The 144179-nt window shown below is 37.8% G+C and overlaps 1 protein-coding gene across 3 annotated transcripts; it reads right to left on the reverse strand.

The window, feature by feature from the left end:
• Window positions 1–8062: 8062 nt before the first annotated feature.
• LRP12 (LDL receptor related protein 12) lies at window positions 8063–77636 on the reverse strand. 3 transcript variants are annotated; one of them, XM_064267989.1, is made up of 7 exons: window positions 77442–77636; window positions 47272–47328; window positions 29644–29800; window positions 19289–19491; window positions 14834–15938; window positions 12864–12996; window positions 8063–9624 (listed from the first exon to the last, which is right to left on the reverse strand). In XM_064267989.1, the coding sequence occupies exons 1-7, from the start codon at window positions 77518–77520 to the stop codon at window positions 8755–8757; spliced, it is 2604 nt and encodes an 867-aa protein (XP_064124059.1). In that variant the 5' UTR covers window positions 77521–77636; the 3' UTR covers window positions 8063–8754. The 3 variants fall into 3 exon arrangements, with proteins under 3 accessions (XP_064124059.1, XP_064124060.1, XP_064124061.1); XM_064267990.1 differs by having other exon boundaries at window positions 29644–29779; window positions 77442–77635; XM_064267991.1 differs by lacking the exon at window positions 47272–47328 and having other exon boundaries at window positions 29644–29779.
• Between the last annotated feature and the right edge of the window lie 66543 nt (window positions 77637–144179).

Genomic DNA, 144179 nt, shown 5'->3' on the forward strand with positions numbered 1-144179 from the left:
GACTCAAGAGCACCTTACACAATTCCTGTCTTACTAACGTGACGAAGACAATCCATTCCCAAATACGATTATTACCACAGGCGTAGAGGTTAGGATTTACAACATTTTTTTGAGGCACACAATTCAATTCATAACAATCAGTAAAATTTATTTTGCAACCTCAATGTGTAAGGCTCTTAAAGAGGCTTTTGCATAGTCTTTTTTTCTTTCTTTCATTTAACCTTACAGTAACCCTTAAGGGTAGATGTTGTACCCATTTTTCCAGTGAGACAGCAAGTCTTAGAGAGATCAAGTGATTTATTCAGTTACGAACCTCTTAAGTCGTAGAGCCGGGATTCAAACTGTGATGTGCCTGTCTCCACAGCTCATGCTTTCCCATCTCACTGTACCCCATTATTCCTCATTAGTGAAGCTACCATGTTGCTTTTTAGAGTATTAAACTTCTTTGGGCTTGAGCCTCCCCCAGAATTTGGGAAAACCCACCCTAACTGACCCTTCAGTACCTTTACTTGAAAACACTCTTGGCAAATTCTTTTAGAAAGACATTTCATTATCAATGAACCATGTGTGTCCTAAGGTAGCATACCAAAACCGGTTGTCATGGAGTCAGTTCCAACTCATGGCAACCTCATGTTTATCAGAGTAGAGCTGTGCTCCATAGGGTTTTCAGCAACTGAATTTTCAGAAGTAGATCACTAAGCCTTTCTTCTGAGGTACCTCTGGGTGTACTCAATCATCAACTTTTCCGTCAGCTGCTGAGCTTGTTAACCATTTGCGCCACCCAACTAAAACCAAACCAAACCCATTGCTGTTGAGTTGATTCTGACTCATAGGAAACCATGGTGGCATAGTGGTTAAGATGTACAGCTGCTAACCAAAGGGTTGGCAGTTCGAATCCACCAGGCGCTCCTTGGAAACTCTATGGGGCAGTTCCACTCTGTCCTATATGGTCCACTATGAGTTGGAATTGACTTGACGTCAATGGGTTTTTTTTTTTTTGATTCATAGCGACCACTCAGGGGCTTGCAAATGTTCTAGTACTGGTTTTCAAATTTCATTAATCCTCAGAACACTAACTGTACTCATGAGGAATCTGTGTGTAGATCAAGAAGCAGTCATTCAAACAGAACAAGAGGATACTGTGTGGTTTAAAATCAGGAAAGGTGTGCATGAAGGTTGTATCCTTTCACCATACTTTTTCAATCTGTATGCTGAACAAATAACCTGAGAAGCTGGACTATATGAACAGGAACATGGCATCAGGATTTGAGGAAGACTCATTAACAACCTGAGATATGCAGATGACACAATCTTGCTTGCTGAAAAGTTAAGAGGACTTGAAGCACTTACTGATGAAGATGAAAGACCACAGCCTTCAGTATGGATTACACCTCAAAATAAAGAAAACAAACATCCTCACAACTGGACCAATAAGCAACATCATGATAAACAGAGAAAATATTGAAGTAAAGGATTTCATTTTATTTGAATCCACAATCAACACCCAGGAAAGTAGGAGTCAGGAAATCAAAGGACAGATTGCATTGGACCAATCTGTTGCAAAAGATCTATTCAAAGTGTTAAAAAGCAAAGATGTCCCTTTGAGGACAAAGGTGTGCCTGATGCAAGCCATGGTATTTCCAATCACCTCATATGCACATGAAAGCTGGACAATGAATAAGGAAGACTGAAGAAGAATTGATGACTTTGATTTATGGTGTTGGTGAAGGATATTGAATATACAATGGACTACCAAGAGAACAAACAAGTCTTTTTTGGAAGAACTACAACCAGAATGCTCTTTAGAAGCAACCATGGCAAGACTTCAACTCACAAAGTTTAGACATGTTATCTGGAGGGGCCACTACCTGGAGAATGACATCATACTTGTAAAGTTGAGGGTCAGTGAAAAAGAGGAAGACCCTCAATGAGATGGATTGACACCATGGCTACAATAATGGGCTCAAGCATAACAATTATGAGGATGGCACAGGACTGGGCAGTGTTTCGTTCTGTTGTACATAGGGTCGCTATGAGTCGGAACTGACTCGATGGCACCTAACCCCAGTTAACGTCCTGGATATATGACAGAGGACCTGAGTTAATATCCTTTTAACAAATGAACTGTCTGTAAAACTTTTTTCTACTTAAAATAGTAATAGTTTCAATTTAGTGTTTCTTATATATTAGGTACTGTGCAGTGGTAATGATGGTCACAAATTCTTTGCGATTTCTGCTATTGAGAGTGGGGTCTATTTCTTTTCCCATTGGATTTGAGTTGGTTTTAGTTATTCGACCAATAGAACATGGTTCGACATCCTGGGACTTCTAAAACTAGGTCATAAGAAGCCTTGCAGTTTCTGCCAAGGTGTCCTGGAACACTTGTTCATAGATCACAGATTCTATGCTGTAATGAAGCACAAGCAGCCAAATGGAGGGGCCCACATGGAAAGGATTCAAGACTCCCAACTGACAGCCAGTATTGACTTGCCAGCCCCATAGGTGAGCTCTTTTAGGAGTATATCTTCCTGCCCCAGCTGATGCCAAGTGCAGAAGGGATGAGCAGATCTCACTGAGCTCTGCCCGGATTACTGATTTGTGAGCAAACTGACGACTGCCTTTGCTTTAAAGTTTGGAGGTGATTTGTTTTGCAGCAATAAATAACCAGATCATGTGCTAAGTCCTTTATATATCTCATCTCAGTTTATTCCTCACAATAACCCTAAAATCCTAAGGTAGTTATTATTACTTTAAGATGAAGCTGAGGTTCAGTGAGTTTGCAGTGGAATTTGGATAATAATCCAGGTATCAAAACTGCAAATTGAAGATGGTTGTTTTCTCCTGATCGATAGTATATCATTATTCACTTTATTCACAAGACTAAGACTACAGTAAGGTGAAAGCTTAGTTCCACCCTTACTGGCTGTATGCCCTTGGGTAAATAGAAGATGTAGTTTATATTCCACAGCACTGTGACGATTCCAAAGATACATATAAAGAACCTGGCAGACAGCACTCAACAATTGGCAGATATTTTTGCCTTGAGAATTCTTCCCTATAATATGATAAACCATGAGCAATATATGTGGCTTATGTGTTTGTTTTTGGTGTGTGCCATCGAAGTTGATTCCAATTCATAGCGACCCTATAGGAAGAGAACTGTCGCCCAGGGTTTCAGTGGTTAAGAGCGTGGCTGCTAATCAAAAGGTTGGCAGTTCGAATCCATCAGACACTCCTCAGAAACCCTATGGGGCAGTTCTATTCTGTCCTACAGGGTCACTATGAATCAGAATTGACTGGAGGACAATGGTTTTTTTTGAATCTTTACGGGAGCAGATCACCAGGTCTTTCTCCCATGGAATGCCTGGTGGGTTCAAACCAACCTTTTGGTTAGCAGCCACACACTTAAATCACTGCGCCATCAGGGCTCCTTCCCTTGTTTATGTGTATGTACCTATAGGTGGCACAGGGGTTAAGCGCTCAGGTGCTAACCAAAACGTTGGCAGTTCAAATTCACCAGCTTCTCCTTGGAAATCCTATGGGACTGTTCTACTCTGTCCTATAGGGTTGCTGAGTCAGATTCAACTTGACAGCAACAGGTTTGGCTTTTAGTATGTATATATAACATATATGGGTATATAATTAACACAGGCTGCTTTGAAGTCTAGAAAATTACTGATTAGTCACTTTTATCTATATCACTTCCTCATTATGAAGATCCCTTCCAGCTCTAAGTGTCTGTGAATTTTACCTTCCTCCTTCTACCACCCCAAATGCTGAATACCTTAGAATAAAATGCAATCACAGTCAACTTCAATCCCATGCCAACATTATCTACAAGCAAGCTGGAATTCCTATGCTATTCCTGAATGAGTTGAGATATTCTGAGAAAAATAACTCTACTGGCTGCTTCTATCAGTTTTTAAACAGGGACCTACCCGAGTCAAACAGGTTCTATGAAGTTGGTATCTCCTTCTGGAGTTTAAGGGAAAAGGAGTGAGGGAATTATCAAGCAGTTTGAACGAAGAGCAGCAGGAATGTAAACTGGTATAAGCAGTATAGGGCCCACAGTAGGTACTCAATAAATATCTACTAAATTGATGTACTCTTTTATCCCTTTTAACCTGTCTAGTCCATTTATTTCAAGCTCAACAGCAGATGATGGTGGTAGCAGCAGTAGCAACAAACACCTGAATAGCTTCTGGAAAAACTCCTCTTCATTCTGTGCTTGACAAGAGCTAATGCAGTGGCTACTGGCCCTAAAAACAAAAACAAAAAACCAAACCCAGTGCCATCGAGTCGATTCTGACTCATAGCGACCCTATAGGACAGAGTAAAACTGCCCCATAGAACCCTTCTAATACAACTCCTTTTGTTTCTATTCTCTCCCATACTAATATTGGAGCTCTGACTGACAGGCTGATAAGACAAAACAAAGTACTGGATGGAAGGTCAAAACCACATAAATATAAGTAGTATCGGTTAAAATCTGTATCCTAAAAACAATACATCTTTTATAAATGCTCTTGGCGCATTTAAAAAACTGAGAAAAGACAAGGAATTTCTCAAAGTAGATGTAACACAGACAACATTCTCTAATCTTGATGTCATAAAAATAGAAAATCAGAAAACAAAACTGCCATCCACATGAGAAATCCTATCTGAAAGAAAAAAAAAGTTAAAAAAAAAAAAGCCTCTTTTATACAACTCTTAGGTCAAAGTCTCATAGTGACTGTAAGTTGGAATAAACTAGATGGCAACGGAGGTTTAGGTCAAAGGGGAAATCAAAACTGAACTGCAAAACCCGTAGAAAAAATAACAATGACAAGACTAATGTATCTAAGTTTAAGCAGTACTCAGAATTAAGTCTATGCATTAAATCTCATATTAATGATTAAAAAGACATCATAAATGAATGAAATGACCAACTAAAGGAGCTAGAGAAAAAGCAACAAAATAAACTTAAGGAAAGCAAAAAGAACATTTATTTAAGTGGAAATTAATTAGAAAACAGAAGAATGATAGAGATATCCAAGGCATAGTACTTTGGGGGAAACAAACACATAATGGAAAAACATACCTTAAAAAATAAGGCAATAAACATAATACAAAATAAGGAATAAGAAGGCGGAAAGAGCTGTATAGAAGAGGAAGAGAGAACTTTCCTCAACTGTGGGCAAATAAATTTGAAAACCTGGATGAAACAGGTTATTTCTGACAGAAAACCTCCATGTACCAGTTGCCAAAGAAGATACCAAAATCTTCTCAAATAACGTCCCAAACATCCTCCAAGCTCAGACGATTTCACTGAAATTTTAAGGAACAAACAGCATAGCTATTTTAGCGGTTCCAGAGCACAGGAAAAAAAGGAACCTTTCCAAATTCTTTTTAGGGCATCAGCATAAAATTGGTAACAAAACTCCTAAAAGACAAAACAAACATGAAAAACTACAGATGAATCTCACTGATGCAAAGAGATGCAAATATCCTAAATAAAATATGGAACATACTTCAGAAAATAATACACAGTGACCAAGTGGAGTTTATTTCAGGAATGTAAGGTGGTTCAAAATTACAAAATACATTAATATAATTCATCATATTAAAAGATCCAAGGAGCAAAACTGTATCCTCTTCATAGATGTTGAAAAGGCTTATGATAAAATTCAACATAAGCATTCTTTATTAAAAATTTTTTAAAAAACAGGGATCAAGGGATCCTTCTTTAACATGACTAAATGCATCTACCTTACCTCTGTACATTAGAGCCAGAGCTATTCAACATTATTACAGGAGTGCTAGACAATACAATTAAGACAAAAAGCTACGCAAATTGGAGGGAAAGTTGTGTTTCACTGTTTACAGATGACATGATTGTGTAGCTGGAAATCTAAAGAAATGAGCTGAAATATTACAAATTAAAAAAAATAGAGTTAGGTGGCTGGTACAAAATTAACATTTATAAATCGTTAGCCTTCATATAAACTAAAATCAGATTAAATCATATTAGAAAGGCCTTCTTTAATGATGGTAACAAAGAGGAAATTCCTAAGAATAAATTGTAAAAACATGTATTATATCTCTATAAAGTTAAATTTAAAAACACTTTTGAAGGGAGTAAGTACAGATGACCTGAACAAATAAAGAGCATCATGAGTTAAAGTTTCAACATGACAATGTCAAATTTCCCTAATCTATAAATTTAAAGCTGTTAAAAAAAAAAAAATGGACTTGTTTTGTGGAACTCAACAAGCTAATTCTAAAGTTCAAATAAAAAATAAGAATATATGAAACATATTTTAAAGTCACAGTTATTAAAATAGTGTGGGACTGGTACAAAAAGAGAAAGGCTGATCAACTGAACAGAATAGGTCTAAAAACATACTCAAGAATGGGAATTTACTATATGATAAAAGTGCCATTTCAAATTAGTGGGGAAAGAATGGATTATTTAATAAATAGCTTTGAGATAACTAGGTGGCCACCTTAAAAAATAAAAAAAGGTGAAACCCTAAATTCAGGATGGGCCAATGATTTAAATGTGAAAATTGAATAACAGAAATACCCAACTTTAAGTATTTAAACTCTAATTAGGCATGCCAACTTTTCCCTTGAAAACAAAGGTATAGAAATGTATGTACAGTATGTTGCAATTTGCACTACCATATATGGCATTTATAGAAATGGATAATTTTATGTATGCATATGGTATCTCTGTAGGGATATTCAAGAATCTGGTATCTGTTTCCTTGCACGGGAACTAAAAGGCTGAAAGTCAGGGGTAAGAGACTTACTTTTTACTGTCTGAACCAGGAGAATGTGTTACTTAAATTAAAAAAATAAATTAAAACACATAATAGTAAACAGCCCCTTCCCGCCTCCTTTATATGATAGTATGTGGTGGATTTCAACTGCTGACCTTTTGGTTAGCAGCTGAACTGTTAACCACTGCGCAACCAGGGCCCCAGTATATTAGTAGGACCTAAGGAACATTAACTTGGTAATCTAAACCCTATCAGGAGAATATTCTATAGGGGTCTGAGATGTAGCTAAAAATAATATAAAAAGAGGACTGATTGAGTTATTCCATGTTACACCAACTAAGAGGCTGTTTCCTCATAGGCAAAATAATAATCAGGCCCTCAGATATCCTTACCCTGGAGTGTTGGTATAAGCTATTACTATTAGTTTAGAATATCTCCTCTTCCCCCTTTGTTTTCTCTTCTGGATATACTGCATATTTTATGGACTGAATTTGTACGTGCACCAAAATTCAACAAAAGCAAAGAGCACATGTGATTTAAAAAGTACCTCAAGGCAATATAAAAAAAAGTCATTTTAATTTTTGATACATATTAAAACATTTTAGTCAGTCTCCTGACAGCATAACACAATACACAAGACCTCAAACGTGCTTTAAAATGACATTCAGCAAAGTATTTAAAGTTTAATAAATAGCAATAACCACACACAAATACATTATTCATACTCAATCATTAAGGTACTAAAACAAGACAACTAAAGAATAAATAAACAGGAATTGACAATACAAAAAATATGCAGGGTCTTGCAATTCACTCTACTTAAAAAGGGGGGGTGATCTGAATCATGTCTTGATTTGCGTTTCTCCAACATTAGTACAAGCCCCCCCATGAATAAAATATATTGAAAAAAAAATCACTTTCTTAAAATAATGCAATCTTTAAATACAACAAATAAATATGAAACCAGCAAAGCAATTTAAAGTTGTAATAAAAATGCACACCTCCCCCCCCGCCCCAATAAAAGCTATGGAAATACACAGTCACTGTGGTAGCAAATAATTGTATTTAAAGTGATAGTGCTTGTGCACTAAACTCATCTGAGATCTTGGTAAGATTTTAGTGCAAATCCCTACGGTCCAATATGAGCATAACCCTGTACCAGGGAAAGACATTACCAGTTGGAACTTATCTTGTAAAATTTTTGTACATATTTTATAAAGTTCAAGATTTAATGCATAGTAGAGTATCTTCATCCACTTAATTCTGTCCCTAAGTAGAGATGAAAGAAGAAATGACTTGGGATTTTACCACTTGGTTTGTACCATATTAGAGTATTAAAGTCAACATTAGAAAATCTATAAAAGTTTTGTTTTTGCCAATATTTTATCTAACTCTATCTAAATGTCACATCACTGCATGTTAAACATAAGAGAAAAATATTTAGAGAAAGATATTCCTCCCTCTGACAAGTTCATATGATGATGAAATACAATAATATTTAGACAAATGTTATATAAATAAAAACACAGGCGAGTATAATGGTTTTTTTTGTTTTTGTTTTTACATTAACAACCTTAACATCTAGTAGATTAAGTTTCAAGATGTGCTGGCAAAAGCATAAAGGGTTCAATTAAATGACGATATTATATTGTACAAATAAACCTTAAACATAAGATAAACTGACGGTAAAATGAGTTTCAGCAGCCATATTTCTACAGTAAGTACCAGGATAAAAACAATTAGAAATATATGGAAGAACATCACTGAACAATATGAATACATAATGTATTTGTAGCTGCTAAAATAGTAAACTCTGAAAGTTTATAGGTACAAGAGTTACTTAATTTAACCATGCAGGCTAACACATCCCAGTAAGAAATCACCCTGCATCTTTTTTCATTTTAAACTAAAACTAGTTTTAACTGTAAAGTTACAAAACAATGAATTGATATTGCTCCATCTTGTATACAATCTCTTATTTGATTCGTACCTAACAAAGCAACAAAGCCTCGTCATCACTTGTTTCATTTTTTAGTGTTGCTTCTAAGCAAGTGTCTGGTATCTGTGCAGTGTGGACGATGCCACAGTGCTCACACAGACCATCTCCTCGATTACTTGGCCTTACTCCAGGGTTTGTTGCACTAAATGGTTGTCTAAACCCTTGTCCTTGATCTGAGGCAAGATCAAGAAGAGGTCTGGAGCAGTCATTCACATCAAAGTCTGAAGCTCCATCAGAAACTGGAATTAGCATTTCAACATCATCATCTTCTTCTCTTCCATTTACCCCATTATCAAGTTGTCTCAAGGGACTTTGGTTCTGATTTATGGAGCTTGATCGCCCTAATGTAAAACGTACCCAACGGAGCCCCTGAGTCATACGGCTTAGTGCACTTGTGAGCTGGTGACGTGCTGGACTCACACTTGGGGGTTCCACACTTGTCACATCCCTTCCATTGTCTGTATTACCACCTCGGGTACTCTGAGTTGAGGAACTTCCACATGCTGCCACAGTTGCTTCAACTGCTGTTGTGGGAGGGACTTTCTGGGGTAAAGGAGCTGCAACCCCACCAGATGCTCCTGCGGTCTCTCTTCTCTCATTTTCTGTGTCTGTGTCATCAGGATCCACGGAAAACAAACTTCGGTGACTACTGTTTCTTTCAGGTTCTCTGCTGGTACCCTGAGTAGGGACAACCTCATCTCCATCTGCTGATACCAAAGCCAATGACCCTGAATGACGTGATCTTGCAAAATTAAAAATACGATTCCAGATGTTGCTGGATCTGCCTGCCATTGGAAGCCTAATCGAAGTAAATCCAAGCTGAGATCGTACAGCTAGCCTCAGGTTTTCCAAAACAGAAGCCTACAAAAATAAGAAAAGAGCTTTAAGATGGCTAACAACAAGGTACTGAGACGAAAAACACCCTTCTATTAAGAATGTGTCGTGGCAAAAAATTGTATTACCTGTTGATGCTAGGGTCTAGGGAGAATGAATTAAATTCTCTTACTTCTAGAGGTTTACAGCACTATAGAATCTAATCTGTAATTTGAATCACTGCTCACTGTGTTTAAAAATTTCTTGACACTTCATTTTATATATACACCTTTAAGATACTTAATGTCAATTACAAGAGCTATTTTGTTTCAAAACTGAATAGTGCCTGTTTTCCCCCCTAGTAAGCCAATCCTTGGTACAGAAGGCTAGAAAAGGAAATTATTTGATACTTCTACAGCCAAGAAAGTAAAAGGACCTCCAGTACAACTGACTAAATGACCTAAAATGTCTGTGAAAACTAGGCCCTTTATTTTCGTAAAAATGCTGAGCAAGTTAGATTCAATTTACACAGCTGAAACTATTCCTAAAACACGTGAAAAATATATTTCACAGAGTTGGCTCTCAAGGATTTGTTGAGTGAATGGATACTGAGGACTTACTTACATTGTCACAAATGAAGGATTTTTTGAAAAAGAGCACAGAAAACAGAACAACAAAAAAGCTAGAAAGATTAGTTTATAGCACTACACAATGGTATTCTGAGACATTTGGATTCCCGCCCGGTCTTCAAAGATTTTAAAGTTTTATTTTCTATGGTTTAGTGTTAAACATAAATTACCATATCCTTATTCTTTGAAAACTGGTGATCTTTAATTGGTATATGGGAGGTACATAATCTGTACATATACAGATTACCTAACGGAAAGAAAATCTTTTCTTTATTCTAGATGAACGAGTTTATGAATTATTTTTAAAACCTACAGCATTTACTTAAAAAAAAAAAAAAAAAAAAACAAAACTTTAAGCGCCACCTAGTGGTTATAAAAAAAAAAGTAGTATTCAAACTTGGACCAAACAAAGCTTTCCTAAGTCTGGCATTTAGTATTTAAAATACAACATTTCTAGGAAACAATGGTAAGTTGATATTCTCTGTACCAAATGATGACTATATAAATAACAATATAAAAAAGTCATTAATTAAGGTTTTTCCTACTTTGAACACAAAAACCAACCCATGAAACTTTTAGTTAGCAAATTATACTCAGAGAAATGTTTCTAAAATACAAATTCTTACCAACAATTTTCTATAAAAGGCTCAAAGTGACGGTAACCAGGCTCCAATGGATGAACTCTTAAAATCCAGTTTCTCCTGTCAAAACTAATGTCTCTTGCCTTTCCCCTCACAGAAAAAGGAGGAGGAGGAGAAGGAAGATGAGATAGTGTATGTTCTCCATCCTTCTTTGTAACTGGTCTTCATTTATTTGTGATTTCCATACATAATCCCTCAAACATAATTCATGGAAAGCTAAGAAGCCACAATCATATAGGAATATTTCAAAATCTGGCCTTAGTATAGCACGAAGTATCAGTAAGAAGTTCGGATATCAGCACACATGGATTTCCTACACAAATGAGTAAAATTATTCACTAATTAACAAGTGCCAGGAGTTGGAACTGACTTGACGAGCAACTAACAATATCAACAACCATAAAAAAAAAAAAAAAGAAGTGGTCCACACCCCTTATGAACCTCTCCACAGGCTTGGACCTCAACATTTAGCATTCAAGCTCTAACTAAGGCTCTGTGTGAGTAGTACTACATTAGTAATTCAGCAATAAACAAAAGGCTTTTCAGATGTTCTTGGGTTTATCACCCATCAAGATCACCAATGCCTTCAGCACACTTTAATGCTGACTTTAACACTACTCTGTCGAAATGAGATGAAGCTCTCTACTCAGCTGAAAAAAACATAAAAACAAACCAGTTGCATTGAGCCAATTTCGACTCATGGAAGTCTTTAATTAAAAGACTGACAACTTAACATTATATTCTATGAGGGGTCTCATGAATACCTTAGGAATCACTTTATATACTTCTTCAGTTTAAAAAGCAGAAAGCATTCCTATTTTGAGACAGTGAATAAATTATTTTTCTTTTGAAAAGCTGCTACAGAAATTTGATAATTTGTTCCCAAAAGTTTCAAGCTTGTGAGTTTAATAGAATAAAATCTAGTTTACCATTTATTAACATATTTTAAGACTTTGTCGAAATAGAATTCTCTCCTAAAAGTAAATTATAACCCTAGAGAACAGGGTAGTCTAAGAGTTTGGTGGTGGTGGTGGCAGGTAGAGGATGGAAGAGAGGTGGAATGACAGAATTAACTGTGGTCTCAATTCCTACCTAAGAGAAACCATCCCCAAAGTAGAGCCAATAACAGAAAAAAGTCACAATTTAGGTTTTCCCTATTTTGCACACAAAATACAATCAGTGGGCCTCCTATTTAGTTAGTAAATTAAGCTCAGAGAAATGTATTTAAAACACAAATTCTTACCAAAGATTTTCTAAAAGACTCAGAGTGACAGAGAGTAACCAGAATGCTTATTAACTGAAAAGGAGGTGGTCTTCCATTTTGAACAGAATTAAATCACTGGCAAAATAATGTTTATCAATTTTTCTTAACTCCAATACCAGGAACAATGTTTAGAAATGTTTCTGGATGAATTTACATTTTAACTGTGTAAGCAACATGCCTAAGATGAACCCTGGCACATTTTAGGCATTAAAAAATATTTTTTAAAAATTGCAGAGACATTTAAAGCATGCAGAAATATTAATAAAGGATTTGAGTTACTATTTAAATAGATGAACTCTTAAAATCTTGATGTGAAGAAAATTTCCCTCAAATCAGACGAAAAGGTTAACTTCATGTCAATTACTTTTACTTATAAGTGGTTAGTCTAGAATGTTACTAATATAGTCCTAGCATATTAATTTTAGTATTCACTCTTAAACCTTCTAAATGTTTCATTCAAGTAGAAAATGATTTCTCTAACTTTACTTCTGGATTTTAATGCACTAAACTATCTTAAACAGTAAAGTCCCATAACCAAAGCAGCAGCAGTAAAGAACAAATGCAGACTTTTGGATTTTGTAGTATGTTAACCTACAATGAAAAAGCGTAATTTTAAGTCCTTCGTATATTTAATATTTGACTTGACTGTAAAAATTCTGGCATAGTCTTGGTCAAGGGCCTTTGCTTTACCACACACACATATAGATTTCATTTTAAGAAGTATTGAAACAGAAATCATAAATTGCAATATACCTGATTAGGTGAACAAACAGGAAAATCTTCAACTGGTGGAATTAAACCCTGAGCAATCAACTGTCCATAAGAGGGGGGAGCTTCTCTTCTTAACAATTCTGCTTCCACTCTTGACAACTGTGTTTCAAATGATCTTTGAGAGTAGATGGGGGATAAAAAAGTAAATAATAATAAAAAAAAAAAAAATCAAAAACAGGCAAGATAAAACGATGTATTTTTTTACAAATTATTATTAAAACAATCTGAATTTTAGTATATGTGAATCACTTTTAAAATTTAGTCACTCAACAAAACTGAATATCTAAACCATCCCTACACTGGGAATACAAAGATGAAGCAGTCTGTCCTCATGGGGCTCAACAGTGGTAGGTGCCTGGGTCACTACGTTTCAATAAATCGGAAATGCCTGTAAAAGGGAGAAATAAAGATACTAGGTCTTTAAATCCCTAAAGTCACAGGGGTTCAAGACATTAGATGAAAGTATTTGAAATCTATTAGAAGACATTTTATTCAAGTCCAACACACTTATTTTTGAGATAAGGAAAGGAGTGAAATGAGTCACCAATACACCTTCTGGAACTGCTAGTTCTTGAATTCAAGGCCTCTGTCTCTTCACTGTGGTCTTATGCTGCAACGTGGTAAAAGGTTTTCTTGGCCATTTACACTTGCCCAAAGAAAAGGTGCAGCAATGATTATTCTGATACTGTACATCTGTGTGCATCTGTGTCTTAACTATCTCATACGTAAAGCTTGTTGTTGTAGTAGTTATTTGTAATCTGCTGGAATAGAAGGTCATTGTCTCCACAACAGCCTCCTTCCTAGGTGGCCTTTCCATCATCAACTTCTCTCAGGCTTATCCATCCTTCACCACCCTGAAGGTCAGCTCTGACAGTGGGACTCCATGTCTCAAAAACGCTTTAAGGATTAACCATTTCTTACTGAATCAAAAAGAAATCTCAAGCGTGGCTCTCACTGAGTGCCACAACATAACACCAGTCTTGTCTTCTATTTGTCCTTTGTATGTATTTTAGGCTCCAAACAACTATGTGCTTATCCCCTGAGTAATACTGAGCATTCCTACTTCTATATATTTGCCCAGTCTATTTTTTTCAATTGCAATCTTTCCCTATCTACATTCAATTAATTTTTCAAGGTACATTTCAAATGGCACCTCTTCAATGAAAGCCTTCCCAATTCCCCATCAGGTTACCCATTGCCATCAAATCGATTCTGACTCATAGTGACCCTATAGGACAGAGTAGAACTGCCTCAGAGAGTTTCCAGAAGTGCCTGGTCCATTTGAACTGCCGATCTTTTGGTTAGCAGCTGTAGCTCTTAACCACTACGCCATCAGGGTTTCCCCCATCAGGTTAGTTATCTTGATTTTACAGCACTTTGTTTTCGAACTCTTAAGAGTGCTTATATTTTTGTCTACTACCCAGTCTACTATTTTTATTTTATTCCACTCGGCATTCCTTCCTCCAAATTGTAAACTCCTTGTGAGATTATGCTTTATATGTGAAATAGCTGAATTAATATATATAGAAACACAGGCTAAAAAAAATGACAAGAGTTGCAGCTTGCAAAATTCCTATAAAACAGAATAAAATGAAAACAAACTGGTAAATACTAGCTTTCGTCTAAGTAATTATTAGTTCTAATGTGTTCAGCCTTTTGAGTCCTGGGTTTTCACACTAATTTTACATATTATAAACAATATTTGGAAACCCTGGTGGCATAGTGGTTAAGAGCTATGGCTGCTAACCAAAGGGTCAGCAGTTCGAATCCGCCAGGCGCTCCTTGAAAACTCTATGGGGGCAGTTCTACTTTTTTTTTTTAAACAATATTTACCCATTTCTATTATAAAACAAAAATATATCGCTAATCACACTAGAGTACTTATGGAAAATATTTTGGTCATGTCTTTATTGTAGAAAGCATACCCACTATAGTTTTGTCTTGATACTGACCTTCGTTCAAACATTCTTAGAGAATAAAGTTTACAAGTACATCCCAATGCGATGACGAGTAACAGGCCACAGATAAGGCTCCCTATGACGGCTGCAGTTATGACTCTGGTAGGCACAATGACTGGGCAATTCTCCTCATCGCTGCCATCACCACAGTCATCTTGAGAATCACACACCCAGCTCTCAAACACGCAACGATTGTTTTTACAATGAAAATTTCCTGGCTGGCAAAAAAAGCAGTTTTTTTCATCTGAACCATTTGGGCAATGATTCTGGTAGTTGCAGCGATCAGAACGAGGATAACAGACACCATTTCGGGAACATGGAAATTCTTCCTTTTGGCACATGGTACAATTGATTTCATCCCTTCCATTTGGGCAATGCCAGTACCCATCACAACGCTGCTGCTCAGTATAACAACCCCAGTTACCCCCACAGGGTATTTCCCATGGCAAGCAGAAGCCATCCACTTGGTAAGTAGCATTAAATCCTCTTGCAGCATTCACTTTATCAGCACAAAAATGTACCCTTATTTGTCCAGAAGAAGAAACAACTGTAAGGGGTGCATGAGAATCAAAAGCAGTTAACACACGCAAAAGCTTGTGTGGATTCTCCTCTAACCCATCGTATATTTTGACATAATCGCCGTAACCAGTACCATCAAGTTTAAAGTCAGTGAAGCGTAAAATGACTTTACGATGATCACCAGTGTCTATTAACCAGGTGCAATTGCTTCCAGGAGGATAAAAGTCTGGATAATTGGGAGAATTAAAAGTACCATAAAAATATTTCAATGACTGCCCACAACTTGGCACATCACAATCTATTTCATCTCCGAGATCTAGGCAGTCAATGTTTCCATCGCATTTTAAAGATTCAGGGAGGCAAGTGTAAACTTTGGTGAACCGAGACAGACACTGGAACTGGTTGTAAGCACAAGGTTGAAAAGCAGCAGCTGTTGGAGAATTAGCTTCTTTGGCACAGATCTCTTCATCGGAACTATCTCCACATTCATCCATGTTATTACATTTCCAGGCTTCTGGTATACACTTTCCATTACCACAACGAAACTGATCACAAGCACAGTTTGGTTCCTCGGATTTCCCTGGAAGTGGGGGAGGGCATAAGGAAGGAGGAGGAGGAGAGAAAAACATACTCTTCAAAATATACATAAAAGCCAGTGATTAAAAAAATTTTTTTTGCAGTTTTACTTTTTAAGAAATTGTTGTAAAAGATATATATATATAACACAACATTCACCGATTCAACATTTTCCAGTGTACAATTAGTCACATCAATTACATCAATCATGTTGTACAACCATCACCCATAATTGTTACCAATTTTCCCATCACCATAAACAAACTCAAACTAAAGCCAGTGACATTTTTATAATCAAAGTTGATTTAAGCCCAAGTGATAGGGGTTTTAAAGAAACTTATTTTTTAAAAAAAATAGTTCTAATGACAAATTTGTACAGGTATATTAATTACTCAATTCATACTGCTTTATATTGTTTCAAGTAATCCTAACACAATATTAGTATTTTGTAATTTCTGTTGTTTTATCACAACGGCGAAGTTAAGTTTCTATAGAATTCTAATTCTCTTAGTGATCATTTCAAGTCTGTAGCGAAAACAAACAATCCAACATTAGATCCCTGCCTATACGCGCTGCCACTGAGTCAGTTCCAACTTATAATGACCCTACAGGACAGAGCAGAACTGCCCCACAGGGTTTTCAAGGCTGTAATTCTTCACAGAAACAGACTGCTACATCTTTCTCCTGGGGAGCGACTGGTGGGTTTGAAGCGCCAACCTTTCGGTTAGCAGCTGAGCGCTTTAATCATCACACCACCCAGGCTGCTTATTGGATCCCAAAGCCCCTAAATTTTGACAATGTTAGGCTAACATTTATTTCTCCATTAACAAGCCATTCATAGTAAAGACTTTCTTCTGAGGCTATAAAGGTCAAATCAGGTATGCCTTTTCTTTAAAAGTTTATAGACAATGATCAATCATATGAAAAAAAAAATATTCTGAAGTAACTTCCAGGGTATGGGTAAGCACTTCAGGGAGAAAACAATTATTTTTTAAATAAACATACTGAACATATTTAAAAAGAAAACTGATCTTAGCTTATAACACTAATTATCGTATCAGAACAAGTCCACAAGAGCCAAAATATGACCCTGAGTATATCCCACCTGAATTTAGAGACCATCTGAAGAACAGATTTGACGCATTGAACACTAGTGACCGAAGACCAGACGAGTTGTGGAATGACATCAAGGACATCATACATGAAGAAAGCAAGAGGTCATTGAAAAGACAGGAAAGAAAGAAAAGACCAAGATGGATGTCAGAGGAGACTCTGAAACTTGCTCTTGAGCATCGAGCAGCTAAAGCAAAAGGAAGAATTGATGAAGCAAAGAACTGAACAGAAGGTTTCAAAGGGCTTCAAAGGGAAGACAAAGTAAAGTATTATAATGACATGTGCAAAGAGCTGGAGATGGAAAACCAAAAGGGAAGAACATGTTCAGCGTTTCTCAAGCTGAAACGAATGAAGAAAAAATTCAAGCCTCGAGTTGCATTAGTGAAGGATTCCATGGGGAAAATATTAAACGACGCAGGAAGCATCAAAAGAAGATGGAAGGAATACATAGAGTCATTATACCAATAAGAATTAGTCGATGTTCAGCCATTTCAAGAGGTGGCATATGATCACGAACCTATGATACTGAAGGAAGATATCCAAACTGCTCTGAAGGCACTGGCAAAAAAACAAGGCTCCTGAAATTGACTGAATATCAATTGAGATGTTTCAACAAGCAGATGCAGTGCTGGAGGTGCTCACTCGTCTATGCCAAGAAATATGGAAGACAGCTTCCTGGCCAACTGACTGGAACAGATCCATATTTATGCCTATTCCCAAGAAAGGTGATCCAACCAAATATGGAAATTATAGAACAATATCATTAATATCACACACAACCAAAATTCTCCTGAAGATCATTCAAAAATGGCTGCAGCAGTATATTGACAGGGAGCTTTCAGAAATTCAGGCTGGATTCAGAAGAGGGCGTGGAACTGGGGATATCATTGCTGATGTCAGATGGATCCTGGCTGAAAGCAGAGAATACCATAAGGATGTTTACCTGTGTTTTATTGACTATTCGAAGGCATTCGACTGTGTGGATCATAACAAACTATGGATAACATTACGAAGAATGGGAATTCCAGAACACTTAATTGTGCTCAGGAGGAAACTTTACATAGATCAAGAGGCAGTTGCTCAGACAGAACAAGGGGATACTGATTGGTTTAAAGTCAGGAAAGGTGTGCGTCTGGGTTGTATTCTTTCACCATACCTATTTAATCTGTATGCTGAACAAATAATACGAGAAGCTGAACTATATGAAGAAGAACGGGGCATCAGGATCGGAGGAAGATTCATTAACAACCTGCGTTATGCAGATGACACAATCTTGCTTGATGAAAGTGAAGAGGACTTGAAGCACTTACTAATGAAGATCAAAGACCACAGCCTTCAGTACGGATTGCACCTCAACATGAAGAAAACAAAAATCCTCACAACTGGACCAATGAGCAACATCATGATAAACAGAGAAAAGACTGAAGTTGTCAAGGATTTCATTTTACTTGGATCCACAATCAACAGCCATGGAAGCAGCAGTCAAGAAATCAAGAGACCCATTGCATTGGGTAAATCTGCTGCAAAGGACCTCTTTAAAGAGTTGAAGAGCAAAGATGTCACCTTAAAGACTAAGGTGCACCTGACCCAAGCCATGGTATTTTCAATCGCATCATATGCATGTGAAAGCTGGAGAGTGAATAAGGGAGACTGAAGAAGAATTGACGCCTTTGAATTGTGGTGCTGGCAAAGGATATTGAATATACCATGGACTGCCAAAAGAGCGAACAAATCTGTCTTAGAAGAAGTACAGCCAGAATGCTCCTTAGAGGCAAGGATGCCGAGACTGTGTCTTACATACTTTGGACATGTTGTCAGGAGGGACCACTCCCTGGAGAAGGACATCATGCTCGGCAGAGTACAGGGTCAGCGGAAGAGGAAGGCCCTCAACGAGGTGGATTGACACAGTGGCTCCAACAATGAGCTCAAGCATAACAACGATTGTAACGGTGGCTCAGGGCTGGGCAGTGTTTTGTTCTGTTGTACATGGGGTCACTATGAGTCAGAACTGACTTGGCAGCACCTAACAACAACAGCAGCAATCATATTAGGATTAAAGGAAACATGTTTTTGAAACCAAGGTCTATGGCAACTGAACGTTTAGCTTCTAGGTGCTCGGTCTCATCTCCTTTGATGACTGAGCCACAATCAAATGGACAATGTTAAGAAAACTAGCCCCAAAGTGGCTAAGCAGTTAATACTATAGAATTAAGCTGACTTTCTTATTATTTAAAAACACACCTGAAAAATATGCCAGTCTGAAGCCTTTTCTAGATATGTTGTCATCCGAATGGAACCTGATCCAGACGTGGTCTTGTGAAGAAATATACGGCGGTGGAATTGTGGAACCACAAGCTCTGTAACTTTCAATATTCTTGTATGTTTCTATCGTCAACCAGTCTAAACTGCATCTTCTGGACCCTTGAATATCAAAGTCCTGAAAACTATAAATAAAATGTCAGAAAAGGCTATTAAAAATAATTTTGAAAAAAAAAAAAAAACTTTAACAATACAGCATAACCAAGGGCATTATTATAACACCGCGTACCTTAACTGATTCTCCTGGGTTTTCCAGGCACACGACCTTATCATTCACAAATGATAACAGTGCTTCTTTTTTCCTAATATCTGCATCTCTTTCCCAGATTCAAGAACAATACTTACATTTCATAAATAATACCAGATTCCAGAAAAATGCTAAAAAGGGGACAGCGGGCAACTTTTTTCTTCTTCATGGGAACGTTCCTAGCCTTTCACCATGAAGGATCGTCTGGATGCTGCTGGTTTTAAGGTATGCTGAGTTCTTTTTTTAATATCAAAAGTAATATATCAATAGGCTCATTGTAAAAATTCAAATAATACAAACATTTATAGCGTGATAAGTAAAAGACCTTCTTTAAAACCTTCCCTTAGATTACTCCCTGGACCGGGAGTAACTACTAATCATGTTGCTTATCCTGCCAGACGGCTGGCCATGAATTCACTTACAGCACACGTGACTTCCTCTATATAAAAGGAAGCGCACCTTAGATGTTATTCTGCAACTTGCTTCCAGCCAAGTGGACGTGGGCATCTATTTGTTCCTTTCGCTACGCAATGGTCACACCACAATTTATCTGTCTCTTTCAACAAGTTTTTCCCTTTAAAACAAGGTTTTTATTTGGTCACATCTTACTAATCAGACACATCACTTATTACACTGGTTCACTGGATTTTAGTCTCGTTATAATGCTTAACTGCTCAGAAACTTCTCTTTGTTTTCTGATTCCTGAGTTTCAAATAATGCAAAGCACAATGATCTTTTCGGAAACTCTGTACAATAAACGGTGAGAGAGTGAGAGGGAATATATGTTGTGTATACTTAAGAAAGACCACTTTTAATTCAGAACATCCTAAATTATTCTGGTTTTGAGCCAGAAACACCACTCTATAAATCTGATGAACTGAAGTATACATACAGCTTTCTTTTAGATTGGATTAGATTTGTTCATCTGCTTGCTTAATGTAAATATTATAGTTTACTTTTCCAGGAAAGAAACTAGCACATATCTGAGCAAAGTAAAAAATGAACAACAACTTTTCCATAGAAAGCCCTGAGTTTTGGAATACATTTTCACATAAATCATCTTATACCCAAACATTACATCTTATAGTTCATAAAATAAGGGCTTGAGTAAAAGGCAAAAAATCAAATAAATAAATGCACGTACAAAATTAAATACTGCTTATAAAAAAGGAGAAACCAAAATGTCATTTTCCTCAATCTGAACAGGCAGCACCAAGAAGGGGTCTGACTTTATTTTCTTGCCTCTGTCTTAACTAAGCGATAACGAAGTCTACAAATTTTACACCATGATGTTTCTTTAAAGATTCTGAATAAGTGTAACAAAGGCTGATAAGACAATGGTTTCCAGTTTTTCACTACTATGAATAACACTTTAAAGAATTCTGAAACATGTATCTCTCTGTATACATATATATGAGCAAGTATTTCTCTAGGACAGACATTTTTAGAAGTAGAATTGCTAAGTCAAAAGACACAATTTCACTTTAAATTTAAGACACTGGTTATACTAGTTCACAATTCCACCAGAAGCGTATCAAAGTACCACGCCTTTGGCAAAATATGATATTCTAATTTTTAAAAAATCTGTTGTCAATTATGCAGATAGAAAAGATTTATCACTGTTCTATTTTACATTTCCTTAATTACTGAGATTGAAACACTTTTTCCTATGCTTATTGGCTATTTCTGTATCTTACTGTGAATTTGTTGCATCCTTTGTCTATTAAAAAATTTCTTATTTAAGAGCTCTTTATATATTATAGACAGACACCTATTTGGGTCCATGCCTGTGATGTAAGATACATGTACATCCACCCACATCCACATTCTCCCCAATAGTTGGTGTGTCAGTCTTTTTAATTTTAGCCATCGGTGGGTGTGAAATGGAATCTCTCATTGTGGTTGTATGTACATTCCTCTGAAGATTAATGCTGAGAATTTTTTCATGAGCTTACTGACCATTCTTATACCTACTATAAGTGTCTTTTGCCCATTTTTAAATACTGGGTTGTCTTCTTGAGTTATAAAAATTCTTTTTATATTCTGGATAACAAGTCCTTTGTTAGATATGTTTTGCTAATATTTCCCCTAGTCTGTGGCTTGTCTTTTCATTTTCTTAAAGTTATTTTTAGTGACCAGAAGTTTTAAATTTTAGTTTTGATGAAGTCCAATTTACTGTTCCTTTATGTTTAGTGCTTTTAGCATTCTAAAGTACCTCTGCCTACTCCATGATCAAAAAGATATTCTCCAATGTCTTCTACTAAAACTTCATAGTTTCAGCTTTTACATTTATATCTATAATTCATATTACATTAATTTTTGGTGTGCTCTTAGGTAGGGGTTGAGATTCATTTTTTTTTTCCTCCTTATATTTCCCTAGTTATTCTAGCACCAGTTGTTGAAATAACTTTTTTCTGTTCACTGAGCTGCCTTGGAGCCACTGTGGAAAATAAACTGACCATACCATGTGTGGGTCTATTTCTGGGCTCTTTTCAGTTCTTTAATCTATTAATTGTATCTTTCACAACACTACACTGTTTGATTATTGTAGCTTTAAAATATGTCATTAAATCAGATTGCACGAATCCTTCAAGTTCGTTTTTCTTTTTCAAGATTGTTTTGGTTATTCTAGGTCCTTTACTTTTCTATATAAATTTCAGAACCAATTTGTCAATTCCTATAATCATAATAATACAGGGCCCTGGTGGCTGCTAACCAAAAGGTTGGCAGCTGGAATCCACCAGCTGCTCCTTAGAAACGCTGTGGAGCAGTTCTACCCCGTCCTATGGGATCGCTATGAGTCGGAATCAACCTGACAGCAACTTTTTTTTTTTTAATAATCATATCATTTGTGAATAAAGGCAGTTTTGTTTCTTTCCAATCTGGATGCCTTTTATTTATTTTTCTTGCCTTATTACACTGGCTAGGACCATCACTACACGTTGAATAGATCGGGTTGAGAGTAGATACCCTTGTCCTGTTCCTGATCTCTGGGGGAAAGCATTACATATGATGTTAGCATTCGGTGTTTTATAAACGCCATTTATTAATTTGAGGAGGTTCCCTTTTGACTGTATACTGACATCGTGAAGGCTATGTTCTAGAAACTGGTTCAGAAAACTTTGTATAAAAAGACTAGATAATGTTTTAAGCTTTGTAGGCTACACAGGGTCTCTGCTATATATTTATTCTTCCTTGTTTTTAACAAGCCTTAAAAAATGTAAAAACCATGCTTAGCTTGTAGCCTGTGGCCATAGCTTTAGCTTGCCAACACTTGTTCTAGAGAGTCTAGATTTGGTTATTTTCCTCTGAAAATATTAAATTTTGTTCCATCATCCAGTTAAATTACTGCCTAATCACTTTGAACTTAGGGGGATTTAGTTTACACTTTGGTAGAGAAGGTTTGTTTTGGCTTTGCCCTTAGGGTGAGTCTTAACCTTTGGACATTGTCTTTACTTGTAAACCATGATTCTTCTGGGTTTTCAATAAAAATCCCAAGGTATTTACCAAGCCCTCTAACTGAGCAAGATGTAAACTCCAAACATATCTTCCCTGTGATGGACAAGATTTAAACTCCAAACTCTGCCTCTGTTATTGTGCCCAGTGGTTGAAATTCTTAGTTTTTTTTAGCCTTCCTGCTTTCTACTGGGTTCTGCTGCTACTTTCCACTGACTTCCTTGGAGTCTCCCTTAAGCATGCACAGTTCAGAGGTCAGCCAAGGATTTGAGGAGAATTTATATACAGAGGTAGGCCCTCCCTACTCTGTAGCTCTCTCTCTTCCAGGACCTGCCTCTTCAATTTCCGGTCACTAAGACAGCCTCACTTCCATTCTCTGACACTTCAGGCTGACAAGACTGTGGCTTTCTGCTTGGGTTCTAGGGGAGATAAGGACTCCCCTAGAACGGGGGCCTGGGCAGAATCTTTAGGGAGCAGACATGAAAGAAACATACACTCATCAGCGTGGTTTCCTCCTTTCATGGACTGAATCCCCTCTGGTTTTTGCCTGCTTCTGGTTAATCTCCAGTGCCAACTTTTTTTTTTTTTAATTTTAATCCAAAGTTGATAATTGATATTTATAGAAGGCCAGTCCTATTCAACCTAAGGAATATAGTTTTAACCCACTAAAATGTTTAAACATCATGAGAACAGGGACCTTGTCCAGAACATGAGAAATAATCAATACCTATTTTTTTTTTTTATTCACATATACACTACCGGATTCAGTTTGCTAATATTTCATTTAGGATTTTTTAATATACTCATAAACAGAATTAGTTTTTCTTTTTTATGCTTCATAACAGTTCACGTAACACAGTCATTGTTTACATACCTGTGCCTTGTGCCTCTTTAGAATATAAATTTAGAATAGAGATTTTCAATTTATCCATGTTTTTTGGTTGAATTGGCTTTTCCTAAACTTCTTGTGAGTCAGTTTTGATCATTTAAATTTTCTTAAAAATTACTCATTTATTTTGATATTAAAATTGATTAATATAAAGCTGTACAAAATTTCTTACAATTAAAAAAATTTTCATATATGAGGTCTTGAAATTTGCTTGAATTTTTTTATATAAACATATTATTGGCACTTTAAGGAGAGTTTTTGTCTCTTCCTTTCTACTTTTTATATCACAAATTTCTATTTGCTATCTTATTACACTGAATAGGACTTCTAGTACAAGCAGTGAAAGCACAAGCTCTTCTCTTGTCCTGACACTAACTTCAACATTGCTTTTTGTTTTTTTTTTAAAGAGACATCATTTTATTAGGTTAAATATAGTCCTTATCTATTCACTGGGTAAAACTTTTCTGTAGAACTCTCTGGGTCTAGAATCCTTTTTTGAATACTGATTCAATTTCTTTAATGGCTACTAATGTAATGTTTGCAAATTCTTCTAGAATCAATTTTGGTAATACACATTTTTTATAAAATAATGCATTTTATCTAATTTATAAAAGCATTAACATAAAGCTGTTCATAATATTTTCTTTAAAATCTCTATTATTGTATTTATAATTATAGATTTCTTTGTTCATTTTTTTTTTTACTTGAATCTTTTTTTCTTCACCAGTCTTAACTTAAGATTTGCCTATTTTCCCAGTTTTTTAGAGACCCAGTTTTCTGTTTTACTGAATCTTATTTTTTCCTCTAAGATTTACTCTGTAGTTCATCTAAACTCTTGAGTTAAATGTTTAGGTTATTTATTTTCTATCTTACTAATTTTTAAATCAACGCATTTAAAATTGTCAACGTTTCTCTAAGTACTCACTTTCAATGTCTCCCAAAAGTTTTAACATGTAATACTTTCACTATAAAAACCAAAAACCCAAACTCATTGCCCTCAAGTCAATTCTGACTCATAGTGACCCTACAGGACAGGGTAGAACGGCTCCATAGGGTTTCCAAGGAGCGGCTGGTGGATTTGAAGTGCTGATATTCTAGTTAGCAGCCATAGTGTGCCAGAGCCCTTAACCACTGTGCCACCAGGGTTAAGAGCTTGGGCTGCTAACCAAGAGGTAGGTAGTTCGAATCCACTAGCCACTTCTTAGAAACCCAATCAGGCAGTTCCACTCTGTCCTATAGGGTCCTTATGAGTTGAAATTGACTCAATGGCAACTTTTACTATAGTGATTTAAAAAATATTCTGATTTCCACTGTGATTCCCTCTTTAATGCAGGAGTTATTTAGAAATATGTTTACACACGTCTAGGCTTTGTTGCTATTTTTTCCTCAGCTTTTTTATCGTTGGTCTCTAATTTCACTGTATGTGGCCTGAGAATACAATCTGAAGGAAGCAGTCTTTTACACACATTCAGACTTCCTTTGTGATTTAGTGTATAATTTTTTAATAGATGTTGTACGTCTTTGGAAAGAATGTGTACTCTCTATTCACTGAAATAGAAAAAAAACACATATACACAATGCATGCTCCTATGAAAGGAAGTCTTAATTTTATCAAATCTTCAATATCTCTACTCGTTTTTTGTCTGTTTAATCTTTTAAATTTTGATTAAAGATGTGTTCAAAAACTCCCACTATGATTGTGAATTAGTCAAACTTTCTTGGTAATTTCCTACTTTTTGTTCTGCATATATTTTACGATGTATTAGGTACATGAAGTTTACCATTACTGTTTCTTCTCAGTGATTATCCCATTTGTTACTAATATTTTGTACCTTAAATTCAATTATATCTGATGTTACCTACCTATACTAGCTTACCCTTGACCACAATTCCCAAAGCTTTTTTTAAAAATACTTCAGTTTCTAGAGCAGTTTTGGGTTTACAGGTAAATTGTACATTAAGTACCGAAAGTTCCCATATCCCCCCCCGCCCCACACACTGCACCCATTATTAACATCTTGTATTTCTATGGTACATTTGTTATAACTGCTGAACCAGTATCAATGCACTGTTATTAACTAAAGTAACATTACAACAGGGTAACGTTTTTCTACCCCCATTTTAGACTTTCTGAGTTGATTTTATTCTAGGTGTGTCCTTATAAGCCCTTTATAGGGGGACTGTATAAACCAACTAACCAATTAAGAAACCCAATCAGATCTTCTGATTTTAAAGGACAGATGAGTTAATCCATTTGTGCAGTTTATTTAATATCTTTTTTTTTTAAAATAATTTCACAAAGAGGGGGAAGGTATTCTTTTTTGTATTAATAGTTTTTTTTAAAGTTCCTTTTCGTCTACTACATACTCGAGACTATTGTATTTTTTTAATAGTTACCTTTAGATGTTTTAATTCAAACACTAAAACACTCTTTTTCTAACAAAGCCCAGCCCAGAGTATTCAGTGTTTCTATTCTCTTCTCAAATCAGGTAGAAAAAAAAAATCACAACTTTATTTTCACTAATCTCTAATTGAAAATTAGTATTTCTTTCGATTATGAAGATAAGCAACAAACCATAATAGTATTTACAGTACCTGTCACCAACAGGAATCACATATCTCATATCACATATTTTCATCTTACATTTCAGTTGTTTCATGTATATAAGAATTTTATTTACGCTCAAAACTACTACTCTGAAATTCCAGTACTTATTGGAATCATCACTTGATCTCATTCATGTATTAATATGCATATCTGCCATACTATAAATATTTAAAAATATCTGATAGCTATATTTCAATGTAATTGGTTCCCTTTGTAACATTACAATGTATTTTATGACTTTAAAAACTTCATTCTGGGAAAGGGTCCGTAGGTTTTACCAGACTACCAAAAATGTCCATGGTATAATATAGCTATGAAAGAACCCCTCACATAATAAAGTTTACATTATCTGGTGTAAATTCGTGTTCCAACTTGATTTTGTTGACGGTTTTAGCACTAGATTTTCCACATTCTGGAATCTTGGGTTGTAGGTTGCAGATTTTTTGGTTCTCTTTCTTTTTCACCCTTCCTCCCTCTATGGTCCCCCGCTGTGTCTGTTCTGCAGTTGCTTTTAACTGAATCTCCACTCCAGCACCAGACTGTTGCTCCTGTCATGGAGCTGGTGGTGGTAGTGTGTGGCTGAGTTGATTCTACCTCATAGTGACTTAAATTCATATTTATTAGAGTGTGTCCTCCCACCTTTCTAAAAGCCCGCAGTCCCTTATAAGTTCAGACATTGGTTAGTGACAGTTTTTTTGTCAGCTTCTTTCTTGAGCAAAACCCTAGTCCTTGGCGTCAAGTATCCTAAGGGAGCTAGGAGCTAGGATCGAATCCTCTATCTCCTACGGCCTTTGCTGACTTAGGTGGGTTTCAAGGAACAGGCGTGAAGTAAAAATGCCTTTATGTCACCATCTTCAACCAGTTTTATATCAAGAGCTCTCAGTCCGGTTAGTTTACAGTCCATAATTTTAGTTTCCCTCTTTTATCCAGATTTTAAAAACCATATTTCAAATTCCATTTTTATGAAGAACTTTATTTTTATTTTAAATTCAGGAAAGACCATTCATTGTCTTTTTATCAAAATGCTTTAAAACATCTATCTAAATCATATGGTTTTTCTTTTGACTTGTTAATATGGTAAATTAATAAAAAATTTCCTATACTGACTCATCTTTGTATGTTTACATGAACTGAACTTGATTATGGTATATGATTCTTTTGAATAATTTATTTAAGCTTTTACATCAATATTCACAAGTGAAACTTGTGTGTCTTTGTGTATATGTGTGTCATCTTCTTCATGTTTTAGTACTACCATGATAATAAATATTCGGCGAAAAATTAGAACAATTACTAAAATCACCTTCTAATCCTTATTAAGTTGTGTAAGTCTAAATTCATTAACTTATTCCAGAATTTAAGAAATCTCTTTCAGAAGTAGGGTTTAGTTATAATTTTGTTCTGCATCAGTATTGTGCTTGGTTTTTAGTGTATCTCACTTTGTGAAATCTCAAGTATCCAACATGATCAGAACCAGATGGTGGTACTCTACATAACCTCCTCTGTGCTAGCAAGGATTTCCAAGTTTTACATAATGGCAAGTTTAATTCTGGGGTTGGATTTTTAGTTCAAAGGATAAAATCTCTACAAATTCTAGTTTTATGTTGAAAAATATCCAATATTTGGAATCTCTATGGTAAACATGATTTTTTTCTTTTGTAAACACATTTATATTTAGTCATATTACAAGTAAAAGAAAATAGGCATATTTTTCAGATTCCAACACTGGTATCTTTGTAGGATAATCTTCATAGTGCACCTTACCGATCAATCAGGTAAGACAATCAACCATCTCACAGGGAAATGGAGCAGCTTGTATATAAGCTCAACTCCAGGGTTCCAAAGGATGTGGCCCGTGACAGAGGGGACCAGAAATAAAACAAACTACATGGCCCTTGTGAAACAGGGGATGGATTACAGTTGCATTTCTCAAGAGAGCCTGTCTCTATGAGTTAATAAATATAAAAAGAACGATGGAAAAAGATATAAATAAGTTTTATTTACAAGCTTTATTTTTACAAAAGTAAAATGAAGGGATCTGAGTTTATGACCTGCAAAGCCTCTTTTAAATCTAAAAACTTCCATGATTCCTACCCATAAAAATGTTACATGTGAAAGGATGCCCAGGGTGCCTGCAGAACACTGTCTCTGGGATGGGTGTGACATCCTTCTTTGTGCTTCAGTTCAAATTGCAGTTCTTTGTTGTTGTTGCTGTGTGCCATCCAGTCGATTCTAACTCACAGAGACCTTACAGGATAGAGCAGAACTGTCCCAGAGGGTTTCCTTGGCTATGATCTTTACAGGAGCAGATTGCCAGGTCTTTTCTCCTGTGGGGCTGCAAGGGGGTTCGAACTACCCACCTTTTGGTTAGCAGCCAAGCACTTAACCATTGCACCACGAGGGCTCTTAGTTTGCTTAGGCACACTTTTTTTTTTTTTTACTTCAGGGAAATATATATTTTTAAGTAGCCTTGATACAATTTCCTTAAGCAAGCAGTATCTAGTTGTACTGAAATTTTTTCTCCTTAATACCCTATTTCCACAGTTTTTCTCTGTAACTAATTCACTAAATGTTTTTATAATTAATCTTAATCTTATTTATATCACATTTATTTTAGAATCATAAACTCTTGGTTATTTCCCTAAGAATGTCTTTCACTTTGTATTCTTAACAAATGCTCTTTTGTTCAGAGTTGTAAAAAGACTAAGGTTATAGGCTAGATCCCCAAGTAGATTGGCGAGTTTCATTTGTCTGTCCTACGGCCAGTGATTATAGTGTCGATCCTAATAAGCCATTCGGTGAATGTGTACCTTTTGTTTCAAAGGTGGGTAGAAGAATTTGGGTGGCTCAATGCTAACCTACCATTAGAAAATATTCAAAACACGCACTCTACTAATAGTAGGTAAAGGATGGGTCATTATTCTTACCTGTAAGATGGAACTGATAGGTATAATTTATTACATTTTCTAAAAAGCTTCTTTTTATATTACTGTATGTGTGAACAATGATACCTGGGAATTGAATTTATATTTTGTAATAAAATAATATATAATAATACAGAAAGGTATCAGAATTACCTTATGGTAATGATTTCCCCTGGGTTTGCCCTTATGAACCAGCTACAGTTGATTTTTGCAGGATATTCAGAAGGCCAGCCTGGGCTGGTGATTATACCACTTGGTGCTCGAATTTGTTCTGGAGTCTCTCCACAAGCTGGAAGATAGCCAAAACAATCTTGGCTAATTATTATACTTTAAAACACAGCATTAAACATATCAGTGTTTATTAAAACAACAAAAAAACTTTAGACATCAAATCATATAAAACGTGGTATTATCAACCATAAAGAGTTTCTATTACTCTAATGAGGTAGGTTCTTTCCCTCCCTTTTAGTCAAAGTCTCTTATCCTAATTAAATACACATTTTGAGCAGGCATGCCCAAAACTAAACCCACTGCCATGGAGTCGATTTTGACTCATAATGACCCTATAGGACACAGCAGAGCTGCCCCACACAGTTTCCAAGGAGTAGCTGGTGGATTCGAACTGCCGACCTTTTGGTTAGCAGTCGAGCTCCTAACCACTGCGTAACCTGGGTAGATATACACGTTTTTGCATTGGATCTCTGAATTACATTTTAAGAGTCAGGATTGCTAGCTTTGGTCACAGAAACTGAGCTATCTATTTTCAAAGCTCACCTTTTAAATTTGTTTTCTATATTATAAACTACCTAAAATTCAACATTTACTGAACTACTCTGTGTTTATATTCTTAGGAACACCATACTACACGTTTAGGACAGTTTAAATAAAAGAATATAAGTAGTGTTCTGAATAAAATATAAAGAGAAAGCACATAAACATGCCTGTAAGATGCTGGATTTTAATTTTTGTTAAGAAGTTAGCCAAAAATTGAATAAAGCAAGCAAAACGTTACCTCAAAATTTTTGCAAAATTATTTTAAAATCTGTTAATTAGTACTCCCAAGCTTTATTACAGGGCTATACATAATTCCTAAATTATTTAAAAAATAAAGCCTTGAAATAACCAATGATTAAAATATTATTTTATGATTAGATATCTGAATATCATAAAAGAAAATACTTATGCATACATAATAAACTACTATCAACACTTTCCTTGATTATACTCCTTGCATTATCTTGAATTCTCAGTATAAAACTGTTACCATCTTACTTACCCAGAATTCAGCTGACAATCTGACAGATTATTCTCTCCCAATTAAAAAAACATCATCAGGCTTCAAAAAATTATGTGATAAATATTTACGCCTTCAGTTGAACTTAAAATCCTAAAACCACTTACTTAATACTATTTCAACAAATTAGATTACTGAATTTTACAAAAAGAACAGGTGAGAAGTAGCAAATTAGATGTGAGGAAAATAGCTGCCAGAGATATGCAGAGTTATCAGAAGTGAGAGGCAATTTACAGAAAAATAATACAGAGTACATACATAGTGAACTGAAAAATCATGAGAATTCAAAATATATAAATTACTACCTATCTTCCAAAAGGTAAGAAAAGACTTGTGTTATAAAAAATTAGTTAAGAGACATACTGATCTAAAAGGCTTGTTGAATGAATAAATGAATTGATATAAAGAATGTGCTTGATTCAACACATGGCCTGGACTCCCATGCTATTTGAGTTCTCTTTAAAAATCTGGTAACTCAATTTGTAGACAGCCAAATATCTCTACTGAAATTATAATTTGGAAAAATGACTTAAAAAAAAAACAGATTATAAGACTGTTCAAGAATGCTGAGAAATATACTATGTAATTTAGAAAGGATTTTTATCTCTAATGATCAAAACAAAGTAAGCTATATTGCTTAGTCAATGCTTATTTCTACAAAATAACCCATTCCCTAAAGAAAACATATAGTCGAAGTTTTAAAAGTATATTCTACTACAGAAAAATGTTTATGTCTAAAATGGGTCCACTCCAGAATCAGGGTAGATTAGCAAAAGGATCTTGTTTTGAATCACTCATAGAACACACAGATTCATGCCATAGAATACAGGGATATATATCAAGGGCCTTTTTTTTTTTTTTTTTAGCATACATCTCATCGCCCATGCAAAGTCAAAGCTTTCAATTTTTTAATTGTTAAAATTAAGAGTCAATTTCCCTTATAAAAAATTAAATTTTAATAAGTGGTACTTTAAACCAAAAACCAAACCCAGTGCCGTAGAGTCGATTCCAACTCACAGCGACCCTATAGGACAGAGTAGAACTGCCCCATAGAGTTTCCAAGGAGCCCCTGGCTGATTCGAACTGCTGACCTTTTGGTTAGCAGCCGTAGCACTTAACTACTATGCCACCAGGGTTTCCAAATTGTACTTTAGAGACAATTTATCCAAAGGTAATTCTATTTTAAGAGCTTATTAACAATAAAGCACCAGAGCTCTGCTTCTACCTGCTCTAATGAGTTGTATCAGTAATGTAATGAAAAAGATAGCCTGAGTTACTTCTAAGATCTTTTTCTTTATTATCTCTTGCTAAACCATTCTGGAGTAACATAACGAAGGAATTCTTAAGTTCATGAACATATAAGTATACAAATAAACAAGGAAAACCAATCATTCACCTCTGAATGTAGAAAATTATTCATTTTCATTAAAAGATTCATCTACATTAGAGAGAATACTACAATTTTGAGTTACAGTGTATTTAACTACCAATTACAATACCGACATATAAGTACTCAAATACTTACTAGCTGATTTAACAGGAGTGAGATAAAAACTAGGTGGGATTTTTATTCTGACAAAGCAGAGAACTGTTAACTTTTAAATAAATTTATAAACTTTGGAAAAAGATTAGAAAGAATGTGATTAGGTTCTTATTTCATTAGGTTTTACTTAAAATTCTTTTTCCAAATTTCTTAGAAACCTATAGGTGGTGCTCTTATACCAAAAACTAAAGTTATATTCTGGTATAAAACCAAACCAAACCCATTGCCCTCCAGTTGATTCTGACTTATAGTGACCCTATACGACAGAGCAGAACTGCCTCACAGGGTTTCTAAGGAGCAGTTGGTAGATTCAAACTGCTGACCTTTTGGTTAGTAGCCGTAGCTCTTAGTCACTGAGCCACCAGGGCTCCCTTCCGATACAGATGCTCAAAAAATACATACTGTGAATATTTTATTTTCACAGAACTGCCCAAGGACCAGACATAACACCCGTAAATAAGAACAGTTAATTTAAGATTCAGTATTTTACATTTCTAATTCAATAACTGCTTTTATAACATTATTCTGAAATTTAATGAGCCTTCTCAATCAAAAACAAAACTATAGTATTATGAAGTTTCTCCCTTAATTGGTTATGAATACATATATTAATTTTTCACATTTGCAACATGATTTTAACATTTTGTTTCAGAGCCAGTGGCTTTTTATTCACATAATTTTTCCATGCACAATACACTGAGTATATAAATAGTGATACTGTAGAACAATCACAACTTTTTCCTTTCTATATCTAAGAAGGCAGTGAGTTTTCTTTTTTTTTTAAATCTAAGAAGGAGGAAATTCAAATGCTAAAAAAAAAAAATTAGTATAACCCCCCATTGCCGTCCAGTCGATTCTGACTCACAGCAATCCTACTGGACAGAGTAGAACTGCCCCCTAGGGTTTCCAAGGAGCAGCTGGTAGATTCGAACTGCCATTCTTTTGGTTAGCAGAGGAGCTCTTATCTGCTATGCCACCAGAGCTCCAGATTAGCATTACAAACCATTAAAAAATTTTTTTCTATCTGTTTTAGGTTAAGAGTTTGCTTATATATACTGGTAGATTTGGCATCAGGAGACCTAGTCAGATACGCATCTGCTCTGTCACTTATTGGCTTTGCCATAGTTGCCAACTACTAAACCTTTTTGGGTTTTGGTTTTCTCATGTATTAAACTAAGGGCTTGGTATCTGAATATCTCTAAGGTCCACTTCGAGTATCAATCTTCTGTTCTTCAAAAAGTATTTTTCCTTACTAGTATTTGTTATCTTTCAACACAAGTATCTACAAGAAACTTACCTATATAAATTTACTCTGGTCAGCATCTTTATTTATGAACATTCAAGTATTTTTGCATGATGTCAAAATACCTATTTTTTTTAAAATTGTACTTTAGATGGTTTACAGAGCAAACTAGTTTCTCCTTAAACAGTTAGTACACATATTGTTTTATGACACTGGTTAACAACCCCACAACATGTCAACACTCTCCCTTCTTGACCTTGGGTTCCCTTTTACCAGCTCTCCTGTTCCTTCCTGACTTCTACTCCCTGCCCCTGGGCTGGTGCGCCCCTTTAGCCTTGTTTTGTTGTATGAATCTGTTTAATTTTTGGCTAAAGGATGAACCTTGGAGGTGACTTCATTACTGAGCTAAAAAGGTGTCTGGGGCCCATACTCTTGGGGTTTCTCCAGTCTGGGTCATACCAGTAAGTCTGGTCTTTTTTTGTGAGGTAGAATTTTGTTCTACATTTTCCTCCAGCTCTGTCTTGGGACCCTCTATTGTGATCCCTGTCAGAGCAGTCAGTGGTGGTAGCCAGGCACCATCTAGGTGTACTGGACTCAAGTCTACACCTCCTTAATTTTTATACATTTCCCATGACTGCAGAAATAGAAACCTCCAAAATCAAAGGGGTTTCTAACATTTATTCAAGAGACAGAAACTCTCAAGTTGGACCTCATCTTCGTCATAGGTGTATACAGTGATTAAGTTACCTGACTAGTCTCAATAAGCCTATTTAATTCACAGTGGAATGACAAATAATAGACAACGTACTACATGATTACAATGCTAGCTGTGCTGCAGCCACCCACCACCAGTCCGTCAGTGGAGGCTTCATGCTGCTGTAATGCTAAACAGGTTTCAGTGGAACTTTTAGACTAACATGCACTAGGAAGAAAGGCCTGGTGATCTACTTCTGAAAATCAGTCACTGAAAATCCTAAGGATCATAATGGCCCAATCCACAACCGATCACTGGAATAACAGAGGACTGGGCAGCATTTCATTCTGTTGTGCACGGGGTCACCATGATTCGGGGGCTGACTTGACAGCAGCTAACAAGTTAAGCTACACTAAAAGGTTAACCTCCTCTTCTGGTTCCATGTCCAGAATGTGGCACCAGGGATATCATCGCTGATGTCAGATGGATCCTGGCTGAAAGCAGAGAATACCAGAAGGATGTTTACCTGTGTTTTACTGACTATTCGAAGGCATTCGACTGTGTGGATCATAACAAACTATGGATAACATTACGAAGAATGGGAATTCCAGAACACTTAATTGTGCTCAGGAGGAAACTTTACATAGATCAAGAGGCAGTTGTTTGGACAGAACAAGGCGATACTGATTGGTTTAAAGTCAGGAAAGGTGTGCATCAGGGTTGTATTCTTTCACCATACCTATTTAATCTATATGCTGAACAAATAATACGAGACCCTGGACTACATAAAGAAGAACGGGGCATCAGGATTGGAGGAAGACTCATTAACAACCTGCATTATGCAGATGACACAACCTTGCTTGTTGAAAGAGAAGAGGACTTGAAGCACTTACTAATGAAGATCAAAGACCACAGCCTTCAGTATGGACCGCACCTCAACATAAAGAAAACAAAAATCCTCACAACTGGACCAATGAGCAACATCATGATAAATGGAGAAAAGATTGAAGTTGTCAAGGATTTCATTTTACTTGGATCCACAATCAACAGCCATGGAAGCAGCAGTCAAGAAATCAAAAGACACAATGCATTGGGTAAATCTACTGCAAAGGATCTCTTCAAAGTTTTGAAGAGCAAAGATGTCACCCTGAAGACTAAGGTGCACCTAATCTAAGCCATGATACTTTCAATTGCATCATATGCATGTGAAAGCTGGATAATGAATAAGGAAGACCGAAGACGAGTTGACGCCTTTGAATTGTGGTGTTGGCGAAGAATATTGAATATACCATGGGCTGCCAAAAGAACGAACAAATCTGTCTTGGAAGAAGTGCAGCCAGAATGCTCCTTAGAGGCAAGGACGGCGAGACTGTGTCTTACATACTTTGGACATGTTGTCAGGAGGGATCAGTCCCTGGAGAAGGACATCATGCTTGGCAGAGTACAGGGTCAGCGGAAAACAGGAAGACCCTCAACGAGGTGGACTGACACAGTGGCTGCAACAATGAGCCCAAGCATAACAACGACTGTAAGGATGGCGCAGGACGGGGCAGTGTTTCGTTCTGTTGTGCATTAGGGTCGCTATGAGTTGGAACCGACTCGATGGCACCTAACAACAACAACAACAAAGGGTTAAACTAAATACAAACTAGTTTTGAATTTATCATGTATGCTGTCAGTTAAGAAAGGGAGATTTAACTGAGGAATGAATAGGTAGCGATTCTCCGATGGACTTCCCGATGAGATGATACCCGTTTCTTGGTTTAAAATACAAAGATCTCACTGTATAGTTTAGAAAACAGAGGGTGAAACTGATTGAGAAAGGATCAGGACTTGATGTTTATCCTAACACTATTTTAATAATTTCAAGAAAAGCACGGAACTGTGGTTTAAAAACTAGATTAATGTGCCATACCCATTATCTTTAAAACAATTATTTAAAAAATAGGAAGTTTTCAAACAACCTCTAGTTAGAGGACACAGGAAAGATGACGACTTCAAATTATCAAATAAACTGCCCTTCAGTGGGAGGTTTTATGGTTCTAAAGGCTGAAAAAAGAGGTAAGCAAGGAAATTTATGATTAGAGCTGAAGTACTTACAAAAGAAAAAGGAAAGTATAATTTCCCGCTCCACAGATGAAGAACTGGATTTCTTTTCAAAGCTGACAAGGGTTGACACTTCATGCCTAAAAGTAGCTGAGACTAAAAGTTACCTGAAATCTTTGTGCCTTTGGTTTTAATAAATCATATGACAAATTCAAGTAAAAATCTGCTATGTTAGCTGACCACCTAACTACCTGAGACACATGAAGGACACAAAAGAAGCAAAGAGAATTCATCCTCTCATGGAAATTATAGTTTTGTAAAAACAATAGATACTTATTAACTGAATCCAACAAACATATAAACAATGATTGAAAGCATTAAGACAATTCAGTAGAAAATGCCATAATGCATATTTAAAGTAATTTTAAATAAACTGTCACTGTACATGTGGTACTATTAAAAACACAGAAACAAAGGTCCATAAAAAAAGAATGTGTTATATAAGCATAGAATGGAAACCCTGGTGGCATAGTGGTTAAATGCTACGGCTGCTAACCAAGAGGTCGGCAGTTTGAACCTGCCAGGCGCTCCTCGGAAACTCTATGGGGCAGTTCTACTCCGTCCTATACGGTCGCTATGAATTGGAATTGACTCAACGGCAGTGAGTTGTTTTGGTTTAAGCATAGGACAGGGAGTGTTACACTTGACTGTAATGAAGAATTTCTTTTACAGGATCAGTAATAGGTTGAGCCAGAGTAAAGAGCACATTACAAACTAGTTAAAACAATTCCACAGACACTAGTCAAGCCAAGGTGGGCTACTATGAAAGGAAGTGATGTGATTGAAATATTTTATAAAGATTACTTTGCAGTGTTACAATCTGTGGGAAGAGATAATGGCGAGGCAGAGAAATTAGCTAAAAAGCCAATACAGAAGCTCCTCTGTAAAATTTTATTTTACGAAAACTTCACTGGAGAACAAAAGCATGTTCACTCTGTTCATGAGCAAACAATAGCATTTATGGTCAATGGTGGTCATTTGGCCATCTCAGTTTTCAGAGTATAGAATGTTTTATAAACATTATTACTTTCATTATGGCTGACAAGTACAAGCACAAAAGTATTGAAAATGCTATTATGAAGGGTTTGATTCCAACGCAAGTAAGAGTATGTCTTTAAAAAAGTCTCCAAAACAGAAAACCAGTCAGCAAATGGTGACTGCTGGATGGCTATATTGGACAAGAATATGAAAGACTAACAAGTGAATCAAGCAATATATAGACAATATTATGTCTATGCAAGCTATAAAAAGTATTGAGACATGGAGAAATCAGAATATGTAACTTAGATAATAGCATGAAAATCAGTCATCTACTGGCCCAATATTAATTTCGAAGGGTAGGAGTTTGAAGACTTAAAGGCTAAGTACATGGAATGGTGTGAAGGATGAGATTTCTGTTGCAAGTCATAAGTTTATGGTTTATAAGTTCAAGTCTGTGAATATCATCAAAATGAGGGGTGTGCTAACGTTTATTGAATTCTTACTACCTATCACGTACTTTCTTTTCCCATTCTATTTAACCAGTGAGAAAAAACAGAGGCACACATAAATTAAGTAACATTCCTACGTTCACAGAGCTAGTAAGTGTCACAACTGGGATACGAACCCACACAACAGGCTTCAGAAGCTGTGCTCTTAAACATAAGGCATACTACTGCCCACTAAGGAGCTCTCTATGCCACTTGGAATAATCATCAGAGTGAAGGGCCGCTGTGTCAACGGAATTTCAATTAAGACCAAAGTGGTCTATTTGGGGGCAAAAAAAAGCCACCTATGGGTCCTATATTAACATGGAGAGAAAGGGTACAGAATCACATAAGGACACAGATGAAAAGAGTACATTTAGTTTTAAGCTGATTCCCATTTGCTAGAAATCCATCTAAGAACTGCAAGCAGGCCTCAACTACATCTTAGTCTCCTCAGCATTAAAAAAAAGGGGGGGGGGTTAAAAAAAGAAAGAAAACAATTTTATAAACAGCATTCTAGAACCTACCTTTAATAATAAGAATGTATGTATACTTAAGGGTGTGATGATAAGGGCATGAAGTAATAAGGGATCAAGCGAAGGCTAAGGAAAAAAGGGACAGGGCAACGGAAAAGCAGAGAAAGCTGGGTGACTAATAAATAAAGTAGTGTTCAAAAAGATGGTTAAGAGTGGAAGGATACTTCAATTTCCCGAATGAGGAAAAGAAATCCATTTTTGAAGCTTGGAAGCACAAAAGAGATAAGGCAGAAATCAGCATTGGAGCCAACATAAACTGGCCTCGGAGCTCACTATTTCCTAAGCCATCTTTATCAGCTGTCACATATACAATAGGTCAAAGAGTGCCTCTCCCTAAATTCATGTCAACCAGAAACCTTACTTGAAATACGATCTTTGCAGATATAATCAGCTAAAGAGCTCAAGGTGAAATCATCCTAGATTTATTAAAAAAAAAAAAAAAAAATTTTTTTTTTTTTATCCAATGATCAAAATCATCACCATTTTTTGCTTTTCTATTTTACATTTTACAGTTCATATGGGTGTCTGGGTTATAAAATAAGAGGACACAAAAACACACAGAGCAAAGAAGACCATGTGAAGATGGAGGCAGAGACTGGAGAAGCAGTTAAGCTGCCACAAGCTAATTAACATTAGGAGCTATGAGAAGCTGGAAGAGGCAAGAAAGGACTTTCCCCCAGAGGATGTGGAGGGAGCACAGCCCTGCCGACACCTTGATTTCTGACTTCTGGCCACCAGAACTGCAGGAGAATAAATTCCTGTTGTTTTAAGCCACCAAGTTTGTGTTAATTTGTTATGGCAGCCCTAGGAAACTAACACAATGTGGTTTTCAGTATGCTCACCATCTTCTTCTGGGAGTGTTCCAGTCTCCTAGCATCCTTGTGAAGGGTGGTACCCAGAAATGAACATAATACTCTCAGTATGTTTAAGAGAGGAGTAAAGAAGAACTGCCATCTGCTTTGCTCTGGGTACTATATTTCTATTACTGTAGTTTAATATCTAATCACCCCCTTACTTATACTGGGCTACTGCTCAAGTAAAATCCTAAGTTCAGGTTGCTCACAGGCTAAGTGACTAGCTTTCGCACAATAATATAAAAATATATAAAGATCTTTTTATATAGCTTAATAAATATTTGATTATATAACGTTACAACTATATATAATATTACGGAAATATCTGACATAAAATATATTATTACAAAATAAAACATTATACATAAGACAGGCAAGATTGTTGTTGTCAGGTGCCGTCAAGTCGGTCTGGACTCATAGCGACCCTGTGTACAACAACAGGAGGAAACACTGCCCAGTCCTATGCCATCCTCACGATTGCTTTGCTTGAGCCCACTGTTGCGGCCACTGTGTCAATCCACCTCACTAAGGGTCTTCTTCTTTTTCACTGACCCTCTATTTTACCAAGCATGACGGCTAAAAGGACTGATCCCTCCTGATAACACATCCAAAGTATGTGAGACGAAGTCTCACCATTCTTGCTTTTAAGGGAACATTCTGGCTGGACTTCTTCCAAGACAGATTTGTTTGTTCTTTCGGCAGTTCATGGTACATTCAATATTCTTCAACACCATAATTCGAAGGCATCAGTTCTTCTTCGGTCTTCCTTATTCATTGTCCAGCTTTCCCATGCATATGAGGTGACTGAAAACACCATGGCTTGGGTCAGGCGCACCTTAGTCTTCTAAAATGACACATATAATTATAACATATAAAAATTATAATACCTCCATAAGTTTCCTTTCTAAAACTTAATAGGAGCGCTCTATTCCAAAGCTTAAGTGTCTCATAATAAACATTCTGAAGGTAGGCAATGGCTTTAAGAATTAATAGTACTGGAAATCATGGCATCATAGTGGTTAAGTACTACGGCTGCTAACCAAAAGGTCGGCAGTTCACATCCATCAGGTGCTCCTTGGAAACTCTAGGGGCAGTTCAACTCTGCCCTATAGGGTTGCTATGAGTCAGAATCAACTTGATGGCAATTGGTTTGTTTTTTTTGGTTTTTATACCAATGTATGTGTTCTTTTTTTTTTTTTAAATGGACTCAAGTCTTGTATTTCCCCACTTTCTTACTTTAAAGAATAGTGTCTTGAGTTCACACTATATTCTATTCTTATATTTTGAAATCCTAGAAACCCTAATGGATTTATTATCACTTAAAATATAATAAACTTTCCTTCCTTTCTTCACCTGAAACACAGATAATTATTATAACACTGAGTCAAAAGAACTGGTATATCTTTTAAATAAGTTTAACGAGAGGGTGGATAATTGTAAAATAATATTAAAACCACATGGAAAAAGTGCAAAAGACCACCTGTACCTTCTACTTCATTCATGTAACTTTTCATTACAAAAAAAATAAACGGCTATTAAAGAATCAGTTTAAGCTGTATTTCCTTTCAGATTCTTTATTTGGAAAATCTGAAAATTGTAAGATTAAAAAAAAAAAGAGTTATTAGACAAGATGTTCTTGTCTAGGCAACTTGCCAATTACTTTTTACTCCTTAAAAGGAGATTCAAAATGCCATGTTATAGTACTTAAACCTAAAACTGTGGTTAAAAAAAAAGTCATTTTACTACAGTGCTGTACACTATTATAAAATGTTGCTAACTTATCTGTAAGCAAATTAACTGCAATTTAGAAAATAACATGTCCAATTAAAAACCAAAAAACCAAACCAAACCCAGTGCCGTCGAGTCAGTTCCGACTCATAGCGACCCTATAGGACAGAGTAAAACTGCCCCATAGTTTCCCAGAAGCGCCTGGTGGATTCAAACTGCCGACCTTTTGGTTAGCAGCCATAGCACTTAACCACTACGCCACCAGGGTTTCCCCAATTAAAAAGGCCACAACTAAATCATTAGGTTTAAAACTTACAGGACAGGACTAGCAATGTGCTAGGCCTTTGAGTTTAGAATAAGAACTATAAAATGCAAACACACAAAAGCAAGAAATGGTGACAATTTTGATGGAATAAAAATTCTAAGAAAATAAAGGATGAAAAGCACTTAATGAACTATTTCAAGTTTATTTTATACATGCTGCTAATTCAGTTAAGAGGAACAAGGACTAAAAAAAGATCTTTCTAAGTTAGATATTCGCTTTCTCGGCTCTCAGAAATCTATCAGTTTTGCCATGACAAAAGATTCCAAGTCAAATGTAGACTCAAGACCAAGTTAACTCAGAAAGAGCTCTTAGCTATTGCTGTTGAAAGGTAGGAACACTTAGAAGCTGTATCACTGGTGAAGTGGGGCTAGTTTGTTATGTAACAATCTTCTACCTGAGAAAGCAGCAAGCCCCAAAATCCGTTCCCATCAGTAATGAGAAAATCTTTTTTTAAATTTCAAGCTACATTTGCCTAACTATAAAGGAAAACGAACTTCATTCTCTTCTTTGCAATATCACAACTTTAGGCCATGAACTGAAAAGAGAAGCAAACAGTACATTTCTGAACAGGCTGGGGAAAATAAAAGGCTGGGACTTTAGAGGAAACACAGCAAGAAAAAAGTTAAAAAGGCGCTCATAGCCCAGTGTAAGGTCTCTTATACATTGCAAATAGCCGTGTATGCTGGTAAATCCTTTTTGAAAACCATCTGTCGAAAGGTTTCCAGGGTCGTTAAATTATTCATGACCTTCGATACAGTATTTCTACTTCCAGAAATCTATGCTAAGAAAATATTCTTATAAATAAAAACAGCTAGACATATGTTACGGAGTCCTGGTGGTTCACTAGTTAAGCGCTCAGCTGCTAACCAAGTATGTACCTGCAGCATGATCTGGGCTACAGAAAAGGCACTGGAAACAACCTACTGATATGTTTAAGGACATTACAATACAGCCACTTGGTGGAAATTTTATAAGGCATTAAATTAACAGTTGTGAAGACCAATGAAAAAAATAAAATGCATTCTACAACCAAATGTTAAGTAGAAAGGGCAGAAAATAAAATTAGTTATGATCCAAATGCATATACAATTATACTTAATATATGCACAGAAAAACAATAAATGAAATAAATTACTATCATTATACTAGAAAGTAAGATTAATGGGTGATTTTCTTAGTTTTTTTTTGTCTTTTTTCAATTTTACTACACATTTAATAAAACTATAATGAATAAATAGAATTTGTGAAAACAAACAAAAAACCTGATCTGGAAACAATCAAGAATGCCAAAAACCAAAACCAAACCCACTGCCGTGGAGTTGATTCTAACTCATAAGGGCCCTACGGGAGAGAACTGCCCCACAGTTTCCAAGGAATGTCTGGTGGATTTGAACTGCCGACCTTTTGGTTAGCAGCCATAGTTCTTAACCACTACGCCACCAGGGTTTCCCAATCAAGAATACGAAGGACATAATCATCTTACTTCTAGAATTACCCTGATTCAAATCAATATCAAGACTGTAAAGTTCAGTATAAAGTAGATATATTTTAAAACTCAAATATATTTGTTTGAAGTGTGCAGAAGGCCTTACTACAAGTCAACTTGACCTAAAAAGTTTCACTGCATGTAGCAGATGAGCAGTAATTTAGCTACTTACAAAAATTCAGACATTAAAAAAAGAACATTAGATATTTAATTTAGACATTTTTTAAAAAGAACATTAAAATAGCCCTTCCTGCTCTCTCCTATATGCAATTAAATTACTTGGTAGTTACTATGATATAATTTCATAATGATTTTCACATTTTAGTAGATTTACAAAAACACCATTTGTCTTTTCTCCTTTATATCTGAACCAGATTTACCATCTGGACCACGAAAAATTCTAAATTAAAAAAAAAGATTTTATCCAATAATTTTTTCCCATTATATAAGCACTGGATACATACTTCATGGTACTTTATTTACTTAAGCTTTCTTATGACAATTCTGTGGCAAAAGAACAAGCAAAAAGGTAAAGACATCTTTCTTGGCAAGGATTTGAGGACGAGAAAGATGAAAATGAGTATTAGAAATAAAACAAATTATCCCAAGCAGAAGAACAAAAAAACATATTATGAATTAGAAATTAATACACATAAAAACTCATGAGTAAACAAAAATAAGCACTTTTATTCTTCCTAATTAATAAAATAACAAAACCCAGCACCCAAAATAACAAAAGCTACTATTAATTTATTTACTATCCCCCAGACACAATAATTGGGTCTTTTATAAATTCATCATCTATTTTTATATCTATGTGCCATAGGATTCCCCACATTAAGGCCACATTATAGGTGCACTGCGCATACTTTATTACTTCCCCCATTAAATGACTAAGCTCCTTGAGGCGAGAGCATCTTACTTATTGCTTACTCCCACCCTTCCTGGCACAAGGTCCATATCAGGGGCTTAATACATACTAACAACCAGTAACCCATACTAAGTGAACGGAATTCATTACAGGTAGAGTGACTATCATCCTGGTTTGTCCGGGACAGTCTTGGTGTTGTCTCTGGTGCCAGCATAATAAAAACAACGCACCCTTTCAAAATGTCCTGATTTGGACACTTAACATATTAACACCAATTGCAGACAAGTTAAAAGTTGTCAATAACTGTCCAAAATGCAAAAAATGAAAGGACTAGGGCAACGAGCACAGTCAAACAGAGTAACAGAGGTGAAAGAAGCAGGTGGAGAGCAGAAGCAGGTAAAACCACAGAGTACTGAGGTACCTTACCATTTCTGCTTCTTGCGGGTCTCCTGAGAAAGCAAGTCCTACATTTAGAGATTTTTCCAAAGGCTAGTTCTCTATTTAGGCCAGTGAAAGGGCTCGGGTTTCAACTTGGGATGCAAGGAATTCAGGAGGTTTATACTGTATTGGGAAGCCCTGGTGGCATAGTGATTAAGAGCTACAGCTGCTAACCAAAAGGCTGGCAGTTCAAATCTATCAGGCGCGCCTTGGAAATCCTATGGGGCATTTCTACTCTGTCCTATAGGGTCACTAGGAGTCAGAATCAACGTGACGGCGATGGGTTTGGTTTTTGGTTTTAAACTATATTAGGAATCCCCAGGTGGTACAAGCAGTTAACATGCTCATATGCTAACCAAAAAGACTGGAGGTTCAAGGCCACTCAGAGACACCTCAAAAGGAAGGCCTGGAGATGTACTTCCAAAAAAAAAACAACCATTGGAAACCCTATGGAGCACAGTTCTGCTCCTGACACATACTGGGTTGCCATGAGTTGAATCAACTTGAGGACAACTGGTTATTATTACTATACCAAACATTACATCTCCTATAGCTCAGTACTGGCCTAAGAAAAACTGATGGATCTGTGTATCCAGAAGCACCTTTTGAGACAGCATCCACTTATTTTTTATAATAGTATAATCAGAATACATTTCATATTATTCTTCTTCTCATTCCATAGATGATTTTACAAGACTGCCTTTTAGGAAAAATATCAGCCTTTAATGAAGTTCCACTGGCCTCTGAAATGAAGTATTTTACTGTCACATAAATACATTTAATTAAAACATACAGTTCTAAGTATATGGTATTCAGAAGCAGAAAAAAAGCCAAGACTTAAACATGTAAAAGATTTTTCACATAGTGCTAAAATTTTTAATTGTTGAATTATTTTTTCAAATAGGAATTTAAGAGTAATTGCTATGCTTAACAAGAGCTTACTAGTTTAATTTCAAGCAAACAGATAAAAATAAGCAGACTCTAATCTTGGTGAGTTGAAGCAAAATTCAGAATTTAATTAAATACTAAATCTGTCCAAATTTCCGTAACTTCTCACACTCCATATAAACCTGCAAAACCCAAAAAAAGCCCAAACAAATCCACTGCTGTTGAGTCTATTCTCACTCATAGCAACTCTACAGAACAGAGTAGAACTGTCTCATAGGGTTTCCAAGGTTGTAAATCTTTAGGGAAGCAGACTGTCACATCTTTCTCCCACAGAGCGGCTGGTGGGCTTGAACCGCTGATCTTTCGGTTAGCAGTCAAGTGCTTAACCACTGTACCACCAGGGCTCCTTATGTAAATCTGCATAACTAGGCAAACTAATATCTTGCAAATGACCAATGTGTACTACACAATTATGCATGGGTAAAAAACCACTGATAGTTCAAGAAAGGCCAACTGGATTTTAACGTTAACAGAGAGGTTCACTAACATGATTTCAGATTCTACACTGCAACTGGCCTTTAAGGAACTACCTACCACTTGCTGGGTTTTAGTGCATTCTCAAAGAAGAATATTCACAATTATCTGAAAAGGCTATTAAGATACTTCTTCCTTTTTCAGTTACACATTTGGTACACGGCTGGATTGGCTTCCTATACTTCCGTCAAAATACCATGTCGCAAAAGACCGAATGCAGAAAGATGAGAATCCCACTATCTTCTTTTAAGCCAAACATTAATGACTGCAAAAGTATAAAACAGTGCCAGTGCTGCTTCTTTTTTTGAATTCAATTCAATTTTTTATTTTTCTTATTAATGTTTTTGTTTTGGAAAAAATATTTTTCATAGAATTATGTATTTATGCTATTATTTAATAATGGGTTTATTACTATTATTTTCAAATAAATGAATAAACCTTAAAACGATTCTCAGTTTTAATTTCTAATACAGTAAATACTGATATATCAAAGCCCCCCCCCACAAAATCTCTTTTGACGTTCTCAAACTTTAAAAGCTTAGTAATGGTCCTAAGGCAAAAATTTTGAGTATCAATGAAGGGGATAATGGCCATTTGGTTGTACCAATTAATGTATGTTTTCAAATAATCTTCTTACTTCATAGTAACGCCTTGGAAAAAGTAATCATAATTCTCATTAGCTACTCAAAATAGAAAGAAAAATGGAAAAAATTAAGGTCACCTTTAAAATAATTTTATTTCTAACTGATGTACATAATTATATGCCACTTGAAAGCATAGGAAAATAGTAAAACAAACTGTAAAAGAATTAATGCAGGCTACTGAGGCAATTGCTTTTCATTTGCAGGAAACCAGCTTGTCAATGGGTTTGACTAGCATACATCAACTCTTAGATTATTTAAGTCTGTTAACTTTCTGACTATAAAATCAGACATAAAACAAAAGAACTTAAGAGTTTTGCTTTATGTGAGGAAAAATAAACCACGAAATGACACACAAAAATCAATCAGTGGACTGATATTGTCAAATATACTAGGCGTAATTTTTTTTTAAACAATACAGAAGTTATCAAGAATGTAGGGAAATAATAAAAAAAACAGTAAGAAACCCTATTTCAGTAGTGCAAGAATAAATGTTTTTCTTCTCCTAGGAAAAAAATAGTAATTTGGCTGTGGAAGTCACCTAAAAATGAAAATTTTTATAGTAAGGGGCCTTTAAGAAATTATTAAGTTATAAAACCTTACATGAGTGGGAAAAATGCATTTACCACAACCAGTTTTTGAATTTCATGGACACAAATATGTTGTTGTGTTGCTTTTTAACAGCAAATAAACTGTGCACCCAAGTACAAAAGCTTTATGTAAAGCAGTACTTTAATGTAAATATCAAGCAAAATGCATAATTGCTAAGGCTCTAATGGTAGGAATTGTACTCAAAATTACATTTTAATAAATTTCATTCTATATAACTTTGTATGGAAAGAAAATACTAATTCAACTTGAGCTAACGAGCTAACTTTTGTCTTGGTTCAATGTTTGTCTAAAAATATAGTTACGCAGTCTGTTTAGAAAAGTATAAAAAATCCATAGGCATGCAAGTATCAATTTTATCTTATAAGAATTTCTCTATGTTCCAGTTGCTTCATTCCTTATTACATGCTGCAAAATGCAGTAATAATTTTATTGCCAAATATCACTTCATAAGATAGCAGGTGGCTTTCAATATTTACCATATAAGTCATGCATGAAATTTAAACATTACAAAAAATGACTTACCAGTTGACACTCCTGAAATATGCACAGTCTCAGAATGTTCTGCAAGAGGACCATTTCCTAAAATTAAACATAACGAATAAACTAATTTCCAAAATGAAGTTTATAAAAAAATTTCAGATTCTCCCTTTAAAAGAAAAACTACATTGAACTATTTTTAATACTCATAAACTAAAGTCTCATATACTAAAATCTTTGAAATGATACTATGAAGCCCAAAATCATAATGATAGTAAGGAAAACAAAATACGGAAATCACAATATGCAAAGTCTGTTTAATACCAGAAAAAATTTCCCATCAAGTTAATAATCAAAAGGGAACTTAGTACTATTACTAGAAAAGAGGGAACCACATGCGGGTAAAAAATAGTGTTCTTCTAGGAGCATGCTCAATCCATTCACAAGTTGTTAAAAAAAAAAATGACTTGCATTCTCCTTTAAATTTTTTAATTTTTTCACAGTAACAAGTCTTACATTTTTAAGAGCAAGGACAGAATTATATCTTACTTTGGTAGCCCCTGATTCACTATACCTCCTAGCACAAAGTTGGGAGCCTGGAAGCATTCAAATAACTTGCTGAAATGAGTTATGGCGGGTCATCTAATAAAAGTATCACTTTAAAAAGACTTGCACAGAAAGTACTGAGGATATTTACTTCTTCAAATTAATGTGAACAGTGTCCCTTCAGGCATTTATTTTTATAACTCCGTAAAGTATATTATTATTACTAAAGAATAAAAAAAGTGATAAAACTATTTTTAGCTCAACTACAGGTAGGTATATCTTCCAAAATAAAAAGAAATGTGTCTTTCCATTAATTAATTAAGAATGACACAGTGGAAATGGTGACATAGGCATGTAAGCCATATTAAACCCAGTGCCGTTGAGTCAATTCTGACTCATAGCAACCCTATAGGGCAGAGTAGAACTGCCCCATAGAGTTTCCAAGGAGCGCCTGGAGGATTTGAACTGCCGACCCTTTGGTTAGCAGCCAGAGCACTTAACCACTATGCCACCAGGGTTTCCATAAGCCATATTAAGTACACAAATAAGTTTGATCACCATTATTTTAAAGTACTGTACATTAATTCCACATAAGCCACAATTTACATTTCCCAATAATATAAAATGCTATATTCATAAAATTGAAGCTACTAGAAAATCTTCGCCCATTTCTTTACCGCACAAAACTTAGAAAAACAGGTAGCATCAACAAAATGACATAAGAAACTGATTCAATAAAGCAACCAACGAGGTTTGCCAAAGATGAGTATATCAATTGCCTACACTTGTGCTACTTGCAAGGAGGCCAGCCTTACTGGCATCTTCAGGAGCTTATTATCAGAATCTGCATTTTAACACACCCTTCCGCCCACCCAGTGATTTGTAAGCACATCAACAAACTTGAGAAGCACTAGCTTAAACCTCCTACATCTATATGATACATCATTATACGGTTGTGTAATTTGTGATCCTGAGGGTTCCAATACCCTTAGGTACACTGTTAAAGCATATTCAGGAGACTTTTAATGTTAAACATATTTTATACATTAAGCTTCTTTTCCCAACTCAATAAATAAAGATAGGCAGAAGGAAAAAGGCAACATAATGTAGTGTTTTAGAGTGTTGACTCTGAATGAGATTGCTAGCATTTTAATACCAGCTCTATCACTTACCTGCTGCATGATTTGGGGCAAGTTTCCTAACCTCTCCACACCTTTTTCATCTCTAAAATGGAGATAATCACACCTACTTCATAGGATTAGATGAGCTTAGTAGAATTGGAGGCCTGGTGGCAAAGAGGTTAAAGTGGTAGACTGCTAACTGAAAGGTCTGTGACTCCGCTGGAGAAAAATGTGTCAGTCTGCTTCCATAGAGATTTACAGGCTTGGAAACCCTATGGGGTCACCATGAGTTGGAACTGAGTCGACAGCAGTGGGTTTGGTTTTTTTCAGGTGTATGTGTGTATGTATGTGTTTGTCTGTGTGTGTTGATGTCAAGAGAATTTCGACTCAGTGGCCTTATAGGACAGAGTAGAACTGCCCCACAGGGTTTCCAAGGAGCGCCTGGTAGATTCGAACTGCCAACCTTTTGGTTAACAGTCAAGCTCTTAACCACTGTGCCACCAGGGCTCCATACATGTATATGTATATATAAAATTAATCTAAATCTTCATCAATATGCCAATAGATAAATATAGCCTTATAGTAAAATATTCAACAAACTGAACAAAATAAGTCTTTATGTCCTAACTTGGGAAGACAGGCACATTAAAAATGTTTCAGAATAGCATTAAACTGTGATTTAATTTTAACTCTAAAATTATGTACATATAGTTTAAAATATGCATATTTTATATAAGCATGTAATATACATGTATACGCATTTATGTAAACATAGAAGAGTTAAGGATAGATATATATAAACTATAGAGGGAAACCCCTGGAACTGGAACTAAAGGCAAAACCAAACCCACTGCCATCAAGTCAATTCCGACTCATAGCGACCCTACAAGGCAGAGTAGAACTGCCCCAAGAGTTTCCGAGAAGCACCTGGTAGATTCAAACTGCCGACCTTTTGGGTAGCAGCTATAGCTCTTAACCACTATGCCACCAGGGCTTCCAAACTGGAACTAGAGAAGATTTGTTTTGTATACTTCAGAATTGATCAAACTTGTTATAACAGGCACAGACTTCTTTTTTTAAAAAAAATTTTAATATTACTAAAAGCAAGCAAGCAAGCAAACAACAGTTTAACAGAACAGTTCATCTGATACCATTCTGGATAAACCGAAGTCTGATAAATACTATTAAATATTATAACTTCAGAAAAGTATTAATGATTTTTAAAGCCAGTATGGGCATACCTCGGAGATACTGCAGGTCTGGTTTCATATTATCACAATAAAGCGAGTCACATGAATTCTTTGGCTTCTCAGTACATATAAAAGTTATGCATACACTATACTGTAGTCTATTAAGTGTACAACAGTATTGTGTGTAAAAAAACAATGTATATGCCTTAATTAAATACTTTATTGCCTAAAAATGCTAACCTTCAGTAAGTCGTAATGTTTTTGCTGGTGAAGGCTTTTGTCTTGATGTTGATGTCTGCTGACTGATAAGGGTCGTTGGTGGTTGCTAGAGGTTGGGGTCACTGTGGCAGTTTCTTAAAAAAAGCAAACAATGAAGTCTGCCACATAGACGGACTCTTTCTTTCATGATAGAGTTCTCTGTAGCAAGTGATGCTGTTTGATAGCATTTTATCCACAGTAGAACTTCTTTCAAAATTGTAGTCAGTTCTCTCAAACTCTGCCGCTGCTTTATCAACTAAGTTTACATAATATTCTAAATCCTTTGTTGTGATTTCGACAATGTTCACAGCATCCTTACCAAGAGTAGATTCTATCTCAAGAAATCACTTGCTTTGCTCATCTACACAAAGCAACTCCTCATCCATTCAAGTTTTATCATGAAATTGCAGCAATTTAGCCACATCTTTGTGCTCCACCTCTAATTCTAGTTCTCTTGCTGTTTCTACCACATCTGCAGTTACTTCCTCCACTGAAGTACTGAAGCCCTCAAAGTCATCCACGAAGGCTGGAATCAACTTCTTCCAAACTCCTGCTAACGTTCGTATTTTGACCTCCTCTGAATCATGAACGTTCTTAATGGCATCTAGAATAGCAAATCCTTTCCAGAAGATTTTTAATTTACATTGCCCAGATCCATCAGAGGAATCACTATCCATGGCAGCTATAGCCTTACAAAATGTATTTCTTAAATAATAAGACTTGAAAGTCAAAATTACTCCTTGATCCATGAGCCGCAGAATGGATGTTGTGTTAGCAGGCATGAAAACAATATTAATCTCCTTGTACATCTCCATCAGAGCTCTTGGGTGACGAGGTACACTGTCAATGAGCAGTCATATTTTGAAAGGAATCTTTTTCTAAGCAGTAGATCTCAACCAAAACAAAACAAAACAAAAAAAAACCCTACTTCTATCCAGTCTATTCTGACTCACAGCAACCTTATAGGACAGAGTACAACCGCACTATAGGGTTTCCAAGGACTGCCTGGTGGATGTGAACTGCCAACGTTTTGGTTAAGAGCTGAACTCTTAACAACTATGCCACCAAGGTTTCCTAGGTCTCAACCAAACCCTCTGCTGTCGAGTCGATTCTCATAGAGACCCTATAAGACAGACAGTGGGCTTAAAATACTCAGTAAACCATGCTGTAAACAGTTGTGCTGTCATCCAGGCTTTGTTCCATTTCTAGAGCACAGGCAGAGTAGATTTAGCGTAAACTCTTAAGGGCCCCAGGATTTTCAAAATGGTAAATGAGTACTGGCTTCAACTTAAAGCTACCAGCTACATTAGCCCCTAACGAGAGAGTCAGCCTGTCCTTGAAGTTTTGAAGACAAGCATTGATTTCTCCTCTCTAGCTATGAAAGTCCTAGATGGCATCTTCCTCCAATATAAGGCTGTTTTGTCTACATTGAAAATCTGTTGTTTAGTGTATCCACCTTCATCAATTATCTTAGTTACATCTTCTGGATAATTTGCTGCAGCTTCTACATCAGCCCTTGCCACTTCACCTCACCCTTTTATGTTATGGAGATGGCTTCTTTCCTTAAACCTCATGAGCCAACCTCTGCTAGCTTCAAACTTTTTTACTGCAGCTTCCTCACCTCTCTTAACCTTCACAAAATTGAAGAGAGTTAGGGCCTTGCTCTGGATAAGAACTGGGCTTAAGGAAATGTTACAGATGGTTTGATCATCTATCCAGACGACTAAAACTTTCTTCGTATCAGCAGTAAGGCCGTTTTGCTTTCTTATCGTTCATGTCTTCACTGGAGTTGCACTTCTAATTTCCTTCAAGAAGTTTTCCTTTGCATTCACAACTTGGCTGTTTGGCTCAAGAGGCCTAGCTTTTGGTCTGTCTCAGCTTTTGACATGCCTTCCTCACTAAGCTTTATCATTTCTAGCTTTTGATTTAAAGTGAGAGATGTGGGACTCTTCCTTTCACTTGAACACTTAGAGGTCACTGAAGGGTTATTAACTGGCCTAATTTCAATATTATCATGTCTCAGGGAGTAGGGAGGCCTGAGGAGAGAGAGAGAGATGGAGAACAGCTGGTAGATGGAGCACTCAGAACACACACAACATTTAGTAAGTTTACTGTCTTGTATGGGCATGGTTCGTGGCACCCGAAAACAATTAAAATAGTAACATCGAAGATCACAGACCACCATAACAGATGTATTAATAATGAAAAATTTTGAAATGTTGTGAGAATTACCAAAATGTGACACAGAGACATGAAGTGATCATATGCTGTTTGAAAAATGGTACTGACAGACTGGATCAATGCAGTGTTGCCACAAACCGTCAATTTGTAAAAAACGCAGTATCTGTGAAGCGCGACAAACTGCAATAAAACAAGGTATACCTGTAAACAGCACCTTAAAATAGAAAATATTATGCAGCTAATTTTTCATACATTTACTCTATCTTAACCATGGTCCTATTTAGAAGTTAAAAACCAATGACAATTTCCGTTAACATCAAATAACTGTCCTTTTTTGGGGGGGATAAGGGGGTTTACAGGACAAAAAAACAAAACAAAACAAACAGTAGCTATCAGGTTGATTCAGACTCATGGCGACTCTGTAGTTCGGAGTAGAACTACACATAAGGTTTTCAATGGCTGTGACTGTTGGGAAGTAGTTCACCTTACAGTATACATTTCTTACTGTAAATACCAATTGGAGCAAGTGGGCTACTTAATTTAGGTGTACTGCCATAACAAAAAGTATTTTTACAAAGATGTGACTTATATAACACAAGTATTTACATGTATCAGCAGACAGCTCAAAAAAACAGATTTCTTGATACAAGGCAAATCACATTCTTCTTAACGTCCTTCTCCCAGCCCCCAAGAAAAGAAAACCCTGTACCCAGAAGTATGTACACACACACCATTCTCCCTACTATAATTGTTCAAATGCAGCCATTTTAGACGTCTTGCAGAGGTCAACCATTAATGGTAGCATACGCTGAAAAAAATATAGTCTGATAAAATATTTCTCTAACTATACATTAGTAGTTGACTAACTAGTTAACTGATCAGCTAATTAACTAGAGAACTTCTAACGAACTGTTTCTCAAGTAGGAAGATTTCATTATCACCTAAATCAGAAAATAAGTATGCATGAATCACCAAAAAGGAGACCAAACAATTCCACTCCTAGATATTTGCCCAAGGGAAACGAAAATATAGTCCACGCATAACCGGGGTTTCAACCATGCTTTTCGATTTTAATTTTCCTAATTCTTTTGAGGGCCAAACAGACAGGTCTTCCATTCCACCCCCACCCCCATTTTTTTTAAGACAGCAACAAAAATAAAACCTCTTCTCCCTCTATCTCCACTTACCAAATTTTTAGTGAAATTTCAAGGCTCAGTTAAGCGTCAACTCGACAGAAAGCTTTTGGAGAACACGCTAATCAGAAGTGACTACTACTTTTAAACGCGTATGGTCACCATTTGGCATCCTTTAATGAACAAATGGTTAAGCACTTGACTACTAATCAAAACACTGGCAGTTCAAGCCTACCCAGAGGTACCTTAGAAGGCAGGCATGGCAATCTGCTTCTAAAAGGTCACAGCTTTGAAAACGCTACAGAGCAGCTCTTCTCTGCACATACAGGGCTGCCATGAGTTGGAATGGACTCAATGAGAACTACCAACAATGAACTAATGCATCTTGTCATGAAACATCAACAGCTGCTAACATAAGAAAAAAGGAGATAAGAAGACATCAAGTGCCATGATGTCTTTAGTGTGGAAGAACACACTAAACAAAAGAACTTGAAACTGATCAAGCCTCTACCTAAAGCAGCACCGTCTAACAGAACTTTCTACAAAGATGGAAATGTTCTATAATACTGCTATTCAATATGGTAGCCATTAGTCACAGGTGGCCATTCAGCATTTGAAATATGGCTAGTGCATATTAAAAAAACCCAAAAAACCAAACCCACTGCTGTGGAGTCAAGTTGATTCTGACTCATAGCGACCCTATAGGACAGCGTAGAACTGACCCATAGGGTTTCCAAGGAGTGGCTGGTGGATTTGAAATGCCAACCTTTTGGTTGGCAGTTGAACGCTTTAACTACCATGCCACCAGGGCTCCAGTGCACCTCAGGAACTGAATTTTTTATTTTCCTTAATTTTAATTAACTTTGAACTTCAACAGCCACATGAGGCAAATGACTATTACATCAGACATTGCAGTTTAAATCTAATTACCAATTTATAGGAAAAGCTTTAGACAAAGGAACATTTTTAAGTTACACTACAGAGGTACCATCAGCAAACTCCAGACTGTGGGAAACTCTAAAGAAATAATGTCTTTAACAAATGTACTATAAGGTAAAAAAGACAGACAGAGGGAAAGACAGGAAGGGAGAAAGGAAGGGTGGGAAGGAGGGAGGGAGGGAAGAAAGGGAGAGGGAGTGGGAAGGGAGGGAAGGAGGGAGGGAGAAGGGAAGGATGGAAGGAGGTAAGGAGGGAATGAGGGAAGGAAGGGCAGATGGAAGGACTGATGGAGTGAGAAAAAAAAAAAAGGTTCTTTGGAGGGGTACCTATAAATTAAAAAAGACTTAAGAGAAAAAACCCAAAACCAAACCCACTGCAATAGTCAGTTTCGACTCATAGTGACCCTGTACGACAGAGCAGAGCTACCCCATAGGGTTTCCAAAGCTGTAAATCTTTAGGGAAGCAAACTGCCTCATCCTTTTCTTGTGGAGTGGCTGGTGGATTTGAACCTCTGACCTTTCGGTTAGTAGCAGAGCACTTAACCCCTGCGACACCAGAGCACCTGCTTAAGGGAAGGATCAAGCAATTATATATAAATTACTTGGATTCTGATTAAAAAACATTAATGACATTCATGAGACTGTAAATTTGAACCTAATAATTTAATGAAATTAAGAAAAAATTAACAATAATTCCTGAGATATGATAATGGCATGATACTTATGATTTAAGTAAAAGCACCCTTATCTTTTAGAGATGCATTCTATAATCCTTATGGATGAAACGGTATGATGTCTGAGATTTTCTTCAAAATAATATGGGGGAAGAGGAATTTAATAGGGCATAAATGCAGCAGGATTAACCCTGGGTTAATGGTTGTTGGGTTTAGGTGTTGGGTACATGGGGTTCATTATGTTATCTTATCTACTTTTATAAATATTCTATATTCTCCATGACAAAATGTTTTTTAAAAAATAAAAAAACTCTCTAATAGCATACTATGCTATTTATATGGCACAAAAAACGCTCTGTAGTAGAGATTTGTGAAACGACTTATGTACCCTAAAAGTGCATAGGTGTCTTAAGATCAGGTATTTTTAATCTTATGCATATTTGTATTCCCTTCAGTATCTTAACCTAACATCTTATATATGCAAATTATGTGAAATAAAACCTTTCTAATAATTTATTATAGACATGGAGACCTGGTAGTGCAGTGGTTAAGAGCTTGGTTGCTAACAAAAAGGTCGGCAGTTCAAATCCACCAGTTTCTCCTTGGAAACCCTATGAGGCAGTTCTACTCTGCCCTATACGGTCACTATAAGCTGGAATTGACTCCATGGCAATGGGCATTATAGATTTAAACTTCTTTCTATATATTTAGTTTTACAGACAACATTGTAAGGAGCCTTATGCATAATTCATATTAAGCTATGTGATGAGAAAGTAATAGAGAAGAGCACAAAACCCAGGTCCTAAAATCCTCAAATCTGATATGCAGTAGCCTGGCCATCATCTTTTACTGTGAAGATGTATGTACAGACAGCAAAGCCAGCCAAATATATACTTATGTTTTACCACCAATAAGGCTTTTGCCTCCAAACCCTCACACAGTCTGCTAAAAAGATAAGCTTGATAGTGGAGGGCTCGTTTTGCCTAGGCTATACATAGACAGGAAGAAGTTCTTATGGCTCTATGATGAAGCTCTTGGCTGCTAACTGAAAGGTTGGCAGTTCGAACCCACCCAGCTGCTCCGTGGGAGAAAGATCTGCAATTGACTCCTATAAAGATTACAACCTAGAAAACTCTATGGGGGCAATTCTACTCTGTCACATGGGGTCACTATGAGCTGAAATCTACTTGACAGCACCCAATAACAACAACAGTCGTAGGCAGGCCTAAGATATAGAATTAAAGCAGGCCCAGTAGCCATTTTCTCATTTCTCACATTCAGATTGAGTCTTGGCCCTCTGTTTCTCAGAATGTCAAAATGGAGAAAAGGCCAGATGTGGGAAAAGTACACTAAAAAGCACAAACTAGACAGTGCACAGGGCACAACGGGTCCAAACTCCTCCTTCCTGGATTTCTCGGGGGGTCTTAAATGTGAGCAGAGATACTCCTACACTAAAAGATATCAAGAGAGAGGAGAACCATGTTCCTACCACTGGGTCCCAGTAATGATCTTCACCATTCTACTTTGGAGACATGCAGAGAATATTTTCAAGCCCATAGACATGCAGTCTAAATGTCTCTCCAAAGCTTAACTCTTCGCTACAAACATCCTCCACACCAAATGGTCACACATCTTGTACTTCTCTATTTCAAGTGACAGGAAAAATCAGTTTTTATAATTCAATCCATTCCATTTTGATCATCTGTGTTAGAAAATCTTTCTGCAGAAGCATCTAAAGAAACTACTAGGACTATCTCTTCTAGTGAGCTGGTTCACATTTGAAAAGTCCAGTCACTCCACCAGATAACAATTCTTCGAATACTTTTAAAATATTCCACGAGTAATTGATATTACCATTTTAAGGTACAGGATGTTGAGACTCAAGAGATTACACCCACAAGCCTAAATCTCATAGCTAATGAGGAACAGAAGAACCAAGTATGAAATGCCAGGGTCTTTTGCCACCAAGACTAGCAGATGTAGAACCATCCTTGATAGATGCTCCTCTGTTAATGATATAGGGCAGTAGGAGAAAACCAAAGGTACACTTACATACCCCAAGGAATGAAAGAATTTTTAAAAGATGGGTTGGCAACTATTTTCAAAAGCAACCCAAAAGACAACACTAAAATCTAATATAGATAGTATATGATAGCAAGATGATAGAGTGGAACGTATATGAACCTTGACAATCAAAGACCTTGAGTTTAACTCCTGCTTTTGCTACTTTTTGCGTGTGTTAAGTAAATGCCATAATAAATTTCACTTCTACATACCTCAACATGCTTCTCTAAAAACATGGACATTCTCTTACATAACTAATGCTACTACATTAAAAATCAATAATAATCCTTGACATCATCTAATATACAAAACCAGTTGCTGTTGAGTCAATTCCGACTCACTGAGACCCCATATGTTTCAGAGCAGAACTGTGCTCCATAGGGTTTTCAATGGCTATGACCTTTTAGAAGCAGACTGTCAGTCTTTTTTTCTGAGGCACCACTGGGTAAATTAGAACCACCAACCTTTCAGTTAGTAGCCAAGTGCCCAACAGTTTGCTCCACCCAGGACCCCCACCTAACATAAACCAAAAACCAAACCTGTTGCTATCAAGTAGATGCCAATTCATGGTGACCCCATGTGTTACAGAGTAGAACTAAGCTCCATAGGGTTTTCAAGGCTGGCAAGGAACTATAATCTTAAATTCTATGGGTAGAATTTAATGACACATAAAGCAGTACAAGAACCATAAAGTAGTATAATCTTTTTTGAAAACACAAACCTTGGTTTTAATTGTGACCTTGAGAAAATTATTTCTCTGTGGCTTAGTTTCCTGTAAAATGGAGTTAAAGCCGGGTCCATCTCATAGTTTTGGTATAAAGGTTAAATTAATATATATAATGCATTTACAGCAATGGTGTGAGGTGCAGAAAGCAATTTGGTCTTTGTTCTGGATTCCTGAGAGATAGACCACACCTGAGGTTAACGACTGGGAATTGGCCAGACCAAGAGGAAAGACCTGGTGGCCACATGCTGACATGAAGTAATCATGGCCAAGTGCGGAGGCAGATAAGAGCCCAGAACCCAGACTCAGATGGGCTTCCTGGTTGGCAAGAACATCTGTTCTCATGAGAGTTGCACATCCCTAAGGACACAGAAGCTTCATGTTGGGGACCCTCCCAAACCTCCCCCTATGCATCTCTTCGTTTATATCCTTTTTGGTTATAATCTGTAGCCACAGTATGGTATACTGCCTGTGAGACTCTAAGTCATTCCAGTAAATTATTGAACCCAGTGGGACAGTGGGAACAAGCAGGTCAGGAAGTGAGGGTGTTGTGTGGTCTCCCAAGTTTGTGGCTGTCATCTTGAAATGGTAATGGGAAACCAGCCCCGAATCTGTGGCGAGCAGACCAGAAGGGTGAGATGTGGTGTGAACTTCCCAAACTTAGGGCTGGTGTCTGCTTATTTGGCAGTCTGAAGAATGGTGTTCTAACTTGTGAGCTTTGACCTAGTTCCAGGTGACCGGAGTCAAAGAAGGGCTGCTGAGAGTTGGTCTGAAGTGATCCAGCTCCAGGTAGCTGGCACTGGAGAAAGAGTGTTTCTTGGGTGGCTGACAAGAATGGAGAAGTGGGAAGGTGAAGACTGGATCAATCTCCGCATTTTGGGCAACAGATCTCTACCGATCTTTGCCACACCACTGACAATGAAGGTGAGATTTGCCACTTTGCCTCTTCCTTAGCATAAATGCCTGACACATGATAAGTGTTCAATAAAAATTAGGTTATCATTTTATTTTTGTTGAGAGTTTTGAAAATATCCCAACTTTTTGACCCAGTAATTCTACTTTTACAACTCAGTAATAAGAAAAATAAAAAATCCAGTTAAAAATTAATAAAAGCAACATTAATTTTAGCATTACTTATGACTTGAAAAAACTGCACACAGCCTAATGGCCAACATAAGGGAAACAGTTTATGAAGAAGGAGTAACATGGAAAACGTTCAAGACATGCCAATATCAATAAGCCCATCTGCCAAAGATCGCCATTTCTACTAGTCACATATGGATGTTCATTTCCTCACATTTTGATTTTTATGTCTTGATTGAGCATTTGACCACTTTATTGAACATTTTGATTTTTACATAATTACTAAATTGGTATATGGTACTTTATTTGTATTTCTTCGACTGCTTGTAAAGTTTTGTTTCTAATTTTATTAGTCATCCAATTACTGCTCCCACAAATTGCCTTTTGTCTATATAAATCTACTGAGGAAGAAAATTAAGATTTGATGTAGAAAGTATTTACAATAGTTATTTAATAGCCTCACAACAAATCTCCGGGGTAGATATCATCAAATCCAGCATCTTGCCATTTAGAAATCTCAATTGATGGCAAACCAAAATTAATGCAGAAAAACACTAATGATTTGGCACCTCTGGCTCATCTATCAGCACCATGAGCAGATGAGTCCCAGAAATGAATTAAAAAGAGTAAATGTATCAGGAATTAATCAGCTTACTTACAAGCTACATTAATGAGTTTTGGGAGGTGTTTAAGTAAAACTACAAAGAGGCCGATGGTTATGAGCACAGATTCTGCAGCCATACTATCTAGGTTCAAACCATAGCTCTTCCATTTACTAATTATGAAGGCAAAGACACTTAGCTTCTGTTATGGACTGAATTGTGTTTCTCCAAAAATATGTGTTGGAGTCCTAATCCCTATACCTGGAGATATAATCCTGTTTAGAAATAGGGTTTTCTTTGTTTTGTTGTTGGCAGGCATGAAGTCAATTTGGACTTAAGGTGACTCCATGTGTTAAAGTGTAGAGTTGTTCCATAGGGTTTTCTTGGTTGTAATCTTAACAGATGCAGATCCTAAGTCCTTTTCCTCTGTAGTACCTCGGGTAGGTTCAAACTGCCAAACTTTAGGTTAGGATTCCAGTGCAAACCACTTGTGTCACCTAAGGACTTTGTTTGTTATAATAATGGAGCCATGTAAGTGTAGGGTAAATCCTAAATCTAATCATTTCTGAATTATAAAAGGCAGATTAGACACAGAAGCAAGCACAAACAGGGTGGTGGTGTGGGGGATAGATGCCACGTGAAGATCGCCAAGCAACGGAGGAGCACCTGGGCTACAGAAGCTGAAACAGACAAGGATCTTCCCTCAGAGCCAATGGAGACAGAGTCTTCCTCTAAAGCTGGCACCTTGAATTCAGAGTTCCAGCCTCCTGAATCATAAGAAGAAAGATTTGTTTTTTTAAAGTCACCCACTTGCAGTATTTCTGCTACAGCAGCACTGAGCAAACTAAGACAGCTTCTCTGTTCCTCAGTGTTCTTATCTGAAAAGTAGAAATAATAATAGTATTTAGGCTCATAGGGTTGTTATGAGAAGTAAAGGAGTATGTGTGTATATACCTACCTGTATGTACATACACATACACAAAGCAATTAGAACATTGCCTGGCACAGAGTAACTGCTATGTAAGTGTTTGCTACTATTACAAGAATGAGTCTATACATTGGTCCCTTGTCTCCTTGCTACTTCACACAGCATAGCTTGCTACTCAAATACTAGTATATTATGACTATTTCAAAATAAATATTTCTACTTTAATTAGATACACACAGTTGGGTGATCAAGGTATGAGTAAAAAAAAGTGCTCATGATGATACTACAGAAATAATTTCTTAAAAAAAAAAGTAAAAACAGGAGGAAAACAGAAAAAGAAATCAATATAGATCACATCTTCCACAGGGGTTTCTAATCTCCTACAGCAGTGCTTCTCAAACATGAATATGAAATAAGTCACCTGCAGATCTTGGTAAAGTGAAGACTCTAATAAAATACTGGGGGGCAGGGCCTAAGATTCTGCATTTCTAACAAGCTCCCAAGTGGGGCCAATGCACTGGTTTAAGAACGATACTTTGAAAAGCCAAGACCTGGGGAGACCTGGGGTTCATGAACTTTAAGGAGTTCTGGAGTCACACGAAATCATATACAAAATTTCCTGTGAATGTGCATACGTGGATTTTCTTTTTTCTGAGGAAAGGACCTGCAGCTCTTACCAAACTCTCAGAGGTAGGGGTGGGAATAGAGAAAAGGGCAAAGATGGAGTTAGAGAGTTAGGGAGAAAGATGAGAAAGTTACAAATCAGCAGATAACACAGAATAAGATTATATTATCAAAACCTTGTATGTGAGGTCACTCAGTAAGTTGTGGAGTAGGGTTTGATTCCAGGTGGTCTGATGCCAAAGTCCCTGATCTTAACCTACACTGAAATGCTGGTCATATACCAGGCTACTAAGAAAATCAATGAATCAGAAACAGTGAAAGTTCAACAGGTCCCAATTTACCACACAATGGAAGTTTAAATGGAAAACAAAGATAGCTCCAAAATCTAACCACTTGAAAACACAAAAATGCCTTTCTAAATAACTATTGGGTTAAAACAAATGTTAAAATGAAAATTACGGTTCACTTAAAATTTAATGAAAAGTAGAAATATTCATTGTAAATGTGTGGAATATGGCCAAAGCACTACTCAGAAGAAAATATACACTCTTTTTTTTTTTTTAAGAAAACTGTTGTTGTTAGTTGCCTTTGGGTTGGCCTCTGACTCATGACAACCCTATGTTGTCAGAGTAGAACTGTGCTCCACAAGGTTATCAATGGCTGATATTTCAGAGATAGACTGCTAGGTCCTTCTTACAAGGGGCTTCTGAGTGGACCTCAAACCTCCAACCTTCCTGTTAGCAGCCAAGAGCGCTAAGTGTTTGCACTACCCAGGAATATCTTTCAGATAGTTTTGTTGCTGTGTGTTGTTAAGTCGATTCTGCATCACAGTGACCCTACAGGACAGAACAAAACCATGCCACAGGGGTTCCTAGGCTGTAATCTTTGCGGGAGCAGATCACCAGGTCTTTTCTCCTGCAGAGCGGCTAGTAGGTTCAAACTGCCAACCTTCTGGTTAACAGCTGAGCATCTGACGATTGTGCCACCAGGGCTCCTTTTTAAGAAATTAGATAAAATTAAATATAATCAATTGGAGCTCTGGTTCCAGGTAAGACGAAGCAAACACGTATCTTCTATTACCTGCCACTGAATTCAACTATAAAACATACATGGGCAGCTACTTTTGAACTCTGAAAAACAAATATAAGGAGGCAGATTGGGGAAGAACAGCAGAATGTAAAGTCCCACCAAGTTAATGGTGTGTTTCACTTTTTTTTGCATCTGGTTTCCCCCAGGGTGAACTCAGTTCAACCCAAAACTTGGAAGTGACCACTACAGTGCAGAGTGAGATACAGCTCGAGGAATGCAAAAGGGCACACTTAAAGGGGAAATACTTCAGGGCTTTTTCTCTCTTCTGTCACATTCCAGCCCTAGGGTTGTCCCACAGTAGTGGCAGAAAGAGAAGTCAGAAACTGAAGTCTCCACAAGCCAAAATTCTGAGGGAGAGGAACATTTCTCTCCATTCAATGGAGCTTCAGTTTTCCTCTTTTGCTTTCTTCCCTCCCTCTATCCCTCCTACCACTTGGCCCTAATGACAGTGCAACACGAAACTGGGAGACTTTGGGCTGTATGGTCAAAAAAGGGGGGTAGGAGAAAGAGTCCAGGGAACTGAAAAGTAAGGGCGAAATAACAGAGGGTGAGGATTTCAGGAAAACGACCCCATAAAGTTTTTTATGAACTCTTGGTGGGGGGCGTTGCACTCCTGACCTGCACATGCATAAATCTGATCCTAATTAGCAGAGCAAAGGCTATGGAAACTGAGCTAAAAGGTAGATTTCCACCCAGGTGCAAGACTGATGACTAAGAGTCTCCCATGAGGTACAGTCCTGAATAGCATTGTAAAGGCTTTTAAAATAGAGCTGAACCAACTGGTCTCAAACCACCTGGAGCAAAGGAGAATGAAGAACACCAAAGACACAAGGTAATTATGAGCCCAAAAGACAGAAAGGGCCAGATAAATCAGAGACTACATCAGCCTGAGACCAGAGGAACTAGGTGGTGCCCAGCTAAACCAGTGACTGCCCTGACAGGGAACGCAACAGAGAATCCCTGATGGAACAGGAGAGCAGCAGGATGCAGGCCTCAAATTCTCATAAAAAGTCCAGGCTTAATGGTTTTACTGAGACTACAGGACCCTGGAGGTCATGGTCCCCAGACCTTCTGTTAGCCCAAGACTGGAACCATTCCCAAAGCCAACTCTTCAGACAGGGATTGGACTGGACTACAGGATGGAAAATGATACTGGTGAGGACTAAGCTTCTTGGCTCAAGTGGACACGTGAGACTATGTGGGCAGTTCCTGCCTGGAGGGGAGATGAGAAGGCAGAGGGGACAGAAGCTGGCTGGACAGACCTGGTGAATACAGGGTGGAGAGAAGGAGTGTGCTGTTTCATTAGGGGGACAGCAACTAGGAGTACAAAGCAAGGTGTATACAAATTTTTGTATGAGAGACTGACTTGATTTGTAAGCTTTCACTTAAAGCACAATTAAAGAAAAGAAAAAAAACAGAGCAGACACTGAAACACTGAAAGGTAAGGCAAAATATCAGCATTTCCTACAGGATATAAACAAGACACAGACTCATAATACTCCAAATGTCCAAGATACGAACCAAGATTACTCAGCCTCCAAAAAAAGTCATGAAAATGCCAACTCATGTAAGACAGTAACAGATGCCAACAAGTTGATACAGCTGTTGGAATTATGTGACTGGGACTTTAAAGGAACTTTAAAAAAATGTTCAAATGAGCAATAAAAAAACTAAAATATAAAACAAAGAGAAGAAATAAAAATGGAAATTTTTGAATCGAAAAATATAATAATCAACATTAAAAACTAGACATGCTATACAGCAGATTAGAGATGACAGAAGAATCAATAAAACCAAAAAATAAACCAAAAAACCAAACCCACTGCTGTAGAGTCGATTCTGACTCATAGCAACTCTGCAGGACCAAGGAGAACTGCCCCACAGAGTTTCCAAGGCTATAATCTTCACAGAAGAAGACTACATCTTTCTCCCATGGAGTGGCTGCTGGGTTTGAACTGCCGACCTTTCAGTTAGCAGCTGAGCTCTTAACTGCTGCACCACCAGGACTCCTTAAAATCCCCAACCTGAAGACAAAAAAAAAAAAAAAAAAAAATGGGGGGTGGGGAACCAGACAGTCAGAAATTCAATAATGAAAGGTCTAACATTTGTGTCACTGAAGTTCCAGGAGAGAAAAAGTGAGTGGGGCTTAATTTTTTTTTTTTTTCTTTGAAGAAATAAAGGCCAAAAACCTACAAAGTTCGGCAAAAGACATAATCCTACAGATTATGAATTCTACAGATTCATTCAAGCTGAGCAAACCCCAACCAGGATAAACCCAAAGAAATCCATACCCAGATATAATCAAGTTTCTGAAAACTAAAGCCAACAAGAACAAACCTTGAAAGTAACTAGATAAAAAGCTATGCTGCATCTACAAGGACCAATGATTTGAATGACTGTGGATTTCTCATCAGAAACTATGAAGGCATGGGAATCAATAGAAACTATCCTTAAGGAAATCTAAACCAAAAACTAAACCCATTGCTGTCGAGTTGATTCCGACTCACAGTGACCCTACAGGGCAGAGTAGAACCACCTCATAGAGTTTCCAGAGAGCACCTGGTGGATTTGAACTTGCTGACCTTTTAGTTAGCAACTGTAGCACTTAACCACTATGTCATCAGGGTTTCCTAAGGGAGTCTAGGTGCTGGATTTACTATACAAAGATATGATCAAAGAGCTAAAAAAAGTCTAAAGAACTGAAATAAATATGAGAATGATGTCTTCCCATATAGAAAGTGCCAATAAAAAAGATAAAAATGATTAAAAAAACAAATAGAATTTCTGGAGTTGAAAAATATAAAATCTGAAATGGAAAAATTCACAAGAAGGGCTCAAGAGAAGATCTGACCTGAGAGAATTAAAAAAAAAAAAAAGAAACAGAATTTAAATATAGGTCAATTATTATTATCCAGTATGAGAAACAGAAAGAAAAAGAATGAAGGAAAATGAACAAAGCCTCAGAGACCTGTGAAACACCACCAAGTATAACAGTATACTGAGAGTCCCAGAAGGAGGCAGACAAGGGCAGAAAGAATATTTGAAGAAATAATTTGATTAAAAAAAATTGATCTATACACCCAAGAAGTTGAACAAAATCCAAGTAGGATAAACTCAAAGAGATTCACACCTAGACACATAATCAACCTATCAAACGACAAAGGCAGAATCTTAAACACAGCAAGAGAGAAGCAACTCATAACACATTGACAGTCTCAAGATGATTAACAACTGATTTCTCATCAGAAACTATGGAGGCCAGAGGTAGCAAAACTGTCCTTAAAAAATGAAATAGAGATTGAGATACTCCCAGATAAATACCGATCAAGTGGATTCATCACTAGATTCTCCATACAATAAGTACTAAAGGGTGTGAAATGAAAAGCGCACTAGACAGTATTCAAATTCACATGAAGAAATAAATGGTAAAGGTAACTACATAGATAAACATAAAAGACAAGATAAACGCATGTTTTGTTTATAATCTATTTTATACTATTTGATTTGAAAGGCAACTGCATAAAGCAATAGTTATAAATCTGTGTTAAGAGATACACAATGTATAAAGATGTAATTTGTATGACAACAATGGCACAAAGATAGGGAAAGAAATGGAGATACAAAGGAACGAAGTTTTTGTGAACTACTGAAATTAAGTTGGCACTAATTAGAACTAAACTGTTATAAATTAAGGTGCTAAATGTAATTACTTGGACAGCCACTTAGAAAATAACTCGAAAAATATAATAAAAGAAATGAGAGCTGAATTAAAATGGTACACTAGAAAATATTTACTTAACATAAAAAAAAGGCTCTCTACAAAGGAACAAAAAAGGCATAAAACAGAGAAATAAACAGCAAAATGACAGATGTAAAACCTACTTTATCAGCAATCACATTATATGTAAATGGATTAAACACTCCAATCAAAAGGCAGAGATTGGCATAATGGATTTTTTAAAAAGACCACACTTTAGATTCTAAGATATGTTTTTCAAGGAGTGGCTTGTGGAACTGACATACCAACCTTCTGGTTAACAGTCGAGTCCTTAACCACTACGGCTCCAGGGCTCTGAGATAAAAATAAGATTGAAAATAAAAGGATGGAAAAAGATATACCATATAAACAATAAGCAAAAGACAACTGAAATGACTACACTAAAGGCAGACAAAATTGTTACTAGAGACAAAGAAGGACACTTTATAAAGATTAAAAAAAAACTCATACCATTAGGAAGATATAACAATTATAAACATGTATGTACTACTAACAATAAAAAAAAAAGAGTCCCCAAATATACAAAATATTGACAGAATTGAAGGAAGAAACAGACAGCTTTACAAAATAGCTAGAGATTTTAATACTCCCACTTTCAATAATGAACAGAACGACTAGACAGAAGATCAAAAAGGAAACATAACACTTGAATAACATTATAAGCCTACCAGACCTAACAGTTATAGAACATTCCACTCAATGACAGAAGGATATATATTCTTCACATGTACACATGAAATATTCTCCAGGACAGACCATAGGTTAAAAAAAAAAAAAAAAATTTTTTTTTTTTTTTTGTAGGTTAGATCACTAAAAAAAAAAAGCTCAATAAATTTGAAAAAATTGAAATCATAAAAAGTATCTTCTCAGATGATGAATTAAAATTAGAAATTAGTAACAGATGGAAATTCACAAACTTATGAAAATTTTAAAACACATCCCAAAATAACCCATAGATCAAAGAAGAAATCACGAAGGAAATTAGAAAATATTATGAGATGAACTAAAATGAAAACACAACATACCAAAGCTTATGGGATACAGTTGAAGGAGTGCTCAGAGGGGAATTTAGAGCTATAAACCCTTGTATTAAAAAAGATCTCAAATCAGTAACCTAACTTTCCATCTTAAGAAACATAAAAAAGAAGAAGAAACTAAACCTAAAGTAAGCAGAAGGAGGTAAATAACAAAGATTACAGTGGAAATAAATACAAAACAGAAATATAATCAATGAAACTAACAGCTGACTCTTAGAAAAAGACAAAATGGACAACCTTTAGCTAAAATGACCAAGTTAAAAAGAGAGAAGACTCAATTTACTAAAATCAGAGATCACAGAGGGGACAGTAGTACCAACTTTACAGAAATAAAAAGGACTAAAAGGGAATACTATGAATTTATATGCCAACAAATTAGATAACCTAGGAGAAATGGAAAAATTCCTAGAAAGACATAAACTACTGAAACAGAAAAAGAAACAGAAAATCTGAATAAACCTATAACAAGTAAGTACATTAAATAGTAATTAAAAAAAAAGCTTCCCACAATGAAAAGTACGGGACCAGATGGCTTTACTGCTAAATTCTACTAAACATAGAAGAGTTAACACCAATCCTTCACAAATTCTTCCAAAAAATAGAAGAGGAGGTAATACTTCCTAACTCATTCTATCAGCCAGTATTACTGTGACACCAAAATCAGACAAGGCTATCACGGGAAAAGAAAACTAAACTATAAATCATGTACCTCTGATGACTATAGACACAAAAGTCCTCAACAAAATACTGGGACGCTGAATCCAGTAACATACAAGGGTTTTAAACCATGACCAAATGAGAGCCATCCCAGTACATAAGCTTGGTCCAACACATAAAAAAAAAAATCAATGTAACATACTATATTGATTAATAAAAGACAAAACCACAGGATTATGTCAATAAATGCACAGAAAGCATTTGGAAAAACCCAACACCCTTTCAATGATAAAAACTGAAAATAAAATTGGAGTAGAAGGAGAGTACCCCAATCGGATAAAGAGAATCTACAAAAAACCTACAGCTAACATACTTAATGGTGGGAAACTGCTTACCTCCCCGCTAAGATGGGGAACAAGGCATTTAACAAGTAGTGGGTTTCCTAATGCAATTTAAATATTTTAACAATTTCTCAATTTTAATTTCTAATACTGTTTAAAAACATATATATCGCCCATATTAAAAAAAAATTCACTTTGATTCCTAACAGTGGAGTCCTTAGACCAAAAGGTTGAGAACCACTGCTGTATACTATTCCCTTACACAAATACAGCATAATTTATTTGTATATTCTGTTACTCATGGACATATGAGTTGTTTCTAGTCTGGGAGTATAACAAATAAAGATGCTATAAATATTCTTGTACATATTTTTGCTGCACGTTATATATCCATTTCTACTGAGTTTACACCTAGGAGTATAATTACTGGTGATAGGGTATGTGGAGGTTCACTTTTAATAGACGTTGACAGTTTTCCAAAGTGGCTACTGCACATATAGTCTGAATTGAGATGTGCTAAGTATAAAACTTACACCGGATTTAGAAGACTTAGGACAAAAAAAAAATATTGTTGAATATCTCATTAATAATGTCTTTATTAATTACATTTTGAAATAATATTTTAGGTATAGTGGGTTAGATATATTAAAATTAATTTCAATGGTTTCTTTTTCTTTTTTATGTGGCTACTGGAAAATTTAAAATGACATATAATGCTTGGAAACCCTGGTGGTGTAGTGATTAAGTGCTACGGCTGCTAACCAAAAGGTCGGCAGTTTGAATCCGCCAGGCGCTCTTTGGAAACTCTATGGGGCAGCTCTACTCTGTCCTATAGGGTCGCTATGAGTCGGAATTGACTCGACGGCCCACCAGTGCCATCAAGTCAATTCTGACTCATAGCTACTCTATAGGACGGCAGTGGGTTTCTAATGCTTACATTTGAGGCTTATAGTGCGTATTTTTTAGTGCGTATCTCTTGGATAGCACTGCTCCAGGGGGGAAACAGAGAGAAGTAAAATAGGCCATAGCAACACTGCATGTAAGAACCATCTGAGATGCTTATGAGAAGGGCACCCAGTTTTGAGGAACCAGAAAAGACTCCCCAAAGAGGTAACATTTAAAGGAAAGCTGAAGGACAAGCAGGAGTTAGTCTAGTGATGAAAATGGGGAGGAAAGAGCCAGGCAGAGGGAACAGTGTATGCAAAGGTCAGGAGATGAGAAAAACTGTTGGTGTGGCAAGAATATGATAGTGAAGAAGGGTGGTAACAAGAGACGAACTAGAAAAGTTAAAAATTAGCCAGACCACGAAGGGCCTAATGAGTTATGTTTGTGTCTTAAAAATAATAGGGGACTTCTGTTGGGTTTTAAACAGGAAAGTAACATAATCAGATTTGCACTTTTAAAAGTCACTCTGGCTGTTGCTACATGGATAATACACTGCATCAGAGCCAAGACTAGTTAGTGGCTGTTACAATAATGAAGGCAAAAAATGATGGACCTCAAAATGAAGAAAACAGCAGTAGGGAGAAGTGAACCTTAGATAAATCCCTACTCTTGAAGCTTCAGAATTTAGGACTCATATTTCTTCGATTGACTAACTCTAAACCTAAAAGATGTTTTAAATATTCATGAAAGTCAGTCAGACAATAAAAGGCTTACTTTCTTCCTTAAATTTGAAAAGGTAAATTCCAACTACTAAACATTCTACTTTGCTCCATTAAATCCCAGTGTTCTATAAGATTGGCAACATTTCCCGTTTCTATAAAAACTGAAAGTAAACAAATTAAAGGTAGATACCATGTTACTCTCCTTCGCTGGTAAAAACATGGGAATAGAAGAATTTCACTTCTTCACCAAGCTGAAAGTAGCTGGGCAGTGAGTTATAAAATATTTGAGAAGAAAACTAGAAAATCTGACTGTCGGCTACATTTACTTTGAAGTTGCAAGAGCCACTGAAGTCGTATTTTCTGGAATAAACTATACAAGAAAAAAAAGGTCACTTTCCTTTTCCAAATGTGTTTGGAAATTCACAAATCTACCAATATGTTCTTGACTCTTCCAAAGACATAAAGCAATCTTCACCGATCATTTAGTAAAAAGTATTTAACTTGGCAAAAAAGTTATTTGAAATCTCCCTTCTGTCCCACTCTTTGCTACTTGTAATATGGCATAAAGTTGTGTTCTGCTATGCCATTTTTTTCACTGACAAAGATGACAGCCTTTAGAACTGATTTTGCCAGAGAACCATTCTTAGATCTCTCCCCTTATAGCTTAAGTTCTCATCCCCTGTCATTTGTTGTACAACTATTCACCACAATATCCCTTCTAGCACTAAGTGTTCTTAGCCTTCTCTTTTCGAGATTAAATAACTTCCTAAATGTCCAAACTGCTCTACTGAATTATAGGAAGAGAAATCACCCTCAACCTCTCTTAACTCCCTTCACTGTGACCTAATGATTTCACCTCATACTACTTTGAGAAAACAGAAATAAGCAGGTGTCATCTCCCAAACATACAGACCTAAGTACACTTGCACCAATATTTTTCTCCTTCCCTCCTGTCACAAAAGAGGAAGTACCTCCATTTTTCCTATCAAAAGGGCAACTCATACTCTTCTTTCTATCTCCATTACCACCACACTGGTCCAAGCTTCTGTGTGTCTCACGTGGATTATAGCCAAAACCTTCTAACTGGTCATCCCACCTCTACTCTTGCCAGTTCACATCAATACTCTACACAGGTGCAAAAGTGACTGCTTCAAAACATAAATCACATGTCACTTAAACCCCTCCAATAGTTACACTTAACATAAAATTCAAATTCTCTACCATGATCACAAAGCTCTAAGTGCCTGCCTATCGTTCTCACCATGCCTTGTCACTCTCCCTTATGACCACTATGCTTCAGCTACACTGATCTTATTCATTTACCTGTAACACACCAGCTCTTTCACATTAGCTCTTCCCTGATTCTCAGCCTTTGGCATGTCGTCCCCATGTGCAAGATTCTCTTACACCAATCCTAACATGGTTAGCTATCCTTTAGGTCTTATAAATGTCCCTTATCAAAGAAGCCTTCCTCTAAATACTGTATTCTGTGTGTTATTTACCACCCCGCTCCTTGTTTGTTTCCTTTATAGCACTTATTATAATTTATTTGCTAGACTGTAAGCTCCATGAGGGCAGAACCCATCCACAGGTGGTAGTGGCTGTGCCTAATAATACAGTGGTGGCATAGTGGTTAAGTGCTACAGCTGCTAACCAAAGGGTCAGCAGTTTGAATCTGCCAGGCGCTCCTTGGAAACTCTGTGGGGCAGTTCTACTCTGCCCTAGACGGTCGCTATGCATCAGAATTGACTCGACCGCAATGGGTTTGGTTTTGGGTTAGACATAAGCAAGTGCTCAATAAATATTTGCTGAATGAATGAGTGAAGAGAGAGACAGGATTAGGCTGCAATCCTGACTCACTACTTCCTAGCTGTTTAACCTTAGATAAGTCACAATTTCTCTGAGCTTCAATTTTCTCTACACAAAAAATGGGATAAATACCTTATAGGATGTTAAATTAGACCTACTAAAGATTAACTGACAATGAAAAAGACCAAGCACAGTACCTGATCTTAATTGGATGTTTAGTTTATTTCCCTCCCTTCTATAGCTTACAGCATGAGAATCCACCAAGCTAAAAAAGGAAGAGGCTTTGATGATTTGCATCTGAACAGACAGATTAATAACTTGTTGTTTGCAGAATCTAATCCCATACCTTAGAAAACGGGAATAAGTAGTATACATCTATTATCTAAAAAAAAAAAAAAAAAGGAGGGGTGGAGGAATAAAGGAGGAGGAACAGGAGAGAAAGGTAATCTTGGAAATTATAATTCATCAATTCAAGTTCCTAAACTTACAACAACTTTCATTTGTTTATGAAGACTGGCAGTAAAAACAGGATTAATACTCACCCTAAAATTCTAAAATCAAAACATGTTCTCTTTACTTAGATCTATATAAATCTCACTTATATTTAATGTACTTACCTCCTTTTTACCTAACTTTCATTCTTTACATCATAATATTACTGAAAAAAGGTGAAAAGCAAAAAATCACCACCAACAAAAACAGCTCAGAGACACAAAAAGGTCTCGCTGTTCCCTTAATCTCTTGATAAGCTTTAAATTTTCTAACCATATAAGCCAAGATTTTTCAGTCCAAACATTTTCTTTAACTGCTGCTCACTCTTGAGCCTAACATCACTTTTATGTTTTCTTCAAAGAAGATTTTACTTTCTAGGAGCCTTCTAAATTATTTACCGTATTGAAATCGCCTCCATATTGTGCCTGGAATATTGCTAATCATCTCAAAGCTGTCACTTACTACTTTCTAACTGATAAAACCCATTGCCGTCAAGTTGACTGCGACTCATAGCAACACTATAGGGCAGAGGAGAACTGCCCCATAACATTTTCAAAGAGCAGCTGGTGGATTCGAACTGCCGATGTTTTAGTTAGGGGCCTAGCTCTTAATCACTGCGCCCCCAGGGCTCCTTCTACCTAACAACCACCTAGAATTTTACGGAATGTGCTGCCTACCTTCATATTTCCTTTTCAATTATGAATATGAATATATATATATATAAAACGTAGATTCTAAACTCAAGGAAGGTTTTATGTTAAGCAATTAATTCAGCTTTATTCAATACATTTTATGTAATTAAGCTTGACTTTTTTAGAATTGGACTCTGGTTTAGATTTCTCATGTTCCACTTATTTCTACAACTGTTCTAAAATTGGAACTTCTAAGCTATCCTTACACTGGAAATTTATAAAATGCTACTGAATGTTCCATAAAATTCATGGGAAAAGATTAGATATAAAATCCAAGTTTAGTAAAATGAATCATTTATGGTACCACAACATCTAGAACAGTACTGTGCACAGCAAAGATCCTATCTATATAATAAGTTGAAAACCAGTTTAAACATGAATTATATCACAAGTCAGTATATGCCAGAAAGAGTTCTCATTGCTGCCAAACGCTCTAGCAGCATATAACCAAAATCTAACCAACTGCAACTCTTCAAGGCTACTGCAAAATGACATAAAAAACACAACAAACTTTCTAAATTACATTTTAAGGCTTTATCTTCATTTAAAAGCAGAGTTTTTCAAACTAATGATGGCAGTCCATTTGGGGGTCCAATGTTAATTTAATGAGTCCAGACACCAGCAAACAAAGAGGGTGAATAAACAGAAAATACCAGCATGCATCAAAGATACTATGGTTAGTATTACTTCATGAATTTTATTTTACACACACACACGTACATACACACACACAAGGAGTAACATAAAATGTACTTTAAGGTTGAATTTGAGGAAAAAAAATAAAAGTTTGAAAACACTGATTTGGGGGACAAACAGAAGCAGAAAAAGAACTGGACGTAAAGCAAAGAAGCTGTTAACGTTACCAAATTACGGTTTGGGAGTGAGCAAGACTAATAAAATCTTCGATGATGAGACCATTATATATTTGTAAAAGCCAGACAGCCCTATGTGGGAGATGAAAAAGCACCCTCCCCTCTCACAGCAGGCCTAAGACAAAGCCTAGTGAAGCTCACTGTTGTCCCCACTAATGTTCATATCCCTTCAAACTTATAAAGGCAGAGGTTATCCTTTAATTTCTCCTCCTAACTCTTGGGCACATTCAATTCTATTCAGATGCAGCAGCTCCCGAAAGGTAATTATTGGTCCTTGGATAACTACTTCTAGGAAATGCTGTCATGTGCCGTCACGTTGATTTGAACTCATAGCAACACTACAGGACAGAGCAGAACTGCCTACAGTGTTCTTAGGCTATAACCTTTACAGGAGCAGATATCCAGGTCTTTTCTCCAGCAGAGCAGTGTTCCAAGGTAGTTTCAAACCGCTGACCTTTTGGTTAGTAACCAAGTGCTTTAACCACTGGGCCACCAGGGCTCCTTGTAGAAAACAGTAACTGTACTATAATTCACAACTGAGACAGGATTTCAAATAAGACCTTAGAATTCAGGAAAGTAACTTGAAAGTATAATACACATTATAGTCCACCTAAAATGGTCATGTGAACAGAATAAACAGCAAATAAACACAGATTTAAAATACATACATACATAAAGTATTTAAAAGATTCAACACACGACTTCTGTCATTGCTGTTATTAGGTGTTGTCAACCTCTATGTACAACAGAATGAAACACTGCCCAGTCCTGCGCCATCCCTACAATCCTTGCTATGTCTGAGCCCATTGTTGCAGCCCCTGTGTCAATCCATCTTGCTAAGAATCTTCCTTTTTGTCGTTCATCCTCTACTTTACCAAGAATGATGTCCTTCTCTAGGGACTGGTCCCTTCTGATAACATGTCCAAAGTACGGAAGGCAAAGTTTTGCCATCCTCCCTTCTAAGGAGAATTCTGGCTTCTTCCAAGACAGATATGTTTATTCTTCTGGCAGTCCATGGCAGTGGTGGTTGTTGTCAGCTGCTGTTGATTTGGTGCCAACACATAGCTACCGTATGTACCAAAGAACAAAACACTACCTGGTCCTTTGCCATCCTAACAATTGTTGCTATGTCAATCCATGGTATATTTAATATTCTCTGCCAACATTATAATTCAAATACATCAATTCTTCTTTGGTCTTCCTTATTCACTGCTCAGCTTTTGCATGTTTACGAGGCTACTAAAAACACCATGGCTTGGTCAGGCACACCTTAGTCCGCAAAGTGATTTGAACACTTTAAAGAAGTCTTTTGGAGCAGAGGCACAACTTGGAGCTGTTTAACATTTCAGTTAATAGCTAAGAGTCACTGTGCGAAGTTAGTATTGGAACTGCCTGGATAATGACAGTCAACTTGCTTTTCTTTCTATTCTATGGTCTTTGTTAAGAGTGACTATGAATATTCAGTTATTTCAACAGAGCTTTCTAATTATTTTTGACTGTATAAGGAACTGTTTAATAAATTACAAGTAATATCTGTTTTAAGAGATAGAAGGTAATGGCTAGTTCTCAGATGAATTCACTACTCATCTCAACTACCGTATATTCGAGTTACACAAATTCCACTACTGTATTTGTTATGGAAGCACGCTTCCCCCCCCCCCATACTATTGCTGTTTTCTCTAACATGAACCCATATATGGTTGGAGAGACTGAAAACAGAGGACAAAAAGCATAGCCATAAAGAGAATTTCCTTAGTTGCAGAGTGACGGATTCCTTTAATCTCTGCTCATACAATGAAATGATCTGCCTGGCTCACTATCTCCTTTTTTCTTATACTTTGAAAACGTGCTGTGGCTTGAGAAGTCAATCCTTTGAATAACCACTTGCTAGTTTTTTAATTTGGTCCCACACTGTTGGAAAAAGGAGTTTCAGTCTTTGCCTACTAACAATTCCTTACCCATTGCCATCGAGTCGATTCCAAAAATTCCTTACTGAATACAAATTTTTGATAAGCACCTACTAGAACATCGCTTTGTGCTTAATACTATAGAATGTACCAAGACATATTATCAGGCTCACAATCTCTAATCGCTACAGGCAAAGAGATTTTTAGTTCAAACACCAATTATACCAGTTTTAATCAAAGAAGAGCTAAAGGAACCCATTTATGTATCTTTTCTGATCAGACATCACAGAAATTCAATTCTGATTACAGCAGAGGACCAAGCTGGACATTCCTAATCACCCTAGATTAAAGGTGTCTCCCACTTTCTTCTCTCTCTTGGGCCATTGCACCAAACGTGTATCAGAACTACACCCACCTTCAGGCTAGAAGAAACAACATAATAGCTTATTGATCTCTAATGTAGACCCAAACCCACAAGTCATCAACCAAGTAGGGATCACTGCCACTTGATGCAATGAAAAATCAAAAGTCATGCGATGAGTTTACCGGCCACACACAAACACACCACTGGCAACTGCCACATCAAGTGTGGATCAGTCTAAGCAAAAACCAAAAAACCTTAAATCCATCAGATAAGGGAGTAATACACTCCAAACTACACGGAAAAGACTACTATTTCCTGGCTATTGGCAAATGCCAATTTGAGTTCATTAAATTCTTAGAGTAATTTCTGAGGTTTTAAAAGTTACCATTACATTCAATCCCACAGATAAATGCTTTCAAAAGAAACAATATTTGCTCACGAATTACATGTTGCCTGAACATCACTACCACCAAATTAGTGTTTACCGCAAATGACTTTAGACTTTTTGTTAAGTAAATTTTGCCAAAGAATTATAACGTCTAATTACTTTATTCTGGAGAAATCAAAGCACCACTCCAAAAACTAAAGAGTAACTGTCTTCTTTGAAACACCCAATGTCTTTCACTAATAAAATAATAAATCTCTCAAGCAATGTTCTTTCCAGTTAATTCAATTTAGCTCTAGTTCTGATCTCAATGTATCACACAAAGCTTAATCATCACAGATAGTCTTCAGTCTTCTCTTAACCTCAAAAGAATATAACTAACCCGTTTAGTAGACTGGAAAAAAACAAAAGTGACAACATTAGGAGACAATGATGAGAGAAATGACAAGTGAACTGGGAGTCAGGGCAGTCATCCGCGCCCTAGGAGGGAGAGCTCGCGGTGAGGCTGAAAACTATGTACTGGCCTTCTCCGGTGTGCTGCTTCTAGGGAAAGAACAGGATCCTGCCCTCCCGAGGTGAACAGAGCCTCTGCCCCCGAGGCTGAGGGGTGGAAGAAGGCAGCCCGGTGTTTTTTCAGGGAGCGAGTGAAGGGAGGGATAGGTGCCGTGGGAATTTCACAGGAGACAGAACTTCTCGACCCCGGAAGGGTAGGGGGTGGCAGGACCGTCCCGACAGAGGCGGGGGGCGGTAGCCCCCCTTTCTCACACACGCACACATTTTCGTGTGTGTGGACTGTGCAAGTGGCTACGAGTGAGGAGCCGGCCGCCGGGGCCCTCGAGCCCAAGTCGGGAAGTCCGACAGTCACTCGTTCGTTCCAACAGGGGTCCCCCCGCGCCCGGGACCCCCAACCCCTGTTCAACACCCCGAGGTGGGCGAGTGGGCAAAAGCATCCTCTGCCTCCAACCTCTCCGCCGCAGCTACCCCTCGCTCGGTCTTTGTCCCGCAGGCGCCTGGGGTCTCTCCCCGGGTCCCCCGGGGAAACCCTGTCCTGGAGGCCTCGGGGCCCGGGGTCGCCCCAGCTTTGTTCCGTCAGCGGGGCGCGGAGACGTGGACACTTACCGTACACCCCTCCGAGAAAAAGCAAGACCCACGCAGACCTCCACCGCGGAGACTCTTTTGTGCTCCAGCGACGGGCCATAACCACGGCAGATGGAGGGAGCGAGGAGGAGGAGGAGATGGAGAAGTAGGAGGAGCCGGGGCCAGACGCCGCCACCGCCGCCGCCGCCGAGCCCCCGGCTGCTCCCTGCGCTCTCCGCGGCTACGGGAGGGGGAGGGGAGGGGAGGGGCGGCCGCCGTCCGCGCGCGCTCCTGCCCTCCCTCCGGCCCTCGCTCAGCCGCTTAGCAGCTCCCACCCGGGGCGCCGCGAGAGCCCCCCACGGGGCGGCCCTCCCCGGGTCAGGACCAGGCAGCGCGCTGGCGTAAGGCGAGGGGGCGGCGAACGCGAGACTCCGGCCTCGCGCCGCACAGGCTAGCCCCCGCCGCCACCCGCCAGACGGAGCGCGAGCCGGGACCCGCGCTCATCCGTGCTATCGGCAATCCCCTGCTCCGCCTGCCTTGGTGCCCGCCCCGCGCTCCCCCGGACTTTGGAAGTCTGGGGGCCGCTTTCTCCGCGACCGGAGCCTGAGGAACGAGGCAGTGGCAATCGATGAGCGAGCGCGCGAACGCCGACCGCCGGCTGTTCTTGGGCTGAAGAGCGGGGGCGGGTCGTGGAGCTCCGCCGCAGTCTAATGCGTTGAAGCCGGCCCCGCGGATGGGGTGGGGGCGAGTTGGGAGACTGAGGGTGGCTGCATGGAGAGGAAGAGTGGGTGGTTGGAGGCTGGGAACTTGGGAGTTCTTTTCCTCGCCCCACTTGCCTCCCCTTAATATCGGCACGGAGCTCGAGGTGGGCACCGGCGGGGGGAAGGAGGGAGCTGGGTTTGCACGCCCCTGCTCTGGGCATCCGAGATGAGTCGGGCAAGGCTAGAATGCGGAACTCTCCCAGTCTGGTGTAGGAGGCTGTTTGACATCACTCCGGGGGTTGGAGCTGGACCGGGAAGCAGTCTGGAGCGGACTTCGGGAATCGAGAAGTGGGAGGATTCACCCGGCATTCCCCTAATTTCCCTGAACCTTTTCCCGGCTGCCTACAAGTGTGACTCTTCCTTTCCTTAGATCCCTGTTGCACTTTCCAAATACATCTGTAGTGGCAGTGGCACGTCAGACCATCCGCTTTGAATTTTTTAAGTATTTGTCTACATGTCTTATCTCCCCTACCAGATTTATCCTTGGCCTTTTACGCGCACTTTCTCGTCTGTTCATTGAAGACGTACAATGCACTGTGCTGTCCTGTTGGCATAGGTTATCTCTTTTAATTTGTTACAGCCATGTGTGATAAATATTATCCGCATTTTATAGAAAAGAAAATGAGAATCGGAAAGGTTAAATTACCCAAAATGATATAACAGGTAAGTGGTAGACCCTGGTTTGACGGCTTTTCTCTTTCCAAGTTCTGGATTGTTTCCCCTATACCACAGCATACTCTTAACACTGTTTAGTGCTTAGGAGGTGATCAGTAAATGTTAAATTCTAAGACATAATTTGGGGTATATTTAGGCTTTTACTCTATCCCCTACCTATTGGTCCCCTTTAAGATTTTTTCCAGGAAATGGTATTCCAAAAGGTAAAGAAAAATTTTATTAACAATACAAAATCCGATAATTAAAAAACTATTATCTGGAAAAAAAAATCACCAGAATTCCAAAAACGTTTTCCATTCCCAGTGGAGAAAAAGGAGCAACTTCATTGTTCTTCACTAAACAACTTGCAGATGTTTGCCTTTCATAGTTTTAGAGTTCCAGACTCCACTTGCATGCTTCTTGAGCTCTCCTTCTGTAAATCACTCTGCTATGAACAGCTGTGTTTAGGACGCGCCCCAAGCAAAATGGGGAAGCAGAGAGACTGGGCTGCATTCCCCACCCCTCCACTTTTAGCATCTTTCAAAGAACCCCATCCCCAAGACAAGATACATAATGCCCTCATCTGCCTCGATTATCCCTACACCCACCCTTCCACCTCTACACTTGCTCATCCACCTGGACTTCTATTTTAGAACTAACCAGGTTCTCAGACATTTTAGTTTAAGACCCCTTTAACAGTCTTAGAATTTAGTGAGGACTCCAAAGAGCTTTTGTTTATATGTTGTTGTTGTGTGCTGTCAAGGAGATCCCAATTCATAATGACCTTATGTGACAGAGTAGAACTGCCCCATAGGGTTTCCTAGGTTGATATCTTTACAGGAGCAAATCTCCAGGTCTTTTCTTCTGCAGATCCTCTGGTTGGTTCAAACCACCAACCCTTCAGTAGCTCTTAACCATTGTGCCACCAGGGCTCCTTTTTGTTTACATAGGCCATATCTCTTGATACTTACAATTAGAAATTAAAACAAGAATTTTAAATATTTATAAATTCATTTAAATCAAAACTACATGTAAACATAAATAATACTTTAAAAATATATTTTTAAAATACAAAAAATTTAGTGAGAAGAGTAGCATTATTTTCCACCTTTACAAATCTCTTTAATGTCTGCTCTAATAGAAGGCAGCTGGATTCTCATAGCTGCTTCTGCAGCCAATCTGTTGAAATACATTGTTTTGATAGAAGCATTTGAAGAAAATGCAGACACACAGAGATACATAATTGGCATAGAGGGGACCTCATGTACCCCCTGGGATGATCTCAAGGCCACCCACCTCCCAGGGTCCTCAGATCACTTTACAAACTATTGATCTAGGGTCTAAACTTCAAAACCTAAGTATTTTGTTTCTCACTGGAAAAGATCTAACAAGTATTTATTATAAACTATTTCCAATGAATAGGTTGTTGGTTTTGCAAAATTGTGTTGTGCGATCTCTGGTGTTATTTCTATCACCAAGGCCATATTTTCCAACTACTGACCCTTCTTTTTTGTTTCCAACTTTTGCATTCCAATCACCAGTAATTATCAGTACATCTGATTGCATGTTTGATCAATTTCAGGTTGCAGAAGTTGGTAAAAATCTTCAATTTCTTCATCTTGGGCATTAGTGGTTTATGCATAAATTTGAGTAATAGTCATATTAAGTTAATACTTGTGGGTATACGGATATTATCCTGTCACTGACAGTGTTTTACTTCAGGATAGATCTTGAAATGTCCTTTTTTGCCAATGAATGTGATGCTGTTCCTCTTCAATTTGTCATTCCCGGCACAGCAGACCATATGATTGTGCCTTTGAATTATGGTGTTGGCAAAGAATATTGAATATATCATGGACTGCCAGAAGAATGAACAAATCTATCTTGGAAAAAGTACAGTCAGAATGCTCCTTGGAAGTGAGGATGGCAAGACTTCATCTTTATGCACTTTGACATGTCATCAGGAGGGACCAGTCCCTGAAGAAGGACATCATTCTTGGTAAGGTAGAGGTACATCGAAAAAGAGGAAGACTCTCAACAAGATGGATTGACACAGTGGCTGCAACACGGGGCTCAAGCATAACAACGATTGTGAGGATGGCCCAAGACCAGGCAATATTTTGTTCTGTCATACATGGGGTTGATACGAGTCATAACCAACTCAACAGCACCTAACAACAACAACTAAGTACTAGTAGCTGAGCACTTCAGTGTTCACTTTCTGAGAAGAATTTGTTTCATAAAAGAACATTATTTATACAAAATAAATCTAACAGAATATCAGACATTGGAAAGCAACATAGTCCAGAGTAGGTAGTGATTGTTATGGATTGGATTATGTCCCTCAAAAAGTTATGTTGAAATCCTAACTCCTGTACATGTAAATATGACCCTGTTTGGCATCCATGGGTGGTACAAACGGTTAACACACTTGGATGCTAAGCAAAAGGTTGGAAGTTAGAGTCCACCCAGAGGTGCCTCAAAAGAAAGGCCTGACAATCTACTTCCAAAAAATCAGCAATTGAAAGCCCTATGGATCATAGTTCTGCTCTAATACTCATGGAGTAGCCATGAGTCAGTGCTGACTGGATGGAAGCTGATTTTTGGAAATAGAGATTTTCTTTTATTATGTTAATCAGGTCACGCAGGACTGGAGTGGGTCCTAAACTTAATCACTTCTGAGTGGTTGTATAAAAAAGGGAAAACCAGGGCATGGAGAGAGACACAGACAGGAGAAAAAGACCATGTGAAGAACCATCTACAAGCTAAGGAATGCCAAGGAACACCTGGGGCTGCCAACAAGGAGGGACCCTACCCTAAAACCATTGCCCTGATTTGGACTTCTAGTGTGCAAAACTGTGAGACAATAAATTTCTGTTCTTTAAAGCCACCCACTTTGTGGTATTTTGTTAAGGCAGCACTAGGGAACTAAGACAGTTAAACTTTTTCATAACTAATTTACCTAGCTAGCTACTTAGATGCCATATCCTTGGGCTATCAAATGACTCATATGAGACAGCACTTTGGAATCTATAAAAACTATAAAATGTTTAGAATTAACAACAGTCCCACTGCAGTTGGACTACTCATTTTGTTTGGCCAGGATTCTGATCTGCAGCCTATAAAGTATAAAGGATTCCTCCAAGATTTATAGGGTTCTTAACGCTGTGGTCCTTGGATTTGTAGATGGGCTTCAAGGGGTCTATTAGCCTCCTGATATTGTATGATAATTTTGTGCTCATGTCCTTTTATAAGTAGAAGACTCATTATTTTTATCAAATTCTTGAAGGGATGTGTCAACTATTTGAAAAAAAAGTTAAGGAAAATTGAATTAGGCAGCTATTTCAGTCGCTTCTTAATTCTTTTCCACGTGGTTCTTCTCAAGTGCATGCAATTGGGAGTGGAGAAGTAAATCAATGGCTTCGTTTTGCCTTGAAATATTTTGTAAAGGGCCATGATTCCTCTCCACTTTATGGAGACATCCCTTAAATCACCCTTTTGTTTTTAATCTTAAACTTCTCTTTCCTCCTTGTTTGGTCATCATTGTATATACAGTGAAACCTGTGAGAGTCAGAACTAGACAGGACTGCCAGGTTTTCCACCTTTGAGAGGGTGCAGTCTTACCACTTCCTATCACTTGTTTTAGTGGAAACTATTGGAGTTTTCCTTCTCTGATAGGTTTCTACCTTACACAGTCTCCAGCTTTCGCAGGTTTTACTGTAATGATTTAATTTTTACCCTTGTCGCCGATAAAAGTTTGTTTCTTCCCAGTGTAGACCCTGCTCCATTTAGTAGCACTTGAGAATCTCATCAACACTGAAGTAAGACTGGGAATTTAAGTCTACCACTCTGAGTATCATCTTTTGTTGGAAAGCCAATTGATGATGACTTTTCTACTTGGCGTGCTGCCAGGCAAAGCTAAGTCTTTTAGCTCCCCCCAAAGGAGCATTATGTTTATTGGAAAAAAAAAAAAAAACAAAACTTCACAAGCACATATAAATAACTAAAAGGGAAAGAAAAACATTTTTTAGAGATTACAGTTAAATGCGATATATTTCCAAGCAAATTGTAATTTCCATTGGAGTTTAATACTATAGGGTAGCAAATGAGATCCATCAATCTAGGCAACTTCTGTATTAGCATATTTATTGTGGCTATTATTTATTATGTTCTGTACTCTGACAGCATACCCAGCATTATACCAAGTAGTCACAAGATATATCCTGGCTCTAAATTGAATATCTCAAATTCACAAGATCTACCCTTGTAAACGCGTCTTAATTGTAAAACCAGACTACAGGGCATGCATGAACTTATCATGTTAATAACATCTATCTCTTGTAGATGTCTGAAACACTTGCTCCCACCAAGAAAAAGGGAGTGAAAGGGGAATTAACTACAGGCACTGGTAATTACAAAGAGATACCCTGAGGGTTTTTTTTGCTGTTGTCGAACTAAGTTTCAAAATGCACATAACTTTATGATTTTTAAGTTCTTGTGATTGATTGAGGATACCAACTGGAAATGCTTTTGGATGGAATCTCATCCCATGTCCGCATGAGCCCATGAGCAGTGAATCTGGCAAGTATGATCGCAACTTGATGGTCCTTTATAGAGAACTTCTTCATTTTAGTATGTATAACAGAATATAACTGAGTTTGTACTCTGCCCAAATCTAAATAGGATTTGAGGTTCCTCAGTGTATTTGGCAATATAATATACTGTGGTGGTTAAAGACATAGGCCTTAAGAGTTAAACAGAGCTGGATTTGACCTAGCTATCTCACCTTGGACAAGTAACCTAACCTCCGTAACTCATATTTTCACATATAAAATTGTGGCTGCATTAAATTGTTTACATGCTTTAAGTGAGATGACAGTAATTGCTAATATATAGTGAGTGCCTGAGGTATGCTACGCATTTAATACTCAAAACAGTCCTATGATGTAGATGTTATTATTTATTATCTTCATTCTTCAAATGAACTAAGGCACAGAGAGGTTCAGTAATTTTCCCAAGGCCACACAGGTAGTAAATAGCCAACATTTAAACTTGGCCAGGCTGATTACAGAGCATTCACTCAATCACTCCACCATACAGTATGTAAACCACTTAATATAATGCCAGGCACATAGTAAGTACTCAGTAAATGGCAGCTATTGTTATTAAAGACAAGTTACACTAGCAAAACAACCCTTATACTCTAATATAAAATTAAAAAAGTTATTTTTCTGTTGTCCTTTTGTTTCCTGGAAGTTAATCATCAAAAGCATACATTAAGAAATTGTACCACCTTGAGCTGTTTGAGTTAAACCAACTTAAGCCTCCTTTGGGAATTTTTTTTTAAGTGATTTTTTTCAAGTTTTTATTCCTTAGTTTTTGGAAAACATTAAGATAGTATCCATTAGATGAGGTATAAGTCTGACTTTTTGCTGCTTGTACTATTTTTTTCTGCAGTGACCCTGGAGTCATTATTTTTAGTTTCCTTTGAAGATCAGAGAACCCTAGGTTTGCTTATTGCCCTAATCTTCCCAAAAGATCTGTGACAGATTTTTCTGACCCCAAAGAATACATCAAATCGTATGAAAACTGCTCAGTTATCAGGCTGTAAAAACAGAGGTCATTTCTACTAAAGAATAGATTACTCCAGCTTCATCATGAAAAGAATATTCTCCTTGGAAATACCCAGGCGGGTTTGCATTTTGAATACGTACCAGCTGTGATGGAAAAGAACAGCCTTATATCTTTAGATTCCTGTTTTCTGCTGCCCGACTTGCACAGCAGGGGATGTGAAAGAAATTGTGTCAAAAAGCATTTCAATATAAAAATTTTATTCTCGTACTCAATAAAATGAGTTAAGTAACAGAAAAAGCTAAGCACTTCACAACATTATGTTGGCGAGTTCTGGTCAACAGGGCACTCGATAACTCGAGTCATTTCAACTTTTGCCACATTATCACTAGCTCTGCTTAAGTACAGAGACTCCTGAGATGGTAACCTCAATTTATAAATGCTGAAACAAGCAAAATTTCATAAATACTTTTAGCCCTTTAGATGCATGCCTTAAAGGCAATTAATGCAATTAGCAGGTAGACCAGCTGGGTTTGGTAAGGTTGCTCTTTACCGGAGGCTGCTTTAGTTGCGCATGAATAGGGTAGAAAGGTCATAGTCCCAAACAGCTGTGCTGACTGTGCTGTCTCTGGATTAGATTGCCAACAGCTCTAACCTTCAGTACTTCAAGGACCAGCATATATCAGAATGAGGCTCCTCAGGACATTTTGCCCGTGGTTTATATTGCCTCACACAGGCAGGAGCAGAAGAACCACACTGCCTACCTCTTAAACTTATTCTTTCCCACCTTCTCCCTCCTTTCTATTCAGTGGATGGTCTTTCAAGAAGTCTATTCTGGTTTATGGTGTTGCCCACCCTCGGCAGAACAGTTCACTGATTCCCTCAAGAGCCTCCTGTTAAAACAGGCTTCAGGTGTGTTCTGGCAAGATACTTGATGAACATTCCTTACTAATTCGGAAAATACATGTAAGAATTAAGTGAGGCACGGACTTCTCTCTGAAGTTGAAATAGTCTGAATTCATTCATCTTGTCCATGGTTCATGGACTGGTGCATTGGCTGCTCTGGAGGATGGAATCAGAATATTCAGATTCTGTCATCTCCACTGAGGGAGAGGGAGGAGAGAAGGCTCCAGATAGATAGGGACTCTTTTTGTTTTGTTGTTGTATCCTCAGCACCTAGAAGAGGGCTTGTCACTGCTCGGTAGATGTTCAGTAAACACTTGTTGAGGGACTGAATGAAGGAATTCAGGAATGAAATAGATCCCTGGGGGAAATGAGAGGCAAAGCTGCTTGTCAGGGGTAGTACAGAGACGATACCGGGAGAGAGAGGACAGAGACTTGCCTTGACATTAGTGTTTGGGTGGCCTGTGGTAAAGGCTGCTTGCTTTGGAGCCCAGGCACGAAAAGGTGCTTAGTCTTTTAGCAAGAGCCAGTAAACCTCACTGCAGGAAGATGTCCACATATCCTTGTATGCTGATAACCAAGGTATTGCTTAATCTGTTGTTTCTGTTTTTTAATTATTCTGGTATTGAAGCTGTATTTGTCTACAATTTTATTGCCAATGTCTAACATTTCCACTATGTTATAGGTTAAATGGGCTTTTTTTTATGGCCTCAACTTGCCTTATATGATCTATAAACTGGTGCTACTTATTTTATTGTCTGTTGAAATAAAAAGGACCTTTGTTCTATAACCCAGCAGAGACCCTTAGAAAAGAGGCATTTTCAAGACTTTCTTCAGAAAGCCGTGAACTAACACCTTGCCTCACATGTGCAGAGAAATCCTGGTTCAGTTGTATTAAGGTAAGCTCTGCCTTAGCATTAGTCTAAGAAGTGATGCAATCAATGCCCCATGTGAAGTCAGGATCAGAGGGCAGAGAAGGGAACACAGGCGACCAGGTCACTGCAGTAAGAACTCAAGATTTGTTCAATGTATTGTGAATTTCTGGGTCATCACTCATTAATATGTAAGTACAAAGTACACTTTCCAACTCCAAATGTAAATTATTTTCGGTTTTCATCATTTGATATTAGGTTATATCTTTTCTCCTTTAATGTGCATTTGCTAAAGATGATTCTTCAGCAAAGTACAATTGATTCTCTAAAAATTAACTAAAATATTGTTGGGATTTTAATAAAAATTCACATTTCTGAATCCTTGAGCTATTCTAAAGACTATAGACAATGTCAAACCAAAAATCAAACCAGTTGCCGTCGAGTTGATTCTGACTCATTGCAACCCTATAGGACAGCGTAGAACTTGCCTCATAAGGTTTCCAAGGAGTGGCTGGTAGATTCAAACTGCAGACATTGTGGTTAGCAGCTGTAGCTCTTAATTATCTGACTCAACCCTGGAGGTTCTATTCTGTCAGGCTAGTAATTGCAGATAAAAAGGAGTTTATAATTTAGTGGGGAAACAAATGTACAGTAAGTATAAGCAATGCTCATTTCTTTAAAAAAATATACTTATTGAGCACCTACTATGTGCCACTTACTGTTCCAGGTGAAAGGAATGCTTGGTGAACAAATATGGTAACTACCTGGTATGGATTGAATTGCGTCCTTTCCCCACCCTCCCACCCCCAAAGATATGTTGAAGTCCTAACCCCTATACCTATAAATGTTAATGAGTTGTACCTCATTTAGAGTGGGTCCTAAACCTAATCCCTCTGACTGGTGTCTTATAAAAACAGCAAAATAGACATACACGTACACACATAGGAGGCAAATATCACATGAGGAACCGTCTACAAAACAAGGAATGCCCAGGACTACCGACAAGGAGGGACCCTGCCCTAGAGCCGATGCCCTGCTTTGGATTTATAGCTTCTAAAATTGTGAGACAATTCATTTTTGTTCCTTAAAGCATCCAATTTATGGTATTTTTATTACAGCAGCACAAGGTAACCGAGATGTTACCATAGTAGAGCTACATATAAAGTACACCAGAACCACAGGAGAGAATTAAAGCCTCACAAAGGAAAAGCACTTGATTTGAAAAACAAAGGGTGAGTAAGAAATTTTCAGTGGAGAAGAAGGCGTACAAGGGGTAATGGAAAAGTATTCCAGCAGAGGGACAGTAAATGGAGATAGGAGGGCAGAAGACGGTGTGTTCTGGGAATGTAAAGTAGCTTGGTATTGCTGCCTGAAAGTGTGTGTGTGTGTGTGTGCACGTGTGTGTAGGAAATCAGATATATAATTAGAAATTATATCATAAAGAGTTTTAATGACATGCAAACGAGCTTATATTTTATTCTGTAAAATGTAGTTGATAAGGGGCCTTCAAAGAATTCTGAGCAGAGGAGTCATGCTTCCATCCAATGGAAGCTGGAATGGAATTGGAGGAAATCTGGAGACCAGTCAGGAGGACATTGCAGCAGTACAGGAAAAGCTAATGAGTGCCTAGTGGCAGTGGAAATGGAGAGCAGATAACACAAACAATAGTTGTTTAGAAGGTAAATTCCATGGCTCCCAGATTTTTAGTTTAGGCAGCTAGATGGTAGAAGCATGCCCTATGACAGGGGATATGAAAGAGGGAGTGAGGTTGGGAGAAGAGGGCAGAAAAAAAAAAGATGGGAATAACTCTGAGCCAGCAGATTCAGGTAGAGGAGTCCAATAGGCAATTGGATATGACACATGTCTCAAACAGAAAAATGGGCTGAAGGTAGAAAACTACCAGTATTGATAAGGCTGCTTTTAAAGAGGATGAATTTTTTCCTTAGAGAATATGAAAAGAACACGGTCAAAGATAGCATTAGTATTTCAGGAGGTGGTGGTGGTAGAGGGGCATTGGTAGTTCAGTGACAGAATTCTTGCCTTCCATGTGGAAGACTCATGTTTAATTCCAGGTTAGTGCACTTGATACTCAGCTACCACCCATCTGTCAGAAGAAGCTTGCATGTTGCTATGACACTGAACATCGAGCTACCAGACTAAAACAGCCTAGGAAGAAAGGCCCAGTGATCTACTTCTGAAAATTAGTCAGTGAAAATCTTATGGATCCCAAGGGTCCAATCTGCAACTTGTCATGGGGATGGTGCAGAACCAGGCAATGTGTCTTCTCTAGTGCATGGGGTCGCCATAAGTCAGAGTTAACTCCACCTTATATAGCAACAACAGAGGATGTAGAGGAAGCGGAAGAGAAATCAACAATGTGATGAGAGCGAAAATGAATGGTCAGTGGGTAGAAGGAGGTTCAGAAAAGCCTGTTTTCACAGAAACTAAGAAGAGAATTTTAAAAAGAGAGGAGAGAGAACAGTGTCAGTGCCAAAGAAAGGTCAAGTAATAAAAGGCCAGCATGTGAAGAGGAACTAGAATTGGCTACAAGAAAATCTAATGTACTTCTCTGTAGGACTCTACAGAAAAATGTTTGGTTTTTAATTTAAACCAAAGCTGAATTCTTGGCAATCTATATATTCTTATTTTATCAGGAATTTTATCATTTTTTTCTCATCCTGTTATGTCATAAAATTATCAAGTTTGAAATTAAATTTAACAGTTTCTAAGTTCAGCACAGACCCTAGATATAACAATGAGGTAGGTAGTTTATCTTCAACATCCAGTAATCTCTTTTATATTTTCCTTCTTCCCTCCATGTGCATTGCCTATATTCTTTCCTCTGCCTTCAGATTCCAGGCATTTCTGCCTTTCTCACCCTCATTTTTCCTCCATGAGAAATGGTTCACTTTATAAAAAAAAATCTATAATGAATTCACCTTGAAGACTAATATGGTTTCTTTCTAGAAGTACTTATAATTTGTTGTTGTTAGTTGCCATTGCGTCCTCTTTGACTCATGGCGGCCCCATGTACAATAGAATGAAATGTTGCCTGGTTCTGTACCATCTGCATGATCGCTGGCATGCTTGAATCCATTGTTGCCTTCCAACCTAGGGGGTTCATCTTCCAACACTATATTGGTCAGTATTCTGTTGTGATCCATAGAGTTTTCATTGGCTGATTTTTGGAAGTAGATTTTTGGACTTTTCTTCCCAGTCTGTCTTTATTTGGAAACTCTGCTGAAACTTGTCCACTATGGGTGACCCTGCTGGTGTTTGAAATACTGATGGCATTGCTTTCAGCATCATAGAAAGATGGAAGCCACCACGAAATAACAAACTAACAGGTGGGTGGCGGGTTTATCATTTATGAGTGGAGAAGACGTTAAACATCTTAAGTAGAGGTTTCAGGGTAGAATTTCAGCATGTGGGGAAGAAATTTTGGGTCGGAGACGTTTTCCCAATTCCCCCCTAAGATGACCTTTCACCATGAGGCAACCCATGCCTAAGGCAGAAGATATGGTAGTGCGTGAATGTCTAATTCTCCACCTAGAACCATACTAAACCTTTAGAGGATTTAAAGGTCACAAACATTTATTATATCGGTAATGTTCTTTTTGGAAATATACTTTTGGCTGATAGTATTTCAATGTACTTAGTTGCTAACGTAATAGCCAAAGAACACATACCCTTTATCTTGTTTAATGCCAATTACTCTGTCACTATTTTGCTTAAAGCTATTGGAATAACTTCAAATGTGGCTTGAGATAGACAAGTTCAACTCTACAGAGGCCATGTATATCCATGTCCACTGAATCAGCTGTTTCCTAGTAAATTTTTTCAAGCAGTATTAATGACTGACTTCTGTACAGCCAAGTAGCTTGATCATGCTTTTAATTCAGTTGTTTAGGAAAGGGAAACAAGCCCATTAATCATTTTTCAAAATCCAGTTTATGCATGCAGTATAGAAACCATGTTTCCAAAAACAGTCTATGCTGAAGTTCTCTGATTGAAAAAAAAGAATTTCGTGAATGAAAAATGTCCATTGTTAGGAACTTCATTTCTAAAAGTAAAGGTCAATGACAAGAGGATTTGCCCAACCTGTTATGCAATGGAAAACTATATTAACTTTTGTTCAGTATCAAAAAAATAAATTTTTTTTTTTTAGTAGCTCGTTTAAAATGTATTGTGCTTGCAGGGATATGTTTCTATCTCATGTAAATTAGTTCTACTCTTAATCTTCTATTTATATTCAAGCCTCAAAGAACAAGGTTACTAATAAATATATTGTTTAAAAATATTATTTTTCCAAAAGATAGGAGAAGGTGGCCAAGCCCAGACATATCCTAGCCAGCAAAGGCCCAGTACCAGAGGCATGTGTGGATCTTACCTGAAAAGATAGAAAGCAGTAGATCAGAGATGCTTTCTGTTTTTTACTTTGTGTTTTGTAAGAAATGCAGAAGGGAAATCATTAGCACATTCCTTAATGTTCTGACCAGAATAAATTTGGTGAACTGATAAAACCTATAGTATTGAAGGAAAAGTGTACTCTAAGAAATATTAACATTACTCCAAAGGAATGACATAAAATTTGTCATCAAAGAAGAGAAGTAGGCATAGAAATGTAGGAATAGAAATAATCTGCTCAGAGCCTGGTGTGATTTTATTTTCTCTGAGGTGCTGTCAAGGACCATTGAATAGAAAAAGCATTTATAGAATCATAAGAATGTCAGAGCTGAAAGGGTCATCTCTGGTGTAATCTTCTAACTTTATAGGTGAGAAAACCCAGGCCCATTTATACAAGAGTAATAAAGGTGAATTCTGCTGGGGGACCGGCATTTTGGGAGCATGGGAACCTAGAACTATACCTACACACTTGGGTGAAATGAAGGAGGAAAGAGAGACTGACTTCCAGAAAGGAAGCCCAGTCTTATGGGAAGAATACCGTATATGAAGGGTACAGGAACAGAGAAAAGGTAGTGGCCTGAAAAATCAGCCTTACCTGAGGTAGCAGGAGTACCTCAATAGATGGACAGCACATAGCTGTTACCTGGAAGGTCAGCCAGCTGGCACTTGGAAATCCAGGCCACTAGTAGAACCTAGGAAACCCTGATAGCACAGTGGTTAAGCGCTTGGTTGCCAAACATAAGGTTAGTGGTTCTAACCCACCCAGCAGCTCCATGGGAGAAAGATCTGACGATCTGTTCCTGTAAAGACAATAGCCTAGAAAACCCTCTGGGGCAGTTCTACTCTGTCACTTGGGGTGACTACAAGTCAAAATCAACTCGATGGCACCTAACAAAAACAAGAACAGTTGACACTGAGCAGGCAGCAGGGCCCTTAGTAATTCGTCTTCAGTCCCTGGAAGAAGAGAAGTGAAATAAGAGCAAGATAGGGCTCCAATTCCAGAAAGACTGAGTAGCAGCTCCAAATAAAAACAAAAACAAAAACCCAAACCCGTTGCCGTTGAGTGGATTCTGACTCACAGTGACTCTATAGAACAGAGTAAAATTGCCCCATGGAGTTTCCAAGGAGCAGCTAGTAGATCCAAACTGCCCACCTTTTGGTTAGCAGCTGAGCTCTTACCACACCGCCACCAGGGCTCCAAGATACTAGCTAGGTTAGAAATATATAATCAGCACTGAATTACGCTGGATGTTTAAGATGGGTATTGCTGCTCTAGAAAACCAAAACACATTGCTGTGGAGTCGATCCTGACTCATAGCGACCCTGTAGAGCACGAGAGATTTCTCGTACCGGGACACAGGGTGTTAGAGCTAACAAAAGCAAAGTGGATAGATATATGGTGTGTTTCAAAATGCTAGGACAGAACTCTCTAAATTTAAGATGGAAGTCCCTAAACTCCCCTTAAGGGAAGGATTAGTCTAAGAAATGCAAGTATGTGGAGATTCAGCGTTCCAGCTGTGAGGAGGAAAGGGCTTCAAGCTCCATGAAAATACATTTAGTCACTTCTAAGCCCTGGTGGTGCAGTGGTTAAGAGTTCAGCTGCTAAAAAAAAGGTCCATAGTTCCAATCCACCAGCCACTCCTTGGAAACCCTATGGGGCAGCTCTATTCTGTCCTATAGGATCACTAATGAGTCGAAATCCACTTGATGGCAATGGGTTTGATTTTTTTAATTTAATATCCCAGACCCCAAATTGTTTAAAACACTTCTGTGCATTGTCAGATTACGTTTCACTTTTTAGATGAACCTAATCTAGGGGTTTTACCCCAGCAATTCTCAAATATAACTTAAATTAGCAACATAGGGATGGAGAAGTAAATTTGCCCTTTTCTTGCTCATTAATAATACTGATTGTTCTTATGCATGAATTTAATAATAGAACTTTAGATTGTGGCTTTTTTGTTTCCAGCAAAGAGAGAAAAGTGAAGAACAATGAAAATATAATTGGAATATCATGCAAAGTTTCAGATGAGTAGGGTAATCTGCATTGGCTGGGAATTAAAACTATTCAGTTTAGCGTTTACTGAGATCCCACTACGTGAATAAGAAGCTTTGAACTGAAGGTTTACATGGCTTATTCTCACACTGACCATCAATAAAATGCAGAAAAATCTTTCTTCAGTATCTCAAGTAGCTAGCCACTAGCATTTGGATTATTTTTTAAATGTTACCAGGAAAACAACACATCTCAATACATTGTGCTTCAGTTTCCCATGCCAAGATTTGATTGGTTTTGTGCAAATTTGAGTCACAATAAATCTTGCATCTGCTGAATTTCTGCCATTTTTTTTTCAGGAGCTCTTCAAGCCAAGTTTTAGTGGGGACATGTGAAAATATCTGTAGGCTACAGCAAATACTTGAATCTGAGAAACTGAAGGGCACTTTGATGAGCAGCCTAAGTGTAGATCATCATTAATTAACTGTTGCCAAGCATTCATAGAAAAAGATTGGTGCCAGGTTAAGCAAATGATTTATTATTTGTCATCATTAACAAAACATTTAATTAAAAAAAATCCCTTTTTACTCATCTTACTATGATTTTTTAAAAGTTGAATGCAATCTAAAAGGACCTCTAATCTAGTTTACTGACATTACAAATGAAGTATGGAAAAATTAAATGATTTTGAGTAGTGGTTTATTTTCAACCAGCAGCCACAGTGAATTGTTCTGAACGTGTCAGATCATGTCATACCTACTCAAAAATCTCCAAGGGTGTCCCAGCTCACTCTGAGAAAAAGTTGTCAAGATACACAAGGCCATATTTGATCTGCACCTTCCTGTTATGTCTCCTGGTTACCACTTTGACCTCACCTCCTCCCATTGTCTTCCTGGCTCAATCTACTTTAACCTCTTTGTTGTTCCTTGAGCAGACCAGTAAAAGTGCCACCTCAAGGCTACAAGAACTTTTCTACCTCAGATCAGACATGAGTACTGTTAACAAAATGCCCTGAGTCCAAGATCATGCAGAAGAGTTCATTCATACAGAAGATTTTTCAAATGTTGGCACGTTTCATTATACAATATAAAAAACAAAACCACACACATTCATTAATACCACCAAGGATCCCATCGGAAAAGCCTTTAAGTATTGAGGAGCTGTCAAGCTCATAGTGGTGAATTCATTTTTCAGAATCTGAATTTTCACTTGAAACCTTAAATTTTATCAGCAAAAAATACTGTGAGTTGTTTTTCTTGAGGTGACAGAGTCATTTTGTTCATTTCAAAGAAAATATAAGCCATATAACCAAGTACGAATTATCGTAGTCTGTCAGCTAGTCTTTTAATTAAAAATGGTGTTTGACAAAAAAAGTGGCTAGTTCAGGTTGCAACTCAATCTCATAAGCACTTTTCTTTGAGGTAAATATCCTACTTTGGTACATAGCAGAAGTGCTTTAGGCATACTTTCGATTTAATTAGTTGGTATACTAAAAAGACGTACTCAAGAGGCAGGATTTAAATTTAAGAAATAGCAATATTTACTGATTCATCAAGGACCATTCTTAAGCGAAATTTTTTGATCTTTTTTTAGTACTGCGCATGACAGCGAAGAATACTTTGGTGCGACTGACTTGGTTCGTGCTATGGGGCCAGCAGTTTTATCCAGCATTGCTGTTGTACCATTAGTGCAAATGGCAGCCAGTATAAAAGGCAAATAATGTCTTAATATTATAAAGAAAATAGAGTTGACCTCACAGACCCCCTAAGAGGATCTTAGGAACCACCAGCATCTTCTGGAGAAGACAGGAGAAAGTGAAGAATAGTCGTCTAGAAGAATGGCAGAATTAACACACCAGGGAGATGTGGGATTGGCAGACAGCTTTAAGGGGTCATTTGTAGGTAGTGGTCATGAATTTGAAGTAAGACCTGTCTGTATGCTGTGTTTGTCCTTCCATTCACGTTCTGCTGCATTGTTGCAGCATGGAAAGGGAGGACAGTTGACCAGGGTTGGGGTTTCCCCAAACAAGAATAAAGAAGTGAGAGGAGGCAAGGGAGTTGAGGACATATCCAAGCATGTAACTGTAATGACAGACCATCAAATATAAACTGTGTAAATAGATAATCGAAGACTTAAAGATGGTGAAGGACAGTGAGCATATGGCAAAATCAAAGGGTTGAAAGTCTCAGTATGGCCGAAGAAGGCCCTCAACAAGATGGATTAATACAGTGTTTGCAACAATGGGCTCAAACATAGCATCTATTGGGAGGATGGTGCAGGACCGGACAGCGTTTCGTTCTGTTGTAAGTCACTATGAGTTGGAACTGACTTGACAGCACCTAACAACAATAAGCTACTTTGATATAATACTTATAATGCCACTATTTCTTAAATACCTGCTCTGCTCTTTATGTATACTATTGTTAATATTCATAATTTTGATTTCACAGTTGAAGTAAGATTCAGAGAGGTGGAACAACATAAAAACTCCAGAAGATAAGCTAGATAACTGGGATCTTCTAAAAATTAAACACTTAAGCTCATCAAAAGACTCCACCAAAAGAGTAAAAAGAGAACCTACAGTCTGGGAAAAAATTTTTTGCTCTTACAAATCTGACAAACATCTAATCTCTAAAATCTCCAGGAAAATCCAACACCTCTGCAACGAAAAGACAAATAGTGCAATTAAAAAATGGGCAAAAGAAGTGAAGAAACAGACACTTCACCAAAGAAGACATTCAAGTGGGCTAACAGACACACGAGGAAATGCTCACTATCACTAGCCATTACAGCAGTGCAAATTAAAACCACAAGGAAATACCGTCTCACCCCGACATTACTGGCACTAATCAAAAAAAAAAAAAAAAAAAAACCAGAAAATAACAAATGTTGGAGAGGCTGTACTGCTGGTGGGAATGCAAAATGGTGCAACCGTTTTGGAAAATGATATGGCACTTCCTTAGAAAGCTAGGAATAGAAATACCATATGATCCAGCAGTCCTGTTCCTAGGAATATATCCTAGAGAAATAAGAGCTGTCACACAAATAGACATATGCACACCCATGTTCATTGTAGCATTGTTCACAATAACAAAAAGATGGAAACAACCTAGATGGCCATCAACAGATGGGGGGATAAACAAACTATGGTACATACACACAATATAATACTACCCAATGATAAAGAACAATGATACATCTGCGAAGCATCTTACAACATGGATGAATCTGGAGGGCATTATGCTGAGTGAAATAAGTCAATCATAAAAGGACAAATATTGTATGAGACCACTACTATAAAAAATCATGAAAAGGTTTACACACAAAAAGAGACAGTCTTTGATGGTTAGGAGGGAGGAGAGGGGTGAGATGGAAAAACACTAAATAGACAATAGATAAGTGGTAGCTTTGGTGAAGAGTAAGACAGTACACAATTCTGGGGAGGCCAGCACAATTCATTTAGGGTAAGGTCATGGAAGATCCATGGACAAATTCAAACACCCTTAGGGACCGAATTACTGGGCTGAGGGCTGTGGGGACCGTGGTCTTAGGGAACATCTACCTCAATTGGCTTAACATAGATTATACAGAAGATGCTCTACATCCTACTTTGGTGAGTAGCACCTGGGGTCTTAAAAGCCTGTGAGCGGCCATCTAAGATACTGGTCTCACCCCTTCAGGAGCAAGCAAAAATGAAGAAAACTAAAGACACAAGGAAAAGAGTCCAAAGGACTAAGAGACCACAAATACCATGGCCTCCACCAGACTGAGTCCAGTACAACTAGATGGTGCCCAGCTACCACCACTGACTGCTCCAACAGGGATCACAATAGAAGGTCCCAGACAGTGCTGGAGAAAAATGTAGAACAAAATTCTAACTCAAAAAAAAAAAAAAAGGCCAGACTTACTGGCCTGACAGAAACTGAAGAAACCCCAAGAGTATGGCCCCCAGACACCCTTTCAGCTTAGTAATGAAGTAAGTCACTTTGGAGGTTCAACTTTTAGTCTAAGATTAGACAGACCCGTGGGACAAAACAAGACTAAAGAGGCACACCAGTCCAGGGGCAAGGACTAGAAGGTAGGAGGGGACAGGAAAGCTGGAAATAGGGAACAAGGTCGAGAAGGGAGAGTGTTGACATGTTGTGGGGTTGTTAACCAATGTCATAAGACAATATATGTACTGTTTAATGAGAAGCTAGTTTGTTCTGTAAACCTTCATCTAAAATAAATAGAAAAAAAAAAGACAGGTGGAGTATTTGGACCCAAGTATGTTGGATTCTGAAGGCCTTGCTCTTTCCTCTACATCATGCTGTTATATGCTAGCTCATTTTATCTTTTCAACAATAAGAGCTGTCATTTTTTGAACACTTACTATGAAACAGGCACTGTTTTATACACTCGACATGTATTATTTAATCCTTAAACTGCCTTCTAAAGAAGGAACTATTATTATTCTTTTTTTGTAAAAGGGAAAATTGAGGCACAGAAAGTTTAAATAATATGCCAAAATCAGCCAACTAGTAACTAGTGGAGCTTGGATAAGTGAAGGAGATGTCAATTTATAGATGAAAAAGCTGAGATTCAGAGAGGTCAATGACTCACTTATGGTTATAAAGCTGGTAAGTGGCAAGACTGGGTCTCTCAGGTCTTCCGAGTCCAAATTTCAAGACTTTGACAAGAGTAGTATAAAACTACCATTAAAAAAAAAAAAAAAAAGCCTATTGTGTTTTAGGTGAAAATTTACAACACAGATTAGTTTCTCACTCAATAAAATTATTTTTTAAAAAGTAGAGTTCATAATGGCTCTTGAAAGATGTAAGAGCTGTGTAACGAGGATTCTAAATGTTTACCGTATATAAAACTTAAATAAAATGAATACAAGTGAGGGAGGCAGGGAGGAAGAGGAACACGAAAGAATCATTTCACACAGTGAAGGATGGCTATGCACCCTTGAGAAACAGCAATAAAAGACAGTTCAACCAAGCATGCAGAAATCAGAAAACTGGATTGCTCTGTGGAAACAAATGTCACTAGCAAATGTAAAGATATCTTTTAAATCTATGAAATAAAGATTACCTTTTAGGGCTATGTTGTTCTTTTTCTCTTTTCACCATATTTAATAGCCAAATCACTTTGGTCAGTTTTATCAACATTTGTAATGCCAGCAATCATGCCTTCACTATAATAACGCTAAGTTCGTAAACCAAAATTTAAGAGCCTGAAAGAGTTCATTTCTAAACTCCAAATTCTTATTAAGAGTGAATATAACTATTTACTACCAACAGTAAGTTTTAACAATAAAGGAATTATCATTTAGGCAGAAGTTGAGTTCAGGCCTGAATATCTGGACAATGTGCTAGAATCTCCAGTAGCCAAGGAGCTCAGTGCACTCACTCATATACATATAACATAAAGGAACAATGACAAAGAATTGACACTCTTTTGGGAAATTACATCTCAATTTAAAAACTCAAAATATTATAAGCAATAAAGAGGTACTATTAGTCTGGTAAAATATTAGTGAAGTTACCCATCTGAAGAAATCTGTGCCGCTAAATTTATAAAAAAGGAGTATTATTCAATGGTAAGGTCAAGCTTGGTAAGGTAGAGCAGGTCAGCAAAAGGAGGAAGATGCTCAATGAGGGAGAGGCGGGGCCAAGATGGCGGACTAGGTGGACGCTACCGCGGATCCCTCTTGCAACAAACACTCGGAAAAACAAGTGAATCGATCACATATATAACAATCTACGAACTCTGAACAGGAAATCATGGAAATCAATAGATAAATGATCACAATAATCAAAAAGAGGGACTAAATATAGGAGGCATTGAACTGCTAGATGGAGAGTGATACAAGGCGATATAGAACGATACAAGTTAGGTTTTTACTTAGAAAAATAGGGGTAAATAATAAGGTAACCACAAAAAGGAATATCAATTCCCTAACTCAAGAAAAACATAACGACTCAACAAACATAAAGTTAAACATTATGAAAATGAGGATCTCACAATCTACTAAGAAAAACGTCTCAGCACAAAAAAGTATGTGGAAAAATGAAAAGGCCAACAACACACATGAAAAGGCATCAAAATGACAGCACTAAAAACTTATTTATCTATAATTACGCTGAATGTAAATGGACTAAATGCACCAATAAAGAGACAGAGAGTCACGGACTGGATAAAGAAACACGATCCATCTATATGCTGCCTACAAGAGACACACCTTAGACTTAGAGACACAAACAAACTAAAACTCAAAGGATGGAAAAAAATATACCAAGCAAATAATAAGCAAAAAAGAAGAGGAGTAGCAATATCAATTTCTGACAAAATAGACTTTAGACTTAAATCCGCCACAAAGGATAAAGAAGGACACTATATAATGATAAAAGGGACAATTGATCAGGAAGATATAACCATATTAAATATTTACGCACCCAATGACAGGGCTGCAGGATACATAAATCAAATTTTAACAGAATTGAAAAGCGAGATAGGCACCTCCACATTTATAGTAGGGGACTTCAGCACACCACTTTTGGAGAAGGACAGGACATCCAATAAGAAGCTCAATAGAGACACGGAAGACCTACTTACAACAATCAACCAACTTGACCTCATAGACTTATACAGAACTCTCCAGCCAACTGCTGCAAAATATACTTTTTTTTCTAGTGCACATGGAACATTCTCTAGAATAGACTACATATTAGGTCACAAAACAAATCTTGGTAGAATCCAAAACATCGAAATATGACAAAGCATCTTCTCAGACCACAAGGCAATGAAGCTAGAAATCAATAACAGAAAAACTAGGGAAAAGAAATCAAATACTTGGAAAATGAACAATACCCTCCTGAAAAAAGACTGGGTTATAGAAGACATCAAGGAGGGAATAAGGAAATTCTTAGAAAGCAACGAGAATGAAAATACTTCCTATCAAAACCTCTGGGACACAGCAAAAGCAGTGCTCAGAGGCCAATTTATATCGATAAATGCACACATACAAAAAGAAGAAAGAGCCAAAATCAGAGAACTGTCCCGACAACTTGAACAAATAGAAAGTGAGCAACAAAAGAACCCATCAGGCACCAGAAGAAAACAAATAATAAAAATTAGAGCTGAACTAAATGAATTAGAGAACAGAAAAACAATTGAAAAAATTAACAAAGCCAAAAGCTGGTTCTTTGAAAAAATTAACAAAATTGATAAACCATTGGCTAGACTGACTAAAGAAAAACAGGAAAGGAAACAAATAACCCGAATAAGAAAACAGAGCCAAATGAAATTAAAAGAATCATTTCAGATTACTACATAAAATTGTACTCTAACAAATTTGAAAACCTAGAAGAAGTGGATAAATTCTTAGAAAAATACTACCTACCTAAACTAACACATTCAGAAGTAGAACTAAATAGACCCATAACAAAAAAAGAGATTGAAACGGTAATCAAAAAACTTCCAACAAAAAAAAGTCCTGGCCCAGACGGCTTCACTGCAGAGTTCTACCAAACCTTCAGAGAAGACTTAACACCACTACTACCGAAGGTATTTCAAAGCATAGAAAATGACGGAATACTACCCAACTCATTCTATGAAGCTACCATCTCCCTGATACCAAAACCAGGAAAAGACACTACAAAAAAAGAAAATTTTAGACCTATATCCCTCATGAACATAGATGCAAAAATCCTCAACAAAATTCTAGACAATAGAACCCAACAACACATCAAAAAAATAATTCACCCTGATCAAGTGGGATTTATACCAGGTATGCAAGGCTGGTTTAATATCAGAAAAACCATTAATGTAATCCATCACATAAATAAAACAAAAGATAAAAACCACATGATCTTATCAATAGATGTAGAAAAGGCATTTGACAAAGTTCAACACCCATTTATGATAAAAACTCTTACCAAAATAGGAATTGAAGGAAAATTCCTCAACATAATAAAGGGCATCTATGCAAAGCCAACAGCCAATATCACTCTAAATGGAGAGAACCTGAAAGCATTTCCCCTGAGAACGGGAACCAGACAAGGATGCCCTTTATCACCACTCTTATTCAACATTGTACTTGAAGTCCTAGCCAGGGGAATTAGGCTAGACAAAGAAATAAAGGGTATCCAGATTGGCAAGGAGGAAGTAAAGCTATCACTATTTGCAGATGACATGATCGTATACATGGAAAACCCTAAGGAATCCTGCAGAAAACTACTGAAACTAATAGAAGAGTTTGGCAGAGTCTCAGGTTATAAAATAAACATACAAAAATCACTTGGATTCCTCTACATCAACAAAAAGAACACCGAAGAGGAAATAACCAAATCAATACCATTCACAGTAGCCCCCAAGAAGATAAAATACTTAGGAATAAATCTTACCAAGGATGTAAAAGACCTATACAAAGAAAAGTACAAAACTCTGCTACAAGAAATTCAAAAGGACATACTTAAGTGAAAGAACATACCCTGCTCATGGATAGGAAGACTTAACATAGTAAAAATGTCTATTCTACCAAAAGCCATCTATACATATAACGCACTTCCAATCCAAATACCAATGTCATATTTTAAGGGGATAGAGAAACAAATCACTAATTTCATATGGAAGGGAAAGAAGCCCCGGATAAGCAAAGCATTACTGAAAAAGAAGAAGAAAGTAGGAGGCCTCACTCTACCTGATTTCAGAACCTATTATACAGCTACAGTAGTCAAAACAGCGTGGTACTGGTACCACAACAGGCACATAGACCAATGGAACAGAATTGAGAACCCAGATATAAATCCATCCATGTATGAGCAGCTGATATTTGACAAAGGACCAGTGTCAGTCAATTGGGGAAATGATAGTCTTCTTAACAAATGGTGCTGGCATAACTGGATATCCATTTGCAAAAGAATGAAACAGGACCCATACCTCACACCATGCACAAAAACTAACTCCAAGTGGATCAAAGACCTAAACATAAAGACTAAAATGATAAAGATCATGGAAGAAAAAATAGGGACAACCCTAGGAGCCCTAATGCAGGGCATAAACAGAATACAAAACATTACCAAAAATGATGAAGAGAAACCAGATAACTGGGAGCTCCTAAAAATCAAACACCTATGCTCATCTAAAGACTTCACCAAAAGAGTAAAAAGACCACCTACAGACTGGGAAAGAATATTCAGCTATGACATCTCAGACCAGCGCCTGATCTCTAAAATCTACATGATTCTGTCAAAACTCAACCACAAAAAGACAAGCAACCCAATCAAGAAGTGGGCAAAGGATATGAACACACATTTCACTAAGGAAGATATTCAGGCAGCCAACAGACACATGAAAAAATGCTCCCGATCATTAGCCATTAGAGAAATGCAAATTAAAACTACGATGAGATTCCATCTCACACCAACTAGACTGGCATTAATCCAAAAAACACAAAATAATAAATGTTGGAGAGGCTGCGGAGAGATTGGAACTCTCATACACTGCTGGTGGGATTGTAAAATGGTACAACCACTTTGGAAATCCATCTGGCGTTATCTTAAACAGTTAGAAATAGAACTACCATACAACCCAGAAATCCCACTCCTCGGAATATACCCTAGAGATACAAGAGCCTTCACACAAACAGACATATGCACACCCATGTTTATTGCAGCTCTGTTTACAATAGCAAAAAGCTGGAAGCAACCAAGATGTCCGTCAACGGAGGAATGGGTAAATAAATTGTGGTATATTCACACAATGGAATACTACGCATCGATAAAGAACAGTGACGAATCTCTGAAACATTTCATAACATGGAGGAATCTGGAAGACATTATGCTGAGTGAAATGAGTCAGAGGCAAAAGGACAAATATTGTATAAGACCACTATTATAAGATCTTGAGAAATAGAAAAAACGGAGAAGAACACATACTTTTGTGGTTACAAAGGGCGGAGGGAGGGAGGGAGGGAGAGGGTTTTTTATTGATCAATCAGTAGATAAGAACTGCTTTGGGTGAAGGGAAAGACAACACACAATACAAGGAAGGTCAGCCTAATTGGACTGGACTAAAAGCAAAGAGGTTTCCGGGATAAAATGAAAGCTTCAGAGGTCAGCGAAGCAGGGGCTGGGGTCTGGGGAACATGGTTTGAGGAGACTTCTAAGTCAATGGGCAAAATAATTCTATTATGAAAACATTCTGCATCCCACTTGGAATTGTGGCGCCTGGGGCCCTAAATGCCAACAAGCGGCCATCTAAGATACATCAATTGGTCTCAACCCACCTGGAGCAAAGGCAAAGGAAGAACACCAAGGCCACATGACAACTAAGAACCCAAGAGACAGAAAGGGCCACATGAACCAGAGACCTACATTATCCTGAGACCAGAAGAACTAGTTGGTGCCCGGCCACAATCGATGTCTGCCCTGCTAGGGAGCACAACAGACAACTCCTGAGGGAGCAGGAGGCCAATGGGATACAGACCCCAAATTCTCATAAAAAGACCATACCTAATGATATGAATGCGACTAGAGGAATCCCAGAGACAATGCTCCCCAGAACTTCTGATGGCACAGGACAGGAACCATCCCCGAAGACAACTCATCAGGCATGAAAAGGACTGGTCAGCTGGGGGGAGAGAGATGCTGATGAAGAGTGAGCCAATTAAATTAGGTGGACACTGGAGAGTGTGTTGGCAGCTCTTGACTGGAGGGGGGATGGGAAGATAGAGAGAGAGGGAAGATGGCAAAATTGGCACGAAACGAGAGACTGAAAGGGCTGACTCAATAGGGGTAGAGCAAGTGGGAGAAGGGAGTATGATGAATGTAAACCTACATGTGACAGACTGATTGGAATGGTAAATGTTCACTTGAAGCTTAATAAAAATTAATTAAAAAAAAAAGATGCTCAATGAGATGGATTGACACAGTGGCAGCAGCAATGGGCTCAAAAATAGCAACTACTGTGAGGACAATGCAGGACAGGCAGTGTTTTGTTCTGTTGTACGTAGTCGCTGTGAGTCAGAACCAACTTGACAGCTCAACTCAACAGTACCCAACAACAACAACATTACTGAATGACTCTCGACATCATGGAGTGTGTTTTTAAAATGTTGATCCTTTAGTGAAGCCCTGGTGGTGTAGCAGTTAAGAGCTCAGCTGCTAAACAAAAGGTTGGCAGTTCAAATCCACCAGCTGCTTCTTGGAAACTCTATGGAGCAGCTCTACTGTGCCTGTAGGGTCGCTATGAGTCAGAATCGACTTGATGACAACAGTTTAGTTTGTTTTGGGTTTGGTCCTTTAGTTTCTATGTGGAATCAATTATTTGAAATTCAAAATACGGACATGACAAAAATGAAAAAAGTTCCCCGTCTTGATCTCTTCTGAGCTTCTTTGAAATGTGTTTTTTGTGTAAGTATGACTACATTTGAAAGGTTTTTTTGTTTCCAAATATACTTCTTGTGATAGGATGTTTATTTTTAATAAGACTATTAGTTCTGAAAATGTATCTCTTTGTTTTATTGAATACACCAATGAATATATATGCAATTTTTGGCATGTGTTTATAAGAAATAAAGCATAGTACTACTGTGTCAACATGTTAGTAGGAACGGTGTTAGAATTGATCTAGTCTGGATATTTAGCAATTGAAGGCATAGCAATCAAGGTTTTCATAAGGAGTTCCTATGTTGTGCAAATGGCTAAGCACTAGACTACTAGCTGAAAAGTTGGTGATTCGAACCCACCCAAAGTTGCCTTGGAAGGCGGGCCTGGTTATCCTCCTTTGAAGCTCCTAGCCTTGAAAACCCAATGCAGTACGGTTCTACTATGACACAGATGGGGTTGCCGTGAGTCAGAGTTGACTCGATGTCAACTAACAACAATAACAGCGACAAGGACTCCATAAAGCCTTTGAAGGGATTTCACACCCCAACTCTTCAGAGTGAGGACAGTGTTGAAATTCTAAGAATTAAAGGTTCAGTGGAGAAACAGGGGCCCATTAGGGACACTGAGAAGGTGTGTCCAGAGAGTGCACAGTAGTTTATCATCAAAACAAAACAAAAGTGAGTTACCATGAAATCAGGACCATAATTCAAAATCACAGTGGTATTATATAAGTACACTGGAGAAAGGGTAAGAATACTCCATACTTCTCTGCCTAGAGAAAGATTCATGGTGACATTCTCTAGCAAAAAGTCGTGACAGTAACCCATCTACATCTTTTAAAAATTCTTCAGGAAGGTGAGAATAATGAAGTTCTGGATTTCTTCAAATGGTGAGCCAGTTAGGATAAATTAAGATAAATCTCAGTGGAAAAAAAACTGGCAGATAACCTTGTGGGTTCAAGTGTAAGATAACAATCATAGTATGAACAGTAACCACCAAGGTGCTTAATGTACCTTAGCTCTGATCTTCACCTACCCGTTAGAAGGTTCAGGATGCTCTCCCGCGAGCATAAGCTTTGGAGTCACGCAGCTGGGGTGGGGGAAGCGGGGAGGGTGGTTCCTGTTGTGGCTCCCCTACTGCCTGTTCTTGGCAGCTAGACCAGTCCCTGAAACACTCCACCTCTGATTCTAACAGGCCTCCTCTCTCTCATCTGTACTGCCGATGCTCTACCCAGGAAATTCCTTCTTGGATCAGATAATCTGGGAATGAACTGTGTCTGCAAGTAGCTTCTTGTAACTCTTGGCCTCTGACCTTTTGTACTGAGGATCCCAGTTCTGCCTCAGTTTTTGTCTCTCTTTTCTTCTAGGATACTCCCCAGAGACCACAACCTGGTCCAGTCCATGTCCTCCTGGATTTAACTCTAAGAAAGAACTGAAGGTCAGAGTAAGGAATGGGCCAAATATAAGTAGTAAAACTAAATTCAGGGAAGAAGCCTGAGATAAGTAAGTTAAGGTCTGGAGTGCTGGGTAATGCCTACAGGAGGACCTCAGTATGAGCTTGGCTCCAGAACAAGGATGCCTTTGAAAGCACAGAGTATAGATGTAAAATTGTGCTGCTCTTGCTCTTTGCCCTTTGCACTTTGATGCACCAGCAATATGTATAAGACTCAGGACCCACAGGTGTGTAACTATAGCTTGAGGGAATACTCAAAGGTAGGCTTGTTGCTGTTGGTAGCTTTTGAATCAGCTCAAATTCATGGTGACCCCATGTCAGCAGGGGCACACTATGTCCTCAGTGCAGGAGCCAAGGGGCTGCAGTTAATGGATGGGTTTTACTAGACTATATAACAAACCTCCAGGCAATCATGGAGACCCATGCTTTCCATCTGCCTTGGAAAATATTACTCAACAAGCAAGATTTAATATTTTATTATTGTTATAGTTAGGATTGTAGTTTAAAGGCAGAATCAGCTTTTGGATTAGAGTTGAGTGTCGATATAGTGAATTTTAATGTATTGTATTACTGTTTTTGGACAAGAGGGACTGTCTTTTGTGGGGGTGTTTTTGCTCTTTTGACAATGTAAGTTGCTATCATTTATTCAGCAAACATATGTTGTTGTCAACTATGCGCTGTGCACTGTTTGATGCTGAGAGTAGAAAGGCAAATAAGGTTCAGTTCCTAACAGCAAGGAACCTAGAATAGGTTAAGGAGAACTTAAAATATAGTGGAATTATTTTTAAGTGCAATACAATGTTTGGGGTGACATGACAGATACTGACATAGAGTGCAATGGAGTTTAGGAATGAGTCATCAGTTTTATGGGGTGGGAGGGATAAGACATTTCTGTCGGGGAGGTTATCATTGGAATAAGTCTGAAAAGTGAGTAAGTACTCTGTGAGTAAACAAAGACTAAGGCATTCCAGGCCAAGGAATGCGGGTGAGCAGATACAAAAGTATAAAGCAGTAGGGCATAAAGAAGCAATGTCATTTTGGAGAAAAAAGGAGGATGGATAAAAGAGATGTTAGATTGCAGGATGAGAGATCTTTAGAACACTATTTCTATAGGACTGAGTAACTTAGTAGCCACCAGGAAGAAAAGGAGACAGATTGGAAAAATGCTTTTGAAAAGGTAGAATCAACACGACTTGACTGTAGATTGGAAAAAAGGACAACGAGGAGTCTAGAATGATTCCTGGATTTCTGGCTTGGAGAAACAGGTAGATGGTGGGGCCATTCACTAAGATGGGGAAATTTTGAAGAGGAACAAATATAGACTATAGATTAGAGAGGGTTTTTAGATGTCTATGATTAATCCAAAGTCCCTGGGTGGTGCAAATGGTTACGTTCTGAGCTGCTAACTGAAAGGTTGGCCGTTCAAGTCAACTTGCAGGAACCTCAGAAGAAAGTCCTGGCAATTCACTTCTGAAAAATCAGTCACTGAAAACCCCATAAAGCATAGTTCTTCTCTGACACACGTGAGGTCACTGTGAGTTAGAATCGACTATATGGCAAGTGTTTGTAGTGGTGGATGAGTAATCCAGGCAGTGAAATACGTATTTCTGGACCACAGGAGAGAGATCTGGGTTAAAGCATGAACTGGGGTATCATTGGCAAGTTGGTAGCAGCTGAAGCTACAGGGATGGATAAGATCACATTGGAGAATGTTAATATTGGAAAGAAATAGAAAAATCATCCCTGGAAACTACCAACATTAAAGGACAGGAAAGGAAAAGGGACTGGCAAATAGGCCAAGCAGGAGTGGCAAGATTAGCAGCATGGGATTCAGGAGATCTATTTTCTGTTAACCAAAAGAAGACTTGTTCCAAGCAGGAGGTGTCAACATGGTCAGGTAATGCAGAGAGGTCAAGATTTCAAATAAAAAAAGACCAGTCGGTTAGGTTGTCAAAGATGACCTTTGCTAGAGCAGTGTCAGAGAAGTAGCAAGAGCAAAATCTTGATCACAGTTCACTGAAGTGAAGAGTCAATAAGGGAAGACGATTCGTTGGAGGAACTTGCTGAGAAGGGACAGAGTTAGCTAGTGGGATGTAAAAGTCCAGGAGTATATGTTTTGAAACAGGAGGAACTTGAGCTTGTTTAGGATTCTGAGAAAGAGCCCACAAGAAAAGCAAGATGTTGAAATACATGAGAAAGAGGAAATAACCTTTGCAGCAAGATACCAGAGGAGTTGGGAAGAAGTGGAGTCAGGAGCCCAGTAAAGAAGTTAGAACAAAACAAGAAAAGACACTTCTTTCTTTGAGACTTGGGGAAGGGAGATTTCACACAACCACAGTTCTTCTAAGGGTCTTTCAAAGAAACTTTGTAGTCCGTCCACATTTTCCTTATTGTTATGTGAGGATATAGTGAATCTTTTGAATGTTTTCTTCATATTTTTATCTTCCTCTGGTAGTTAATCAAACATTGTTGCTTATTTATTAGTTATGTTTTCATGTTTTTGATTTAAAAAAAAATGCAGTCTCTCTGGCACAAGCAATTTCAAATTAAGGGTTATTAAATCTACAAGAGCTGAAAAACGCTGATTGCCAGGCTTAATTATCAGCTTTAATTCTCTCAGTTGTGTGAGTGTTGGTGTCACAAGGCAAATCCCCAAATGTCTGCTTACAGAAGTTCATCTGTTTGAGTGTTTGAGAACTACAAAAGTGAGACTGCAGTCTTATGTAATATGCTCTGAAGTTTCCCTGAAAACCAGTCTCTTTAGTATTTGACCATCTATGGTCTCTCCTTTTTTTATTCACACCCTCCCCCTCCACACCTCGTGTCTATTTCCTTTCCTCCTTCCTTCGCTCCTCACTCCGTCCCTCCTCACCTTCTTCTTTTCCTTCCTTCCTTCTTTCTTTCCTTCCTTCCAGTGGTATTTTATTGGGTGCACCATGTACTAGGTCCTGTGCTTGCTGATGTAGGCACAACAATGGACAATCAGACATGGTTCTTGTCCTTGTGGAGCTTGTATTCTAATGGAGGAGATGGAAAATAAAAAAGTAAAAATATATATATATAAATGAAAAAAATTATAATTTGTGTTATAAAAGAAATAATGATGGCTCAAATATATCAATGATTATGAAGATGGCACAGGACCGGGCAACATTTCATTCTGTTATACATAAGGTCACCATAAGTCAAAGCCTACTTGATGGCAACTAACATCAACAACAACTGTGATAGGTGTGTTTGAAGGGGAGGGCTTCTGTAGAAAGAAAGTGGAATGAAAAATCAATACGGGCAACTTCAGGGGAAAATATCCAAATTGGTATCTCTAGGACTTATTTTTCTATTAGGCACATGTTTTCACCTAGAACCACCTGCTTAAATAACTTACAATCAACGTAAATTCAACTTAGCCTAACTGGGAAAACTCATCTTATTCCCCTGACCTGCTCATTCTCTTCATGCAATTGATCAAATTAGGAACTATGAAATGACCCTAGATTGCTCTCTTTCCTCCCCTATAGTAAATCACAGATTCCTTTTAATGTCATAAATAGTTCCATAGCCAGTTTACTCTTTAGATTTTCCATGGCCAATTCTTTCCTTCAGACCATCATCATTTCTTGCCTTAATTGTGGCAAGAAAAATCTGTCTCCTTTTCTTCAACAATCTCCCAACTGGTACCACAGCCATTAGTCTTGATGCTCTCCAACCAACCCTTTGTACACCTACCAGCATTATATTATTATTATTATTTTTGAAAACATTGTCTGCAAACTAGAGACTGTTGGTGATGTTAATAAGAATGGTTTTAGTGTCGTGGTGGCAATGAAAGCTGGAAAGGACTGGGTTGATGAATTATCTTACCTTACAATCTAATACAATTCTCAGAGACTGCCAACAGTATAAAGACCAAATGCATTTAAGGATTTTTACAACTGATCTCCAACTTATCTTTCAAGACTTGACATCCTACACTGTACCTTATCTTTTCTGCATCTGTGTATAACTGAAATTCTACACTTTTGCTATGCTGGAATATTTCTTTTCCTAGAACATTCCTTGTTCTTTTATATCCTAATGTTTCATTTTCCTAAAATGCCTTTCATCCTTTTACTAAGTAAAATATCCCCTATTTCTTCTTTAGGGCCTAGTTTAAAAATCATCTTCTTTGTGCTCTCACAGCCTATTGTTGCAATTTTCAACCCATCATGTTGTTATAGGAGATGCCAGTTGTCATTTCAAAATAAATGAAATAGGGTCAGGGAGGAACTCCTGCAGTTTCTACCCTACCTTACCCTCAAGATAAAAACTTTCTACCATTTGAGGGAAGGGAGCTGTTATCTTAGGGTTTCATTATAGTTGTTTCCTTGGCTACTTCCTTTATTATACCTGAGCTTCTTAATGACAACGACAGCATCTTATTAATGTTTATATTACCAGAATTTATTCATAGAAGATGCACAATAGATGTACAAGGAGTAACATTTAACTGCATAAATAGGCAATGCCTAAAGATTAGTTCTGTTCAAGTATGGCAAGAGAAAAAAAGGAAGATACAAGTAGATCATTTAATTCTGTAAGTAATGCTGTGTAGTCATATTTTGAAAGATGTGGCAAGAAGTTGGTAAGATGTAGAAATAAATGGTTTCTCAAGCTAGTCAAAGTTGATTACTGACCTAGTTTTTACTGAAGTGTGCCGGTGATTTTAGAGCTCAGAATTCAAGCACAGCTCTGCAGTTTTGGAGACTCAGAGAGGAGTGCTGTGAAAGGCTCTGGATCTATTCAACTTACTATGGGAACAACCGTTTTCTTAATCAAATATTCTACAGTCTTAAAACAGATACTACTTAGTATGCACACACACACGTGTGTGTGTGTATGTGTGGAGGTGGGTGCTAACAATAATTTTGTTCACAAAAAGAAAATTGACCAAACCCTTGGACTTGGTTGTTTTTAACTGGCAAAATAAGAACAACTGTATATAGTATAGAAACCAAATAGACTAAAGGTGTTTTTTTTTTTTTTTGAGCTATTCTTTAGCAAGACTAATAATAGATACTATTTTTTTTATTTAGGAGCACTTTTCATGGATCTGTCACTATAATTCTGTTATAGAGAAAACATCTGTTTTAAAGGAATATAAAAAAGTATTTCAGCACATTTTTCAAAGCTATGAAATGATTAAAAATGCAAAGAGACATTAAAAAAAAAGAAAAAAGTAGCATGAAATGGAGAGGATAAGATCTACCAGGTTTGAAAACAAATTTAAAATGCAGCTTTTAAAACTGTATGATACTGAGATGATAATAGACAATCAGATCAGAGGAACAGAATGCATAGACTCGAAACAGACGTCATTGTATGTTAGAATTTAATACCTAATAAAAGAGGCGTTACAAAGCGGTGGAGAACAAATTGATTATTCAATAAACGACTGCAACGATGGGCATTGTTGCATCGTGAAAGGAAACCAGTTTAGTCCTTCAGTTTCTACCATATAGAAAAGTAAATTTCAAGCAAATAAAAGGGTAAATATGAAGTCAAGCCACAGATAATCTAAAAGAAAATATAATTTATTTTATGAGACTTCTAGAAGAGGGAGCTCTCTCTAACCTTAGAAGCAAAATAAGAAAGCCAAAAGAAAAGATCAACAGCTTTGTGTTATTCAAGTAGATCAAAGTTTAGCACAACTGCTTTAAAAAACAAAAATATAAATCAACAGGCAAACAATGGAGTAAGATAAAGTATTTGTAACAAATTTAAGAAACAAAAGTTTGATATTTTTAGGAAATACAAATCTCTTACAAAAAAACTTTACACACATGCAAAGAAATAAAACTGATAAATAAACGTGGCAAAGTGTTTATCTTATTAGCAACCACAGAAATACAAATTAGAACAAGACTGAAATACTACTTTTGCCTATCAAAATGCCATATATTTAAATTAGTGAAAATACTGTATTTAATGATGGAAAGGGTAAGGTGATTAGACACTCTTACATCATAGGTGTTTGTGAAAATTGTTATTTGAAATCAATTTAGCAATCTTCATCAAGCCTAAAAAATGCTCACATATTTTGACATGGAATTCCATTTCTAGGAATCTATCTAAAGGAGTTAATGCTAAGAGCAAAAATAAAACAATCCTTAAGGAAAGAGATATGTATCAGTGTCCTGTGGGTGCTGCAACAAATTACTATGATGGTGGCTTAAAACAACAGAAATTTATTCTCCTACAGTTCTGGAGGCCAAATGTCCAAAAATCAGCATAACTGGGCCAAAATCAAGATGTTGGCAGAGCTATGTTCCTTCCATAGCCTCTAGGGAACAATCTGTTCCTTGACTGTGCCAGCTCCTGGTGGCTGCTGACATTCCTTGGCTTATGGCAGCATCATTCCAATCTCTGCCTCAGTGGTCATGGTCTTTTGGTCTTCTGTCTGTGACCAAATCTCCCTCTGCCTCTCTCTTATAAGGACATGTCTGCTTTCTTTTAGGACCCACCTAATAATTCAGAATAGTCTCCCATCTCTTTAATTTAAGCACATCTGCAAAGCCTGTTTTGCCATATATGATAACATTCATAGGTTCCAGGAATTAGGACTGAACATTTTTGAGGGGGGGGGGAGCATTTTTCAGTTTACCATGGTGTTCATGCCTTAATCCACTCCCCCCACCCCACATTTGTGCAAGATGCTGTATTAGGTGCTGGAGGTGCAACACTGAGGCAAGACATTGTCCGTGCCCTCAAGGAGTTTATTGGTAGGAGAGGCATAATAAATCAACAATTGTGTTCACAATGAGAAGCCCAGGGTACTATGGAGACGTGTTTTTTTTTTTTTTTTTGTATCTAATATTAGAGAAAGGAGACAATAACGTGTAATTTGCAACAAAAAAGATAAGTGGGAGTTGGCTAAGGGGTGGCATGGGGAGGAAGAAAGCCAGCCATACTAAACTTTTAGTTGTTCTTATGCACAATGCTTTTATTTTTAGATCTTTGTTTACCTTTGGGAAACCCTGGTGGCATAGCGGTTAAGTGCTACAGTTAAGTGCTACGGCTGCTAACCAAAAGACCAGAAGTTCGAATCTGCCGGGTGTTCCTTGGAAACTCTATGTGGCAGTTCTACTCTGTCCTGTAGGGCAGCTATGAGTCAAAATGGGCTCGACGGCAATGGATTTTTGTAGTTCACCTTTGGACCTTTACGTGTGCTGTTACCTCTTTGTGGAGCCCCTAGCTAACTCCTTCTTGTCCTTCTAGTTTTAGCCTGCAGAGACATGTTACTCCCTAGTCCTTGGTGCACACCTGGCACTCTCTACTTTTCATGTTACAACATTCGCAACCAATTCTTCTTTTTTTAATATTTTATTTATTTTTGTTGGCAATATATGTAATCAAATATACATCCATTCACAATTACTACATGAACAATGCAATAACATTGATCACATTGTGTCACCATTCTTACTATCTCTACCCAACTGTGATTTAGATTAACTGTTGTCAGTTTAAATTCATATAGGTAATTCTTTATTAGAATGCTGTGTTCAAGGCAAACATTCTTCATTAATTGGGCTAACCTGTTGTTTAGTCTAAATTAACTATGGCTTCATGAGGAGCCCTGGTGGTGCAGTGGTTAAGAGTTTAACTGTTAATCAAAAGGTTCATAGTTCCAATCCACCAGCTGCTCCTTGGAAACCCTATGGGGCACTTCTACTCTGTCCTATAGGATCGCTATGAGTTGGAATCAACTCAACTGCGATGGGTTTGTGTTTTTTTTGTTGTTGTTGTTTTGTTTTATGTTTTATGACTTCATGAGACACTTTTGGTTCAGGGTTTAAAGATTATTTCCGAGCATTAGATTTGGGTCTTCTCTGAGTTTGATTGGATCCAGTAATTCTGGCTTCCATATGAGTTTGAAGATCTGTTTCACACTTTTCCTCCTTTTGATCAGAATCCGTCTGTTGGGCCCTTGTTCGAAATGTTTGATAATGGTAGCTGGGCAATGTTCATTTCTTCTGGTCTACTTATACCCAGTAAACCCTTGTGGCATAGTGGTTAAGTGCTACAGCTGCTAACCAAGAGGTCGGCAGTTCAACTCTGCCAGGTGCTCCTTGGAAACTTGATGGGGCAGTTCTACTCTGTCCTATAGGGTCGCTATGAGTCGGAATCAACTCGACAGCGGTGGGTTTTTTTTTTTTTTTTTTACTTACACCCAATTCTAACTGCCTGTTTACTTGTGCATATCTGTCTTGGTTACTATTGTAGTCCAACCATCTAGCAGGATATTTGGCACAAGTTAATGCCAAATAAAATTTGTTGGGTGAGTGAGTGAATGAGTGAATGAATGAATACAACTGGTAGGGAACTTCCAATTAAGCAACATTCACTTACCAATCCTCCTCCTTGCATTGAGCTTCTTTTAAATATGCAGTTTATAAAGGTAGACTAAGCACTAGATTTGATACCAGTCAGATAGATGCATTCTGCTCGAGGTTTGCATTTCCACTCCTAGTTGTGTGGCTGTGTGTCACCTACAATCCTTTGGTGTTGGTTTTGTTTTTTGATCTATAAAATCTAGAGGTTAGATTAAAGCATTTATAAGATTTCTTCTTGTCTTGCAGTCCTATGATTCTTGCCATCTGCCAATAAAATCATTCTTTGTTCATGCATCTCTCTCTGTTTGGAATGCATTTTGTCCTCTTGTCTCCCTTGGAAAATTTGTAATCACCTTTTAAGGCATAGCTCAAATATCTGCTGCTCCCACACCCCTGCCCCCAAAGCTGGCAGGTTTTCTCACTCCTCACCTATCTTCCCCAAACACTTTGCAAATATTACTACTATAGTATATACCACATTGTATCATATTATCTGTTTTCTATCCCATTGCCCTCTCCATTTCTTCAGACTCAACTAAAATGGCAGTTCCATGAAGCAGAGATGTTTCCCTGTTTTAAATCTCTTCTTATTCCCACCCCCTGAATGCAGTTCTGGCATCAATTAACAGTGAATGCAATTGAATTAATTCTTTTTCCTTTTCTCCCAGGTTACATATGAGCATTTTAGAATATGGAGTAGAAAGAAAGGAAGAGTGATGTTAATATCATGACAAGTCAGTAGGAACTGGGTTCCATTAGGGCACTGCAGATCTTACAATTTACAGGACTGTTTTGTTCAGCTATGCATAAGTTCAGGTCACATGGTTACTCTGTTTAAACATAGTTTTCAATATATCATAAGCAACAGGAGAACTTGGCTTGGGTTGGTGAGCAGGGAATGGAAGCATATCTTGCTTCTTAGTAGGAAGTAACAAGTGTTAACCTTTTGGAGCTACCTGGATCCATTTAGCAATTTACTTCCAGTAAATTGCTTAAATAGAATCTTAGTGGCCTAAAAAGTTAGCACGTCTGTCTAAAAGTAAGCAATTTACTCTCCTCTCAGTTATAGGTTTAGTCCTTAACAGCCTCTCTAAATCTTGATGACTTCCTCAGAATGTGGAATGGCATAGGCTTACATGGAATTCTAATGAAGCATTTCAAATCAAATCAACATGTATTTATTGAGCCTTGTGCAAAGCATAGGCTTAGCTGTGGGGCACAAAAAGATGAATAAGACATAGTGGCTAACATCAAGGAGGCTACTATCTTATTAGGTACACAAGACAGATGTGTGACAAATTAAATAATAATACATGATTTAAATAACAATTAGAGAGGCTAGTTGAAGAGACTCCATGAGGCAGTAAGTGTTTATTGGCAGATTAATTATTTAGACTACATATAGTAGGCATTCCAGAGAGCAGATAGAACCTTAAGGTAATGTAAAGCTTTATGAAGAAGAAAGTATTTGAGTTAGGCCTTTTTTTTCAAGAATGTCTGGAAAAGGAGAGGGAATTTGTATTATTTGGAGACATGAGTGGGAAAGACCTGTTGGGACAGGAAACACTATCAGGAGGCAGTAAGGGTTGTCAAGCACCAGGATCAGACACAGGGGAAACTGCTGGGAGGGAGCTCAGTCTGTAACACAGCACCTAGAAAGAAACTAACAGCCATGAACATTTGGTATGGTCTGGGCAAGAAGTCAGCATAAAGGAGAAAGATATCAAAACAACTGATGGCACATGAGTAATACATAATTACAACAACAATTAAACAGCAACAATAACAATGGTGGCAGCAGCAATCAACACTTTTTTAATAGTCACTCAGTGCCAGGTACTTACATATTATCTCATTTCATGTATTAATTCTTCTAACCCCCCCCCAAAAAAACTTGCTATTGAGTCAATTCTGATTCATGGTGACCCCCTGTATGTCAGAATAGAACTGTGCCCCATAGGGTTTTCAAGGCTATGATGTCTTGAAAGCAGATCACCAGGTCTTTCTTCAGAGGTACCTCTGGGCAGGTTCAAACTGCCAACCACATGGTTAACAGTTAAGCACTTAAACAATTACACCACCCAGGGACTCAATTAATTCTTATAATTTTCACTTGTTTATAGGATGAATGGGTGAGTTGAGACATGAACAGAACTTGATCCATGCTTAGGAATCAATGAGTTTGGCTGGAGCAGATGGTTCTTCCAGAAAACAGAGGAAGAAAAGCCTGGTAGATTACTGGGGCTGTCTTAGGCTGGGTTCTCTAGAGAAGCAAAACCAGTAAAGTGTACAAATTTATATATAGAGAGAGATTTATATCAAGGAAATGGCTCGTGTGGTTTAGAGGCGGAAATGTCTCAAGTCCATGTATAAGGATAGAAGCTTCTCCTGATTCACGTAGCCATAGGGGCATGTAGTTGTTGTGGTTAGGCGCTGTCCAGTCGGTTCCAACTCATAGAGACCCTATGCGCAACAGAACAAAACACTACCTGGTCCTGGGCCATCCTTACAATCGCTGTTGTGCTTGAGCTCATTGTTGCAGCTACTGTGTCAATCCACCTCATTGAGGGTCTTCCTCTTTTTTGCTGAACCTCTACTTTGCCAAGCATGATGCCCTTCTCCAGGGACTGATTCCTCCTGATAACATGTCCAAAGTAAGGGAGATGTAGTCTCTCCATCGTTGCTTCTAAGGAGCATTCTGGTTGTACTTCTTCCAAGACAGATTTGTTCATTATTTTGGCAGTCCATGGTATAGTCAATATTCTTTGCCAACGCCACAATTCAAAGGTATCAATTCTTCTTTGGTTTTCCTTATTCCTTGTCCAGCTTTCACATGCATATGATGTGATTTAAAATACCATGGCTTGGGTCAGGTGCACCTTAGTCTTCAAGGTGACATCTTCGCTTTTCAACACTTTAAAGAGGTCCTTTGCAGCAGATTTACCCAACGCAATGCGTCATTTGATTTCTTGACTGCTGCTTCCATGGCTGTTGATTGTGGATCCAAGTAAAATGAAATTCTTGAGTTTGTCATACTGTGGGGGCTTGCATGTTGCCATGATGCTGGAAGGTATGCCACCGGTATTCAGATACCAGTAGGGTCACCCATGGGGGACAGGTTTCAGCTGAGTGTCCAGACTAAGACAGACTAGGAAGAAGGACCTGGCAGTCTACTTCGGAGAGAACTACCCAGTGCAAATCTTATGAATAGCAGCAGAACATTGATATAGTGCTGGAAGATGAGTCCCCCAGGTTGGAAGGCACTCAAAAGACGACTGGAAAAGAGCTGTCTCCTCAAAGTAAAGTCGACCTTAATGACGTGGATGGAGTAAAGCTTTCGGAACCTATATTCACTGATGTGGCACGACTCAAAATGAGAAGAAACAGCTGCAAACATCCATTAATAATCGAAACCTGGAATGTACAAAATATGAATCTTGCAAAATTGGAAATGGTCAAAAATGAATGGAACTCATAAACATCGATATCCTAGGCATTAATGACCTAAAATGGACTGTTATTGGCCATTTTGAATCAGACAATCATATAGTCTACTATGCTGGGAATGACAGCTTGAGGAATGGTGTTGCACTCTTCGTCAAAAAGAACATTTCAAGATCTATCTTGAAGCACAACGCTGTCAGTGATAGGATAATATCCATATGCCTACAAGGAAGACTAGTCAATACGACTATTATTCAAATTTATGCGCCAACCACTAAGGCCAGAGATGAAGAAACAGAAGATTTTATCAGGTGCTGCAGTCTGAAATTGATTGAACATGCCATCAGAATGCACTGATAATTACTGGTGATTAGAATGCAAAAGCTGGAAACAAAGAAGAAGGATCAGTAGTTGGAAAATATGGCCTTGGTGATAGAAACAATGCCGGAGATCGAACGATAGAATTTTGCAAGATCAACGACTTCATTGCAAATACTTTCTTTCACCAACATAAACGGTGACTGTACACATGGACCTCGCCAGATGGAACACACAGGAATCAAATCGTCTACATCTGTGGAAAGAGATGATGGAAAACTCAATATCATTAGTCAGAACAAGGCCAGGGGCCAACTGTGGAACTGACCATCAATTGCTCATATGCAAGTTCAAGCTGAAACTGAAGAAAATCAGAGCAAGTCCACGAGAGCAAACTATAACCACAAGTATAAAAAAAAAATTTTTTTTTTTTAGTATATTCCACCTGAATTCAGAGATCATCTCAAAATAGATGTGACTTATTAAACACTAATGACCAAAAACCAGAGGAGTTGTGAGATGACATCAAGGACACCATACATGAAGAAAGCAAGAGGTCATTAAAAAGACAGGAAAGAAAGAAAAGACCAAAATGGATGTCAGAAGAGACTCTGAAACTTGCTCTTGAATGTCAAGTAGCTAAAGTGAAGGGAAGAAATGATGAGGTAAAAGAGCTGAACAGAAGATTTCAAAGGGCAGCTCAAGGCTATAAAGTATTATAATGACATGAGCAAAGACCTGGAATTAGAAAACCAAAAGGGAAGAACACACTCAGCATTTTTCAAGCTGAAAGAACTGAACAGAAAATTCAAGCCTTGAGTTGCAATATTGAAGGATTCTCTGGGAAAAACATTAAACAATGCAGGAAGCATCAATGGAAGATGGAAGGAATACATAGAGTCACCGTACCAAAAAGAACTGGTTGATATTTAAACATTTCAGGAGGTAATATATGATCAGGAACCGATGGTACTGAAGGAAGAAATCCAAGCTGCACTGAAGGCATTGGCAAAAAACAAGGCTTCAGGAATTGATGGATTACCAATTCACATATTTCAACAAGGGAATACAGCACTGGGAGTACTCATTTGTCTATGCCAAGAAATTTAGAAGACAGCTACATGGCCAATCAATGGGGAGAAATCCATATTTGTGACCATTCCAAAAAAAGTTAATCCAACAGAATGTGGAAATTATGAAACAATATCATTAATATTACACAAAAGTAAAATTTTGCTGATGATCATTCAAAAGTGATTGCAGCAGTATATTAACAGGGAATTGCCAGAAAATTAAGCCAGAATGGATGAGGACATGAAATAAGGGATATCATTGCTGATGTCAGATGGATCCTGGATGAAAGCAGAGAATACCAGAAAGATGTTTGTGTTTTATTGACTATGCTAAGGCATTTGACTGTGTGGATCATAACAAGTTATGGATAACATTGCGGAGAATGGAAATTTTGCAACACTAAATTGTGTTCACGAGGTATCTGTCCATGGATCAAGAGGCAGTCATTCAAACAGAACGAGGGGATACTTTATGGTTTGAAGTCAGGAAAGGTGTGTGTCAGGGTTGTATTCTTTCATCATACCTATTCAAAGTGTATTCTGAACAAATAATCCAAGAAGCTGGACTGCATGAAGAATGGGGCATCAGGATTGGAGGAAGACTCATTAACAACCTGCGATATGCAGTTGACACAACCTTGCTTGCTGAAAGTGAAGAGGACTTGAAGCACTAAATGATGAAGATTGAAGACCATAGCCTTCAGTATGGATTACACCACAGCATAAAGAAAACAAAAATCCTCACAAATGGGTCAATAACATCATGATAAATGGAGAAAAGATTGACATTGTCAAGGATTTCATTTCACTTGGATCCATAATCAACACCCATGGAAGCAGCAGCCAAGAAATCAAATGATGTATTGCATTGGGCAGATCTGCTGCAAAAGACCTCTTTAAAGTGTTAAATGGCAAAGATGTCACTGTAAGGACTAAGGTGTGCCTAACAAAGCCATGGTGTTTTCAGTCGCCTCATATGCATGCTAAAGCTGGGTGATGAATAAAGAAGACCGAAGAAGAACTGATGCTTTTGTATTATGGTGCTGGTGAAGAAAATTTGAATATACCATGGACTGCCAGAAGAATGAACAAATCTGTCTTGGGAGAAGCACAGCAAAAACGCTCCTTAGAAGCAGTGATGGTAGGATTTCATCTCACATACTTTGGACATGTTATCGTGAGGGACCAGTCCCTGAAAAGGGACATCGTGCTTCATAAAGTAGAGGGTCAGCAAAAAAGAGGAAGACCCTCAATGAGATGCATTGACACAGTGGCTGCAATAGCAGGCTCAAGCAGAGCAGCAATTGTGAGGATGGCACAGAGCTGAGCGGTGTTTCATTCTGTGGTACACAGGGTTGATATGGGTAGGAACGAACTCGATGGTACCTAACAACAACAGGGTTTCTTAGACTAGTTTCTTAGGGGTTTATTCTTGAAATATCAGGCTCAGATACATAAAATGAAGATTCTTTACTTAATGTCCCAGCATCATAATGATTCAGCTTTTCTATTCTCAGTAAAAACCAATTTAGCTCTCACAACTACCATGAAGTTTTCTCTAATCTCTCACTTACGACCCTCCTGATTTTTGCTTACTCATGGTTGCTCCTATTTTAAAGCTTGTACTGTCTCACGGGTTATGCTTCCTGACTTTCTCTGGATTTTTGTCCATTCTACCCATCCACCCAAATGATGACTGTTGTTGTCTGGGCAGAAATTGATGGGAAAGAATTTTAGTGAGGGTATTCTCTGCAGATAAATCTCTGCACAAGATAATGCTTAGTTTTTATTTTCTATTCACATGAATAATTTTAGTATTTACTGGATTATAGAAGAAATATAAAACTGTGATCGATGCTTCCCAAGTTACGTAGTCAAAATCACATAGTCTGTCAAATTCTATCATGTTTCCAAAAGTTAAAATATCATTTCCCCTCATATTCCCTTAATGTTGCACATGCCCTGCATTTAAATTCCCCCGGAGAGATAACCCAATTTGTTCATTTGGTCACTTTCCTTTGCTGGGCAGAGGTCTCATGCCATTTTACAGGCCACTGGCCAGCCTTGAGTCAGGTAGCCATCCCTGGCCTTATCAACTGAAAAAGAAACTATGAACCAGCCAAGAGCTCAGAACACAAAAGACCCCTCTCCAATATGTGGCCACATTAGTATTTGGTGATTTGGGGCTTTGAGCATAGCCTATTGTGTGATATAGCTGATACAGCATTGCCTGCCTCAGGCATTTGAGTTCACTGGGGTATGGCTCTGGACACACTAGCAGCTCACAGCCTGCAACATCACTGGGTATGTGTCATCTTACAGTAGAAATGCACAGATAAGGCTGAGGATTTTCCAAGAGTTGCATACTGTTACTTCTCCAGAGAGGCTGAATGTACAATAAAAATTCATGAACCTTTATTTCAAGTGCTAGCTAAAAACAAGACAATAAAGTCGGTTGAGGGAATCAATAGATTAAAAGAAAAAAAATCACAGGCCTACAGCTTCTTCAAACCAATAGATCAATTACATGCTGAATTCCTTGAGAAACCATGCATTATTATTTATGGCAAGCATGTCAACTGATTATTACGGACTATACTATAAAAAAAAACAAAAAACAAAACAAGTAGCCTTATTTACAGGCACCTGTTTTCTCATAATGGATATGAAGTGTTGCTGCTCACTGTGTTCACAAGACAAGAAAAATTATTCAACAAGTGTCATGATCGTCATATTATAGGAAAATTGAAATGGATAATTATTTTTTTGAACACTAGCCATTAAACATATTACATGCGTCATGAAACTCCTATTCAAAAAGTATTGCTACTTGTAAAGAGGAGATTCAAAGTTTATATTCTGTAAAGTCTTCTTTTCTACTGGCATTATGGTGAATATTTACTATAAATAGACAACTCCCAACGGTTTACTCAATAAGTAGTCATCAAGAGTCTATTGTGTTCCAGACACTGTCCTGGTCACATGCAAGTCAAAGATCCTGCCCTCATGGAAATTGTCTTCCTTGGTGGTTAGCAAAGACAAGTAAGATAATTTCAGATATTGGGAAGTGCCTTTAACGTAGTAAACAGATTAATGGGCTAAACAGTAAAGACATGGATGGGGATAACCAGGAAAAGATACTCTAAAGAGAGAAAATTTGAGCTGAGACCTGAATGAAGAGAACAAAGGAATAATAAGACAATTCAAAGGAAGAAAGTTCCAGGCAGGAATAGTGGTGGAGTGCAAAAGTGTGGATGGAAAGTAGTAACTAAAGGAGAGGGTGATAGCAGGTTTCTGTTTTAAATCTCAACTTGTGCATTGCACCTGACTAGCTACCTGGGGATGGTCACCTTTTCCTTCCGTTTTCTAACCTGGCTGCTACCAAATACTCTAAGATTTTGTGTGCGCTGTCAAATCGATTCTGACTCATGGAGACCCTATTGGACAGAGTAGAACTGCCCCGTAGGATTTCCTAAGCTGTAATCTTTATGGTAGCGGATTGGCAGTTCTTTTCTCCCTCAGAGTGGCTAGTGGATTCCAACCGCCAACCTTTCGGTTAGCAGCCAAGTGCTTAACTATTGAGCCACCTGGGCTCCTTATACTAAGATTTACTGCTCCCTTTTTCCTTATCTTGCCATCATGTCAGCTCTATTCTAGAATTCAGGGTAGGGTCTATAGTGAGAAAACAGATAGCGCTGAAAAGGAAAGGAAGGAAGGTGAAGAATGGAGGACAAACGAAAGAATAAACCAGTATGGTTATTCTCCACTCACAATGTTGCTCTGTTGGGTAACTCAGCTAGTCCATTACTCCACCCCTTCTCCTCTTCCCTCTCCCTGCCAGAGATAGGGCCAAGCTCCAAGTTCAGCTCCTGTACACTCAGTAGAGCACAAGTCTATATTTCTCTAAAGTACAGGAATTCTCACAAAGGCCATTCCTGTACCCAAACACCAACAATAGCTCCCAAATACACTTATGTAGTTAAAATCACAGATTCTATCAAATTCTAGCATATTTCCAAAGGTTAAAAAGTCACTTCCCCCCATTTTCTCCTAATGTTACACATGCTATATGTAAAAAGAGGGATATGGTGGGGTGGTGGCAGGGGAGTGTTTGAGTTGGAGGAATAGTTTTTAATCTATTTCTGACAGTTGCAGATAATAACCCCCCTTTTTTTTTTTATCCCAAGCCAATAAGCTCTACCCTTCAACCTCAACCAAAAACCAGAAGATAATCTGTGATTTGTAATTTTTAAAACTCTTTTAAAAAGAGGGAGAGACGTGATATAGGACAAAAATGCCCAAAAGAGTTGGATAAAATTCAACATTCCTTTATTATTAAAAAAATTCTTAACAGCAAGGAGTAGAAGAAAACTAATCTGTTAGAGGGTATCTAATACAGACATCATACTTCTTGGTCAACTGGTGAAAGCTTTTCCTTTGATATCAGGATCAAGACAAGGATGCCTGCCTCTCTGCTTCTATTTCACATTTACTGGAGGTGTTAACTAGTGCAGTACGCCAAGGTAAATAAATAGAAGATATAAAATTGAAAGGGAAGAATATAAAAAAAAAAAATCGTGCAAATGATATGATTTCTACCTATACGAGGTAGAAAATACCAAAGAATCTACAGATAAAAAATTAGAAATAATAAATGAGCCTGGCAAAATTGCCAGGTACAAGACAACATACAAAAAGTGATTATACTTATACATGCCAACAAAAATGTACAAAATTTAAAAATATATGATTTATAATGGTATCAAAATACCAAATACACAGAAACAAAACTAACTAAAATACCTAAAAAACTATAAAACATTATTGGGAGAAATTAAAGACTTAAATCAATGGAGGGTTTATCAGTTCACAGATTGGAAGACTTACTATTATAAAGTTTTTGGTTCTCCACAAATCAATCTGCAGATGTAATGCAATACTTAAAAAAATATCTAAATAGATATCTTTTTCCTGTGCAGCATGAAAATTCATATGGAAAAGCAATGGACCAAGAATTGGTAAGAGAATATTGGAAGGAAGAACAAAGAGGCAAGACTTGCATTCCTGGATACCAAGATTTATTCTACAGCTACAGTCATTAAAACATAGGGTATTCGTGCACAGATAGACAAACAGATCAATAGAATAGCATAGAGAATCTGGAAACACACCCACGCGCACTTGATTCATCATAAAAGTGACACTGCAGAGCAATGCAAGAAATGTCTTTTACTGTATGAAGCTAGACAATTTGATATCCATACATATTAAAACAAAAAAAGAAAGAAAGAAAAGAATTAACCTGTTCTCTACCTTACACCCTACACACAAATTATTTCCAGGTAGATAGCTCTAGAAATGAAAGGCAAAAAAGTAAATATTTAAGAAGATGGTTTAGGAAATTATCTTTATCACTTAAATTAGAGAAAGTATTTTAAACAGTACATAAAGTACTCCAAAAAAAGGAAAATATTGATAAATTGGACTACATTAGAAGTAAGAATTTTTGTTCATTAGAAGAGGTATTTAAAAAGCGAAAAGGCAGACCACACAAAGGAAGAGGATACTTATTACACATAGAAATTGGAATAGAATCCTATCCAGAATGTATAGTGAGTTCCTAAAAATCAATTAAGTAACAGACAGATAACTCATTAGAAAAATAGGTAAAGACATGTACTTTTTAAAAAGAGCATATATAAATGATCAATAAGCATGTGGAAAGGTGTTCAGCGTCCCTACTGATAAGAGAACACAAAGCCACAGTGAAATACTCCTACACATCCACGAGAATGACTAAACTTCAGTAGATTGACAATAGTAAGTGCTATTGAGGATGTGGAGCAATGGGAACACTTATTTAATGCTGGTAAGTTCATACAAAACCTTGTATAATCTACTGAAAGGTTAAGAAACACATGCCTTGTGACTCAGGGATTCCTTTCCCAGGTATATATTCAACAGAAATGTTAGCTTGTTTGTACCAAAAACTATGTACAAGATTTATCTGCCTATTTGTATGCTTGATAACGATGCTCACATTTGTGCTAACAGCACAGAGCTCAACACTGAGAGTGTAGAGTTTCCATGTGTTGTACAGCATTTCTGACTGCTATTGACTTACTGAAAAATTTATCACCCCCAAAGCCTACAGTGTTTTAGCTTCATATCTCAAAATGTAAACAATCAAAATGTCTATCAACAATAGCCCTTAACTGCTGTGCCACCAGGGTTCCCTATCAACAGTAAAAGGCATAAATAAATTGTGCTATTTCATACAATGGGATACTTTACATCAGTGAAGATGAATTAATTACATCTACATACTCATCATGGATCGATCTTACAAACACACTGTTAAATGAAAGAAACCAGACACGAAAGAACCACATGGTGTATAATTCTGTTTATACACATTTTAAAAAGAGGCAAAGCTAAACTCTAGGGTTTAGAGAGTGCAAACCTAGATGGTAAATCTAAAGACAAGCAAGGAGGTGATTACTATATAAGTAAGGATAGTAGTTACCCCTGGATGGGAGACAGCGTAGTATTTGAAAGGGGACAGATGGGAGGCTTCTGAGGGGCTGACAGTGGCTACTGACCTGCAGAATAATCCGTCCATCCTGACAGCGTGTATTGACCTGGGCGGTAGTTAGATATTCCCTTTGTGATTATTCATTGAACTCTACACTATTATTCTGTACTTTTAACTATTTGTATTACTTCACAGAAGAAAAAAATTCGTAAAAGCATAACCCATGAATAACTTGAGTACTATTTGTATAATAGAATGAAAACAAAGTAAAAGCTTACTCTTAAAACTATAAAAAAGAAAAAATATATATGATGAAAACTTTTTTAAATTATTGGGATTTTTATGTTGCGTCGACAAGTTTAAATTATTAAAGGCAAATATGATTTTTATCTGTGAGAGAAAATTCTTATATATTATTAATATTTTCCTTGCTACCTCATTCCTGTTTACTATGAGATGCTGACGAGTGAATTTTTCTCACTCTAAACCAAAAAAAAAAAAAATTGTTTTAAACCATATTAGAATGGTTTTTAGCTATTAGATTGGCAATAGGAATGGAAAAATAATATTTTATATAATATCCTTTATACTGAGAGTGCCTTAAGGCACTTTAGAGAATAACCATTGGTCGTGAGATAACCTTGAGCAAATTTTGCAGTTGTTACTCTTTTATAACTCTATACGTGTCACATAAGGAAATGTTGGCCAGAATGCAAGGCTTTTGCTATTATTATTAATAATTATTTCTAAGTCTACTAAAAACTAGAGATGCATTTATAACAAAACTCTACACTGGAATAATAAAGGTCAACAATCATAAAAAAAGGTTTACTTGTCTACTTACCTACTTGGTAATGAAGATCACATCTGTGTTAAGATCTCACTGCTTGATACTAAGTGTGGGAGTTGGGATGTGTTGTACAATGCTACTGACAGCTATTGATTTACTGAATAACTTAATGCTCCAATCAACTGTTAGGCATGGAACTGCCAGTGTCCAGAGCAATCTCATTATGAAGGAAAACCTTGCATGTTTTTTATTTTGTTCTGCTGTAAAATCTGTATTTTCTTTTTTCCTGAGTATGTGTTTGCATGCGTGAATGTACACCAATTTGTTCACAAAAAATGTACTCTATTAACTAGAGTTTATCAAGTTAATTAACAGCCCTCAGCCACACTTGGTTTCCTTCCTGCACCTCAAACAACTCAGTAGTTGTTCAAAAACACCAGCTGCTTGAAACCTAAATATTACCCAGAAACTCTTCCGGACCTATTCTCCACTACTTATAAAACAAGAATCAGCAAGGGCAGGAGAAAGGGAAGCATATGTGTGTGATCCTTTAAGGGGTTTTCTTTGTTTATGTGAAGCCATTTTGTGTGTTGCCTGCCCAGGCCAGCTCTGCCATTACCTAACACTGGCCATTATGACGATTCAATGGAAAGAACTCTTTGGTATCAGATAATTCTAGGTACTGACCCAAAACCCATCACATTCTAGTCATTTAATCTTTAGCAAATCATGTAATATCTCTGAACATCAGTTATGTTTGTTTAAAGACACACACACACATATACTACCTTATGCAATAATGCAATAATACCTTACAAGTTGTTATAAAGATTAAATGAAACAACGGATGTAAAGAACCTAGCATAATGTTTGCAGTGGGTGATCAGTAATGTTAGCTTCTTTTTTCTTTGTTTTCTTTATGAAATCATTTCCTTCTCTAATACCATTTTTGTTTTCCTCTCCAGTTCTTCACTCTCACTAAACTTATTTTTCATCTTCTTTTTTGACCTCCACCCCCTTAAAAATCCCTAATTTTGCAAACTTTTAAATCCTCCAAACTGTCTAGATCCTAGGTTTCATTCTCTTCCTACTCAATCTGAACTGGGCAGCTCGAGCCTGACCAGCATCTCAAATTCCATTGCCTTCCTGATTTCTCATTGCATTTTCTTTGCAAATTCAGCTCAGAATCGATCAAGCACACAGCTTTCTTTGCTCATGTGCCCAGGGTAAGGAGCAAAGTTGCAGATTATTGCTTAACCTTGTTGCTTGTTTCCAGCACAAATTTTATTTCCACCTTCAGTTTGTTCTTTGATAATTCTTGGCAGTCTTTTTTTATGCATCCTTAGTAGGTCACTTTCCTATTAGTGGCTGTTCCTCAGCTCCTAACTTTACTCCTCTCTACTGCTAAACTTAGCGGAAGACTTCTTCCTAGTTCGTGAGAAAATTTAGGCCATCAGGAATTAAAGTTTTAAACTTTGTTTCTAAAAACGCTGTCTATCTCTCTGCTCTTGTCTATTCTTGGTTCCTTACTTCTTTTTATCAAAGAGGAAACATCCTTACTACCTGTGGTAAACATTGCTAACTCTCAACCATGTCTGGGTCTCTTTTCTTTCCTGAATGTATGGGAGATTGCCCTTCAGAGCCCTCTTTCGACCAATAAAATATAGCAGAAGCGACATATGTAAAAATTCCTGTTCAATTTTCCAGTCTCTCTTCTCTTTAAAGGTGCCTAGCAAGCGTAATGGCAAAGTGAACATCAGCCTAAGTCCCTGAGTGACTGTGTGGAGTGAAGTTTCAAGAAATAATCTAATATTTTGTTAAGCTTTTAGAATTGTTTGATACTGCAGAATAGTCCAGCCTGTGATTATACGATACTATGATTAATACACTTCTTTACTTCCCTCTCCACCAGAACATCACTCTACTTAACATTGTTTCTCTTAGCTCTTTGATCTCTTTCTTATACTCCCTCCTTTCCCTATCTCAAGTCCCCCAGGCTTAAGAATTCTTTTCTCGACTCTACTTCCTCCTAAAACTTCTGCTCAATTTTTCTTCTTTCTTTTATTAACCAAATATAGAGAACAGTCTTCATTTTCTCATTTACTGTTTAATTTTCAACCAATTGAAATCTGGCTTTTATCCCAACATCCTATTGGCATGCTCTCTAAAAGAACATTGTAATTATCAACTCCAGTGATCCCTTCATATTTTACATCCTTCTGGCACCCTGGCTACTAAAGTTGACACTGTTGACAATCCACTACTCTCAAAAGTCATCTGTTAGCTGCCAAGTTACCATTCACTGTTCCTAAAGTCTTCCTTTCTAAAGATTTCTTCTCATCTTCTCTTTCTGGCTCTTTTTCTTCTGTCTATTTTTATCCCTTAATTTTGGTGTTCTACAATGTCTTAGTTATCTAGTACTACTGTAATGAAAATATACCATAAATGGGTAGCTTTAAAGAACAGAAAATTATTTTTTCACAAGCAGGAGGCTAGAAGTAGGGATTCATGTTTAGACTTTATTCTTTGTCTATTTCAGCTTCTAGTAGCCAGCAATTATTGAAGTTTCTGGGCTTGTAGATGCATCTGCCATGTATATGTCTTTCTTCATATGGTGTCTTCTCTCTGTGTGTATCCCTGTGTCTATTCTGTTTTTTAAATTAACACAGAAGTGATTAGGGTTAGGGCCATCCTACTTGGGTAAGATCTAATTACTATAACAAGGAAAACCTTATTTCCAAACAGAATCATATCCAAATGTATAAAAAATAAATAAATAAAACCAAACCGATTGCTGTACAGTCGATTCCGACTCATAGCAACCATATAGGACAGAGTAGAACCGCCCCACAGAGTTTCCAAGGAGCACCTGGTAGATTCGAACTGCTGACCTTTTGGTTAGCAGCCATAGCACTTAACCACTACGCCACCAGGGTTTCCTCCGAAGGTATAGGGGGGTAAGATTTCAACACATATTTTAAAGGGACAAAATTCAACCCATAGCAACCAAGGTTTCCTTTTTGTATATTTTCTAAATCTCCACTTTTTTTTTTTTTTTGGCAAATCTGCTGCAAAAGACCTGTTTAAAGTGTTGAACTAAAGTGTGCCAGACCCAAGCCATGGTGTCTTCAATTGCCTCATATGCATTTGAAAGCTGGATGATGAATAAGGAAGACTGAAGAAGAATTGACACCTTTGAATTGTGGTGTTGGCGAAGAATATTGACTATACCACGGCCTGCCAGAAGTAGGAACAAATCTGTGTTGGAAGAAGTAGAGTCAAAAAGCTTCTCAGAAGCAAGGATGGGGAGACTATGTCTCACATACTTTGAATGTGTTATTAGGAGGGATCAGTCCCTGGAGAAGAATATCATGCTTGGTAAAGTAGACGGCCAGCAAAAAAGAGGAAGACTTTCAATGAGATGGATTGACATAGTGGCTGCAACAATGGGCTTAAGCATAACAACAATTGTGAGGATGGTGCAGGACTGGGCAGGGTTTCCTTCTGTTGTACATTGGGTCGCTATGAGTTGGATCAGACCTGACAGCACCTAACAACAACACTACCATTTTCTTTTGCCAGTCTCATCCACATTGACTTCCATATGTACAGTCCCGCCATAGACTTCTCACTGCAGCCCCTCTTTCTATTCAATCTTTCTTTCCTAGATATTCCTCAGATGCCTGAATTTCAACACTGCTAAGGCAATCAGCCCCTTTGTTCAAACTGGCTCCTCATTTTTTCTCCCTATCTTGGATATTTACATCACTTTCCACACAATCGCTCAACTTAAAAACTTCAAAGTAATTTTTATTGTCTCCCTCTGCTTCATCTTCTCAGTGCATATATATCCTGTCTCAAAGAGTTACTGAAATTGGTCCATTGCTGTCATTCTCACTGTCATTTATTCTAGCTGAGTAGTTTATAGCATATCATGTGGAGGAAATTTTCTACTCCCAGCCTCTCATCTTTAATTCACCCTATACATTTTTTTTTTTTTATACATAGCTGACTTAGTTTTTTATAAAAAGACTTTATCTTTATCTTCCTTCTGTATTAAAAAAAAATAATAAAAACCCAAAACTTGCCAATGGTTTCCTACTGACTTCAGAAGAAAGCCCGCAATTTTTAACTTGTCATTCAAGGCCCTCCAACGACTTTGCCTCACCTTTCTATGCAATGAATGACCTACCTGCTCTTCTTTGGGAATGCATTAATTTTTACATCTCTATACCTTTGCTCAAGCTGTTCTAATTGCCTGGAATGTTTCCCTAGCTGTCTTCCCTCAACTTAGCTTTCAACACTGCACTCAGTGTTACCTCCTTTATAAAGCTAGCCTGAAGCCTAAAAATGGAGCTCATGCTTCTCTCTTTGATTGCATCCACTGCACTTAGTTCACATCTATAGTCATATATCTAGCATGTATATCATAGTTTTTACATGTTTTTTTGCCCCCAAACAGTATGACTATGTAAGAGTCATATGTATATAAGCAGATTATCTTACTAACTGTGGTCAAGCTGTGATTGGTACTTGGTAAAAGCCCAACTGCCCTACTCCTACCCTCACTCTAGTGAGCCCATCCTAAGATTTTGCTGCTCCTCGCCTTCCAAAGTTTGGGATAGGGAATTTGTGCCGATTAGCCTGTCATCATGGATAATTGTTTTCTTTGGTTATACCAGGACGTCTTTCCTCCTCTTCCTTCTCTTTTTTCATCTTCCCTATAATATGACCAACAGAACTGACTGTATTTGAGTTCTGAAGACCTAGTACAGAGCTTGACACATATTAAATGCTTATTTAATAGTTACCGAATGAAAAGAAAGAATGAATGATTAAATAATCCCCTTGTTCTGATAGGGTCATGATCATATAGCACATTCAGAATTAATTAGGTGATATAAACATATACCTTTATACTAACTAGATTAAGTGGGAACATAGATTTTCCCATGTAGTTTAATTTTCATGATGGAGGTGGTCAGGCAAAACCTTAATTGTAGACAAGCAGTGCTACATGGAACTTGAAGGTTGCTCAGACAAGGGCGAACTAAATGGTATAAGGAACCTAAGAACCCTCTGACAGAGAGACAGAATTCAACTTTTCCTCCATGACTCAAAGTTACAAAAACCTACTGAGGCAACCGAGGTAGTTCTAAGTAAGGCATAAAGACTCTATTGTTAAAATTATGAAATAAAATGATCATATAAAGTAGAAAGACTTAAGACCAGGGGGTTGATGTCTTAGCTATCTAGTGCTGCTATAACAGAAATACCACAAGTGGCTGGCTTTAACAAAGAGAAATTTATTCTCTCAGAGTCTAGGAGGCTAAAATTCTGAATTCAAAGTGCCAGCTCCAGGGTAAAGCTTCCTCTCTCTGTTGGCTCTGGGGGAATGCACCTGTCATCAATCATCCCCTGGTCTAGGAGCTTCTTAGCACTCCACTCCTGGTTCTTCATTCTTGGTGGCATGAGGTCCCCTTCCTCTCTTTTATATCTTAAAAGAGATTGACTCAACATGCAACCTAATCCTGTAGACTGAGTCTTGCCTCATTAACATACCTACCTCTAATCCTGCCTCATTAACATCATAGAGGTAGGATTTACAACACATAGAAAAATCACATCAGGTCACAGAATGGTGGACAACCACGCAATACTGGGAATCATGGCCTAGCCACGTTGACACACATTTTGGGGGGACACAATTCAATCCATAACAGTTGGCTGGGGCAACGAGTTAGGTGGTTAAATGACAATGATTTATCTGGGTTCTGTGAAGCTGTAGACATCAGAACCTACCTATATCTATGTCCATGTGGCTGACTGGGGTCCTGGGTAGGTAACTGAGTGACTGATTCTAAGAACTTTAATGCAAGAAACTCAGGCCAGAGAACAATCTTCCCTTCTCACTCTAAGAAGAACTCATGCAGTTCAGCCAGAGGTCTGTATCACAGTGGTGGCTTAGCCCAGATCTCTTGCTTTGGGTTGTTGGACCAGCAGAGCAGCAATAATAGGAAAAAAAAAAAATAGCCAGAGAACTTCTTCAGACAGTCTTGGGAAGAGCAGTGGTTTCCAAGTGTGGTCCCCAGGACAGCTATTAGTGTTACCCAGAAAATTGTTAGAAATGCATATTCTTAGACCCCAGTCCAGCAATGCTGATTCAGAATCTCTGAGAGTGGGGAGCAGCAATTTGTATTTTAACGAGTCCTCTAGGTGATTCGGAAACCGTGGTGGCATAGTGGTTAAGAGCTACGGCTGCTAACCAAAAGGTCAGCTGTTCAAATTCACCAGACGCTCCTTGGAAACACTATGGGGTAGTTCTAGTTTGTCCTGTAGGGTTGCTATGAGTCGGAATTGACTCGACAGCAACAGGTTTGTTGTTGCTGTTTTTTTTTTTTTTTTGTCTGGGTGATTCTGATGTAGGCTAAAGTTTGAGAACCCCTATTCTAGAGCAATCAGCTTCCAGTTAAGGTGGTAGAGTCCTCCAACTTCAAGGCTCTAACCACAAGGTGAGAACTGCCATGATTGGCACTTTAGCCTCTACAGGTAAGGATTACGAACTCTAGTACTAATGATAGCATCAACGATTAGTGATGTCATGGAAAATGACGGTGGCAAAAGCAGCATTATGTTAAATTCTAGAGAACTCATCTTTTATTACTGGCAGGGATTCTGTCAGTTTCAAGGAAGCGTCTATGAGTTCTAACTTCAATATGACTTGAGAATGGATCAGTTGGACCTTTGGACTCTAGAAAGCAGTCTGGGCTTATTTAGCTTTCAGAGGAGGGAAACCTGGGAGGAAAGTCTGAACTCTTCCTAACATGTGCTTGAGGGGGGCACCAGTATTATATAGGGCAGCACTTGGGAGTGGCATTTGCACCTAAAACTGTAAAATGGATATCCTAGTTATGTTGTTATTGTTAATTGCTGTCAAGTTGGCTCCAATTCATCCAACTCATGGCAACCTTATGTGTAGCAGAATGAAACATTGCCAAATCCTACACCATCTCCATGATCTTCAATGTGTTTGAGCCCACTGTTGTGGCCATTGTGTCAATACATTTCATTTAGAGTTCCCCTCATTTTTGTTGGACCTTTGCTTTACCAACCATGATAGCCTTTTCTAGCAATTGGTCTTTCCTGATGATACGTCCAAAGTAAGTGAGCCAGCATCTCACTATCCTGTCATTTAAAGAACATTCTGGTTGTATTTCTTCTAAGACTGATTTGTTCATTCTTTTAGCAGTCACTTTGATGACCATGGAGCCCTGGTAGTGCAGTGGTTAAGAGCTTGGCTGCTAACCAGAAGTTTAGCTGTTCGAATCCACCAATCACTCCTTGGAAACCCTATGGGGAAGTTCTACTCTGCCCTCTAGGATTGCGATGATCGAAACTGACTCATCAGCAACAGGGTTTTTTGTTTGTTTTTTGGTTTTATGAATCTAGCTATGAGAGGAAGCATATTCCTTTATTAATTTACATTTTAATTAGTTTTGTTTAAAATGTTAAAACTATACTTTTTTATTGTACTTTAGATGAAGGTTTACAGAACAAACTAGTTTCTCATTAAACTGTTAGTACACATATTGTTTTATGACATTGGTTAACAACTCCATGACATGTCAACATTCTCCCTTCTCTACCGTGGGTTCCCTATTACCAGGTTTCCTGTCTCCTCCTGCCTTCTAGTCCCTGCCCCTGGGCTGGTTTGCCCCTTTAGTCTCGTTTTGTTTTATGAGCCTGTCTAATCTTTGGTTGACGGGTGAACCGCAGGAGCGACTTCATTAATGAGATAAAAGGGTGTCTGAGGGCCATACTCTCAGCGTTTCTCTAGTCTCTGTTGGGCCAGAAAGTCTGGTCTTTTTTTTGAGTTAGAATTTGGTCTACATTTTTCTCCAACTCTATCTGGGATCCTCTATTGTGATCCCCGTCAGAGCAGTCAGTGGTGGTAGCCAGGCACCATCTATTTATAATGGACTCAGTCTGGTGGTAGATGTGGTCCATTAGTCCTTTGGGCTAATCTTGCCCTTATATGTTTAATTTTCTTCATTCTTCCTTGGTCCCCAAGGGGTAAGGCCAGTGGAGTATCTTAGATTGCCGATCACAGGCTTTTAATATCCCAGATGCTACTCACCAAGGTAAAATGTAGAACATTTTATTTATAAACTATGTTATGCCAGTTGAGCTAGATGTTCCCTAAGACCATGGTCCCCATAGCCCTCAGCCCAGCATCTTGGTCTCTCAGGGAATTTGGATGTGTCTATGGAGCTTCCATGACCTTGCCTTGTACAAGTTGTCCTGGCTTCCCCAGTACTGCGTACTGTCTTATCCTTCACCAGTCACCACTTATCTATTGTCTATTTAGTGTTTTTCCATCCCTACCCCTCCCCTTCCTCGTAACTATCAAAGATTGTTTCTTTTTGTGTGTAAACCTTTTCATGAGTTTTTACAGTAGTAGTCTCGTATAATGTTTGCCCTTTTGCGGTTGACTTATTTCATTCAGCATAATGCCCTCCAGATGCATTCATGTTGAGAAGTTTCGCAGATTCTTAATCGTTGCGTAATACTCCGTTGCGTCTATTTACCATAGTTTGTTCATCCATTCATTTGTTGATGGGCATCTAGGTTGTTTCCATTTCTTTGCTATTGTGAACAATGCTGTAATGAACATGGGTATGCATATGTCTATTTGTGTGACAGCTCTTATTTCTCTAGGATATATTCTTTGGAGCCGGATTGCTGAATCATATGGTATTTCTATTTCTAGCTTTCTAAGGAACTGCCATATAATTTTCCAAAATGGTTGTATCATTTTGTATTCTCACCAGCAGCGCATAAGAGTTCCAATCTCCCTGCAGCCTGTCCAACATTTGTTATTTTCTGTTTTTTTGATTCATGCCAGTAATGCCAGGCTGAGATGGTATCTCACTGTAGTTTTGATTTGCACTTCTCTAATGGTAAAAAAAAAAAAAAAAATTTTTTTTTTTTAATGGTTAGTGATTGCCAGAATTTCCTCATGTGTCTGTTGGATCCTTTAATGTCTTCTTTGATGAAGTGTCCATTTCCTTTGCCCATTTTTTAATTGGATTGTTTGTCTTTTTGTTGTAGAGGTGTTGGATTTTCCTGTAGATTCTAGAGATTAGACCTTTGTCTAATTTGTAATAGCCAAATGTTTGTTCCCAGTTTGTAGGTCCTTTTTTACTCTTTTGGTGAAGTCTTAATGAGCATGAGTGTTTAATTTTTAGAAGATCCCAGATATCTAGCTTAACTTCTGGAGTTTGTGTGTCGTTGGTTATGGTTTATATCCTGTTAATGCTATGTATTAGGGCCTCTAGCATTGATCCTAGTTTTTCTTCTATGAACTTCATAGCTTTTGGCTTTATATTTAGGTCTTTGATCCATTTTGGATAAGTTTTTACATACGGTGTGAGGTATGGGTCCCATTTCATTTTCTGCAGCTGGACATCCAGTTTTGCCAGCACCGTTTGTTAAAAAGACTGCCCTTTCCCCATAAAACTAAACGTTTTTGTTGATTAATTCGGGATCAGCATCCTGACTTGCAGTAATCCTGACTCCCTGCTGGCATCTCTAAGATGGTGTTCTGTCTAGCAGACACTAGCAAGGAAGGATCCAGTGCAGCCAAACTGGAAGGCCATGCCAATAAACTCAGTGGAAACATACTACCTTTGTTTTCTCAGGAAAACAGAACTAAAGTCAACATTAAGGAAGGGAATTTAGTGCTCACTACAAGAAAAATGACAGGACTTCTATCATGCTTATGTATGACTTATGTTATCAGAGTTAACATTTTAAAAAATGTGAAACAGCATGAGAACATTGTTAAGATCTAGTATAAAACAGTGCAAGACAGAGACTGCAGAGGATTGAGGAAGCTAAATGTATTTATGGAAGGTCTGCTTTGCCTTTATTTTTAAATACTTTGTGTAATGTCTTCCTCCTCTAAGGGAAGACTGAAGAAGAAAATTAATTCTTATACCTCAATGATAAGAAGGAGGTACATCAGATGTTAAAGAACATGTTTTCGCCAAGCCCAGCATCTTTTTTTTTTCATAGCTTACATTCTTCTTAATTTCTCTCATTTCCTCCCGCTGAAGAATACATGACATCATCTCCAGATTAAAGGGCTACAGGAAGCTATAGACTTCTCTGCAAAGTTTTTTAATTTGGAAACAGCCATACGCATAAACTGATGGGGCTTAAAATGATCATGAGCTGTAAAATCTCACTTCAATGGTTCTGAGCATATAAATGAGCACCGAATTTGTTCTAAGGAAGTTTTTGCTATACTGGCACTTCCCCAAAGGGGCTGTTGGATTTTCTGACTATATATGATTGGCCTCATGTTACCGTATGAGATAAGATAATAATATATTCCTTTCTCCAGTCAAAATCTAGATAGTCTCACCAGTAGTAATATTAAATTTTATCAGAATCACCAACAAACAGCAGATGACTGTGACTAGTTCTGTTTTGAAATGTGGTTGGGATCCCAAATCTACCTACCTTTAGAATAATTTGGGAAACTTTTCATATATGCATTCAGGTTTCCAGGCCCCAGCCCTGGAGATTTTTATTTAGTACATTTAGGGAGGAATCTAAGAATCTGAGTATTAAAAGCTTCCCAAATGTTTCTGTGATTAACCAGGTTTGAGAACCACTGTAGTAAACTAGGAGCCCTGGTGGCACAGCAGTTAAGAGTCTGGCTGCTAACCAAATGCCAGCAGTTCAAATCTATCAGCTGTTCCTTGGGAAACCCTATGGGGCGGTTCTATTCTGTCCTATAGGGTCACTATGAGTCAAAATCGATTTGATGGCAACGGGTTTGATTTTTTGGTTTTTTAGTAAACTATAGGAAAGGAATTGATACATAATTAGTAATGATGATTATATCTAAAATTTGTTCATAACTTATAATTTACAAAATATATTCTGAGGTAATTATTTGAACCTCACAAAATCTGTTGAGGTCATTAGGGAAATTTAAGGACAGGACCTGAAGTTCAAAGAGGGTCTCAAGCTGAGGGCCCCTTAGCTGGTGGTTGACAGGAATGGAATTCAAACCCGGATTCTCTTTTTCAGACCTTGAGCTCTTTTCCTGTATCATGCAGGGCTTACAGCGAAGTCTTGCCAGCAGTTTTAATGCAATCTTTCTCCTTCAGGGGAGTGTGAACAACAACCCAAACTCTTAACACAAGCAAGGAAGGGGGATGGGGAAGAGAAGCCCAGCAGTCTACGTTTTTGATGAAGCGATAACCAAGAGTACATTGTTGCTGCATTTCATTAAGTGAGTTCTGACTCACAGGGACCCTATGGGACTGAGTAGAACTGCCCCATAGGGTTTCCAAGACTGTAATCTTTACAGAAGCAGAATGCCTCATCTTTCTCCTGGGGAATGGCTGCTGGATTCGAACTGCTGAACTTTTGGTTAGCAGCCCAGTGCTTAACCACTTTGCCACCAGGGCTCCACAACCAAGAATATACAGCAGTTATATTTAAACGTGAAGCCCTGATGACCCAGTGGTTAAAGCGCTGGGCTGCTAACCAAAAGGTCGGTAGTTCAAACCAACCAGCCATTGCGCAGGAGCAAGAAGCGGCAGTCTGCTCCCGTAAAGATTTACAGCCTTGGAAACCCTATGGGACTGTCCTACTCAGTCCTACAGGGTCACTATGAGTCGGAATTGACTCTACTGCAACGGATCTGGTTTTTGGTGTATTTAAACTAGGGCTTCTTGACCTGTTGGGGGCAAGAACCCAAGAAAGTGCTTCAGAGGGTTTGTGAACTTTCCAAAATTATACACAAAATTTTGTATTTACGTGAAGTTGAAACATTAGGTATTTTTTGGTACTGTAGCATGCTTCATTCAACAGCCTTTTAGTAATATTATCATTGCTGGTTGCTATAGAGTTGATTCTGACTTATGGTGACCCCATTTGTGCAGAGTAGAACTGCTCCATAGGATTCTCAAGACTGTGATCTTTCAGAAGCAGATTGCCAAGCCTTTCTTCCGAGGCACCTCTGGGTGGATTTGAAACACCAACGGTTTGGCTAGTAGTCGAGCCTTCATGACTTGTGCCATCCAGGGGGTCAGCTCCTTTAGTAATAGCACTCTATTTTCTTCCTTGTTGGACACACTCTGATAGGCTATTAATAAAAGTGCTCTGTGGTTCTCTAGCCCAGGTTCTCTGGATTTCTCTAGTCCATAATGACCCACGTCAAGCTAACTGAACAATCACACTTTGGGATTTGAATCATGAATCAAGTGACACGAGACTGAACTCATTTGGAATTTGTTCATTCTAGCAGAGGTTTCCTGAGGACTTCCACTAACTGAGGCACTTGAGAGTTGCTTAATTTCTATTTTTTAGTCAAGTTTTCAGCCTCCTTTTTGTATCTCTGAACTTCCCATATTCTTCTTTGAATTATTTTTGTTTGTGTAGCCAAAAGTGACTTTGTGTCTTGCAGCCAAAGAGCTCTACTGAATGTGTGTTTTTGCCTGGAGAGAAGGTTCAGACTTGGACTAGATCCTCCAATCAGTCAGTGGTCCTGTGAATATTAAGCATCACTGGCCTGGGGCAACTGGGAAGGGATTTGTCATTGTTCCAGGAGGTGAGAGTAGGGCAGAGGATCTGGAATGTGCTCTCTATAGAATCTGAGTGGTGGGAACAATACCCCACTGTACTCCTCCCTGCTTCTGCCCTGCCTTTCCATTTTAAGGGTGATGTTGCAGCTTGCACTAGAGTGAGCCAGCCCTTTGCAGAGTCATTTTGTTCTCTTCATATGTCTTTCCCCACTCCTCGTCTCACATTGCACATGAATGAATTTATTTTTCTTTCTAATATAAGACGTATTCATGTATTTCTTAAAATATAGCTAGCACCCCACCCACATTAGAATCATCTAGGGCGCACATGAAAAATCCATATTCCAGTAGTTACATTCAAACTTGGAGCCCTGTTTGAATATTCCTATGCCTTCCCTCTTGTTACAATGGATGAATTGTCCTTGTTTCTATGTAAGGCAATTCCCCCACTTGTGTACTCTAATCCACCAAAGACTTTGCAGCACAAGTATCCCACCCCATCAACCCCCTCCCCTCAATTTCCTGCATCATCCAATTCTGTCTATTGGATCATTCCTTTCAGCATACAAGCATGTTGTATTATCTTGAGTCTTAACATAAGTATCTAGACCCTTTATTCCCATGTAGCCATAGTCCCATGTCTCAGCTTCCTTTTTTTTTTTTTTAAATTTTTATTGTGTTTTAAGTGAAAGTTTTCAGATCAAATCAGCCTCTCACACAAAAACTTATACACACCTTTCTACATACTCCCAATTACTCCTCCACTAATGATACAGCCCGCTCCCTCCCCCCACTCTCTCTTTTCGTGTCCATTTCGCCAGCTTCTAACCCCCTTTACCATTTCATCTCCCCTCCAGGCAGGAGAGACCAACATAGTCTCAAGTGTCCACCTTATCCAAGAGGCTCATTCCTCATCAGCATCGCTCTCTAACCCATTGTCCAACCCAATCCATGTCTGAAGAGTTTTAATAAAGCCCCTTGAAAAACTCTCCTCACTTCTTGTCTCTTGTTCACATTTTTCCCCCATCAACTTTAATAATACTTTTGTCCCCACTACTCCAAAAAACTTCTCTTTTCAAGGTTACTAAGATTACTAACAACCTCTGTCTTGCCAAATTCAGCTGTTAACTCTTACCTTCTCAGCAGCTTTTTACCCAGTTGATCGCTCCTTATTATTGGAAAACTTTCTTCATTTGTCTTCAGGGGCAACACACGGGGCAACACACTGACTTGGTTTTCCTCCTTCTGCATTGGCTTATTTTTCCTTAATTTTCCACCTTTTCTTTATCTGTAAATTTTGGAACACCAAAGGGCTCATTTCTCTTAATCTATTATTATGTCCTGTATGAACTTTTTACTGGTGAGTCCCTGGACCTTTCCCCTGACACCAATCATTAACATTCAATTGCCTCCTCAACATTCCCACTTGAATACTTAATAGACATTTTAAACTTCACTCTTTCTTTAAATAATTTATTTTATATATTTTTTACTGTTGAGAATATACACAGCAAAAAAAAAAAAAAAACATCAAGTTTCTACATGTACGATTTGGTGACATTGATTATACTCTTTGAGTTGTGCAACCATTCTCATCTTCTTTTTCTGAGTTGTTCCTACCCCATTAATATTAACTTACTGCCCGCTAAGTTTCCTGTCTAATCTTTTGAGTGGCTATTGTCAATTTGATCTCATATAGATAGATTTTAAAAGATCACGATGCTCAAGGTAGACATTCTTTTCTAGTTAAGCTAAACTATTGTTTGGTTTTAAGAAAATTTCAGGGCATATTTTTGGTTTAAGGTTTGAAGATTATCTTAGGGCAATCTTTTTGTGAGTTCATCCAACATACATGGCTCCAGAATATCTGGATTCCATGAAAATTTGAAATTCTATTCTGCATTTTTCCCTTTTGATCAGGTTTCTTCTATAAAATGTTTGGTCAAAATGTTCAGTAATGGTAGTCAGGTACCATCCAGTTCTTCTGGTCTCAAGGCAAAGGAAACAGTTGTTCATGGAGGAAATTAGCCATGCATTCCATGTTCTCCTCCCATTCCTTACTCTCCTATTTCCTCTGTTGCTCCAGGTGAATAGAGACCAATTGTGTGCCTTGAATGGCTGCTAGCAAGGTTTTAAGACCCCTTGCACTATGCAACAAACTAGGAGGTAGAACAGAAGCACTAAACAGGTTATTAGGCCAATCAACTAGGATGTCCCATGAAACCATGATCCTAAATCTCGAAACCAAGAAACCAAATCCCATGAAGTGTTTGGTTATACATAAGTAATCTCAGCAGCTACCATATTTTTATGCAAATAACTCAAGCCTTTTACGTTTTTTTTTGCCAACTGCTTCCTCCCTGCAAGGTATTTTCCTAAGCGTGTTATGCTAATTTTTTTTACAGTAGACTTTAAAAAAAATTGGCATAGCTGTGCTTACAAAGCACCTCATAGTGGTAGGGAGCCATTGGCAAACAGACAGTGTGCATTATTTGCATAAAAATACGGTACTCTTTTTTTTGTCATTGTTGTAAATATATCACACGACCTTTGCCCATTCAACTTTTTAAATTGTACAACTTATTGACAGTTATTACATTAATCAGCTGTGCAATCTTACCTTTAATCAATGCAGTTTTCCCATCACTGTAAATTGAAACTTAGTACTCCTGCCCCTGGTAACCATTAATAAACTCTGATGTCTATACATTTGCCTGTTTTTGTTCATTGAAGCACTATTCACAATAGCCAAATGGTAGAAACAACCTAAATAACCATCAATGAATGAATGGATAAACAAATTGTAAGACATACATAGAGTGGAATATTACTCAGCCAGTAAAAGATACAGATGAAGCTTGAAGACATTATGCTTTAAGACGTTAAGTCAATCATAAAAGGACAAATATTGTATGACCTCATGTATATAAAAAGACAAGAATGGCAAATGCATAGAGATCAAATTTCACTCTTATGTATTGGATATTTTCCTTTAAATCTGCTCATCCTCCCCCCGACAGCTGTCAAGTCAATTCAGACTCATAGTAATCCTATATGACAGAGTAGAACTGCCTCCTAGGTTTACCAAGGCTGTAAATCTTTATAGAAGCACGTTGCCACATCTTTCTCCCACAGAGCAGCTGGTGGGTCCAAATCCCCTACATTTCAGTTAGCAGACAAGCTCTTAACCTCTACACTCTCCCAGGGTACCCCAATTCAGTCAATGGCACCACTATGCATTCAATTGCTCAGGTTCAAAACCTGAGAGTCATCTTTGGTTCTTCTCTTTTTACCTGTGATTACCCCATTCCTATTTTACCCCATATCTAGTCCATTAGCAAATTCTATTGGCTTATCTTCTAAATATATTTAGGATCCAATCACTTCTCACCTTTAACACTCCCACCCTAGCCCATCCATTTGTCTATTCTAGATGTATCCTGTAAATGGGATCGTAAAATATCCTTTTTTTTTTTTTTCCTGTCTGGCTAATTTCACTTAGCATAATGTTTTCAAGGTTAATCCCTGTCATAGCATATAACAGAACTTCATTCTAATAAACTTCATTCTAATAAACTGCATTCACTTTATGGTGAAATAATATTCAATTGTATGAATATATCACATTTTGTTCAGTCATTCGTCTGTTGGTGGACACTTGGGTTGTTTCCTCCTTTTAGCTATTGTGAATATGTTAAAATGAACACTGGTGTTCAAGTAGCTGTTGGTGTTACTAATTTCACGTCTTTTGAGTATATACCCAGGAATGAAATTACTGGGTTATATAATAGTTTTATGTCTAACTTTTTGAGGAACTGCCAAAATTGTTTTCCTCACCGCTAAAACATTTTACCACCAGCATTATCCACCAGCAATACACAATGGTTCCAGTTTCTCTACATCTTTGCCAACACTTACTACTTTCATTAAAAAGAATTTTTTTGTAGCCATCCTAGTGGGTTTGATCCACACAGTTGAATGTCTTTGCACAGTCCACAAAATACAGGTAAACATCTCTCTGGTAGTCTCTTCCTTCAGCCAAGAGCCGTCTGACTTCAGCAATGATATCCCTTGTTCCATGTCCTCTTCAGAATCCGGCTTGAATTTCTGGCAGTTCCCTGTTGATGTACTACTGCAACTATATTTTAATTATCTTCAGCAAAATTTTACTTGTATGTAATATTAATGATATTGTTCGATAAATGACAAACTGTGGATAACACTGCAAAGAATTCCAGAACACTTCATCTTGCTTATGTGGAACCTATAACTAGACCAAGAGACAGTCGTTCAAACGGAACAAGGGGATACAGTGTGATGGTTAGGATTGTGTGTCAGCTTGGCTGGGCCATGATTCTCAGTGTTTATATGTGATCACCTGCATGACAGGATCTGCTGTGAGTAGTCAATCAGTTGAAAGGGAATTTCCTTGGGTGTGTAGCCTGTATCTGAATACAAGTGAATGTTCTGGCTTTTGCCTTCTCTGAATCCTGCAGCTGCCTCTTGTTCATCTGACCTCCAGTTCTTGGGTCTTGAGCTAGCAGCTACCTGCTGATCTGTCAATCTTCACAGACTGTGAGCAAGAGTCCTGCTCTCTGACCTGCCATTCTTGGGTTAGCCAGCCCCAGCAGCTATGTGAATCAGGATAAGTCTTTTGGTCTTGCCTGCCAATCTTGGGATTAGTCAACCTTCACTGCCTGTGAGTGGGAGCCCCGCTGTCTGACCAGCCGATCTTGGGTTTGTCAGAGCCTGCAGCTGTGTGAGTTGGGAGAGGCCTCTGTCTTGATTCATGGACTTGGGACGTTCCAGCCTCTAAACTACGTGAGCCATTTTCTTGATAAAAATCTCTCTCTATGTATACACATTTATATGCTTTACTGGTTTTGCTTCTCTAGAGACCCCAACCTAAGACATACAGTGTGGTTTAAAATCAGGAAAAGTGTGCATCAGGGTTGTATCCTCTCACCATGCTTATTCAATCTGTATGCTGAGCAAGTAATCCAAAAAGCTGGACTGCATGAAGAAAAACAAGGCATTAGGATTGGAGGAAGACTCATTAATAACCTGTGATATGCAGATGACACAAACTTGCTTGCTGAAAACCAAGAAGACTTGAAGCACTTACCAATGAAGATCAAAGACTACAGCCTTCAGTATGGATTACACCTCAACATAAAACAAAATTCTCATAACTGGATCAATAAACAACCTGATAAATGGAGAAAAGATTGAAGTTGTCAAAGATTTCATTTTATTTGGATCCACAATCAATGCCCATGAAAGCGGTGATCAAGAAATCAAATGACAATTGCATTGAACAAATCTGCTGCAAAAGACCTCTTCAAAGAGTTGAAAAGCAAAGATGTCACTTGGAGAAATAAGGTGCACCTGACCCAAGCCATGGTCTTTTCAATCACTTCATATGTATGTGAAAGCTGGACAATGAATACAGAAGACTGGAGAAGAATCAATGCATTTGAATTATGGTATTCACAAGGAATATTATATATACCGTGGACTGCCAGAAGAATGAGCACATCTATCTTGGAAGAAGTACAGCCAGAATGCTCCTTAAAATCGAGGAAGACAAGACTTTATTTCACTTACTTAGGACATATTATCGGGAAGGACAAGTCTCCGGAGAAGCACATC

This window comes from Loxodonta africana, chromosome 14 (assembly GCF_030014295.1).
Source record: "Loxodonta africana isolate mLoxAfr1 chromosome 14, mLoxAfr1.hap2, whole genome shotgun sequence".
In the NCBI taxonomy this organism is placed as follows: Eukaryota; Metazoa; Chordata; class Mammalia; order Proboscidea; family Elephantidae; genus Loxodonta; species Loxodonta africana.

Bases quoted from the DNA above. Each gene is read 5' to 3' on its own strand.
- LRP12 (XM_064267989.1), bottom strand. From the start codon at position 77,520: ATGGCCCGTCGCTGGAGCACAAAAGAGTCTCCGCGGTGGAGGTCTGCG. The intron at 12,997-14,833 runs GTCAGTATCAAG...CTACTCTCAAAG, and splicing joins CTAAGAATGTTTGAACGAAG to ATCATTTGAAACACAGTTGT. The intron at 9,625-12,863 runs GTATATTGCAAT...TTATTTTTGTAG, and splicing joins CTGTTTGTTCACCTAATCAG to GCTTCTGTTTTGGAAAACCT.